The sequence below is a fragment of the Sciurus vulgaris genome (genome assembly GCF_902686455.1).
Source record: "Sciurus vulgaris genome assembly, chromosome: 7".
NCBI classification, from domain to species: domain Eukaryota; kingdom Metazoa; phylum Chordata; class Mammalia; order Rodentia; family Sciuridae; genus Sciurus; species Sciurus vulgaris.
The window spans coordinates 28305853-28450031 of record NC_136467.1 but is presented as its reverse complement, the minus strand read 5'-3'; the positions used below and the strand labels follow the sequence as shown (position 1 = coordinate 28450031).

Below are 144179 nucleotides of genomic sequence, written 5' to 3'. Positions count from 1 at the left end.
CGCTTTGTATGTGCAAGGCCCTGAGTTCCATCCCTGCACCAAAAACCAACCAACCAATCAACCAACCACAAGAGATCTGGAACCAAATTCCAGCTCTGCTCTTACCTACAGTGGGTTTGGGGCAAAACAGGAAGCCTTTCTGAGTCAGTATTTTCAGCAGTTTGAGGGGAGGCAATATAGACATGTTTGGGAGGTAGAGTCTCCAGGAAGGCAGAGGGAAAAGACACATGACACTTCTGACACGTGGCAAGCATTCTCTAAATCCTGATTTCTGGACGTGCTATTCTTTTTTACCTCTGAACATCAGAGTTGGAGTTCTCACTAAGCAGGTAAGCGCTCTACCACCGAGCTATATCCCCAGCCCAGGGACTGAATATTTTTAAGAGAAACCTCAAGTCTTTCTTCCAGTCTCTCTCTCTCTCTCTCTCTTTCTCCAACATACACACGCGCGTGCGCGCGCACACACACACACACACACACACACACACACACACACACTCACACTCCATTCCTCCCTCAGCCTGCTTCTGGTGTCAGTCCTCACGGAATTGGAGAGCACCTTGCCTTTTCCCCTTGTCCTTCTCCATTTCGTTTCCAGGCTTTGAGATCTGAGATCTACCCCGTCCACCCCACTAACACTGCTCTGCCACCACCTGGGAGGCTGTCATGCCTTTAAAAACCAAGTCCCTTCTTTACTTGGCCTTACTACATTTCTGTGGCACCTGTTCCTGTTGATTATTCTTAAATACCTTTCTCTCCTAGGTTTGACCTGGCTCTGGTGGTGTTGGTTCTGCCTGTCTACCCAGACCTTCCCGGACCTTCCTGGACCTTCCCGGACCTTCCCAGACCTTCTCAGTCTTTTTTCCCCCAGGGTCCTTTAAGTGCTGGTGGTTTCATATCTCTTCTTGGCCATCTCATCCTCACCTGTGACTTCTACCTGCTGGATGGCATCCAACTGCTTAGACAGGTCTCCTGAGCTGAAGATCTCTATATCCAGTTCCCATGGGGTATGTCCACTGATTCGACTCATGGGCTGGCTGTGCCCGCCTGGCTGTGCTTGCTCCTTCTCGGTGAGATTTCTGTTCCTGAGCCTGGTATTGCACACCATCTACGCTGTTGCCTCAGCTCTCACTCACTTCCTGCGTCCAACCCATCAACACATTGGTATGCCCCTTCTTAAGATATTTTTTAGTTGTATGTGGACACAATACCTTTATTTTGTTTATTTATTTTTATGTGGTGCTGAGGATTGAACCCAGTGCCTCACACATGCGAGGCGAGTGTTCTACCACTGAGCCACAGCCCCAGCTCCAGCCCCGGCATGCCCCCTTCTTATAAATATCTCTCAAGTCCTTTGTGTTTGCATGTCCTCACTTGCACTCAGGGCTCTAGCCCTGCATTTATCCTAGCCACCTAGCCCTGATTGGATTCATTTGGGGAGGAAGTGAGGGCCTATGCATACCACAGCTGTTGCTAAGGCCCATTAAATGATTCCCTTCTTTAATATCCTAGACAGTTCTTCCCATCTGCTTTAGAATGAAGTCCCAACTCTTAGTATACCTCTCAAGAGGGTTTGTGATTCCTCCTGCTTTTTTTTAAAACCAAACCTAGCATTTTCGTGCCACATCTTACATATAGATTGTACAGCTAAAATTGCCTGAAATGTCCTTCCTTTTCCTGAACAACTCTGTTCATCTTTCAATGCCAAGTGAGTCATCACCTCCTCTGGGAGGACCTCCCTAGCCCTCTGCTTGCCCCTCCCCAGCTAGGCACATAGCATCCTGCTCCAGTCAGTAGATTTCTTGCAGTATGTGTCTTACCTGGTTGACTTTCTCATTAGAGGCAAGAAAAGTGTTTCTTCGTCTGTTTTGCTAGGGCATAAACACCATGTCCACATGGATCAGTCCCTCCAGAAATACAACTGGAGTGAGCCATGGTTTGGCTACAGCAAGTCTATGGGAAACTTTGGTGTGGCTTCGGAGGAGTGGGGAGGTGTGACTGTGTGCGAACTGGGTGGTTTATCAACTCCTCCGCAGTCTAGAACTAGCTCAAAAGTAATTTAAATAAAAAAATGAGAAGTTCATTTTTTTCTAATCCACCCACATTAACATTTCACTGCTACCTGGGAGACTAAAAACCATATAACTTTCTGTTGCTTGCATGACCGTGTCAAAAGATCTGAAACATGTCATGTGTGAGCAGTCTCTCCTGTGAGTCTGCCACCCACAGGATCAGACTCCTCCCAGCCTTGCTTTTTCCTCCTCATTCTTTCTAAAACACATTATATATGCCTGGGAGCATTTTCATCCTGGAACAATTCTCCTCTGATGGAAACATCCCCTTCATCTTGTTGCAACCGCCCCCCATAAGCCTCCATGGATAGAACAAAGTTGATGAGTTTTTAAAAAATTTAATAAGGTGCCTACAAGAGAGGCATAGAATGAGATCTTCATATTACACTTAAAAGAAGAAACAGATTAATTTGAATCTTTCTTTGCAAATGCATCAAAGTGAAATATATGGAATTCAAATCTAAATTGTGAACAAAAAAGAGAGCCCATTAGCATGAAATTGATGTTAAATATCAGCCCAACAGTGCCACAGAAACAAAGATTTTTCTTCCTTTGAAGCAAAATAAATGCTAGTTGCAATGTGTTTGACCTCATCTATTTTCTACTAATATAGAATGGAAGATAAAAATCCAAAGGCAAATGATTAAACTTAATCTTATCTTTATTAATTAATCTCTTCATTGCTATTTTATGCCAAAGTCTAGATCCACTTAATATCTAAGGAACAGAATATTTATTACGTGATTATGTGAGGAAGGAACATCCTTGAGTTAAAAATGGTATTGGGTGGGAGAGAGTGCAATACTGAGGAAATTTTGTACCTTTTGAGAAAATCGGTCTCAGTAAGCAGCTACCTTACAATTATAAAAATTCACTTTACCTAGGTGAGAGAAAGCCACTTATATTTACTATTTAGTCACAGATGGCCTCCATTTTCAGAAAGGGTGATTATGTGAGCAAATTCCCTTTGTGATCCCCAAATGCTACTTTTTCTTAGAGTTAAGACCTCTTCAAATCCCCTCACTCTGCCTCAGTAAACACAGATATTAATACCTCAGCTGCTGTGACCATGTCCCCAGTCATTCAATGCTGTTGCCACAGCTATTAGGACAATTGAAAAGGGAGGAAATAATGTAGAGAGGAAAATTCAGTGGCAAAGTGGTAGCACAGTCTCTTGGTGAAGCAAATCTTCCCTGTCAGTTCCTATTCCACATTTATTCAACTTCTGCCCCTTTAAATGACCTTCCCTGCCTCTTATTCCTTCCCTGACCTTTCTCTCATCCCACAGCCCTCTGCAGCTCCATGCATAGCTACATCTATTTATGGTTTTTTCTCACGTTGTTCTCAGATTATTCTGCACCAACAGGTTTGATTTCCTCAAGTAATTTATATAGTCTCTAGGAGATTACATTTCTTTTTTTCCTTTTTGTTTTGGGAGATTGCATTTCTGAAATTGGGATGCAATAGAACTAACTCTCTGCCACTATATGAAGGTGATCTTTTCTTTGGAATATTATACTTATCAGAAGTTTTTATACTATTGTTCATCTTGTAGACTGGACAAGACCCTTTTCTTAAGGGTAAGGTCGTTGATTGGGTCATTCACTGGAGAAAAATATTATAGGAATCCCAAGAAGCCTAGAAAGTTATTTTGTGGACATCAACGAATTGATTCTAAAGTTTATATGGAGAGGTAAAGGACTCGGGATAGTCAATTCAATACTGAAGAAGAACAAAGTTGGAGCACTGACATTACTTCAAAACTTACTGTAAAATTACAGTAATCAGACTGTGTGGTATTGGCAAATAATAAATAAATAGAGCAAAGGAGCAGAATGGTGAGTCCAGAAACAGACCCACATAAATATGATCAACAAAGGGACAAAGGCAACACAATGGAGAAAAGATACTTTTTGCAACAATTGGACATCCAGGTGCAAAAATACATGAATCTAGACACAGACCTTACACTCTTCACAGAACACAATTCAAAAGGGATCATACACCTAATGAAAAATGCAAAATCAGAAAACTTCTCAAAGATAACATAGAAGAAAATCCAGAAGAAGAACATGATCTTGGGTTTGGCAATAACCTTTTTAGATGAGACACCAAAGACACAATCCATGAAAGAAAGAATTGAAAAGCTGGCTTTCATTGAAATTAAAAATCTCTGTCCTGCAAAAGCCAATGTCAAGAGAATGAAAAGTCAAGTCAGTGACAAGGAGAAAATAAAAAAAAAAAAAACATATCTAATAAAGGACTGTTATTCCCAATATACAAAGAATGCAAAAAACTCAACAGTAAGAAACTCAATTAAAAAAATGGGCTAAAAACCTGAAGAGATACTGCCTCGAAGAAGATATACAGATGGAAAACAAGCACATGAAAAGATGTTCCAGATCATATGTCATCATACAGGGAAATGTAAATTAAACTAAACACACTCTCAACATCCAATCCAGCAATCCCACTCCTTGGTATTTACCCAATTGAGTTGAAGACATATCCACACAAAGTCCTGTATGTGAATGTGCAAAGCAACTCTATTCACAATTGCCCAAACCTTGGAAGCAACCAAGGTGTCCTTCAGTAGGTGAATGGATAAATGAACTTTGGCATGTTCAGACAACGGAATATTACTCGGCACTAAAGAGAAATGAGTTATAAGCCATGAAAAGACATGAAGAAAACGTTAATGCATAGTATTAAGTGAAAGAAGCCAATCTGAAAGGGCTACATACTGTGTGGTTCCAACTATAGGATGTCCTAGAAAACACAAAACTGTGGCGACAGTGGTGTCAGGGGTTGGCAGGTAGGCGGGACGAATTGCTGGAGCGCAGAGGCCTTTTAGGGCAGCAGAACTACTCTGAACTATGATAGCAGAGATCTGCCATTTTACATTTGTCCAAACTCACAGAATGTTCAATACCCGGAGTGGACCCTAAAGTAAATTATGGATTTGAATGATAATGATGTGCCATTGTAGGTTCATCGTTAATAACAAAAGTACCACTCTGATGGGGGATTTTAATAATGGAGGGGAGGAAGGCTGTGCATGTGTTGGCAGTGGGTAAGTGGGAGTCACACTACCTTCCCTCCATTTCTCTGTGATCCTACAACTGCTTCTTAAAAGTAAATTTAGAGACCTAGGAGGGCTTAGGAATGAGAGTCTGTTACCATTTTGAGTAGAGGGTCTTAAGATGTCTAGGAGGTAGTTGTTAAATATTGGATAATTGGATAGAGTTCTGCACAGGATCAAGCCAGAGCAAGAGGCAGTAAGAAGCCTGCAGCTCTGGATTTGCTATCGGGGCAAGATTAGAAGGTAGAGACTATAATCGTAATTCATCATATCAACAGACTTAAAGTCAAGAATCACATGATTATTTCGATAGATGCAGAAAAAGCATTTGATAAAATACAGCATCTCTTTATGCTCAAAACACTAGAAAAAATAGGGATAGTGGGAACATTCCTTAACATTGTAAAGGCCATCTATGCTAAGCCCATGGCCAGTATCATTCTAAATGGAGAAAAACTGAAAGCATTCCCCCTAAAAACTGGAACAAGGCAGGGATGCCCTCTTTCATCACTTCTATTCAACATTGTTCTTGAGACTCTAGCCCGAGCAATTAGACAAACCAAAGAAATTAAAGGGATACGAATAGGAAAAGAAGAACTCAAACTATCCCTATTTGATGATGACATGATTATATATTTAGAGGAACCTGGAAATTCCACCAGAAAACTTTTAGAACTCATAAGTGAATTCAGTAAAGTAGCATGATATAAGATTAATGCTCATAAATCCAATGCATTTTTATACATAAGTGATGAATCTTCAGAAAGAGAAGTTAGGAAAACTACCCCATTTGCAATAGCCTTGAAAAAATAAAATACTTGGGAATCAGTCTAACAAAAGAGGTGAAGACCTCTACAATGAGAACTACAGAATACTAAAGAAAGAAATTAAAGAAAACATTAGAAGATGGAAAGATCTCCCATGTTCTTGGATAGGCAGAATTAATATTGTCAAAATGACCATACTACCAAAAGTGCTATACAGATTCAATGCAATTCCAATTAAAATCCCAATGACGTACCTTACAGAAATAGAACAAGCAATCATGAAATTCATCTGGAAGAATAAGAGACCCAGAATAGCTAAAGTAATCCTCGGTAGAAAGAGCGAAGCAGGGGGTATCACAATACCAGATCTTCAACTCTACTACAAAGCAATAGTAACAAAAACAGCATGGTATTGGCACCAAAATAGACAGGTAGATCAATGGTGCAGAATAGAGGACATGGACACAAACCCAAATAAATACAATTTTCTCATACTAGACAAAGGTGCCAAAAATATGCAATGGAGAAAAGATAGCCTCTTCAACAAATGGTGCTGGGAAAACTGGAAATCCATATGCAACAGAATGAAACTAAACCCCTATCTCTCACCCTGCACAAAAATCAACTCGAAATGGATCAAGGACCTCGGAATCAGATCAGAGACCCTTCATCTTACAGAAGAAAAAGTAGGTCCAAATCTTCAACATGTCGGCCCAGGATCAGACTTCCTTAACAGGACTCCCATAGCACAGGAAATAAAAGCAAGAATCAATAACTGGGATAGATTCAAACTAAATAGCTTTCTCTCAGCAAAGGAAACTATCAGCAATGCGGAGAGCCTACAGAGTGGGAGAAAATCTTTGCCACTCAAACTTCAGATAGAGCACTAATTTCCAAAATATATAAAGAACTCAAAAAACTCTACACCAAGAATACAAATAATCCAATCAAAAAATGGGCTAAGGAAATGAACAGACACTTCACAGAAGATCTACAAGCAATCAACAAATATATGAAAAAATTTTCAACTTCTCTAGTAATAAGAGAAATGCAATTCAAAACTACCCTAAGATTCCATTCACCCCAATTAGAATGGCGATTATGAAGAATACAAGCAATAATAGGTATTGGTGAGGATGTGGGGAAAAAGGTACACTCATACATTGCAGGTGGGGCTGCAAATTAGTGCAGCCACTCTGGAAAGCAGTGTGAAGATTCCTCAGAAAGCTTGGAATGGAATCACCATTTAACCCAGCTATCCCACTGCTCGGCCTATACCCAAAGGACTTAAAAGCAGAATACGACAAAGATGTAGCCACATCAATGTTCATAGCTGCTCAATTCATAATAGCCAGATTGTGGAACCAACATAGATGTCCTTCAATTGATGAATGGATAAAGAAACTGTGGTATATTTATACAATGGAATATTACTCAGCCATAAAGAATAACAAAATTATGGCATTTGCAGGCAAATGGATGAAACTGGAGAATATCATGCTAAGTGAGATAAGCCAATCTCAAAAAACCAAAGGAAGAATGATCTCACTGATAAGCAGATGATGACACAAAATGGGGGGCGGTCAAGAATGGAGGAAGGAGGGACTGTATAGAGGGAAAAGAGGGGTGGGAGGAGTGGGAGGGTAGGGGGAAAAATAACAGAATGAATCAAACAACATTACCCTATGTAAATGTATGATTACACAAATGGTATGCCTTTACGCCATGTACAAACAGAGAATCAACATGTATCCCATTTGTTTACAATAAAAATAAATATATATATATTAAAAAAAAGCAGGTCGAGACTGAAGACGGGAACAAGCTGCATTAAGCCAGCACTCACAGAGTCCTACACCAAAGTCTGGTGTTAGTATGTTCGTGCACTTATTCTCATTTTCATTTTGTTTCCTGTAAATATTCTGAAAAGTCCTTTTGAACAGTTAGGACTTACAGATATTCTAGGAGAAGCTGAGGGAAGATGGAGTCTGGGGTGAGGCCTGCAGATCAGAAGTCAATATTTTTCCTTAAAAACTTAGTAAATATTTCAGGTTTTGCAGGCCATATGGTTCCCGCCACTACTGCTCAGGTCTACTGTTGTGTGGGAAAGCAGTCACAGACAACGCGTAAATGAGTGTGTCTGGGTGCCAATAAAACTTTATTTATAAGAACAGGCAGCAGGCAGGCTTTGGCCCTCTGGCCTCAGTGGATAGTTAAAGGGGATACAACCCATCCCTGGTCCCAGAGAAAAATGATTGGAGAATAAAGAAGTGGAAGAAGTCTACGGAACAGGTGTTTAGGGGAGAGATAGGGTTGGATTTTAATTTATCAACACCTCCCCCATCCCATCTTAACAGCAGAAATTTTGTTTGTTTTTATTTTGTTTATGCTGTGTCCTTAGCTCCTGCATTTGCCTGATGTGGACTGGGCACTCCAAAAAATTTGTTGGATAATTCTTATTTTATTTATTTTTTAAAAATTCTATTTTCTCCTTTTAGGCATACATGACAGTAGAGTGTATTTTGACATGTTATACATACATGGAGTATAATTTATTCTAATTAGGATCCTCTTCTTGTGGTTGCACATGACTGTTGGATGAATTTTAAATGAGTAAAATTCTTTTACCTAGCAAGATTGACTGAACATTTAGTACCTCTGTGACTCCCCGGACATGTAAAATCAAACAGCAAACAAACAAAATTGACAATACTGGTTTGGTGTTGTGAATCTAGAAAAGAGAATATGAGCATCCAAGAGAGGAGACCCTGTCTCGAAAAATACAAAAACTAAAAGAAGGGCTGGGTATGTAGTTCAGTGGTAGGTACCCCTGGGTTCAATCCAATACTGAGGTAGGGGGCGGGGAGAAGAAGTGAATGAGTTGGAGAGGTTTAGGGAAGATAAGTCACACTTCTGTGGTGATGTGTGGGAACAAAGACTTTCCCACAGCTGTCCTTATCCTGTGAGCTCCAGGCCTTGAATCCTTTTTTGCCTGCTAGAACCATCTGGCCCCGGTTTTCTTTCTGTTAACATTTTCTGCATCTTTGACCTTCATTTACTTTTAATTACTTGGTGGTATTGTTTTAGGTAGTTTGTTACCAACATCCCATTGGATTTTGAATTTTGACCTATTTTTCACTTTTATTTTTTAATGGAAAAGTTTTGCACATCATGGAAATATGTTCATTCCACAGAACACAACAGGTTACAAAGCAGCATATTTAGTATCAACACACATACATAGGATCAAATTCTAAATTTTGGAACATACATCTCAAAAACTGAACTGTGCTTATTTCTGTGTGGTGTGAAGTTTTGTTTTTATTTTGCTTTTTACTTGTGTGTATTTTTTAATGAACATCGTTCTTTTTCTTTTCTGTACTGGAAATTCAACTCAGGGATGCTTTACTACTGAGCTACATCCCCAGTTCTTTTATTTTTTATTTTGTGACAGCATCTCACTAAGTTGCTTAGGGTCTCACTAATTTTGCTGTTGCTGACCCAGAACCTGTGATCCTCCTGAATCAGCTTTCTGGGTTGCTGGGATTATAAGCATGCACCATCGTGCGCAGCATAATGAATATGTTTCACATACACACACAGAATTGAGGATTTTTTTTTTTTTGTAAATAATAGTCAATCAAGAAATAATTTCCCCCTAACTTATAAAAGCAATAGGGGCACCTAAAATTGATGCCTGTAGTTCGTGATGAAAGAACTTCAAAAAAGAAATATACCCCTCGAACTATCTGTGGATTTCTTAGCCAGAGGAATAAAATTGGCAATAATTACAGATTAAAAACAAACAAACAAACAAACAAAAAACCAGAATGTTGCCCCGTGTCCTCCCTACCCAGTGCTCAGTAGCTGGAAACTTGAGGGTGGAACCAGGTCTGCAGGCCAATCCTAACAGCTGGGCAGGGAATGAAAGAGGAGGTCATTAAATCTTCACTGGACATCTCCCAGAAATATCCTCTTCATGTACATCAAATCCAATCCTTCCCTCACCCTCTCGTAGTTCCATTAAAATCATGCCTTTTTGGAGGCCGTACTGTTAGGTTGTATTGTGCTGTGTTTAATGTATTGTGTGGACCAAGTCTTTATGTCTGTTTGTTGCAAAGGGAAAGGAGGTTCTTGCCCTTTTCAAGTTTGTTTTGAAAGACAGACATTCCTGAGCACAGAGGGGGCACATGTCAGCATAAACAGAGGGGAGAGAGGTTTGCAGGAGACAGAGAGGAGGAAAGCCTTGTTGGGGCTCAGAGCCTGATACCCCAAAATGTGATAACTTGGCAGTCGAGAACACGGCAAAAACGAGGTCACTCTGAACTACCTTATGCCTTTCTACCTTGAAGAATGATCACAGAGAAATTCTCTGACCTACCTTGCCTGAGAGCAGACCACGAGGGCTTTATTCCAGAGGTAAAGAACATGAACAAATAGGCCTCACTAAGTTCCCCAAGCTCATCTCCATTAGGTCATACTCCTGCTGACCAATCATCCTTCTGCACAACTCTTCATCGTCATCAAACCTAAGCACAAAAAGACACAGCTTTCCCTCCCACCCTCCCTTCTTTCTTTCCTTCCTTTCTTTTTGAGAAAATAATCATATATTTTGGTGTACTGATGATATGCAATTGCATAACAAACCACCCCAGTGTTTAGTGGCCTAAAACTGTGGTGCTCATTATTGATCATAAGACTATGAACAGGCAATTTTTTTTTTTTTTTTTTTTTTTTTTTCCGGTGCTGGGGATGAACCCAGGGCCTTGTGCATGCGAGGCAAGCACTCTACCGACTGAGTTATATCTCCAGCCCCATGAACGGGCAATTCTATTATTTTGGATTAGTTTCCCTTTCTGAGGGCTTTCATGTTGGTAAAACTTTGGTTAAATAAATTTGTCATGCTTTTCTCTAGTAGATCAGTCCTTTGTTATAAGGGTGTCAGTTCTGAATCTTGAGATAGGTGAGGAAAAGATAGGACTTTTTCACCAGCCACGCTGGGTGTGTGTATGAGAGAGGCAGAGAGAGATGGCTGCTTTTCTGAGACCTTCTAAAATCAGATCTTCTGGAAATGGAAATCCATTGAGTCTTTTGGTGATTATTGCCTCATTAGGGGTTGGTTTATCAGACACTTTGCTCTGCTGCAGAATAAAGCAGCAAAGATTTATTGATAGTGACGACAGGTAGGCACTTAGCCAAATTCTCTGCATTTCTCTACTTTCGATCTCCCTTGAAACTCAGTAAAGTGGTATTATTTTCCCTATTTTATGAATAGGAGCACCGAGGCTCACAGAAGCTAAATAATCTGCCAAGATCACTCTGTGATAAGTTGTGGGGTGGGGGAGTCTGGGATGAGGCCAGAGAGGCACTCAGCACAGTTTAGGGCGGTCAACTCTGCTTTGCGCAAGCGCAGAGTCCACATGGTGTGAGCCCGAGGGGTCACCCTAGCAGCAGCCTCGCTTGCTGCCTCCTCAGCCCAGTACTTAGGGCCTCCTGAACCCAAAGCCTAAACTCCGGAGCATTGTACCACAGCCAAAAGAGGAACATTCTGGACAGTGATTCGGAAGAGTGAAGAGGTGGAGGCGGTCACGAGGCACAGCAGTGGTGTCTCTGAACTTTCCTGCTTGTGTGGCCCCAGAGAGGATGTTTAAAAGCTGTGTGTTTTTTGTATATTTTAAAGTCAATCTCTTAACACTTTCAACTTAAATTCATTCACACAGTTGCAAAGGATACAATTTCCACTTTTGCTTTATTGGAAATAAAATTGCTAGATCATTCCTAATGTATCCAATGGAGCCTAAAGAGCAGCTTTAAGAAGGACCTGGGCAGACCCGAGGAGGACATTTCATGTCATCTTCTTCTTAAACTCTTTGAAACATATTTCTGTTCCATTCTTCAGTAGAATTTGATCCCATGTGTTCTACACTTCAAAGTCTTAAATAGATTTCTGGAACAAATATATGCACATAAATTGAAATTGATTTTTTATTTCCTTTGACTATAGGACCTGGTGTATTTAAGGATTTTCCTCTGGATTGAGTTATCATCACAATTAATAGTAGTACTCAACTGGCCTTCAATATTATCTTACAAATGCAAATAGTTACCAAATATAAAAATAAAATACTATTAGGAGTGCATCTCTTAGTGAGCTAGCTGGGGCATTTAAAAAGTTATTTACCATATTCATGGATGAATATGACTTATGATGAGGAAGAGATGGGGTCCAACTCCAATTCTCAACACATCTGTGATTTTTTATAGATATGTTGAGAGACTGTTCACTCACATAAGATGAGAATTAGGAGTTTTTTTGTTTTTTTTTTTTTTTTTTTTTTTAATGGTACTGAACTGAACTGAATTGAGGATTGAACTCAGGGCCTTGTGCTTGTGAGGCAAGCACTCTACCAGCTGAGCTATCTCCCCAGCCCGAGAATTAGGAGTTTTATATCTTCTCTGATAGAGTCATGTGTCATGTAAGGACATAGGAGGGCCTGCAGGTACGATGGTGTTCCCCTAAGATTATGCCACAGTGATCACCTTAACTTGTGTAAATATACTCTGGTGTTCACACAAGGATGAAATCATTGCGTGTCACATTTCTCAGAACCTATCCCTGTCCTTATGTGATTCATGATTATGTATCCTAACAAAGTCACAGTGATCTACCATGAAAAATTTGAAATGATTTTTCAGGTCTTCCTTTAAAAGAATTGGAAGCCACCTGACTCACAAGAGGATTTGTTGCCCAGTTATTAGATTAATTCACAGTTTGAACGCTACATTGACATTGGCTAAGGCCTGGACACACCTGGACATACAATCCTTAAATAACAAAGTTCTTAAGTTATCTTTCAGGAGAAGTCTACGGAATACACTTGAGGACAGTTTAGAACTGATTTTTCAAGAATGGATCTCCAGAAGCAGCCAGCTCAACAGCTCAGAAGTTGAACTGGATATCAGAGTTTCTACCTGCCACCTTGCTCCACATAATTATTCCCTGAACAGAAACATGCCACCTATGAAGGGGTCATTTACAGCCGTGCGAACAGAAGCCTAAAGCTCCCCCTTCTTGCCAATCAATAAATAATTTCTCCTCCTTCTTTTCCTATAAATCTTCCACACCCATAACTGGTAGGGAGGCAGATTTGAGCTGCTCTCTTCTTTAAGCTCCTGGACTCCTTGTAGATCGACCCTATGCGGGCGAAGTCTTTTCTATTTGCACAAACCTGGTGCCATAATAGTATTGGCTTCTATGCATATCAGGGAGCAAGCCTGTTATCAACACCACAATTTCAAACTCATTTCATTTTGGGTGCCTCTGAGGCAATACACCATCTGGTAAGTCTTGATGTGTGAGATGCGTGCCTACCTTTTTGCAGGAAGGGGAAGGATGCCTGTGAAAGGGGAGACAAGAACAGAAATCCACAAGATACCTGGACCATGGACTCTTCCTCAGCCCATATAAATAAGAATCTGGGAATGGATTTCTGTAATGCTGTGTCCATTTTAAGGATGGTTGGAGTAAGGTATGATGGGCATTAATGAAATAAGGGATTAGAACCCTTTTGAAGGATGGGAAGGAGGAGGCTGGGAGTAGGGTGCAGAGAAGGTAGTGGGGAGGAGGAAGGCAGCTTTAGTGAAGAAGGAAAATCCACAAAAACTGTGGACACAGCAGAGTGAATTCAGTTTTGACTGTGGCTGGCCCCTCTGTGTTACAAATCAGGCACTGACTCATCCTCACCAGCACACAATTTACAATCCAATGTTTTTATCTTGTACACAGAAAATGAACCCAAAGCAGGCTAAAAAAATAAAGCATTTTTGGTGTGGCACTGTTGGAGAGGCTGATTTTATTCAGGGGTTCAATCAAGAAAGGAATTAAGATTAAGATTAAAGTGAGAGGTTTACTTTTTTTTGCAGTGCCAGGGATTGAACCCAGGGCCTTGTGCTTGCAAGGCAAGCACTCTACTGACTGAACTATCTCCCCGGCCCTGAGAGGGTTACAAAACAGGTCAAGGTTAGAATATAGAAAAGGTAATCTGGAAGGAGAGAGGACTTGAGGTCAAAACCAGGCAGGTTGCTCTGTGGCCCTGGTTCCGTCCTTAACATGGATTTAGCTGCAAATGTTGCTTACTATTCTCAAATTAAACTAAAGTGTCCTTGGAGCTGGAATAATACCATTAGGTTCTCTTTCAACCAGAGTATACTGTCTTTCTACACTTTCCAAACAAGTTCTTTATTTTGCGTGTAATACATGTGAACAATTTTAGTGTCATTTGGAAATAGGCCTTTTCTCTGATCAGTCTATTCATCTATAAATTGACAGGCCTCTGTTCTTTCAGGGAAATGTTTGCTGTAGAGACATCGTTACCCATGTAATTCAAAATCACCCCAGTTTGGATTAGGTTCTTTAGGTGGAAAATCAATTAAGTTAATGTTTAAATGAGTTAATAATGTTTAAATGAGTTTAAACTTAATGTTTAAATGTTTGAATGAGATGGGAAGTAAAACAACAAAATTAATTTTTTAAAAATTTTGCTTGAGTTGAAAGTTCATAAAATTCTATTGTCTTATTTTGAGTATATAATTTTATTTATTTGTTGAAAATACATTATTTATTTGAATTTTTTGTGGTGTGTGCCGGAGATTGAAACCCAGGGGTGCTTTGCCACTGAGCTACATCTCCAGTCCTTTTTATTTTGAGACAGGCCTTGCTAAATTACTAAGCGCCTCCTTAAATTGAGAGAGCTGACCTGGAACCTGTGACCCTCCTGCCTCAGCCTGCAGGGTTGCTGGGATCCCAAGTGTGTGCACCACCCTGCCCTGCTTGAATACATTATTTTAAAGTTGAAGAAAATACTTGAAAATTTGTTTCTTGCTTTTCAGAATAGCTTTTAAGTGTGTTCTGTGGAATCAAGTCACTCACCTGCCTATTTGTAGGAAGTGTGCTTTCTAATTATGGCTTTTAAGCACATGTATGTATCTCCTCATTAGCAAATATTCCTATGAAAGCAAAAGCAATGTTATAGTCACATAATTATAGAATAACCTCATGTATATGGTATCTATTTAAATGTGAAGTCAAAGAAGCCATGGAAAACAAATCTGTCCCTTTTTAAATGCTATAACCTGCCCCTGACTGAGGTCAACCAGATCATATTCCAAACTGATCAGCAGAGCTGTGAATTCACGAAGAGAAGTAAATGGGAGAGGGTTTCTACTTTGGCTTTGACTTTCATTATTTTAACGACTTTTTTTTCTCTCCCTCCCAAAATACAACTCATTAGCAAATGCCACCTAAACGGTACTTCCTTTGTGACTTCGCAGCTGTCATTGTTATGCATTCATCAGACCCGAGTGCTCTTCTGGGTATTTCTGGGAAGCTATTCATCTGCTTTAGCTAAACAAATGGAGCTGTTTAAGCTGTTAAAATACAGTACCATAGTTATTTGTTTTTGCATCTTCAAGTTGCAACTAAATGAAAGGTTTGGGCTAATCGGTTCTAGGAATAGTATCAGAAGCAGTCCTAGGGACCTGCTCCCCGTAATTTGGTGGAATACTTGCACTCTGGGGCCCCAGCCGACCTCGCACGGAAAGGCGTCTTGGTTTGCTTTCCGTGGGGTTCTTTGTGCTTATCTCGACCAGCTCAGTGGTTGCGGGCAGTGGGCTGGGTGGTGGGGAGCGGAGGACGTGCAGAGTTAATTATGGCACTGTGCGTGCAGACCAGAGCCCCGGGAGGAGCTGGTTGCCCGGCAGAGAGGAGCCAGGACCCCGCTAGCTGCCGGGGCCTGCGACCAGGGCAGGCACGCAGGGCCGCACTTCCAATTTCTGCGGTCACCCTCTTGCAATTCAGATTTATCTTTAAATTTGTGTCTTTTAAGTGAAGTCCGAATGGAACAGAGGACCAAGGGCTGGAAGCTTGGAGCCTTCCGCCGCCTCCCTGCCTCTCCGCATCGGAGATCACTGTCCCTCCTCCCAGCCCCGAGCCCCGCAGCGGTCCTGCTCTGCTACCGGTGCCCGGGACCCCCAGCGGGTCGCCCGCGCTTCGCAGGCTCTGGACTCACCCTGCAAATATTACGGTGTCCGTGGGAGTAGCATTAAACAGAAGAAACAAATGACGCCCCCCCCCCCAAAAAAAAAAAAAAAAAAAAAAAAAAAAAAAAGCCCACCGGGAAGGAGCAAGAGGAAAACCGTGCGTGTGGTGGAGAGCCCTTCCCTGGCTTCTGAACAAGGGGTTCCGCATTTTCATTTTCCCCCCAAATTAGGTTGCTGACCTGACCCAGGGTATTGAGATGCCACCAAAGCAGGGTAATGATGTCATCCCGAGGCAAACTTCACTTACACCCGAGTCCCTCGCTCTGGCCTCTTGGAGGCTGACGTGCACAGGTGCAGGGAAGTCCAGTTCCTATGGACAGAGGAAGCGGCAAGGAGGAGACGGTCCTGCTGCTTGAGACCCAAACAGTAGCCTGAGGACACGGAGCGTGGGGGTGTGGGGATGAAAGAGGACTTCGTTTTCCAGGGAGGTTGAATGATGTCAAGCTCAGAGGGAACCCCGGTGTAGTGGTTCAAGTCCCATTTCATCAATTTGTAATACTGTGACCCTGGTGTGCCACTGGATTACTGTGATCCTGGGAAGCCTCTTCTGTGGATCACTTCTCCATCAGTCTGATATTTTGCTTTCTGCTGTATTTAAAATTATAAGTTATTATAAAATTATGATTAAAAAAGTCAAAATACTTCAACTTGGTAATATTTTCTCTGGTTTGCTTACAATGCCTTCCTCCCTTTTTCTTGATATCAGCCATGTCTGAGCCATACATGAAACTACCAACTTTTATAAAATGACTTCCTGAAAGAACTAGAAGAAAATTAAGTGAGTATATTTATACTCTCAGAGTTGAGAGGCTGTCTGTATGGACAGGCAAATATGTAAATTTTGGTGCAAAATTCTTCTCCATTAAAGATTAGAGAAAATATGTCAACACTATATCAGACAAAAGGTTAATGTTAACACATAAAGAAAACATAATAAAAATTTAAAAACCCCATTAGAAAGGGGAAAAAAAGGGAAAAACCATTCTCCAAAGAATTAAATTATAAATGGTAGTTAATTGATAAAGAAATGTTCAACTCAATCAATAGAAATAGGCATTTGACATTTTCACTTGTCAGACTGACAAATTGGATCAGTGTTGGCAAAGGTGTTGGGGAAGCAGACTCTGCACCTGCTGACTGGAGGCCTTTTGGAGGGTACCTGGGCATGGGCCAAGGTGTTGTATTTATAGGTGTTCATCCTGAGAAATAAAGGGACACAGACATATCGTGTTCATTAAGATGTTTGATGGTTATTGTTGTTTATGATAGTGAAAACTGATAAAAACTTAAATGTTCAATGATATGGGTTTGGTTAAATATGTAAATACATATTTAAAAACAAATAATTGGTACTATAAAACATAAATTCATATTTTTATATATGTGTAAAATACATATCTAGATGGACTATTACTAGGATTATTAAATCATTAAACTTTATGTGTGGGGGCATCGTACATGCTAGACACATGCTCTACCACTGAGCTAAACCCCCAGGCCTGAATAATACTTTTAAATGAAAAATAACAAGCATAGTTTGGAAGAGCAGTATACCATAGTAGTTCAGTGCATGAAACCATAAGCCAGACTGATTGATGGAATCGATGACTCTACCCCTCCTGGTTCCAGGAGGGAAAGTTGTGTGACCATGAATAAGTTTCTCAACATGTGAGTGAGAAAAATAAACATGGAGTTGCAGAGGTAGGAGGTAAAGCTGGGATTCATATGCAGCCCGGGGACCTAGGCCTATGTTCCTAACCACTGGGCTATACTGAATCCCAAATGGGAAGTTAGAGAAAGAAGTAGATACATATGGTGCAGAGGAAGGTATTGAATCAACTATGTTTTAGATATTTTCATGGCAGGATTTTATTTTACCTTTGTCTTTGAAGTTCCAGCATTTATCTACATACCTGGTGCCTAATGGACACAAATAAACGATTGGATAGGGTCCTAGACTGATACAGAGTGGAAATTCTTAATTATGGAGCCATGGGTTGCATGCTCAGATTTGTACTTTTAAAAAAGAAAGAAGATAATAGAATAGAACAGAGACTCTGCTCAAATGAAAGGAGGGGCATGTGGAATATGGCGTGTGAAGGGATGACTCTGAGACCCCTAACCTTTAAGGCTGCGTGAACTATTTATTAGTAGTTCCTAGGTCTCTAATTAGAGTCCCAAGTATTTCCTTCTGTTTCCTAAAGGGTTGGAGAAATGCCCCGAGGGCTTGTCACCATAGGCCTTTCCCCCTTCTAATCAGCCAGATGGCAGCTGCAGGAAGTGGCCTCTAAGCAACAATCACAACGTGGCGTTGACAGCGGAGGTCTTCTACTAAATGCGGCTGTGAGGAAGCATGCGCCCTGGAGTTTCTGAGACTGGGACAGTAGAAGCAGTTCTTGTCAGTTGGACTTTCAAAATTAGTTGGGAATAATTAAATAAGTTAAAAAATAGCTATTTGATTATGTTAATTTAGTAGGCCAAAATAGAAAGTTGCTTTTAAAAAAACCATTGCTGCTCTTAAGAATCTTAAAATTGTATGGACTTCGTAAATAGCTTCAGGTGTGTGTGTGTGTGTGTGTGTGTGTGTGTGTGTGTGTGTGTGTTCTTTTTTTTTTATATGGCATGTATATAAAAAGAAAGAAAATGAACTCGGAGTGCCCTACAAGTTTCGTGATCCCTAAGAGAAAAGGGATCAGATTTCCCTTGATGTTACAGATTTAAATGCTGTCTCTGGCCTCCCTTAGCAAGGGTAGCATATTGTTTAGATGTGTTAATAGAAAGAAATCAGAGTCTAATGAAAAATGCCAGCAAGCCCCTTGGGAAGTTGGCAAATAGTGTGTTGCTTCTGTTGGTTCAAGTGGCAGAAACATCATGGGCTTATTATTAGAATTGGCACAATTTCAAATGTCTCTTAATTGCGGAAAGACATACACCTGCCATTTAATTTCCTTAGTGTCACCTGTGAATTATTAGAGAGCAGAATGTTTATTTGTTCATTCAGTTTTCTTCCTGTTTGCCCACCACCCACCCATCCATCCAAAAGATTGAGTGTGATCATTTAAAACTGAATACAACAGGCTGCTTTTGTTGGTAAAAATATTCCCTTTTGAAATCTGTGACAGGGCATGGCTTGTCTTTAAATGGATTATATTTTCCTATCAAAATATTACACTTGAGAGCTTAAATCTGCTCAAATTTTCAGGAAAAATTACAAACAGGGCCTTAATATTTAATAAAACCAACAATACGAGTAAATGCCCACACATCTAAATAACTATAATATAGTAGAAATATGTTCCAAGGTATAGGACATAGGGATGTCAGGGAATTTCATAATCTTTATCTCACAAGCGAGAAAATCAAAGTTCGAAGAGAAGAAAGGACTTCCTAATGTCACCCACTTCACTTGGGCAAGCTAAGGCGACATTCCTATGGCCAAGGTTCTCAGATCCATGTTCTTTTCCTGATAACATATTCCCTCAACCTACACCTTAGCACAGCATCTATCTATCCATCATCTATCTATCAATCATCCATCAATCATAGGGGTGAGCCAATGGTTGTTAAATTAGTTAACAATTTATTTTGACAAGCTACTAATTTAGATATGTGGACTATGGCTATAATCTTTCCATGCTGTGCCCACATTTTACCACACATTGTGGTCTTATCTATCTATCCCCTCCCTGCTCCCTACCAAGATTCGGTAATTGAGTCTGCTGAAGCAAACAGACCACAGGTGAACAGGAGAAAAGGCTTATGAGAATATTGTGTGCACAGGGCATCTCAGGAGACCGAGCAGCCAGTTCAATGGGAACTGGAAAGTTAAGTGCCCTCTTGATTGGGGAGAGGAAAGTGGAGGTTGCTGGCAATTTGAGAAGAAGAGTAGTTTTCAAAGGAGAAGGAAGAGCCTGGAGAACAGGCAGTGCCTGGGAGGAAGCTCACCTGTGCTCTGGGTGTGACATCAACTCTAATCTTCTTTCTTAGGGTTAAGCCTCTGGAGGATTCAGTCCTTAGGTAAAAAGGGGTGCTTTAGAGGAAGCTCCTCCTTGCACTTTGGAGGAGAAAGAGGAGCAAGAGATGGAAGGAAGGGGTACCCTGGGGAAGGTTGGAGAGATCTTGGTTCTGAGGCCGTTATTTTAGTTTGAAGGACTCAGCACTTCAAAATGCCATACTTTGAGGTATTGCTTGCTGAGCCATGACATTATCCATCTCTCACATTACTTAGATAAGACCACAATGTGTGGTAAAATGTGAGTACAGCGTGGAAAGATATAGCCATAGTCCACATGTCTAAATTAGTAGCTTGTCAAAATAAATTGTTAACTAATTTAACAATCGTTGGCTCTCTAAGATCTAGTAAAATGTGGAGGGAACAATGCAGAAATCTGTTTCTCTTAATAAAACTGCTCAGGAACATCTGAGCCAGGAATGAAGTAGACTCCGTGGTCTGCATGACCTGCATCCACCCATTTCTTCTTCCTTTCTTACAGAACCATCACTTCGCTTGGGTTCCTGCTACTCCCTGCTGTTGTGCTGGGTTTATGCCTTAGGGGAGCCTGGTCCCTTCCCATCCAGGGCTGGATCTTCTGATCTCAGGATTATTCCACTCTCTTGCTCCTGACTGACTTTGGAAAAGGCATGTGACTCTGGTCAGGCCCATGGGACAAGAAAAGAATCTTGTAGGAGCCTTGGGGGACCTTCCAGAAGATGCCTTCTCTCTTGAAATCTCTTTCTCAGGGTGAGTAGGTCGCAGTACCCCATTCCCTACTGCTGAACTCCAGTGAAGAAAACTCGTGTTGTTTATTGTTTAAGCCCGTTAAATGATTTCCGTTGCTTGTAGAGAAGATGGACGCATGAAATATCTCTCTCCCTCCCTCCCAGTGTGCCTTCGGTCTATTGCAGTTAACTCCTATGGTGCATAGGCTCTCTGCTTGGCATGGTTGATGCCGCAATGGATGTGAACTCAGAGTCCCTGCTCCAAGGACACTAGTAGAAAAGCAGGATTTCCTAACATTCTTTTATCATTATCACCTCCAAAAGAGCCCTCTTGGGTTTTTTCTAGTGCTCTTTCTGAACATTTAATCCGCAGAGACACTATATACCTGTGTACGTACCATTTGTAGATCTGCGCCTTACACATTGAAACTCTAAGATTTTTTATCCTCCCAGAGTCAGTTTTTGTCTTCTTGGGGTGGATTCTTTACTGAGAAAAATGGCTTAGAGGAAAAGACAGAAATAGGCTATTATAATGAGATATATGATCATATATTAATATAAGGGTATTCTCAGGATGCGGTACCTATTCATTTATAGAAAGTAGGGTCATTGCAAATTCCTTTACAGAATAGCCAACGTGACATGCAAATATGTAGAAGTTTCACTGTGGACTTTATTTTGTCTTGAATACATTCTGTTCCACTCTTTTTCTCTCCTCCCAGTTCATAGTCTCAAACAAAAGCAACATTTTGGAGCCTTAAGGGAGAAAAGAAATACAAAAGGCAGCCCAGGGATAGCAAGGGGCTTTGGACCATAAGCCTTGGTTTTGTTGGCAAATTGCCTTATTTTCCATCATGGTCTCTGGAATGTGTCTTCCATCTTTCTTTTATGTCTTTACCTCCATCTTCAGTAAGCCTACATCATCTCTGGTCTGGGCAATAATCTCTTCTTTCTTAAGCATTTATTGAGAACCAGTTATATTTCAGGAGCATTTTATTACATTCTCAATCAGCACAGCAGTCCTGTGAGCGAAATATTAACATCTCCAATTTATAGATGAGGAAACTGAGGCTCAAGAGTTTTAGTGATCTACCCAAAGCTAGACACTAGTAAGATACAGATGGAACTGACATTTAGACTCAGGTGTGCAACTTAAACCCATGCTCCTTCTGCTGCATTTTGTAATTCATCTATTTTTAAAACTATATGTTATATCCTCTTTGAAAAAAAAAAGAAGATATTACAGGTTACTGTTCATTCTTCTCTGTTCCTATTTCCCCCACCTCCTAAAGATAACCACATTCATTGTTGTGGATCTTTCCAGGTCTTATTCAAGGTATTTTACATACCATATCTTTTCAGTGGGCCACTGAGGGACCAGTGCAGTGTGGTGGTGCTCACTGGGCATTCCCCGACCCCCTTGTCACAGGCTAGCATCTTGCATGCACTTAACCATCTCCACCTCTACCTGGTAATCCACCGGATAACTGCTTAGCATACAAATACTTTTCCTCACAAGTGGGTTTATGATGAGCATCTGATTTCACCCTCTGCTTGAGATCATGCATCAAATATTGAGTATGTTCTATTTTTGTATATGTGTGTTTAGCAGTCTTGGGGATTGAACCCAGGGCCTTGCACATACTAGGCAAGTGCTCTACCACTGAGCTACATCCCCAGCCCCCATCTTGCTTGTGTTTTAATCTTTTCCTCTTGCTTTTGATTTTTTTCCATTGCCTTTTAATCAGAACAGTTAGATCCTTTTCTCTCTTTAAGATAACATTGATTTTTTTTTTCTTGCTGCCTGGGAATGGTACTTAGGTAAATATCAGTTTGTGCTGTACAATAAGCTTATTATTACACTTTTCTATTATTGATTAATCTCCCCCTTTTTTGGTTAATTGGACTTGTGAACTACTGATGGGAAAATACATTGTTTTAAGATTGACAACATTCCTAATATCTTATATCTTCCCCAGAGAGATCTTGAGATAGATATACATAGTCACCCTGCTCCTGTGCATTGGTTTTCTAATTCCTGTGCCCCTGCAGTAGGACACTCAGAAGGAAAAGGTACACGTTTGTGAGAGGAGAAGCTGGTGTTGCTGACCTGTGTGGACGTGGGCATATACAACTTGCAATCTGGAGGTACCAACAGTAGGAAGTTGTGACTGTGCATCCCAGAGCTACTGTCCAACCTGGACATCTCTAGATAGTGTTCTTGGTGGAGACCACAAATGATAGCCATTGTAAGGCCATAATGTTGTCAAAAAGGATGCAGGAGCTTTAGCTCATCTTCACTGCAGAGATGGAGGTCAGACCTCAGGGTCTTCCTTGAAGCATTTAGTAGATATTAGACAAAGGTAGTTGCTCTACATGGGTGTTGTTTAACCAACCTGGGGATGGACTCCAGGCTGCAGAGCTTGTCCAAAGTACACTGACTTCTGATAATAAAGAGGCTTAGAAAAGTGGTTAGAGGGATGAGAAGAATGAAGAGAGGAAAAGGAATCCAGGTGGTGTGTTGTCTCCATTAATTTTCTCTGTCTCAGGACTCTTGATATGTAAACAGTTAAACACATTTTTCTTTCATCCTGAAGTTCTTCTGGACAGATAGGTAACAACTGCTGCCACATGGTGGCAGCAATATCTCCTCAACTGAGTCTAGCGCAGTTGGGGTGCCTTTTCACTGCAGAAAGGGCTTTCCCCACCCCAAACCTTCCAGAAACAGTCACCCTTTGAGGATCTAGGGGGCTTCACAGAACTTATTCAAAGAGTTTTCTTAATATTTCTCTTTTCTTAAATTAATGTCTTGGAAACTATGAGGTTAGGCATTAGTGGGCACCTTTTTTGTCTTTTCCTAATAGTCCCCATTTTAAACCTAACATACTAGATCTGCAAAGCCAGTGGTTGTGCCACAGGGCTGGGGGGACAAGGGAGGTGACCAGATGCTCTAATGAGTCAGACCGTCTTGGTTCTGGCAATGAGCAGGTGCTCTGGAAAAAGTCCCAGGCAGGCTCTGTTGTGCCCCTTATCTGAACCGAGCTGATGAACTGGCCCCCTTCCAAAGGAGAATGACCAGAGAGAGCAGAGAGGGATCTGGAAACCTGGAGCAACAGGGACACGTGGCAGGGAAGGGGAACATTTGCAGAGGAAAAGACGTGAATACTGCATTTAAGTATTGGAAGTACTGTCACATGCCACAGAGAAGACAGATTGTTAGAATCAGATTGGTCAAATGCTAGTATTAACCTGAGAGATTCCATCAAACAAACTCCCCATCTTACAAAAGAGGAAAAAGCCGAGAGGGTGATGCAGATGTCTTCCAATTGAGTGGTAAGTGACAGAGCTGAGACTAAGACACGGTCCTCCTGACTCTACCCAAGTATGTCACCAGTTAGGATGTAAGCTGTAGGGTGGGAGGGATGGGGGCTGAGGGCAGTGGCCTCTGCTTAGTGTTGAAGCAGAAACTGAATGTCCGGAGAGTTCTTGAATCACCCAGAAGACTGGCCAAAGCCCAGTCACTAGAAAATCTTTGTGCTTATTTCTGAGCTTCTCTGCCTCTGTGTGATTGCCATACGACACTTTAAATAATTAGCAGTAATTCATGTGATGAAAAGTTTGTGTGTGCAGTCATGGATGGGGTGAGGGGTTGGAAAGGCAGCGCTAGGAAAAGTCTGCCTTTTAGAAAAGACTGCTTATATATGGTACAAACAGGAGGCTAGCAAAGTCTCCTGCCTGGGATTCTGGAGCTCCATGGGCCCACAGGCTCTATCTTAGGGGTCTGAACATGGGCTCCATTGACAGTTCATAAGGTTTTCACTCTTGTCTCCATCACTGAAATCTGAACAGACTGAACACCCTGATCTGAAAATAAAAATTCAAAATGCTCCAAAAATCCAAAGCTTTTGGAGCCACAAATGGAAAATTCCACACCTAACCTCATATGATAGGTCACAGTCAGAACACAGGCTCATTAAAAACATTGCACAAAATGACCTTCAGGCTGTCTTTACAAGTTCTATGTGAAACACATGAATTCATGTTTAGACTTGGGTCCCAGCCCCAAGATATCTCATTATGTGTATGCAGATATTCAAACCCCTCCACTCCCAAATCCAAAATCTGAAATACTTCTTGTCTCAAACATTTCAGATGATGGACATTCAACCTGCATATGATATAAATGTTTTTTCACCTTTCCACACATTGGTCTGTTGTCTTTGTTGATGTGCTTGCATGGTCTGGGTGTGGTTTTATCACGCCTTTTGTGGCTTTGATTTAACTGTTAAGAAATGGGTACGGGCTGTTCCCTGACATGAAACACTGCAGTAATTAAGCATCTGATGACTGTTTTTAAAAGATGGATAGGAGTGATAACAGTACACAAGGGAAAATGAGATCTTATGCTCTATTCCACAGGAGCATAGACTAGTAATAGTAGCAGGAATAGTGGTAGCAGGTAATGCTTTCCAAATGTGTCACATGTATTGTAGGTATGTCAAAATGACTTTAGATATAACAAACATTTTCAAATGGAATTGTTGTGTATATATATCTCCAAGTGTATTAGACATATAACAGCTAGTATTTTAAACTTGTTTGCTTAGAAAGAGGCAAAGAAATTACTTATTTTAAAAAATAAGAATCAGAAAAATAACTACTATTACATGCTGTGTGCTAATTTTGTATCAAATGCTCTGTATGTCGTTCTCATTCAATCTGCACAACAGTCCTATGAATTGAATTCCATTTTTTTTAGGAAATTGAGTGGAAGTAAAGGAAAATGGCATAATTTGTTTAAATTCACGCAGTTGGAAGGTGCAGACCTGTCTGAACCCAGATGAACACAGATCTGGAAGCTGACTCCTAACCATCAGAGGATACAACTCTCTAGAATGTAACCATGCCTTCAACAGAGGGGCTTTGGTTTTCCTGAGTCCCCAGAACAGAGCAGATCTTCAATACATTCTTGATGAATGAATGAATGAATGAATGAAGAAAACATTAGCATATGCTCTGAGTCCAGCAAAAATCACAAAGTGGCATGTTAATGTCTGCCTAGTTGAATGGTTCAATGTGTGTTCTCATGGGGGAGATTCCAGGGTTGTGGAGAGAGTAGAAAAGTCAAGAGGCAGATCTCCAGTCCCATGGTTTTTCTTCACCAGAGTAGCTCCCTTTTACCAATTGCCCTTTCTCCCACTTGAATTTTCTAAAAAGTCTCAACTATTGCTGCAATGAAAAGAAAATGAAATAAAAATAAAATAAAGCAAAACCCCCAAACTCTCAGGCATTAATATCATTACAACGATAAAGAAATGAAAGATTAGGACAAAGCCAGAACTGGAATTCAATCCTTCAGACCCTGCCCCCAGTGCTTACTTAATCACATGGAGAAAGTTAGATTTGCAAGCACAGTGGAAAACATCATTGTAGTGTAGTGCAATGTCTGGTCTAGTAGGCAGAGAAATAGCTACAAGAACCAACCCTGACCTACATAAAGATGCATTTTAAGTGCTGGGTGTTCCTGGCTACAGAAATGTCTCAGGTGAGGTGAGTACTCATAACTTCTACATGAGGAACATCGTATTTGGAAGCTCAAATTTAGGAGTAGGTGGAATTAGACAATCTAATTTTAAAAAAGGTTTGAGGGCACAATGTAACAAAAGATATTGCTCAAAATAATAAGAGTTAATAAATCACAATTCAAACCCTACACCTCAATGAAAGATAACACGGTTGCACAATAAATAAATGCAAGATGAACTATAGACAGAAAGTGGCAACTTTAGCAGGGGAAGAGTGCTTCTGACCAGAAGGCTTTGGTGCCTTAAGCATGGTATAAGCAAGGAGGACCTTGAAGGACGGGCACAAAGAAGGGGAAGATTTTAGGAAAGCAGGTGGGGGTTTGGAGAAAATGTTCATGTTTGGAAATGCAGCATTGGCTGGTGAAAATAAGGAAATATTCTCAAAATAGAATGTTTGTCATTGTTAACTTGAAATAAAGGATGGAGAAGAATTTTTAAATTTTTAAAAATAATGTGGAAATTATCAATAATAATTTAATTATTATTTTAAAATAGTTTTCTTCAACTATAGGGTATGCATATATATATTTATTTTGGGGGGGAGAGGGTTACTGGGGATTGAACTCTGGGGCACTTAACCACTGAGCCACATCCCCAGTCCTTTTTTATATTTTATTTAGAGGCAGGGTCTCACTGAGTTCCTTAGTGCCTTGCTAAGTTGCTGAGGCTGGCTTTGAACTCACCATCCTCCTGCCTCAGCCTCCTGAGCTGCTGGGATTATAGGCATGTGCGTCACACAGTGGCAGTATATATTTTTAAATTATGCTTTATACCTGTGTTTTAAAATGCATATTCGTCCAGTTTTCTGGAATAAATGTAAATTTTTAAATGTAAATTAAAAAATGAATCATGTTTTAAATGAACTGGAGACTTTTTTATTTAATGTAATCAGGTTGTGATTTTTTAAAAATATTTTTATAGTGCTGGGGATCAAACCCTGAGCTTGGCACATTCTTGGCGAGTGCATTACCACTGAGCTACATCCCCAGCCCATATTGTGAATTTTTATTCTTGTGAAATAATGAATCATGGTATATATACAAATTCCTAGGTTGCTATTTGGGAAACAGGACTCCTATTCTAAAAATAAAACTTTTTGTAAAAAATAATTTGTGAGACTGCTTATGGAAAATTCAGAAAAGATAAGTATTGAAGGAAAAGTACTAAGTATTAAAATAAATAAAAGATTTAATAAAATAGTGCTACACTGGTATAATAATAAACACAAATTAGAAACAGATCCTATTCTATCCTATTCTATAAGATCATTAAATCTATAATAAAGATAGTATATTTTCTTCCTAGGGCTACTGTAATCAACTACTGCAAACTAGGTGACTTCAAACAAAATAAATTTATTCTTTTATTGTTCTGGGGTCTAGAAGTCTAAAATCAAGATGTTGGCGGGTCCATGTTCCCTCTGAAGTTTCTAGGGAAGACCTCTTCCTTGCTGCTTCTAGCTTCTGATGTCTTGTGGTAACGCCAACATCTGCCTCTGTTTTCACATGTCCATATTTCCCTGTATGTCTCTGCACTCAGCTACCATTCTCTCTTTGTCTTTTTAATATTACACTAGGCACATTGGACTGAGGGCCCACCCTACTCCAGTGTGACCTCATCTTAACTAATTACATTTGCAATGACCCTATTTTCAAATAAGGTACTGAAGTGCCGGTAGTTAGAACTTCAACATGTATTTCTGGGGGAACCCATTTTAATTCATAGCAAATGGTATCATAAAAGTATAAGAAAAGAAATGATTACCCAATAAATGGGACCTAGACATTTGTTAACTCTTTTTTGGGAAGAAGTTATATGGATATTTCACACTGACCCCAAATAAATTTCAAATGGATTAAAGTTAATACGACAACAAAATAAAATGAAAAGTAGAAGGAAAATATGGGCACATATTAATTTCTTCTTAAGAAAGAAGACTCTTAACTATAAAAGCAGCTGTGGATGTTTGTGAACACCTAAATTTGTCAAAAAACCCTTAAAAAATTGAAATGAAAAAAAATGGTAAAACTAGGGAAAACATTTGCAAAGAATAAAACAAACCTATGCAGGATTCTTTCAATCCAATAAGAAAAAGACTAAAATACTAATAGAAAAAATTGATACAAAATTCTGAACACTTAATACATTCTAATCAGGCTTTGTCTACTTCTTTGGTGAAATTGCCATGGTCATGGCACCAAGTGACCTTTACCTTGCTGAACCAGCTTTCAGCTTTTACCTAACTTGGCCTCTCAGCAGTATCTGGGGTTGATCCCACACTTCTTTAAAAGACACTCTGCCACGCTGTAACCTCTTGTGTTGTGTCCAGCCACCCACTAGCCCTCATCCTCCTCAAGTCCTTACCATCTCTGTAGATGGCTCTATCTTCCATGTTCCACATGCACTGGCCAAAAACCTAGAGGTCGTACTGGTATCTCTACTTTCCTCAAGGCCACACTCCATCCATTAGCAAGTTCTCTACCTTCAAAGTGCATCTTCTCCACACCTGCACTGCTGTTTTCTGGAGTCAGGCTTCCATCCTCTCTCGGTTGCTGTGATTGTGTCCTCTTTGGTCTCCCTTCCAGGCTCCCAGGCTTGTGTCCTACGAGTCTCTCTGAGGAGGAGCGTGTATACAAAGCACAGAGTTTTAACAAAGCAAAAGACACTGAGGCTCTCCTTTTCCTGTCCCCCTTGAGGACACCCAGTTTCTTCCCCCAGAGGCATTGAGTTTCTTGCATTGACTTCCTGAGATATCTTGGGAATTTGCTAACACGTTCACGTACTTCCTCACAGATTACCGGATGCAGTGCGTTCAGCCTTTTGGTTTTCTCCCCTTCAATCAGACCAGGTATCCTATTGCTTAAAACTCTGTTATGGCTTCTCATTACACTTAGAGTACAGTCCACATGGTTTGCAAGGCCCCAGTGATCTGGCTGTGGTTTACAGCAATCTCCTAAAATCCGAAGCTTCGCACCAGCTCATTGGAGTTCCTGAGGCTTCTTGACCATAGTAGGCTGTTCTCCTCTGGGCGTTTCAAGTACTTGGAATACTCTTTTCATATTTTCCTCTCCTTCATTTCATTGAGGCTTCTGTTCAGATGTGACCATCGCAGAGAGGCTTTCCCTGCCCCTTTCTAAAATAGCACTCTTAACCACATACACTGCGCCTGTCTCCTGTATTTTGCTTCATTTTTCTTCACAACTCTTCTTCTTTCCTGAAATCATATTGTTTTCCTATTTATTACTTGTCTCCTCACTTAGACGGCATAGGGAGGTGCATTGTTCCCTACAGTATGCCCATTGCTTGGCATATGGCCGCACTCAAAAAACAGTAGCTGAATAAAGAAAACAATCTGAACACAAAACAATGAAAAATGTTTTTCTTTTTAATATGAAATCACCAAACTTTACGGTTTAAAAATATTGGTAATAGGGTGGAGTTGTAGCTCAGTGGTAGAGAGCAATTGCCTAGCATGTGCAAGGCACTGGGTTTGATTCTTAGCACCACATAAAAATAGATAAATAAAATAAAGGTCTATCAACATCTAAAAAAATTTAAAAAACTATTGGTAATAAGCTGAGAAAGGTTAATGGTAAGTTTTTTTTTTTTTTTTTTGTGCTTTGGGGTGGACCTTACATATATCTTACGCAGACTACCACTCAGTGCCCCCTCTACCCCTTATTGGTAGGGTTTTAAATTGTACATATTTTTTCCTGGGAAACAATTAGAATATGTATCAAGAAAATTAGTAATATGTGTCTTTTGGTTATGGGTCCAGAAATTTATCAAAGGAAAACATTCTGAGTGAGATGGAAATGAAAGTTGTATAAAAAGGTGATCATTGCCCACATGGATTAATTCAATAAATTACTACATATGTACAAAATCAAATATTTTGCAATTTATTAAAATCTTAAAGGTAAACAGTATATAATGGCATGGGAAAATGGAACACTATAATGTTAGGTAAAAAAAATATAAAAACATACAAAAGGCATAAGTGTAAATTTAAAAATAGAGGCTTATTTTCTCCAACTGGTTCTCTTGGTGAGGCAAGAGCAGTGATATTGCCCGAAACCTACCCTTGGCCAAAATCAAGCAAATATTCTGGAAATGAAAACCACTGGCCCTGGAGGGCATAGGAGCAAGCTCGCCTTACCCTAGAATAACTGGGTGTGTGAGCTTAGAAATTGTCTTATATTCCCTGGAGTGACAGGTCTTTGGGAGACTGAAAACAGACAAATAAACAAGAAAGGAAAATGTTGAGTCAAAATATATTGGTGGTCTCTGTTTGGAAGTGGATGTTTCAAGCCAACACTCTCCCACTTCCTGTCACACTTAGAGTTTACATAGCCTAATCTGTTTTTTCTGGAGACAGAGCCTTGTTCGTTGGCCAGGGTCTACACTAGAGAAACTGATCATCCAGCCCTGGCATTTGTCCTCCTGGGAAATGAGAGAACTTCACAGCACTGTAGGGAAAAAATGTCTTCTAACCCCTAAAAGGGTGTGATTTTCTCTTAGGCAACCTAGTTGTTGATACCCTCTTCTGTCTGGTGAGGTGCCCTGGGCATAAAATTCTGGTTTCTCTCTCCTCCCATTTTCTTTCTTATTTTACCTCCCATTTTGCTTCTGTTCTCTTCCTTCTTTCTCAGAAGCAAATTAATTCTTGCCTCTTGAATCTTATTTTGAAGTTTTTTTTTTCTTACCTGAATCATGACCTTGGGAGCTTACCCTCAATCCTAACCAGTTCATCAAATATCTCTTCCCAATAAAAACAGAGTACTTCCTTAGAGGAAGCCCAGTGAATAAAAGTTGCTGGTGTGGCAGGAGCAGTGATATCGCCCGAAAACTACCCTTTGCCAAAATCAAGCAAATATTCTAGAAATGAAAAACATTTTTAACAGTGGTGTCATGGAACTTGCAAAGTACAATTTAAAAAATAAAAACATTAGTTTACTCTTTGAAGACCACCAGTTATGGTGCAATCATGGTGTACTGGACACTTTCCAAGTGATTTTCCTGCTTCACCTTACTTACCTTTCTGGCAACTCTATAAAATAAGTGCTATACTCCCTATTGTTCAGATGAAGAAAATGGCCACTAAGAGGTTAAGCAAAAAGTCCACATCTAGTGAGCAGTGAAGCTGGGATTCAAATCCAGTAGTTATTATTATGACATATATGTACATCTAAGGAGGCATGGAAGGACTTCAGTTTTGATCTTCATGTTGATGGAGAAACAGGAGATAGTATTAGCTAAGTTAAATACACTTGGAAATAAGTCCTCAAAAACTTGTTTTACTTTATTAATCATTCCACTTGTTAGCTATTGCTTTTTATTTGGGATATGAGTTAGGCACAAAATAATTCTTAACTTCAGACTGGAATTTTGTCTTTCAACCAGTTCAGAACTCAGGAAGGAAGTTGTGGTGGCTAGGCTTAGTAGTTAGGGGTGTCAGCTGTATACTGTCCAACTTGCCCTTAAGCTCCTAAATGAGGGCTGGTCATTCATTCTTGGTCATAGGGTCTGGGACCCCCAACCTACCCTCTTGGACACTCCTTTCTATGTAGACACTCTGATTTCTTCTTCTTCTTCTTCTTCTTCTTCTTCTTCTTCTTCTTCTTCTTTTTTTTTTCTTTTTTAAAATATATTTAAAGATGTTGATAGATCTTTATTTTATTCATTTATTTATATGTGGTGCTGAAAAATGAACCTAGTACCTCACACATACTAGGCAAGCGCTTTGCCACTGAGCCACGACCCCAGCCCTCTGATTTCTTCTTGAACTCTCTGCTTCCTCCCGTTATTTGCTCTCACCTCCCTGACCTCTACTTTTCCAGAGAAGATGTTCATTCCCTCTCCCATTCTGGTTGGGGTTTGGGTGGAAATGACCTTGACTAATGCATGTGTAGCGTCTGCAAGACCGTAAGATCATTCTTACCTCTCGTAGACCTTCAGTGTGGTTGGTTCTTATCCCTTGTGCTCTCTAGAACTGGGTTCCTGAAGGCCTTCTCTTCCTGTCTTGCCTTCCATGTGTGACAGACCTAGAAGGTGGAGAAGGCAAGGGGATGAACATTATTTTTCTGCTATAAGCCATTGTTTTTATATTTTTATTCTCTTAGACATGAACTATCCATACACACCAGCATGTAAAATGTAGTTTTAGACAAGAGAGAGAATAGAGACTATTTCTTGGGAGGGATTACATATTTTTTCTTTAAACAAATCTATTATTTTTTAAAAATCCTCACAGCAACTTTGGGGTGGCAAGTTAGATATGCTTATCTTTTTGTGAATCACAAGTTTGCATATTTTGTTTATTACTACTTTACTTGTTGTGACCTGTTATAACTATACTCAGGAGAGTTAGCTTACTGAATCTGCTTCATTTTTCTTTACCATTACCATGAAGTAACCTCTGTCCTATTCCTTCTATTTCTTGGATTGACAGGATATAAATTTTAGAGTTTTTTTTTCCTACTGATTTGAGAGAATGGTTTCAATGCCCCCCTGTTTTTCTATTTTAAAATTTTCTTTTCTTTTTGCATTTTTGTGACTGCTTTACCTTTTTTACAACTTATGAAACTTTATACATTTTCTTTTGTAAAAAACTCAAAGAATATAAAAGTCACAGTCCATGTAAAACAATTCTTCTTAAAAATAAATCTGCAAAACTATTTTGTGCATGTTCTTTTCACTTTTTGTTATCTCTATTTTCATAGTACCATAATTTATTACAAATTATAATTATTATACAATTTCATTGTTTAAAGTTTCCCTGTATTTTAAGAGATATCATGAGACTCATATGCCTAATATGAATATCAGAGTGATCTGAAAAATATCTAGTGAAACTGCATAATCAAATTTAAGACTTTTTTTTGATGAACAATACCAGAAGACTATCCAAAGTTTTATCAATGTATGCTTCGTAAAACATTGCAGGGGATTGTGTATTTTACCATACCCTAAACAGCATTAAGCATAATTATTTAAGTCTTTACTTGTGTGTGTGAATTATCTTTTCACATTTTCCTCCATTTTTTTTCTACTGAGAAGTTAATTAAAATGAAAAAAAACCTACATTGTAGAATTATTTTTTTAATTCGCTCTAATTAGTTACACATGACAGTAGAATGCATTTTGATACATCATACATAATGGAGTATAACTCCTCATTCTTCTAGTTGTGCATGACGTAGAATTACACTGGTCATGTAATCATATATGCACATACGGTAATAATGTTTGCTTCATTCTACTACCCTTCCTTCCCCTATACCCCTTCCCCTCCCTTCTTCTCTGTCTGATTAAAAGTGCCTCTACTCTTCCCTAGACATCCCTACTTATTGTGAATTAGCATCAGCATATCATAGAAGACATTGGGCCTTTGGTTCTTTGGGACTGGCTTATTTTTCTTTTCTTTTTTTTGGGGGGGGGGCGGGGGTTGCTGGAGATCGAACCCAGGGCCTTGTGCTTACAAGGCAAGCACTCTACCGACTGAGCTATCTCCCCAGCCCCGGGACTGGCTTATTTTGCTTACCATGATATTCTCCATCTCTATCCACTTACCAGCAAATGCCATAATTTCATTCTTCTTTAAGGCTGAGTGATATTCCATTATGTATATATACCACATTTTCTTTATCCAGTCATCTGTTGAAGGGTACCTAGGTTGATTCCACAGTTTAGCTGTTGCGAATTGACCTCCTATGAACATTGATGTGGCTGCATCACTGTAGTATGCTGATTTTAAGTCCTTCAGGTGTATGCTGAGGAGTGGGATAACTCAATCAAATGATGGTTCCAGTCCAAATTTTCTTGTAGAATTCTTTCTATACTAAAAATATTAACTTCCTATTACAAATTCTAATTAGCTTGCTTTTTGCCTTTTTAATGGTGTTTTAGCAACTTCTTTCAAATTAAAAACTGAATGAGTATTGAATTTTACCAAATATTTTATTTATCCATATTGATAGCTTTTCTTATTTTTAAATCTATAGGGTAGTAAGGAATTTAAACAATATGTTGAGCTATTCGTGTATTACCTATAAACCCTACTTTGTCGTGATACAATTTTGTTTGAATTTGACAGTATTTTCAGGAGAGTAAATCATCTCAGGTTATTATAGGCGCCCTTTGTTTCCTGTGTCAGGGATTCTTCCACAGCTAAATAGCCTGGCCTCCTTTACCACTGCATCACGTGACTGTACTAGGATCGGACACCTGACTTCAATGAACTCACCAGTGGCCAGGCTGGCATGACTGCAGGTGAGGTCAATCGAGTTTCCCTCTTGAGGACTCAGAAGTCAATTTATGGTGAGCTCTGAGCTCTGGAGCTTAGAGACCATGCCAGAGATGGCACGGCCAGCGCCTTGGGCCACGTGAAAGATGAACTTTCAGCTCTGCAGGAATCCCTATGATTCCTGATAGGTGATAGTGTTCAACGGGTTCCTGAGTTTTGAATTCTTCAAGTTCCCAGTGCATCTCCGATGTGCTCTTTGTCCACAAAAGTCCCCAGAAGTCTTTCAATTGCATCCTTCCTCTTCCTTACGCAAGGTAACTGGAGTTAAGTTTCTGGTTATGCAACTGGAAGGACTTCACTGGACACACACACACCTTCCTACCTAGCAGCTTGCTGGGTAAAGTGTATGGCCTGTGTGACCACAACCCAGGAGGTCACTGACTAAAAATGAAAGGACTTAACTGGGCATTAAATGATCCCCAAGTGGAAGTTTCCTTCCAGTCCTATAGTTCAATGAGTCTTTAAAATTAATGGAGCTTTTTATTGCCACATTTTCTTGATAGAACTCGAGAATGACAAAGATTCAATAAAAGTAAAAGTGCAAGAAGGAGCCAGAAGGGAATGTGTTATTGAGGCAGACCCATTAAGGCAGGAAGAAGGCAGGCACAGTGGTGTGCCTCTGATCCCAGTGAATCGGAACTATGGCAAGTTCAAGGCTAGTCTGGGCCTGAGGGGGCAGGGGTTGTAGCTCAGAGTGAGAGCCACCTTGGGTTCAATTAATCCTCAGTACCAAAGCAGACATGCAAACAAACAACAATAGAACCCCATAAAAAACAGGAAGAAATTTCCCATTTTCACAAAGTTTGTGTTTCTTTCAAAGTGGAAGAGCATTATTTTCTTCTGTCACTGAATTGTGAGAGCACCTCTGTTTCCTTTGTGTTATACCTACAGCTGTCTGTGCTTCTCTTCACGTACAGACCAGGCCTCTGGCAGTGACAAGTAATCAAATCACCTCAAGGGGCCATCTGCCCCTGATCTCAGCCTTCAGAAGGGAGCTGTTAGAAAGGGTTGGAGCTTTTCATCTTTAGTTTCCAAGCTAGTGTGCTCCAATTTTCTCAATGAAAGTATTGATTGAGGTCTTTGAAAACAATTGCCAGCCTTGATGACATCAAGGCGATCGCTCACAGCATCAAGATAAAAGAAAATCACATTGTGAATAAAACTGTTTTCCTTTACATGCAAAACAAAACTCTGCAGTGAACTTCTTAACCCATTATGTCCCATTGCCCTACATATAGGACACCCATAAAAACAAAATTTGAGCAATTTTATAGGTGTTCTGTAAAATTGTATAGGTTTTAAAGGTCTCCTATATTTAGGAAGATGGACCATAATGGGTTAAATGGCCAACTGGAAAGATCAGCAGATTTCTAGGACTTAGCAATGGGGGACAACAGTCTTGGGAGGTGATAAGGAGACTGAGGGTGTTAAACTCTGGTCCCCTTGGAGCCAGTGCTGTCATGGAGTGCTCCCCCAACCCCACAGGAAGTTGGTCTGAGATGTGAGAGAGAGTCCTCAGTCATCACTTTAACAGATATATATATAAATTTTGTATTCCATACGTGTGTCTCTTTTATCTGTGAATAACAAGAGGCAGGCGTTTTCAGGGTGATTATGTCTGTGTCATATTTAAACTACTAAATATATGTTTATTTATATTTATAATTCAAAACTATCAATTTATAATTGAACTATCAAAAAAATTCCTGGGCTTCTCTCAGTTGGGATATGTGAAAAGGGATGGGGTTTTCATTTCTTTATTCCTACTAAAGCCTCAAATTTACAATAAACATAAAAATTGATTAGCTTGTAAATTACTTTTAAATCCCTGTTAATACCTATTCTATTCACAGTCTCTGGATTGCATCTCGGGTTGGGTTTCCCAGAAGTGGCCCAGGGGGTGAGGATACACATGAGAGTAGTCTATTAGGAAATGTGCCTAGGAGACTCTGGTAGCAGGTAGCAATTAGGACAGAGAAGGGAAAAGCCAAGCAAGGTTGTTATGTCAGATGGAGTCCCACAGAATATCACTCAGTCCTGCAGGAAGACCTTCCCCACTAGGGCAGGGTTAAGAAAGCTCCTGGGAGATGGAAATTCCTCTGTACTTGTGACTCTGAGACCAACTGAATTGCAGCCTGAGGGTGGCCCTCTAATAAAGAGCCGCAAGTACGGGTTGGTAGGAGAGAATGCACACGGAGGGAAGGCATATAAATGCAAAAGGGATCTTATAGGGTATAGAGGAGACAAGTAGCAAGTCACAAAAAACCCCCCAAAACCCCACTCAAGCTAACTTAAGCAAAGAGGTACCTTAATGTAGATTGCATTTGGTTCCACATAATAGAAGGCTGACTCAGTGCTCCAGCTGGAGTTTTTATTTCCAATCTAACTCCAAGTCCAGAGACTGGCAGCTGGGATTGATGTGGCAGCTACTTGATGCTATCAGCAAGCAATGTTCTAGCCCTTGCTTGTTGCTGTATGTTGGCAACGTGGCTCTTCTACCTTCGGCCTGGAGTCTGCTTTCCTGGCAGGAAGAGGAAGGGGAACAGGAAGAAGGCTGTATGCCTATCAGAAAAGCAAACATTTTCCAGAAACCTCTAGCAGACCTCTGCTTTGTTTAATTGGCCATAACTGAATCACATAATTACCTTTAGATATAAGAAATTCTGGGAAAGTGTCACAACTCCCCTGAAAAGAATCACTGTTCTCTCTCTCTCTCTCTCTCTCTCTCTCTCTCTCTCTCTCTCTTGCTTTCTCCCTCCCTCTGTTTTTCTTTCTGTGAAGAAGGGAAAACAAGTAATGAATGGGCCTATACTAGGGTCTGCCCAATAGGGATTTTTTTTTTTCTTTTTTGTAAAAAGACACTGACTAGGCCATCTCTTGAGCATCCAAACACAAGACAGAAGTACAGCTTGGCTATCTGAGGGATGTTACCAGAATTGGCTGGTGAGGAATTGAGACAGGACTGGTTCATAGGCTGGTTCAAGTGACCTGGGCCTTTGCCCAGGGTCCTGAGCTCAGAAGAAGCCCTAAGTTTGGTTTAATGCTCTGCTATTGTCTTAAAATTCTTAAGAACTTTGAACTTGTGTTTTGGAAGTTAAGTCTGACTGGACAACTGTGTAGAGGAGAGGTGTGAAGTGGCAGCACATTCCTTCCTTGGCCAAGGCCCATGGCATGGCAAGCAATGGGTAATGTGCATGGCAAGCAGTCGTCCTGGTTGCACAGCCAGGTTGGGGCCTGGGCCCAGATTGGTGATGATGATGGTGACAGTCACAGGTGAAACAGCAGCAGTGGTGGCAGCAGCCATACCCCAGGAAAAGGAGAACCTCTCCACAAGGTCAGTGTTAGGATCTCAAACGGGAGACTTGTTTGCCATTTGTCTCTTGGGCATTTGCACTAATCTTCACTCTTTGGCAGGAATTACTGTGTTGCAAGCAATACATTTTTACAATATTGCAACTGACAATAAATTTTTACAAAAAATGCACACATGAATAGTGCAATAAATTCGTTTATGTAGTTATTAGAATTTTTTAGAAGTTAAAATTCATGGTTTGAAAATACTACAACATTGAAGAACAAATCTCCATAAGCTTTGAAATAGAAATTGAATGTAAAGATCATATCTTTTGACAGATAAGAACTCTATTTTTATATGAAAAATCAGGTGAACCAATTTTTAATGAAACAGACAGTTTTACAATTAAATTTTCTCTTGCAATAATACAGTGATAAAATACATAAATAGGTGTTTGAATTATACACAAATTATGAAGTCAATTTTTCTACAGTCCCTGCAAGCTACAGGAAATGAAAAAGGAAATATTAAAATATCATTGTGCAAATTTGCATTTAAAATCAAATTCAGGCTTACATGAATCTGGTTTGTATGAAGAGTTAAATCTTTTTTAGAAAAATTGTTCTGCCAGAATCATCAGCTCAAGATGTACTGATGGTCATATTTCCATCAGAAATCAATCCAATATTGTCACAGCCTATAAAATACTTTTAAAAGTTCCAGTAGCAGTTTTATCAGCAGAAAGATCTTACTCACAATTAAAATTTACCCAAAATTGTTTGCAATCTGGTATTTTCCAAAAGGAACTCACATTGCTTTCGATCATGCCAATTGAAAATAAAGTTGCCCAAAGTATAAATTTTGATGACCTAGTATATAAATTTGTAGAAGTGAGCCAGAAAACTCTTCTGATCAAGCAAGATATTAAACTAATAAAGTATTATTTATCTTTTTATATAAAGTATTATTAACCTTATATATAAAATTGTGACACCAAATTGTCCTTTTCAGTTTGAAAGTTTATACTGGTATCTATGTATCATTATTACCCCTTGTTATGAACTGAATTTTGTGCCCCTAAAATTCATCCCTAACCCCCAGTGTGACTATATTTGGAGAAAGGGTCTTTAATGAGGTAACTGAGATTAAATGAAATCCTAAAGGTGGAACCCTATTCCAATAGGACTGCTGTCCTTAAAAGGACAAGAAAGGACACCAGAGCACCCTCTCTCTCTCTCTCTCTCTTTCTCTCTGTGAGTGTAAAAAGAAAAGGCCACGTGAGACTCAGTGAGAGGGTGGATAGTCATCTGCCAGTTGTAAGGAAAGGCCTCAGCAGAAACCACCTTGATTTTTGACTTCCAGTCTCTAGAATTCTGTGTTGTATTTTGTTATAGCAGCCTGAGCTAACTACTATGTATACCCTATTACATTTTATAAACTAAATATATAATGTATACGTATATGTATGCATGCATATGTATATATACACACGTAATTTTTTTTTTCGGTGCTGGGGATTGAACCCAGAGGGCCTGGCATATGCTAGGCAAGCACTCTACCACTTAGCTATAGTCACTATAAAATATTTTTAAAGGAAAAAGCTTTACATTTTAGTACATTTAATGACATTTCCCCCATATTTTGAAGAGTTTTCCCAATTTTGCATATTTTCATTTTGTAGCAGACTTCATAAATCATACAGCTGGTCATACTCTGAATTGTGGCTACTCTTGCCTTCCCTTGCATCTCAAAGTGGTTCTTCTCCCTGCTTCTGTCAGCTTCTCTCTCCAGGTCAGCTACTTCCTCTCTGACTTTATGTGACCTTTCCATTCAAGTACTCAACAGCTACGTGATAATTCTGTCTCGGAGCCCTAAGGCTGAATGACTGGCAGAAAGAATCTAATTGGCTTAGTGAAGCCTGTGGATTTGTTATCCTGTGTCAGGTGTCCGTCTGTTCTGAGGAGCTGGACCACACAGGTATACTGGGTGGTCCAGGCTTTTTTTTGCTGGGGCTTAGGTGAAAGGCAATTCCAAAGGAGCAGGTACAGGCTGGTTTATACACTCAACGGGGGCAGTTACAACATGTACAGGGAGAAAACTCGGCTTCAATTCCCAACTCAGCTTCTTACAAGAGTGTTCAGCATCTTCACTCTAAGAAATAGAAATTATCCACCACAGTTTAAAAAGGAAAAGAAAATATCAGTACTGTATGCTAGAAAGTATTTCAGGGCTGTTTTGCTCTCCTCTACATTCACAAAGAGCCCATTAGCCATAGAATTATTTAGAGATTTTTAACAGAATAATGTGAATGTCTATTCCTTCTTAGTTAAGAGTAAATTTATTTTAACTTTTTTTTGTTTGTTTGTTTTTGTTTTGGTACCAGGAATTGAACCCAGGGCCTCATGCATGCTAAGGATAGCTCTGCCACTGAGCCCAGTCCCTTAACATGAACTTTTGGCATCTTGTCTCTTTTAACTTTAAACTGTGTTTGATAAGTTTAATCAGCAAATATATAAATATTGTCTGATAAGAAAAATATTACTTTTTTATTTGCTTTTGATACTGGGGATTGAACCCAGGGGTGCTTTAGCACTGAGCTACACCCCCAGCCCTTTTAATTTTTTTATTTTGAGACAGTCTTGCTAAGTTGCTTAAGGACTTGCTAAATTGCTGAAACTGGCCTCACATTTGCAATCCTTCTGCCTCAGCCTCCCAAGCCACTGGCATTACAGGCATGTGCCCAACTAAGAACATATTTTTGGTAAAACTCAACTATTTATCATAAAAATTTAGTAAAATCAAGATTTTTGCTAAACATTTCCACATACAAATTTGAAAGATTCCTGATGAAATAAAAATAAAAATTAAAATAACTGATCACCAAGAAGTTTAGTATTGTAACACTTTGGTAACCAAGAAGTCAGACTTAATGACAAGTCCAATCTGGAACACAGCAGTGGAACTGAGTTCCCTCAAGGCACTAAAACAGTTTTTACAAAATCAATGCACTGAAGCTCATTTGCTTTAATTGCAGAAGAGGGACTCGGTCAGAGCCTGCGCCCTTACTTTGTACTCTGCCTAAGCAACTTTAGTTATTTGGTTTATTAGCCCAAAGCAGATGAGAACCAACAATTTATTAGAGTTATAGTTTCTAAAATACTAGAGTGATTTTTGCCACTTTGGAGAAACTACTAGCATATCAGAGTAGAAGTGCTCAGGATACAGAAATTAAAAATTCAATGCCTACCCTCAAAAGTTCATAATCTAGCCTAAAGGCTAACCAAAGGCAATAATGCTATAGCAGGAAAAATGAACTTAATATGGCTTAAGTCAGAGCAATAAGTTAAAGTGCATTTCAAGTATTCCAGGTAAGAAGGTCGAAACCCTGAACTAAGACAGTGGCAGCAGAGATGGGGCATGTGTAAGACTTGAAAGGTCAGAGAAAGAATTCCAAGTGCAGAATAACTGATTGGATGTGAGGTGTGAGGGAGGAGAAAGAGCCCTGGATGTTGTTTAGATTTCTGGCTGGTGTGAACAAAAACTTGTCTCTCTGGAGGTGTCATTTTCTTATAGCTGACATTTGAAATGAAGACTTGGGAATCACCAGCAAAAGGTCAGAGAAGCGCAAAATCCATTTAGTAGTGACTTTCTTTGCTAGGGAAGAAAACACCTCTCTTCAAATGACACGAACTTACACTTGTAAGTTCCTTGAGGGCAGGGCACACATCATTTATCCACAGGTCCCCAGAGCCCAAATATGGTGGATGCTGAATAAAAATGCATTTATTTGATTTACAGAAACCAGTTAAAATCACCTTGACCTTTTCTAGTCATCTCCCTTTGGGGACTCAGATAAGATGGAAGAAATTTATAGATGTCTTCTGTCCTAGAGCAGAAAGCAGTTGACTCCAGGCTTATTTCTCTTTCAAACCATTTTTCTTCAGAGGTTTGAATAGTCCAGGTTGTGTTGTTGGGTCAGAGCTCCTGAAAACACCGATGGTCAACCTTTCCATCTCTTCAGGTTTCCAGCTGTTTTCATTGTTGCAAACACCAGTCCGCAGGTGTGGAGGGGGTAAGCATGACTCCCGAGGCCACCAGAGCTGCCCCAGGTGCCCACAGGCTCAGGGCATGCTTTCAGGTCCAGGGAAGGGTTGTCATTCCTTTAATGAAAGGAGGTCTTCTTCAGCTAACCTCAGGGAACACACTGTCCCCTGAAAACTTTCTGATCCCTAGAAGTTTCCCCAGGGGATTCTACTCAGAAAAGAAACTCATCTCCACTGGTAAATAATTAAGTCAAGATGCACTTAAAAGAAAAGCCAGAATTAGGTCAGGTTTGGACAAAGGGAAAGAACAGTCTAGATGCATTATGGAACTTCTCATAAAAGAACTGTTTTTGTGATTTTAATTACTGACATCTATTGGAGCAATTTTTAAAAAAAATTTTTCATTTGAATGTTCAATTTTCTAAGCTAAGCCTGGGAAGTAGAAGCATTTTATTCTTTATTAAATAGCTGTGAGTCATGGTTGATATATCTGAAAAAAAAAAAATCAACTCTAAAATTTCAGCTGGGCTGTGAAGCAGGAACTAAAACAAAATAAAATAAGAAACAAATTGCACAAGGAAAACCAGTGCCTGAAACCCTCATGAGAATGTTCATCTTTGTTTATGAAATACACTTTATTATATTAGATTATCAAATCTGTGAGTTCAAATAGTAGATATTGCCATTATGAAATCTTTGATTAGATGTGCATGGTGCTGCCTGGGTAGAGATGCTTGAAATAAAGCTAAATTGGGCAATGAAGTTTATGTCCTTTCTCTGGAAGAGCCTTGTTTGTCCCCCTTTCCCCTTTTCTTTTGTATCCTCCTGAATCAGCTCAGATTTTCTGCAAACCTGAGGTGAGCGGTTTCTGCTTCAGCCACTTTTTTGTGGAAACATCATTTTGGAAGCATTCAACAGGCAGAGGGAGGCCAACAAGGCTCCTGGGAGCAGAGAGAGAGCCATACAGGAGGCAGGATGCATGGAGGGTCCGCATCACTTTCCCTGGACTTGCTGCTCCCAACCAGGGGCCACGGCAACTTTGAAAGAAATTGCTATGACCAAAACGGAACCTGTGGCCTGAAGATAGGCAGGCGCAGGAGTTGTGGGGGCGCAGTAGGATTAGGACGGGCAGCAACCGGCAGGCAGTTTCTAACCCTATCCCATCTCTGAGTTCCAGCGGGGACCACTGATAATGTAATCTCCCTGTTAAGAGCGCCCTCAGTGGAGGGCGATGAAGCCATGACAGACGTTTCTGGGAAGGCTGTAGGATCAGATCAAGCCATTTTTGGATATAAATGTCTGGGGCTTTGCCTGCGGCAGTTCAAGGAAGACATAATTGCTGCGTGCTGCCTCCCTCCGCTCCTTTCCCTGCACTTAACCACCCACCTCCCTGGAAGCGCATCCGCAGGCTCGGGCGGAGGGCATGGCAGCCAGGCAGCCTGTCCTTTCCCACGCGCAGCTGGCGTCTCTTAGTCTTCGCTCGGGGTTGCGAACCCGGGAGCAGAAGGTACCAAGCAGGCAGAGGGAAGCTCCTTTGCCAGGGATGACAGGACCGCCCAGGCTACTCTGGGAAAAACAAACTCAGGAACCCCCTCTGCAAAGATATGCCGAGCTTTGTGCCTTCTGAGATACAGGGCTTTTATGAATTTTTGCTGGGTGTCCCAAAATTTATTTGTTTACTTTTTGGTATTGAGGATGGAACCTAGGGACTCGCACATGCCAAGCACTGGCTCTACTGCTAAGCTACACCTCCAGCCCAGGGTCTCAAAGCTTAATTCTGGGGCACTGCCTTCTGTACTTTCCCTGGAAATACCAAGGTGACTCAGAGATGCTTGTGTTTACTCACCCCTGCCTTCCAGATATGTAGGGTCTTTAAAAAATCCTTGTAAACTTTGCAACTTTAACGCATCTTTTTCTATTATATCTAAGGCATGGTATTTAAAAGGCGAAGACATTTGCTTATACAAGTATACATTTGTATATCAGGTTCTATCCAAACTCAAAGCGGCTTCCATAAGTGAGCACCTGTTTTGTATCTAGCAATATCAAAATATATATAAAAAATTCACCCCATTTAAAACTGAAATTTGCTTTTTCTAAATCAATTACAATTCAGTGTGGATCCCTCACCCCCACGTTGGATAAACTCTTTTCCTGTGACCAAGTTGAAGAGCTGCCTTAGTTCTTACGATAGTAGAAGACTCTGCTGTTTTCTAATTTCAGCTAGACAGACACCTCACAGGATCGTTCATCTTCAGCTGTATTCGCCTTGCTTTACTTCTGAATTTCTAATGCATTTTGAAGGTTCCTATCTGAGCTTATATGCTGGCGACTGTCCTTTATAACATTGTTGGACAGATACCATTCATTTAATTCTCACCATTCCATTCTAATTATTTTTTCTAGGAGGCACTGGGCTTTAAAAATGCACTAGCCTAAAGGCCTCTCTGTTCCTGAGAGTGGTGCCAATGACAGAGTAAATGTGTTCGTAATAGCATTTCCACTGTCCTCTTTTAAAAATTCTTTTAAAATGTCACAAGGAATACATATCCATGATGAAAAATGAAAACAGGTAAGCAGAAAGAAAAAAATGCACTTATATTTCTGTATTTATAAATATGTGTTTAAAACATATGTATATTTATAAAATACGATACATTTCATTACTTTTAAAAATTTCCCACTTAATATGGTGTGAACATTTTCCTTTTATCTAACAGAGGGCTAATTTTGCCTTGTACAGTGGCAATGGAATTGATTTAATCGATCTTTTGTTGGACTTGCAAAATATTTCAAAAATCTTTGCTATTAAAAAAGCAACCTCTTAGAGTTATATTCTTGTGCATTTGCCCAGTTCTTTTTGTAAGATACATTTTCTGGTACCTGATTTCTTTTTATTATGGCTCTGCCTATGGCCTCAACCTGTCTCCTTCCATGCGAGCTGATTTTGCTGATGCAGAAGATGGTATTGCCTGTATTGGATTCTTCATGTTAGTCCTTCTGGTCTTACGTCTTTATTTTAGTTTTTATGTTTCTTGAAATTTCTCACTTTGGGTTTCCTGTTCTTTGCTGGGAGCTATCTGGGGTTGGCCAAAGTTGCCTTTGTAACTTCCCCATTCCCTCCTATCTCTCACAACATCCTTCTCCTGTCCTGTCTTTAAATGCCACATTTCCCATGATTCTGTCCCTGGCTTCCCTTCTTTGTCATCTATACTCATCTGTAGCTTGTTCATCCTCTGATAGTAACTTTCAAGAATGATTCATTTTTTTAATCTTTATAATTTTCTTCAATCCTTTGACATATATTCCTATACATTCCTTGGCATCTCTGCAGGATGGTAGTGCAGGTTATCTCAAAAATTGTCTTTTCAGACCAAAATCATGCTTTATTCCAACTTCCAGCAAAACAAAAATAAATACAAAAAGAACTCCCCCAAAGCCTCCAAACAACTCATTTTTCTCTTCCTGTTTGTTCTCTTCTTTAAAGTGGAAGGTGCCCACTGGTCTACAATCATAGTCAGATTCAAGTTGAATTAACATTCATTGACTGTACTCAATCCTATCAGCCCCCTGTGTAAGTTCTCTAGTGGCTTCCCTTTACCATTACAGCGTAACACAAACTCCTCATAGGTGCCTCCGGTCTCCTACCATCCTGCCTCTGCCTGGAGCCTGCCCTCACCTCTTCCCAGGCTCCCCTGCTCCACCATGAGCAGCTGCCTTCTTTCTGACCTCCCTTCTAGAGTACAAGTACACATGTGAGTCAGAGGCTAAGCACTTGCCCTGGTCCTTCCCTTGGCCAAGAACGCCTTTCTTGATTGTGCTTTATGTGTTGTAACCAAACACTCATTACCAATCCCAAGTTAACCTGGATTTTCTGCCAACTTTTCTTCCAACTTTTTCGGAAGTTTTATGGTTTTGTGCCTTATATGTAGGTTTATAATGATCCATTCTGAGTTAAATTTAGTGTGTGTGAAAGGTGGAAGTCTTTGTTTAGATTCTCTTTCTCTTGATGGTGGATGCCCAATTGTTCGGCAGCATTTGTTGAATATGCTATCCTTTTTTGTTCATTGAATTACCCTGTACCTTTATCAAATTTTTTGGGGTGTGTGTGTGTGTGTGTGTGTGTGTGTGTGTGTATGTGTGTCTGTGTGACTTTATTTTGTGGCATAAATCCATATAATTTTTAAGATTCATTTGTTGATACATTGCATCAGCAAATACCTTTTTGAGCAGCTGCAATATGATAGGTCCAATTTTAGATGCTGGAAACATATTAGTGGGATAAAAGAATCACTGCTTTTGTGGAGTTTATTTACATTCTAGAAGTCAAGTGATATATTTACATGGGAGACATTTTTTAGAGTTATTCACAATCCTTTCCCACTAAGTGGCAGCATGCACTTCTATGCTTCCAAGTCTCTGAGCATGCTTTCGGGGCGTTTGCTCAGCACAAACTTGAGCTGGGGGCTGCAGGGTGCTGGGGGTGTGGCGATATCTTTCCTCCCTCCCACCTCCTCTCATTCTACTTTCACTCTTTTCTACCTGGATTCTCTCCTGATTTATCCTTATGTCTTTGTTTCCAGACCCTCTTTAAGTTTTCTCATTAGTTAAAACTCTTATTAAAATGTGACGCTCTGAAGGAACACAACACTTTTGGTTTTTGAGACAAGAATTTAGTTGATATCAAGAAACATCTAAATTATCTCAATTATCATTCTGTTTATACTTTTATTCTCTCTCTTTTTTTTGCAAAGGTTAAGTGTCTGTATTTCTTTGTATGCTTGGATTACAGGTGTTTCCACTTACAAGTGTTGTTTAAATCTAATTTCACAAGTCTTTCATTTTGGAGGTTGATGGTAACATGCTGGCAGGAAATATAGGACATAGGAAAAGCAAACACATTCTGTTTGCTAATGGCCACTAAGCATTTGTAACCAAGGCAAGTTTATTACAGAAAGGAGCAGTTGGCCGAAGTGCAAAGGCAAAGCATTCTAAAATCCAAAGATGGTTCTTTCTTGTACACTAAAATCAGTTCCACAGAGGTCAATTATTAGCTGTTTGATCAAGAAGGGATCTGCTCACAATGTGTGACTGTCATAGGGCTGGGCTGCCTGCATGCCTGCCTGCCTGCCTGCCTGAGGTCTTCGGCCTTATTAACTCTTTAGTACCTGTGAGAAGGAGATAGGTACTTGCATTTCAGATATTTGAGTGGATCACTGTCTTCCTCACTTCTTGCCAGGGTTCAGGTATCCTTTTAGAATAATGAAAGTTCTTAGGAAGGCCCAAGTGTTAAACTCAGCAATGCCCTTCAACATAGAAACTCAACTAAACAGATTGTCAACAGCTCTTACCTTAATTTTAGACTTAGCCAAAAGCTTTGTACACAGAATGTGACCATAAATACACTTGTTTCTGACTTCCAAGGGAAACTGGGTAATAGCTCTTGTAATTTCAATGTCCATGAACCTGATTCTGGTTGTGGAACCTTGAGAATGGCATTAATGGTCAGGGGTTTTGGGGTTCTGTTATTGTTTTGCCTAATTAAGTATACATACACTGGGGCATGTGTAACATGCTCAGTTTAAAGAAAAATAATCAAAGGAGCACTCTGTTTCCACCACCATTTAAGGAGACCACTGTCAATTCCATGAACACCCCCTTGGAGCTCAGTCCTGCTCTGTAGTTTGATTTACAAGAAGGAGCTATGATCCTGAGCTTTGGGTCAGTCATTTCTCTGCCTTTCTTTATAGTTCTACCACATAGGTATGTATCCCTAAGCGCCATAGTGTTTATTTTCACGTAGTTCGGGACTTTATGCAAGTGGAATTATCCTGTCTGTAGGAATCACTCCTTTTGTTCAATGTTACCTTTGTCAGATTCATGCATGCTGCCATGAGCAGCTGTAGCTTATGTATTTTCAAAGTTTTCTACTACTGATGAACATCTGTGTTTCTTCTAGATTTCCTTATTAGTGAACAATGCTTCCATGAACATCTTGTATGTCTTCTGATGCTCTTTTTTTTAATTGTAAACAAATGGGTTACATGTTGTTTCTCTTTTTTTTATTATCAATATTTATTGAGCGCTATTTTGTCTCAAGCACCGTTCTAAGCACTTTAAATGACTTATTTAAATCTCCCATAATCCTATGAGGTATGCAAAATTATTATCTTCTGATAAGGGAATTTGTCAGTCAAATGCAGCCAAATTCTTTTAGAAGCAAAAAAGTCAATACATTTAAGAGATCCAACACCCATACCTACTTTTTTGGGAGGTTGGGAGTAAAATTTTCATCACATTTCCCCCCCATCCTGAAGTTTCTGTGTTTTAAATCAAGTAAATTTAAATGGGGAGGAATGTACTTGTATGAGAAGAAAGAATAATATGTAAATTATCTTAACTGTATGAGACCTTTAAGAGCAGTGTCTAAGTTTTATATCCCATAGAAACCAATTCCAGGGACACAAATGGCCTGTTTGTCTGTCTCTGTGGCCCAAGCATGGAAACGTAAACATGGGCCACATGTCTATCTTTTGGGGTTGTTGGGAAGCCTCCAAGAATCACCTAATCCAGAGAATGACAGATTGAGAAATCAAAGGAAATCTGCCGAGCAGGGTAAGGCAGAAAATGCCTCATCTGTTTCCAGATGTAGCAAAGGGCCATAGATCCAGTTCCTTGGGACAGAAGGAGCCTCACTCCACCAACACAAACATGAACATGAAGCTGCCACATCACATCACATACCAGTCACATCCCTCCCTAAAGGGAGTCTTGTGTGCACAATGCAGAAAGAACCTTAACCTGGCTTCTTTACTAACATGAAAGTCAGCTGAAAAACTTGTTAAAGATTAAAATTAGCAAAGTAGGATCAAAATCTCGCAGCTGCCACAGGCACGGAGCGTGGAGAAACATGGGTCCTGTGAAATGGTAAGAAGCCTGTCAATGAGGGTCTGAAGTCCTGCATGTAGAGATTTTCAGGAAATAATGTTGTTGAAAGTTTTAGTTATCTTTAATGGACTTATTGTATCTGTTCTGGAACAACCCAGTCCCAGTGCATGAGAACTGGCCCCAAGTGCCTATGAAACTGGAGGAAGAGGTGGAGAGATCCAGAGTTGCTCAGAGTACAATTAATTGGCAACTCGTTGACAGAAATGAAGTCCCAGGTGGCAGCAAGACCAGGGGATCCCCAAAAATTGAACTAGAAATAGGGGGTTATAATGTGGTTTAGATGAAAGCGACTTTATCCAAGCTCCACAGACCATGCTAATGCTTTTACTTATTTGTAGGATGCTGGAAAACTATGTGGGAATACTGACTAGGGATACTCTGGGCCATCACGGCAGTTATGACTCAAGATGGCTGCAGTCATGTCAAGCTGAATCCCTATAGTATCTATGAAGGACTCTTAATAACTCTAATGTTTGGTCACTGTTTTACTAAAAACTTCTAAAACATTATGTTTAGCAAAAATCATTCCTAATGTGCTGTTTCAAAAGTTCTAGTTTGAACAAGATTAGTGCATTATAACTTTAATCTAGAGTTAAAATAAGACTTAAATATTTTTGAATGAAAGGAACAAGTTCTAAAATAATTCAATATGATCCTCCTTTTATGGAAAAATATATGCATTGTAACAAGAAGTGTCTGGAAAGTTCTAAACTAGGGTTTATTAACTAGGTGCTATTGACATTTTGGGCCAGATCATTCTTTGTTATCACACAGAACAGAGGGGCTGTTCTGCGTATTGTAGGATATTTAGCAACATTCTCAACTTCTCCCCATTAGAAGCTACACTTTTCCCCTGAGCTATGATGACAAATATGTCTCCAAGACTTGTGTGTTGGGGGGCACCTGCAGTCCCAACTACATGGGAGGCTGAGATGGGAGGATCACTTGAACCTACGAGTTTGATACTGGCCTAGGCAACATAGTGAGATCTTGTCTTACAAAACAAAACTACAAAAATAACAAAAGATAAATGTCTCCAGACACTGCCAAATGTCCCAGGAGAGACCAAATTGGAAGTATTGTAGATAATTTTTCTTTTCTTTTCCATTTATTTCTCATTTTTATAATACCTAAACACAAACATGCATATATTATACATATAAATTTTAGAATATAGAATATGCATCTTCTATAATAAAAAATAAAAACTACTATTAAAATACCCACAGACATAGCATTATTTATTTAAAAATTACAGGCACATGTTTTTGAGCAGTCTTTGAAAAGAAATGTAGATGGAAGATGTATGGCAGATACAATGTGGGGAACAAAAAGAAAATCAAGAAAAACAATTCTAGGATAATTTAGCTTAAATTCATCTGCAAGACGTGGGGGTGGTAATGTGTGGGCCAGAAAGAACTTGATTTATGACCCAGGTGCGCCGATCCATGATGAGCAAGCCTCTGTTTAATGTTCTCATTAGATTCATCACATTGGGCAGGCTTGTGCTCTTGGCTGTACAATTTTTCCTTGCCATACTGATTTTCTTGGAGCTGAGTTCAGCATGGGGCACCAGGTCTTTCTTATGTTGCCACCTATGGGGACAAGCTTGCTTTGCTTCCTTTCTACCCTTTGAGGCACTCAATTTTGTTTCCTAGTTGTTTAGGATTTATGGGGTATGGAAATAGAGTCACTAGGACATGTTGTCACAGGGAAAATTAATCTGATGTGGAAGGATCATGTAAAGCTCTACAATGGAGGGATGGCCAGTTGAAGGAAGAATAGTACTTGACTTATCAAAGACCTTGACCCTTCAAGGTAATAGCTTCACTTGAACCTCAGGCCTAGAGATAGAATCTGAAGAGGACCCAGAGGCAGTGGAGAGGTCTGGCCACAGAGGAAGGATGCATGACAGTTGCCTCCCACACAGATATACCACATCTGAGAAGATGCTACCTCTACCCACAAGAAATATCGGTCATGTGCTCATGTTTGAATGCATAGATGTGCCTCAACTAATGGTGGAGTTAGAACCTGTGATACACGTGTTATAACTTGAAAACATAAGTAAAAAATGCATTTGATAAATTGTCAGTCAGCTTCACATCACTACTACAAAATTACCCAACACAGGCTTCTTATGAAGTAAAGAGAGGCTTATGCTGGCCCACAATTCTGGAGACTTCAGCCCAAGATTGGGTGGGCCTGGGCTTCTGGCAGGGATGGCACATCATGATGGGTGTACATGTGGGATCCAGTGTTCACAGTACAAGTCAGGTCCTTCAGGGCACAGCCCCAGTGAGCTCAGGACCTCCTACCTCCTAATAGTGCCACCCCATGCAACAAGCCTTTAACATATGTACCTTGGCAGACGCTCATTCAGACCTTATCACGGTAACCTACCCACACAGCAGTGCAGGCCACCACAGAGTCAGTTGTTGCCTCTGTGATCACGTGGTTGACTGGCAGCTGTGGCTTGCTGCTGATGTCTAGCATGCAGAGAGAGGGTCATAAGCCATATCACTAGCCCAGGAAAAGATCCAAATGCAAAATTTGAAGTAAGGTTTCTACTGAATGTGTGTGGCGTTTGCACCATGGAAAAGCTGAAAAATCATTAAGTTGAACCAACATCATTAAGCCAGGGACCCTCTGTGTACCTATGCATGTTGCAAAGTACTGAAGCAGCAAAATTAGAGAAGTGCTCAATACTTCTGACATGCCTAGAATGATAAGAGATGGAAAAGCACTCAGAATTAGATTTCTTTTTACAAAGCCAGATAATGTGGTTCAACCTCTGAGGGATTTGAATCTGAAGGCAAAGAGCAGAAGCAAAATACTCTCATACTTTCAGGTAAGAAAAATAAAGGTAGGCAAGGTCTGCCTTTGAATCAAAATAGTCTTATGTCTAAATGGCTTCTCTTTCCGGTGCAAAGCGCATGATCTGACGGCGAATAGGATAACAAACACTTATAGAGCTTCTGTAGTCTCTTTTCAAAGCAACCCAAAGGAAGTTGTCATTTTTATTTCACAGATGAGGACACTGAAGGATATAGTAGATGCTCAACAAATATTTTTTGAATGAAATTAGCAAGCCAAACTATTATCAATTATTTTCTTTTTGCCTTAATAACAACTCATTCTCTTATACTACTGGACTTTTTTATAGTTCATGTTAAAATTTTATTCTTTAAAACCAGCAGAATCATTTCTATAAAGATAGTTAAGAACAGAACACTCTGGTTAATATAATTATGCTCTAAATTAAACCACTAGATCATAAACTGTTTGGATTTGTGGACAATCACAAAATATCATGACCCCAAAATCCATCTCACCTACCAGGGTTGTCTGGCTTTGTCAAAAATCTGATGAGGAAATATGTATAGTATCTATTTTCCTGGTAGAGCATCAATGGATTATGAGTTCATGATTAAAACAAATATATATTGCGGTAGGCCATACGAAATTGCTGTTTATGTAGATCAGTGATTTTTATACAGTTCCACTCTATAAATTCTGTCACATTTTAATGCAGTATGACCATAGAATTTTCTAAGCAATTGGAAAAGGAGATGGAGATAGTTACTGGAATTTAACCAGGAAGGTATTGTTTCATGGCATACTTTAGTTTCCATAGTTAAGTATGTTAAATTTTAATAAACCCTCTTTTCCGTGTTCATTAAATTATTTTTTCCTATGTCTTGTGTTTATTTAGGATATTCACTCACACATACTCCAAAGAGTCTGCCAGACACTTGAAAATACTTGACAAAAAATAGTAACATAGTGCTCCAGCTGCTGGGACTTCCTGGTTTGCAGATTATGTAAATATCTTTTTAACAACACGTTTCCAGAAATAGATGTAGCATTCTATTATAAAATGTGGCATTTTCACTTGGGTTAGTTTTGAGGGATAACAAAAAGCCCTTACTGAATTATTGAGAGGACATTTTTCTGTTACAAAATAAAAATCATTTATGTTCAAGCTCCAGAACTATTCAAAATATTCAACATCACCTCTTACGGTAGACAAAAGCAGGTGACAACACGGAGGTTTGTGCCTCTAAGACTGGATTATTATGATTGAAGAGTGGGTTGGTCTTTACATGTGGCCAACTTACCACTGACCTAATGCTGTTTGTATATTTTTAAAGTATCTCATCCTTCAACAAGTTCTAGAAAAGTAGTATTTGTAACATGAATGATCTTTATGCAATATCTTTATAGAATTACATGTATGTGGTAAATACCCAGAAAAATATTGGAGAAGAATGCTTGTTAGAACATAACAAAGTGGCCACAGTGCACCCCCCTGAATAAGTTCTGCACCCAACATGGAAAACATTCACTGAATGCATACCCTACCTACAGCAATGGCCAGTCCCTGCACCCCAGGAGCACATGGCTGTTGTGAGAGACCCACATATATGAGCCAGACACCGACAGGAGACAGGACCAAACAAGTGCAAAGGAGAACAGAAAGAAGAAATAACTGATTCTTGCTGATCCTGATCAATCCAAATACACTCTTGTAGCCCAGGTACTTTATTGTTGGGCCCCTCATTTGTTTGCTCTGAGTTACAGTAGGGAAGTCTTAGTTTTCCATTTGTACGTGCAATCCCCATTCCTCCATAAATTGCGTGAGATAGTTTTCATTTTCTTCTGGTGGCTTGCCTGGCACCTGCTGCTCATAGAGTCTAGACAAAAGGCCCTCCTTTGGGAGCTGGTCATGCTCATGATGCTCGCAGGCCTGGGAGTCCTGGTCAAAGGTGGATAACGAAGGTATACAGAGCCTGCCGGTCTGAGGGTCCCAATCGACCAGTGTGGTGGATGACTCTTCCTCTAGTCCCTCTTCTGAGCCTGTGGGCTCCAGCTGGAGGTGGTGTACGTCGCTGAGCTGAGGGGTGTATGAATACAGTAACGTTTGTGGGTCCAAGTTTGCCAAAGCTGTTTGTTGCTCAAATAATTTTCCTTGTGTGAACACCTCTTTCTGCACATAGAACTCTGCATTTTCAGACCCCCCGCAGATGTCAGTTCTTACATCATACTCGTATTCAACGACTGCTGTACCTGCAGGGATCACTCTGCTGGGCGACTCTTGCTGGGTTGGGGAAGCTCCTTGGGTGTTCTCCTCAGAGTCACAGAAAATTCCCATCAAAGGTGGAGCATACCCTAGTTGTTTGGCCTCCGCTTCCTCGGGACGGAGCTCTGGGTGCCAGAGGGACTCAGCACCGTTAAGGTTGGGTCCACCGCTACTTCTCTCCAGTGAACTCGTATCCTTCTGAGAAATTTTAGAATCATCCAAAAGACTGAGGGTGATAAAGTTAGTCATGATTTTTTCAGCAGGCGTAAAGAATCTTTTGTCAAATTCATTTCCATAAATCAAAATCTATAAAGAGAGAAGAGAATGGTTTTCACCTTTTCACTTTAGAAGAGACATTAAAAACAGCTGTTAACTAGAATTTATAGTGTCACCAGATAGTTTGAAAAACCTACTCTCATCAACTCATAGAAGTTAAGTTCAGAATATACAAAAAACCTCATTTTCTGGGAGCCAAGAGACCCAAGACACACAAAATATGTATGAAGGTACTGTCATTTGAGGGTGGTTTTTTTACCATGTCTGAGATGCAAGGTGTGGCTGTTCCCTCCTCTAACAGGTTGAGGGATTGCAGGTGAGTTGCTTAACTTTTTAAACTTTTTAATTCTGTAAAATTAGAATCTCTGCCACGTTGAGTGGTAAAGACTGAGATTTTGTAAAATTGCTTTGGTATTTATGGCTTACTATGTATTTGCTAATAAGTGGGGGTCATCTGGACTGCTGTGGCTTGTGCAGTGGTATGCTGGATGTAGAGGGGAGGTAAGCACGTGAGCAGGGACGGTTTTACTCACTGTCCACCGCCCCCATGCGTGAATCTGCTAGAATAAGCTCCCAAAAGGGAAATCGACCTGCCGGTTTATGGCAGACAGAGAACCTCTAACTTGTGACAGGGAAGGTCATTTCAGATTAATATTTTGATGGGGGTATGTGAAAGGTGTCTGTTACCTAAGAAAGCACCAATTGGTGATAGGTTAATTTATAACTCTCATTGTCACCCCAAGATATGACTTCATTTAACATTACAAAATAGGACCTTCAGGCTCATTCTTTTATGAAATGTTCAGTATTCAAAACAAACAAACAAACAAACAAACAAACAAACAAACAAACATCAAGTCTCTTGTGAATTTTCCTCCCAGGAAAGGTCTTCCCTTAAGAAGTAACTCTGAAAACTAAATGGCAGCAGAATAACAGAAAAGACTACAAATGGAACTAACAGGAACAGGTATATGTGCTGAGGACGCATACGTCTGAACATGTCTTTTACTAAATTCCAAGGAAATAATTTCTTACTTTAAAAAATTGCTGCTCAGGCCTTGGGAACTTTTCAGCAGACAGTCTGGGGACATCTGGCTTATTCCTTCTTCCTCTGGCTTACTTCCCCTGGCCTTCAGTAATCAAGACCTGGCCATGTTGTTCCTAAGTGTTTTTCCATTCCATGTTTTAATCTATAGCTCCATGTTCTACTTCCTTTGTTTGGACTGTCTTCTTCCCCTGGATGATTGTCAGTTTCCTAACTGCTTTTCTTGTTTGTAGTCTTATTTCTTTTAAAGTCATCCTAGAACTAATATCCAGTTAGATCTAAAAGACAACAGTGGCTGTGACACTCTTAATTTAAAACCCTGTGGTGATTTCTCTCTGCCAACAGAATAAAGCCCATGGTCCTTAGAACAGCACCCTATTCTCCCATTGCCTGGCCTGACACCAGCTCTTCAGTCTGGCCCCTTACTAGGAACCTTATGATTAGCAACATGGCGTGGTTTCCCACACATCCGTGCCTCCCTTCACCCCTGCTGTCACTTCTGCCTGCAGTAAACATCCTAACTTCCTTTTCATAACCAAGCTCTGGCATGAGGATTGGCCCCTCCATGTAGGGTTGGTGGGGGGCTCCCTGGACCTTCAGAGTCTCTACTTGCTTTCATCTTAGCCTTCATGTACATTCTAGCCTGATTGGACTTGAACCTGGAGGAGGACAGGGATCATGACTTAATTTTATCCCAGGACCTTGTCTAATCTAGATGTTAAATATAAAATCTTTTCCAAGTGAAGGAATCTTTAATTTTGGTTATACTCGTGAGTTGATCCAGTATAGAAAGTGCTTTTTAACTCATCAACTCTTTAACTTTGAATCCATTCTGCCCTCAGAGTCACTTTATCTGTCCTAGCACTTGCATTTCTGTCCTGGAACATTTTATAATAGGGACTGCTGCCATGCCAAGCACTCACCAAATTCGCTGGGTGCTTCTCTTTGCCAACGTGGATGTATCGGTAGATGGAGTAGCCAATCACAGAAAAGAGAAACACGATTATAGATATGGGCAAAACGTACCAGAAGATGATTTTAACCTTCAGTGCTGATGATGGATCTGTTCACAAAAGACAAAGGGAAGGGGTTGGAAGGACTGGATAGTTGTAATTCTGTGTGATGGGAAAACACAGGCCTTGCAGAGATGCTTTGAGCAAATCACTTACATACAGGGACTCAGTTTTTCACCTCAATATTGAGAAGCTGGAGCTAAATGTTACAAGGATCCTCAGAATTCTCAGTCTCCTGACAATAGATGATCATAAGGAATCATCTGAACTTACCTCACATCTTTGCAGTAAGGAAATGTTACTCATTGACATCAGCTGAAATTCTGACATGTTTGGCTCTGAGATTCATGCTGGCTTGTATATTTGAAGGGTAGTGTACTCACAGCTTACTTACTTACTGAGGGAACTCACAGCTCTTCAACCCACATGGCAGAACTCTTGGAAGGATCCCATGAAGCTGCCCCACTTTCCCTTGCCACTCATCAGGCTCGATCTTTTCCATGTATTCAGTAGAGAACATGAATGTATGGCCTTGTCATGTAGATGTCTAACAGCCACCTTGTACTCGGTAGGTCAGACTTTCTGGTGGATCAGAGCTTGGGCAGCTGTGTGGGAAGGCGACTGTGTAGGAGGTCTGGGAATGGCAGCAACTCCCTCCAGGTCTTACTGTGCTATAGGCTTAGAAGGAGCAAAAGTCCACAGAGGAACGAAAAGACCTGGCGAAGAACTGTAAGAAAAGCAGCCTGAGCCCACCACTGATCAGACCGGGGAGTTGATGACAAGGCCCCGATGGATCTAGCATATATGTTAAGCTCCTCTGGTATACTTGGAAATTGGGATAGTGGATTTTATGTATCAACGTGGCTAGGCCATCGTACCCAGATATTTGGCAAAACATTATTCTAGATATTTCTCTGAAGGCAGTTTTTAGATGAGATTAACATTCTAATCAGTAGATTTTGTGCAAATTATTCCCTGTAATGTGGATGGGTCTCGTCTACTCAGTTGAAGCCCTTAGTTAAAACAAAGCAAAACAAACCTGATGACCCTGGAAGAAGAGGGAATTCTGTCAGCAGACTGCCTTTGGACACAAACAGCAACAACTCTCCCCTGGGTCTCTAGCCTGCCACCTGCACTACAGATTTTGGAACGAGCCAGCATATATAATTGCATGAGTCAACTCCTCAAAATCAATGTCTCTCTCTCTTTCTCTCTTTCTCCCTCCCCCTCCTTCTTACTATCTATCATCTATCTACTTATCTATCTATCTATCCTATTGGTTTTGTTTCTCTGGAAAATTCTGATTATAACAGATGTAGAAAAGGGACACAAATTTAGCACATATAGCAAAAGTTCTAAGGCCTTCCTCGCACGGTAATAAGATCAGTAGGAGTGTCGTGTCGTGGGAGCTTTCTAGTTCTCCTGAATGTTGGATGCTCTTGATGCTGGGCCTAAGAGAAAGCAGCAAAGTCACCGTCTGGTTAACTGTCCAGTTACAGATGGCTAACAGATGTGTCGTGGAAAGTGAGAGTGGTCAACAACACCAGTGGGAGAAGTCCAGGAGGGGGAGGAGCTCAGCCTCTTTTACTCTGTCAGTTCCAGAAGAGCACACTCGTCTTCAGATCCCACACAGTATCATGTCTCAGCTTTAATGCAGGTGGTACAGGTGTCTGAATGCCATCTGCCCTGCTTAGGTGGCATGGCAGCTCAGCCCTGTCCTCTTTGTTCTTTTTGGTACTGGGAATTGAACCCAGAGGTGCTTAACCATCGAGCCACATCTCCAGTCCTTTTTTATATTTGATTGAGAGACAGAGTCTCGCTGAGTTGCTTAGGTCCTCGCTGAGTTGCTTAGGTCCTCACTGAGTTGCTGAGACTGACTTTGAACTCACGATCCTCCTGCCTCAGTCTCCTGAGCTACTGGGATTACAAGCATGCGCCATCGTGCCCAGCTCAGTCCTGCCTTCTTATACATCCCCTGGGCCCTGGACAGAGCCTGTCCTAATTGAGAGGAGTCATGACAACCATGACTGAGGGTATTTGGTGTGTACTAGTATGTTTGCTACATTAGACCTGATCACCTGAATCTGCATTTTTGGGGTTGGGCGATTGTGGAAAGCAGACACATTTTTCAAAGAATAACCCCCCAAAGAGGTAATACTGATTTTTAAGAAAGTGGTGTTTTGGAAAGGCATCTCCAGTGATCTAACAGTTGGGATGATGGGGAAGTTCAGAATTAGACATGGTGCCCCATTATTTTGCTCCCTTTCCTACACCGGTGAGGATGTGGGCTCCATCTGCTCACTGGGAAGTGTTTAATTTAATCTGTGCTGTAGTTGCTTTGGTTGTGCCAAGTGAGTAAATGATTTCCACTGGAAATTCATTCCCCCCATTTGGCACCGATCAAGCCGTGCGTAAACACAGCCCTCTTTCCAAATACGAAAATGATTTCTTCAATCTGCTTTGTTTTGCTCTTTGCTTGCTTGGCATTTTAGTTTTATTCATAATATGGTAGGGGACTCTTCATTTTAAAGAAAAATGTACAAGAAGTGCAGGAATTCGACAATAATGTTTTTCTTTGGCTTTTTATATGTCTTCATGATATTCCTTTTTTTCCTTAGAACAGTTGTATCCTGGAAGATGAGAGGGAGGAGGGAAGAGGAAAATGGGGGCTTTGGATTCTTATTCATAGCTGGAGGTAGAATCAAGGCTTTGGACAAAGAGTGTTTGTTGGAAGGGAGAAGTGAAGAATATGGGCAAAGAGGCATTCCATGCTGGCAAGCTTTAGAATTTACTCAGGGTTTGAGTTGACGCTCCTTGCACCTTGCAGGCAGAAAGATTAAACAATGCCATGCACACAACTCCAAGTCTGCTCACAGGAGTAATACCTTCAACCAGAGTCCCCTGGCAGTCCTGGGAATGTCAGAAAGAGACAAAGGAGAGAGAGAAGCCAACTCTCAGAGCAGGAGAGTAATAACTGATTTGCTGATCCCATTCCCTCATGCAGCTAAGTGGTATCAGAGCACAACTTGAAAATCCTGTAATTTGTATTTCCAAGTGGGGAGCAAGAACACTTCTGTTTTTAAACTGTCTTTGGGATAATGCTTTGTTTTTGGCAATAAAACAGTCCTATGCTCATGAAGACCACTGAACTTCTATGGATCAAAGTGATTATGACTTTAAAGAAGAAAAAGGATGTGTGTGAATGTTCTTAAGGTTAATTCCCAAGGCAGGAAGCTGTGTGACCAGGGAGGATTGTTGGCAGTGGACATGTGCTTAGGGCTCCTGGAAGTGGTGACAGCATTCTCTAACATTGGCCAAGTGCTGTGGCTGAGTCTCAGGCAGTGTGATATATTTCAGGTGAGAGAAGTTTCTGCCTTTGTCTCAACCTGCTTTTCTTGGACATGGATTGTCAGAATCTTGCCTAAACTGCTATACTTCCCTTTAGCCTTATCAGATTTCCTTCTTCAAACTAGCTGAGATTATTTTTTAAGCTTACCTTCCAAAGTACGAACACACTGCTTCTGAGAAGGCTGCGTGAGGCGAGGGGGCCCTGGGACAAAGGACTCCACGTGGACGCAGTACAGAGTGTTCGGCTCCAACCAGCTGAGCACCAGTGTGTGGTTGGTGACATACTGGGACCACTAGGGCAGGGAATTGCATACAGCAGTTAAAGTCAAAGGTTCTAGGACTACTAGACAATTCCAGAAGGAAATAAAAGACTGAGTTCCAGTTGATCCATTAGTATCACTATATGTTTTTATTTTTTCAGGAAGAGTTTCAAAATATTCTTTTATTTATTTATTTATTTTTTTTAGCTCAGCAAAGCATGGTTAGGAACTGGGCTGATTCTAGGAACAATTCTAAATAATAACACAGGGCCATGGATTTCTTACTCAACTTTTTCCTGTGTTCTTGCTTTTTTTTTTTTTAATCCTTCTTGGAGAGTCACTAACAGATGACATGCAAGGAAAGCCTCTTTATCAAGGGAAGTGCACAATGGCTCTATACTCCAAGGTAGCATCAGGCACTGTATTGAATGAATATCTACATATCCGCTTCAACTGTATCTTGTATCATGCATTGTTTTTTTTTCTTTTTGGTACTAGGGATTGAACCCAGGGGTGCTTAACCACTGAGCCACATCCCCAGCCCTTTATTATATTTTATTTAGAGACAGGATCTCACTGAGCTGCTTAGGGCATTGCTAAATTGTTGAGGTTGACTTTGAACTCGTGATCCTCCTGCCTCAGCCTCCCCAGCCCCTGGGATCACAGGCATGTGCCACCATGCCTAGCTTCATGCATCTCTTTTCAATAGCACATTTCCCTTATTCTCACATAGAGAGAAAGAATTAGAGCTGCTTGTTCCCATTAGCTACAGAAAGTGGGGCATAGATTATGTTTCCCATTCCATTTCAGGCTTACCGCTCTTTTTGATTTGGTGTTATACACGGACACATTGTACTTCAGATTAGAGTATATTTGTTGCATGGAAACTGTTCTGTCTTCTGGATTTGTCTTCCATTTCTCTGGAGCCGTCAGGACAATAGAAATAGACTTTTCATCTGTGGTTAGGGCAACCTCTGGTGGGCCAATTTGTGCTTAAAGGATAGGAGAAAGGGTATTATCATCTTCAGATGTAAACAAAAAAATTACTGTATATAAAGCTACAAAATAATCCTACTTCCATCAAAGACCTACACCCCCCTACTACAGGAGATGCCACAGAATGTGCTAAGGTGGGTCCCAGATACACCAGATCTTGAAACAATCATTTCACACACCTTGACACAAAGTTAAAACAGCAAATCTGGGGCACTGTATTTACTTAGTTTTTAGGCACATGAATGAACAGTACTTGATGATGATCAATAGGATCAAAAGTGTTTGCAACATCATTGTGACTTTAAAAATGGTGATAAATAATACTAACATGATTTGATAAGTGGAAAAATCAGAGATAACAATTAGGATGATCTCCAACAGAGATCAGCGACCTTTTTATCAAAAAGGTCCAGAAAGGAAATGCTTTAGACCCTGTGAGCCATAGGCTCTCTGTTGCAACAATCCTACTCTTGTTGTAGCACAAAAGCAGTCATAGATAACTATGCAAACAAATGAGCATGAAATATTTCTGTCACGAAATATTCTTCTTTTGATTTTTTTCCCCCAGTACTGGGGTTTGAACCCAGGTACACTCTACCACTAAGCCACATCCCCAGTTCTTTTTATTTTTTGAGACAGGGCCTTGCTGAGTTGCAGAGACTGGCTTTCTACTTGAGATTCTCTTGCCTCATCCTCCAAAGTCACTGGGCTTCCACGTGTGAGCTACCTCACCCAGTTTTATTTTTATTTTTTAAAAACTGTATAAAAATATAAACATCATTCTTAGCACCTGTAGAAAAACAGAAAGAAGGGGCTGGATCTGGTCTGAGGGCTGTAGTTTGCCAGCCTCTGATTCGCAGAGCATGGGGAATGGAATCGACTTTGGGGGCCTCCAGAGAACTTGCAGGATTCATCATGGTGACCTCGTGTTAGTTCTTCATGGTTGAGTCAGTCACAGATCAGGAGGAAGCAAAATCATAAAAGCAAATACCAGGAAGATGTCACACCTTGAAATGACATCACCACACTGCTAAGTTTATGACAAGGGGACAGACTTAGTTGAGTGATCAGGACACTCTTCAGTCAATCTCCTGGACACAATGGTTCATTAATTCACAGCATTCAAAAGAATTTGTGGGTTGTTTCTCAAATTTCATAGCTTCCACTAAATGATAAAACAAAACTAAAAGTTGATATTATTAGCACCTGCCTTAGTTTTGGATCTGGAAGAGATGTGAGCAAACCCTTGGCCAAAGGTTTTACTCTATGGATGAGACTCTATGCCCAGCAAGGTAAGCACCTTGGCCTGGGCATTCAACCTGCTGGGGCAGAAGAGAGCCTTTCTCTTTGGGGCAAGGTTGTCTGTGGGGCTGAGGAGTCAAACCGAGAGGGTAATGTGATATGAGTACATGTTGAACCAGTGGTTGCATTACTTACTTTCTAAAAAAGGATAGAATCGTCCAGTTTCAGTCCACTTGGAACAATTTGTTTCCGAAATGGCCTTAACTTTGCCGTAATATTGGTGTTCATAATCAGAAGTCTCAGCAGAAAGATCACAGTAGGTCCTATTGATATTTCTACATTCGGATTTATTCAGCCATTTTTTTTGCCCATATCTGTTGAGAGGGAAGCTATGAATTAATAATGAGGTACCCTCTATGCTTTACAATTAAAAAAAAAAGAACAGTCATTATATAAAATTGAATGGAAGACCTTCTCTTCAGAAAAACAAAAGTGCCTGTCATTGAGATAAAAAAGAATCCACTTTTGCTGCTGGCAATTTTTTCATTAGCTGTCAGGAACATGAGTCAGAGTTTCTGTAATCACCTTTCTTTTCTGTGAATTATAATGTGGATAGTACATTTTGAAAGCGTGTATTTTATTTTTATTCTTCAGCTACAGTAAAACTTACATGTTGTGCGACCAATTCTTCTAGTTATTATCTAAGGCTTTAGTGCACTCTGTAGATGAGGTCAGTTTGATGGGTTGTTTTAAGAAAAATTAGTAATTTTTTTTTTCTTGGAAGAAAAATTACCTTGGCATTCTCATAAAATTTAAAAATCTCCTCATCATCCAGATTGCTGGTGAAAACTCACTAGTTTGGAGTGTGTAACAACATCGGAATTTTTAATAATTACAGTGATGATGATGATGATGATATAGACTATGTTGTCTATATCATCCATAGCAAATAGGGTGGGGCAACTATTTTTAGTACTTTTTGAGTGGGAGAGACTGAGGTATAAAGGGTTTAAGTAAAATGTGATGAGCCAGGGGAAGAGATAGGGATGCAAGGGAGGCCACCGAAGAGGGTAAAGCCAGGGACAAGAGAGAGGTGTGGTTTAGAAAGCAATTCTGCTGGTGGTGTTGAGAATGTAATTGGTTAGGAGTGGCAGCCTGGGAGCAGAGATGACTGTAGGATTACAGTCATCGAGGTGGAAGATGCAGGTGCCTCGGACAAGATGGTGACCGTGGAATGAGTGAGGACAAAATGAAGGCAAGAAATAAGAGGACACAGGTCTTGGTGATTGAGTGCATGTGAGCTAAAAAGATTGGGTGGATGGAATAGTGGTAATACTTACCATGACAAGGAACACTAAAGGGCAGGCTTGGGAAATGGGGATGGCAGGGCTAGAAAGAGGGACAGATAATGAGTTCAGTGTTGACATGTTGCACTTGAATTACATAAGAGCTATCTAAATGCAGATGCCCAGGAGGCAACGTGGTTCAGGAGAGAGGCGTAGCAGGGAGGTAGAGGATTTGGAATCAATGACATAAATCTGCTCGTTGAAAGTAGGTGCAAATGAACTCATTCATGGATGCAAAGCAAAGTCTAGCATAAAACTTTGGGAGCATTGAGATTTGAAGAATGGGTTCAAAGTAAACTTGGAAATAACAGCTAAAGAGGGATGAGGAAAAATAGACATCACAGAAGTCAAGGGAAGAGCATATCTCGGGAAGAGCGTATCTTGATAAGGAGGATCTGGCAACTTTATCAAATATTGCCAAGGATTAAGGATGTCTTTCCTTTTCAGAATGTGGTAACAGATTTCTGAAAGCAACCATTTCTGACTTCATGAGTACCAGACCTGCCAAAAGGTATTAGAAATACTGTCAGATCTTGCTAGCCAACTTCTCCATCTAAGTGATTAAAACTGCCTAACACTCAAACATTTTGACTATGATCCACTCTCTCAAAAGATGTATTTTACATTGTGATTCAGATCATAAAGCATATATATTTAACATACAAAAACAGAAGTTTTATAGGATAATATCAAAACTTCACTACATACCACGCATTCAGTTCTTTTCCATTCCATGTACCACATCAACCCATTCCATTCCTTTCCATTAAGTGTAATGCTAGTTATGTGGCCCAAAATTGATTTCTGGACCCACTAACAGGTCTTGATTTGTGGTTTGAAAAATATTGACTTTGCCTATTTGACCCTCACTCTTGCTGCTCTTCACTCTACCAAAGGCAAGGCACCTTCCCATGACAGATACTGACGAAGGAGAAAATATTCTTTACTGGATTCTCAATGAAAGATATAAAATTGATCATTCAGCAAATATTCTAATAATGATATTTATCCATGGCAGAAAGTCATATGGGGCCCTCAGTTTTTTCAGTAATAACTGGAAACATCCACCAAGAATCTGCTATGTACTGCGACCCGTGCTCAGGACTTGAACTCCTCATCTCATTGAATCATAATAACAATCATAAGAGGTAGGTGCTATTCTTTTTATCCCACTTTACAGGTAAGAAAATTGAAGCTCAGCAAGATGAAGGAATCTGTTTAAGCTCCCATGACTAATACAAGGCACATCTGATATTTGAACTACTTTTCACTGATGCCAAATTCTGTGTTTTTAGTGTGACACTCTTATTTTCAGTATTAAAAGTTTTGGGTGGATATAGTTTAAATTTTTCTTAAAAATTCACCTTGGGAACAAAGTTCACTCAAAATTATCCAAGTATGTAACCCACTCAAGGTTACCTAGCTAGGTTCACAGCCTGGCCATGAACTTAAGACTGATTGCAGCAGCTCTGTATTCCTGGCAACGGAAGACCTGTCTGGTATTCCTGTCCACCTTCCACCTGCGTGGACATGTCAGAACTCTGAACCGGCAAGCTTCTTTTTCAGTATTCTTGCACAATCTAAATTATTTGCTCTCATAAGAGTAGTAATGAGCCTGCCTATTTTTAAAGTCCTTCCTTTGAAACACATAAAAATATGAGAGAGAGAGAGAGAGAAAGAGAGAGAGAGAGAGAGAGAGCGCACGCGCGCGCAAGCTCTTTGCTCCACCTAATGGAAAAAAAAGCAAGGGCATGCTCATGAGCTGTTTCTCTTTACAAAGTTGGAGTCTCTTCCTCTTTCCTAACACACCAGCAACTTAACACTCCACAGAATGAGACTGACTCTAGGTAAATGAGGGTGAGACTGGGATTCTAGATAAAGCAAGTCATTGAGAATAGCTGCTGAAGTCCTTCACTGATTTTGGTGGTCAGAATTTTTTTTCAAAGATGTAAATGACTTCTTTTTGTAAATGTGACACTTTTTTAAAAAAAAATTCAAATCATTTAAAAAAATCAGAAAACTATAATCAAGAGAGAAATAAATCACTCTGAAAACCACTACCCTAAGACATTTGGTGTACATGATTCTGGAGTTTCTTAATTATATTAAGCTTGTTGTGCTTAATATAAACAGAAGGATGATTAGATATTTGAATAAATTGAAATTAGATTCTATCATTGATAAGATTTTTACAAAGTAGTAGCTTTATAGTTTGTGGTCTGGGGATGTGGCCATTTCGTTTGTTACTGTGAAGACGTAGGTGCCTCTCTGTTCTGCATTCTTTCGTCCTTGAAATGAGTTTTAAAGGAAAGGCAGGAAATAAAATTCTCTACTCACCATTATGTTTAATATGAATAACTGATTGCACAAAATTTGGACTTAGTTTCATTAAGTCTAAGAATGTCTACAATCCCAACACATTTCTAAATTTCAGGATGAGGTACTGTCTTGCTTGCTTAGCCAAAGAATCATGTTTGACCAACTTCTTTTCTCCATTTAAATAACTGCCCCTTGCCTGAGCATCCAATACTTCTGTCTCTGTGAAACAACTGTTTTTTAATTTAATATAACAAAACATATCACAAAATCATGGAATATCAAAAACTTATCTTTTTCAAAAACCTATTTAATATCACAGATGGTTTATGTTTGCACAATTAACAGGAGTCTGAGTCTTGAGTCTTGGGTTTAAAAGTAGCCCAGAGGAGAAGGACCAACTTACATGAAGTACTGCACAGCATACTTAACTTCAATGCCTTGCAGACCTTCTGGTGGATTCCACTGTAGGACGTTCTTCATGTTTATGGATAAGAAGGTAATATTTGTAGGTTTAGGTAAGCCAACAGAGACACAGGGAACTAAAAAAGAAGTAGAGAGGAATTAAGGTCTTAGTGCAGGAAAAGGAAAACTTAATCCCATAGTAGCTGATCTCTAAAGATGGCCCCTGTGGATGGTGTCTTCCAGTACTCATGCCCTGTGTATTTCCTCCCAATTGGAACCTGAGCTGACTCTGTGATGCACTTCAACAGAGAGCATGTGGTGGAAGCAACTCTGGGTCTAAACTGTAAGGCAGCCTAGAGCCTTCCACTTTGCCTCTTTGGAAAGCCTTGAGTTGCTATGTAAGACAACCTCTAACCTGCTGGAGAGATCATATCAAGAGGTCATGAGAAGGAGAGGTCAACTTGTCCCAGTGTTCCAGCTGAGCCCAGCCTTCCAATTAAGGGGCCAGAATGAAGTTCTGGGTTATTCTAGTCCTATTTGTCACACACTGAAGCTACATAAGAGACCCCAATGAGACCAACAAAAAACTGTTTCGAAGAGCTCCAGTTGACCCCGAGAATTGTGAGAAACAGCAAAATGATATTTGAAATCAGTAAGTTTCTGGGTAGTTTGTTAGACACTAGCAGGTAACCACCACCACCACCACCACCACTACAACAACCCTCTTTGGAGACAGACTTAAATCTAGGACCTGTGCAGAAGGCTCTACTCAGCACACAACCCCTCCCCATTTCCCACTTTGACTCTGCAAATGTCCTGCAAACTGAAGGAGCTCTGGACCTTGGAAGGATGCAACATCAGGCCCTGCCCACCAGGACCCACGCTTCTCTTCCGTAAAATGGGGATAATAATTCCCCATTCACTTCACAGGTTGGAGGCCTGTTTTTAAGAACAAAATTGAAAAGTGTGTTCAAGTGTTGTGAATCTCATGTGGGAGCTATTCACATTCAGACAATATTAAGATGGCTGGCAAATTTTTCTTTATATTCTCACAACTGAAGTTTTATTGAAATAAAATTTGTTTTAAAATACATGATGATAAAAAAAAAAAAAACAGGAAGAAAAAAGAAATAAAATTTAGGATAGTTGTTCCTGAAAAGCCAGAGCTAGGAGGTTGGAGTTGGGGTGGTTTTATTAAAGTATATAATAAAGCAACAGAAAAAGAGCCAATGACTGGGAGCAGTAATCCCAGGGATTCAGGATGCTGTGGCAGGAGGATCTCAAGTTCAAGGCCAGTCTGGGCAACTTTGGGAAAGCCTGTCTCAAAATAAAAAATAAAAAAATAGAAAGGACTGGAGGTGTAGCTCAGGGCAAAGCACTCCTGGGTTTGATCTCCAGTACAAAAAAAAAAAAAAAAAAAAAAAAAAAAAAAATTCATATAACTGCTCTAAGAAAACTTTATCTTACAGGATTAATTTGTAGATATCCTTTGAAAGAAATGATAAAGAATTGAAAAACTACCAAGAAATTAGAAAAGGAAAGTGGACAATATTTTTAAAATTATTTATTTATTTTTATGCTGCTGGAAATCAAACCTAAGATCTCAAACATGCTGGGCAAGAGGTTTGCCACTGGGCTACACAACCACAGCCCAAAGATGGTCCTTGATTTAAAGTAAATGAAAAAGTTTAGTGGTAACATATAAGGAATCAAAGTAATAATTTTAAGTATTAAAAAGATTACAAAGTACCAATCAAATTTTATGAAGAACGTATCCCATCATAAATATGCATATTCCAGTCAATGAACTTGGAAAATATCAAATTTTGATATTGCAAATCAAACCTAGGAAATAAAATTTAGCTCAGTCACTGAAGGCTGGTTCATTCTTGGCTAAGTCCCATAATTCTTGTGTAAATTAGCTGGGACTAATATCAGAGAAAGGAATTAGCTTAATGCTTGGGGTAATCCTTGGCTAAAATTAGCTCTATGTGATACATCGTATTATCACAAGCCAAATAAAAAGAAAGAAAAATCATTTGTTTCAGAATTAAACTTTGTAATATGACCCTGATTCTAAGCAAAATAAGCTCTTTAACCTAGGTTTGAGGTGTGTTCCTGTATATTTGCCTGTGCTACATTTGTAATGACCGCTATGCTCCACCTTGATCATTTAAAAAATATCTCAGGTTTATTTTTAAGAAGAAAGTTAAATACTTAAAGAGAAAGACTACTGACTGATCATTGCCATACAATGCAAATGTGGTTACTTGTGTGGAAAGAACAGGAGAATCTCAGAAGGACAGTCTGCCCATGTCTGTATTTGATTTCCATCCTTCTAACTCTTGGAACCATTGTGTGTCAACTGATATTGATATTTTCTAGAAATTATATACAGAGAATTATTACCAGTGATTTAATATTGCTCTGTGGTATTACTAAGTCCTTAATTTTAACAGAGTTTTTAGGACAAAACAAGGAACTGAAAAGGCAGTACCATCAATTATAATATTTACCAACCTTTAAAAAAAGAAGAATGCTCTTAACATAAAAACACCTCCAAGGATCTTTCCAGATCTAAAATGCTGTGGTTCTACATTTTTAGATGGCCCCAACATGTGCAGAATGGTTAGCATCTTATAAGAAATATAATTTAGGTAGTGTATTATAATATCAATGACAGAAGACTTTATCAAAACATTTATAGACCTGATAAGGAATCAGAATATTCTGGTTTGTGGTAACATGAGTTTGGAGTTATAAATCACAAGTAATCTTAGACATTAAAGCCTAGGCATATTTTTCTCAATGTTTATTCTAATATTATCTGCTATACAACCAGTTTCAACTTGTCTTTTAACATACATAAATAATTGACAGACTCTTAAGATACTTTAGGTACCTTTATATATTCCAAAGAGTTTTAAGAAAAAACTTGGATTAAAAGGAATAGATTGCCCATTTTAATTTAATTTAATTTGATTGGTGTCATGAGGAAACAGAGTAATTTTGCTCTTCTGAAGTGTTCATTGATCAATACACATTTTGATTAGTGTTTCATAGTTAAATGGTCCTTCACAAATGCTATGCCAATTATCGAAATTCTAAATGTTGCCAAACTGTGGTAATAATGGGGTTAAAGAGAATGAATAAGTAATGATAACATTAAAACATTAATTTTCTTATCATGCTATTATATTTTTTAAAAGAAAATATATTTCATTATAAATGTGTAAACTGTACATATATCTCCCCCTCACGTCTATGTTATGGGTAAATCGTATCTATCACAGAGCCAGTCTCTGAGGTGGCTTCTAATAATCCCTTCCTTCTGGCACTCACAGTCCCTCCCACATCATACTTGGGTTGGTCTGTGTGACCAATAGAATATGTCATGAGTATTTCTGAGGTTAGGTTATAAAAGGTGCTGTGGCCTCTTGTTTTCTCTTGTATCATTTGCTCAGGGAAAAGTCTACTACCCTTGTAAGTAGCCCTATGGAGAGGCCTACATGGTAAGTAACTGAAATGTCTGACAGCTGGTGAAGAACTGGGTGAAGCCTCCTGCCAAGAACATATTAATGAGCAGTGAAGCAGATCCTCTGGACCCAGTCCTGCCTTCAGACATGGCAGCCCCAGCCTTCCTCTTTGCTGTAAAGACCCTCAGCCACAACCACTTGGCTAAGCTATTATTGCACTCTTGACCCTCAGAAACCATGTGAGATAATATGTGTTGTTTTAAGGTACTAAATTTGAGGTAATCTGTTACACAGCAATAGATAACAAATATAATAAAGAATCTAAAAATGAAAGAAACTAATGAAGATCAATTGCTAAAACAAGCAAAGAAACAGATTAAAATTTGAGAAAAAATGACCCCTCCATTCCCAATAATGTTATAAATGACTCCTGCTTGAATAATTTTGAAAAATATTCCTTTCAGTATTTGATTTGCTGGGTGTGGTAGTGCACACCTCTAGTCTCAGTGACTTGGGAGCCTGAAGTAAGAGGACAGCAAGTTGAAGGCCAGACTTGACAACTTAGCAAGACCCTGTCTCAAAGTAAAAAATAAAAATAAAGGTTGGGGTTGTGGTTTAGTGGTAGTGTCCCTGGTTTCAATCCCTAGTACAAAAAACAAACAAACAACAAAAAATATTTCCTTTATCTTCATGAAGAAAATAAAAATCCAGTGAGAAAACCAGAGACTCATCATCCTTTTAGTAGAAAGTGAGAATCACAGCAACAACTTTTCAATTTTTTTTTAAAAAGATAAATTATTAGTTAAGCTTACTGTGAGTACAATGTCAAGGTTTCAGAGTAGCAAACGCCTTTAACAGAAATGCATCTTAAAGTGGATGTTACTGATTTGTACGCTATTTCTGCAGAAAGAATACTGCAGTCTTTATAGTTCAGATTCTGTCTTTGGATTGACATTATTTTTTGACTTCATAGGCAGAAAAGATATCAGTTTGGGACCATCTCCTTGTCAATTAATCAAAGTATTATCCAGGAGCAGCCCTATCATGAGCAAAGTAGGTCATATCTTATCTTTAAATCTCCCCAGGACACAAAATATATTCCTTGTTATGGTATGGTCTGTTGGTTTCTGAACCATTTTTTTTTATCAGAGCAAATTAAGCTGTGTTAGTCATCTTTTTTGATTCATACACAGTACATCTTGCCTCTCTGCTCATAGAAATTTTATCTCCAGAAATAGATATTGATCAATTGCTGTGGGTTGGTAGTAAATTGTCTATCTGAATCAGTTTAGCCTTATATATAATTTTTTTTTGTACCGGGAATTGAACCCAAGTGTACTTAACCACAGAACAATGTCCCAAGCCCTTTTTATATTTTGTTTGAGACAGAGTCTGGCTAAGTTTCTTAGGGCCCCACTAAGTTGCTGAGGCTGGCCTTGAACTTGCGATCCTCTTACCACAGCCTTTCTGAGTTGTGGGAATTATAGACGTGCCCCACCTTGCTTGACCATAAATTTCTTAATTATGAAATTTAATTATTTATCTCTGGTCAGTGGAAATATATGATTCCTATTACAGTGAAGTTTGACCTTCCTGCAAAGAAGAGTTACAAGGATGCTTACCTGGATGGCTTGCTCCCTTCACTAATTCTCTTTTCAGAAGAACACGAGAGGTCTTTAGGTACAATTAAAAACCAGAGGATAAAAGGCTATTTTTTCCATATTTTTAAATTTGTTCTTTTTAGTTATACATGACAGAGGAATGCATTTTGATATATTATATATACACAGAGTACACCATTCTAATTAGGATCCCATTCTTGTGGTTGTACATGATGTGGAGTTTCACGGGTCATGTAATCATATATGAACATAGGAAAGTTACTCTTTATGGCTCACTAATAGTCCATTGAGTATATGCACCACATTTTTTTATCCATTCATTGGTTGAATGGCACTTAGGTTAGTTCCATAGCTTAGCTATTGTGAATTGAGCTGCTATAAACATTGATGTGGCCACATCACTATGGTATGCTGATTTTAAGTCCTTTGGGTATATGCTGAGGAATGGGATAACTGGGTCAGATGGTGGTCCCATTCCAAGTTTTCTGAGAAATCTCCGTACTGCTTTCCAGAGTGGTTGCACCAATTTGCACTCCCACCAGCAATGTATTAGTGTACCTCTTTCCCCACATTCTCACCAACACTTATTGTTAGTTTTATTCTTGATGGAGTGAGATGAAATCTCAGTATAGTTTTAATTTGCATTTCTCTAATTGCTAGAGATGTTGAACATTTTTTCATTTATTTGTTGACCATTTGTATTTCTTCTTCTGTGAAGTGTCTGTTCAGTTCCTTTGCCCATTTATTGATTGGGTTATTTGTTTTTGTGGTGTTAAGTTTTTTGAGTTCTATATACCTGGAGATGAATGCTCTATCTGAGGTGCAGGTGGAAAGATTTTCTCCATTCTGTAGGCTCTCTCTTCACTCTTGATGGTTTCCTTTGCTGTGAAGAAGTTTTTTTTAGTTTGATACCATCCCATTTATTGATTCTTGATTTTACTTCTTGTGCTTTAGGAGTCTTGTTGAGGAAGTTGGTTCCTAAGCTACATGATGGAGAGTTGGGCCTACTTTTCCTTCTAGTCGGTGCAGGGTCTTGGTCTAAGGCCTAAGTACTCGATCCACTTTGAGTTGAGTTTTGTGCAAGGTAAGAAATAGCGGTTTAATTTCATTTTGCTACACGCGGATTTCCAGTTTTCCCAGCACCATTTGTTAAAGAGGCTATCTTTTCTCCAATGTATATTTATGGTGCCGTTGTCTAGTATGACATAACTGTATTTATGTGGGTTTGTCTCTGTGTCTTCTATTCTGTATTATTGGTCTACACATCTGTTTTGGTGCTGATACCATGCCATTTTGTTACAATAACTCTGTAGTATATAACTTAAGTTCTTGGAATTGTGATGCAGAGGCTACATTTTAATAGTGGCTATAGTATCTACATAACACTCAGTTTGCACAAGGCTTAGAAAACATAATACATATTGTGGAAGACCTTCATATGTTATAGTATTTGGTTGACATGAGGCAAATTGGTTAGTATATAATAAAAATAGTTGCTAACCTTTACTGACTCCTTACCATGCAGCGGGTGTGTTTCTATGTGCTTTACACAACCAACTCATCCATCTTTACAGCAGCCCTGTGGTAGGCATGGTAAAGTATCACTATCATCGCCATGATACAGATGAGAAAACTGAGGCACAGAGAAGTTAAGTGGCACAAGTTCATGCAGATAATAAGTGGAGGAACTGGCTTCAGAGGTCTTAACCCCCACCCTCACTTACCACCATTTCATACTAATTATAATCTAAACAATGGCAAGACAAGGCTGATGGGAAAATGTGTACTATTCTAAGATGCTAATATATAAAACGATTTAAGTATTAAATAGTTGATACTGATCTGGTCAGAATTTTTTTTTTTTTAATTCCACTATACTTATAGTAGGAGGCCCTTTTCCTTTTCCTACCAGAACATTTCCTTCTGCATCTGATCCTAAAGAATACAAGGAGGAACATTATTCCTCCTATGGCACATTCCTCAGACAATGAGGTGATGACAAAGGTAAGCATTCCTAGAAGATGGAGAAAATCATGCTCAGTGAAATAAGCCAAAATCAGAAATTCAAAGGTTGAATGTTTTCTCTTATATGTGGAAGCTAGAGTAAAATAAAGGAAAGGGTGAGGAAAGAATAGGATAACACAAAGATATAGGGAATATCAGTAATGTAGAAGGGGATTGAGAGGCAGAGTGGAGAGATAGGTAGTGCAGAATGAGGTCTTAAAAAATCAAGTTATGTGCATAGATAAATACCACAGGGAACTTCACCTTCATGCATAGAAAGAACCAATCAAATATAAATAAATTATTGAATGAAAGCAAGTCTAGTAGACTAGATGGAGGAGAATGGGAGAGGGTAGGGAGGATAGAGGAAAAGGAGGAGGGAAAAGGTGGGAGATAATGAACTGAAATTCCATGCATGTGTGAGTTTGTCAGGATGAACCCAACTACTATGTGTAACTATAAAGCTGTAAATTTAAAAATCTAAAACAAAAAAAGAATACTGTGTTTGAGTTTGTTCTGGTTTAAGTTGCTGAGTATAGGACCTGTATTAATCTGAAATGGTAACAAAACTCAAGTACCATATATATATATATATATATATGTATATATAAAATAATATATATGTATATATATATTTATCTTGGCTTTATTTTCTCACATATAGAACACATTACAGTCAAACCCATCTGAATGATGAGAACTATCAGTTCAAGAATGATCTTATTTATTCATTTAACTAATACTTTTGGGTGTTGTTATGGGGTGAGTTGTGCCCCCCAATACATTGAGGTCCTAACCCCCAGTACTTTAGAATTTGACCTTATTTGAAAATAGATTGTTGCATATATGAAGACGAGGTCATACTGGGGTAGAGCCCAATATAATGGATGTCCTTAAAAGAAGATGGCCATGTGAAGACACAGGGACCCAGAGAGAACACCGTGTAAAGATGGTGGCCAAGACTGGAGTGATGCATACATAAGGCAAGGACTTCCTGGGATTACCAGGAGCTGGAAGAAGCAAGAAAGAAGGATTCTTCTCTGGAGACTTCAGAGGATATGTGGCATTACCAGTGCTTTGAGTTTAACTTTTAGTTTCCAGAACAGTGAGAAAATAAGTTCTGTTCTTTTGAGTCACCCAGTTTGTGGCACTTTTATTTCAGCAGCCCTAGGAAATGACTTCTGATGCCCACCCTAAATATCTAATGGTGAATAATGTGTTCCTCTCCTCATAGATCTCCCAGGCCAGTGGGAAGACAGATATCATTAAAAAGTAAAAAACAAAGCAAAACAAACAAACAATAATGACAAAAAATCCAAAAACCCAAAAAACCAAATAAACAAAAAACCCAAGTATACAGGTGAGGACATGTCAAGGAATCCTTGCCCTTTATTTGTTTTGATGATGAAAAGGAGAGGTAAGAAATAGAATCAACACTTTTTTTTAATAAGGAAGAGAAATGACATATTTAAAAAAGAAAGACAAATTGACAACTAGTATTCTTTTGTGGTTTTAAAAAATATTTGCAAAAAATTGGGCTTTGGATCAAGTTTGGAAACTATAAAGAACTCCTGAATAAACATTCCAACTGAGATGTCATTTTTCTAATCTGCTAGTACTGAAAAGATAATCTGATCAATACCTAAGTGAAAACAAGTCGCACCCATATCATTATTGAGTCATGTGCTAATTTATGGGTGAGAAAAGTGTTTTTGTTCCCATAGATTTATGGTCTGGAAGCACAGTTCTGATTCTCTGATAGTAGGCAAATTTCACATCCCACATTAAAAAGCAATTAAATGGTGCACACAGTTGCATAACTGGAGAATGTTGGACCATCACAACTTTAGTTGGCACCTGGCTCTTCATGATCTGATCTGGCCTCTTCTTTTGCAGTTCTGTGAAATGCACATTGTCACCAGTCTCCCATTAATTACCTCCAACACCAGAACTTAATTGGCTGTTTTATGCCCTTATAATTTTGGTCCCCTCTGCCTGTAGTACTTTTTGGAACTAAAAGATTTTTGTTCCTCTGCATGTGCATCATTCAATGACTATTGGTCTGTGCTATTTTTAGCAACATGATCATGATGTGATGCCATGTAGGGTATTCATGGCCTCCACTCAGGTGAGCGTTCCTGACTTAGACATCTGGGTAGGAGACCGAACTTTTAAGAGAAAATGGAACTCAGAAGATGGAGTGAAAGGGCAGGCATTCTGGGGGCCCTTTGAACTTTCCTGACTCTGCTCTGAATGAGGTCCCCTTGAGTTGTAGGAATTAAAAATGGCCTCAGCTTCAACAAAGTTGTGAGGGGTTGGCAAGATGGTGTCCATTTAATGAACTTCAAAGTAATGACCAGTTACCTGTATCTTGTATGCCGCGTCATTTAGATTAGTGTTCCCTCTCAGTGCTTACATTCCTTTTGTTATACATTAATGCTCTAAGCTGAGTGTGCCCTTCCTCAATTCAGAGGTTAAATCCTAATGCCCAGTGTAATGCTGTTTGGAGGCGGGTCCTTGGGAGGTGAGTGGGTCATAGGGGGAAAACCTCATGAATGGAATTACTGCTCTCATAAAAAAGACCCCAGACAAATTCCTCCTCCCTTCTACCATGACACAGTGAGAAGATGACTGTCTACAAATCAGGAATGGAGTTGTCCCCAGATGTCAAATTGATTGCCACCTTGATCTTGGACTTCCCAGTTTCCAGAACTGTAAGAAATTAATTTCTGTTGTTTATAAACCATCCAATCTATGGCATTCTGGTATAGCCGCTTGAATGGACTATGCTACTGGGCCTTTTGGGGCTTCTTCTAGTCCAGTGTCACCTGTATTACAGCAGCAAAGAGAGGAAGAGCCGTGTCTGCTCCTGGGTCTTTTCCAAGGCAGAGAATGAGATTGACAAGTGAGTCTAGGATGAACTCATTGGTGTAGTTTTATAAAGCGAGGCCACTACATTTTTAAAAAGAAGTACCTTGAATATAGGTCTCTAGGTACAGCCCAAGGGTGTGCCACATTCTCTTAATGGATTCAGAGATAATATCTCAGGTCATCATCTAAGTATGCTGCAGCTTTAATTTTATGCCCAAGAGCACAAGCTATTTCCATTTTGTTATTTTGTAGGAAAACCTATGCAAAGATCAGTGCCTGCTGAACACCAGTAACAAGTGGTGAACTCACAAAGAGCAGAGGTAGCCAGCCTCTATGGTTCCCTACACCACTGCCTTTTGAGGCTGAGGCATTCTGACTTTCCATTGAGGACAATGTGATCATGGAGCAGTGTAGACGCAGCACTTCTGGGGGCTTCATTTTGGGGATCATTAGAGTTACTCAAGTTGATGACTTAAGGATGCCCTCCCCAATCTTGCTTAGAGAAAGAACCCAGATGTTCCAGCTCAGTCTGTCCTTCTAAACTGGAGCAATGAAGGAATAATGAGGCTCTGAGTTGTTTGACATTGGGGCAACATGTCTTGGAAGATCTTTGTGTCCACAGTACCTGGCAAATAAATGCTTTTGAGTGAAACCGATCAGGTACTTGTGGGGCTGATGGAAATCATGGCAATGGGTCTGGACTCAGATTTACATGATCATCTCAGTTGGGGTAGAGCAGCTTGAACCATCAAATGTTTATAGCTTGAAATCACCCAGGTAAGCTTCCATTACACACAGGGAGCAGCATGGTTGACACATTCTGAGAGAAGCTTTGTTTGTTTATTGATTGAATCTAGGAGCACTTTACCACTGAACTACATTCCCAGTCCTTTTTATTATTTTTTATTTTGAGGACTGTCTCACTAAGGTGCTGAGGCTGGCCTTAAACATGTGATCCTCCTGCCTCAGTCTTCCAAGAGTTGTAGGATTAGGGGCATGTGCCACTGTGCCCAGTTCAGAGTTGCTTTTTAATGAAGGCATAGTAACTCTTGGCAAGTGGTTGCTACATACTGCAATAGGAAAATATCTTAATAGGCTTGTAAGAAGAAAATACCATCCCTGAGTGAGATGTTAAGAACTAATGCATGAGAAACACTAGAGGGTGATTAGCCAATTTCAGGAAGTGAAATTTGTAAAAAACTGCATCCTAATCACCAAAGAAGAGCGAAACCGGTATGACTGCCTTCTAATAGATTATCTTAAGTATTGAACTTTGTCATGTTGAAAGACATATTTTCTTCAGTCTCAAGTTGTAAGCCAATTCTCTTGAAAAAATATTAAGGGATCTCTCTTCCTTTCTGTCCTAATTATATATCAAGTGCCCTTGAAAAGTAAGTCTTCTAAATGGCACTTAAAATATGATTCAGGTGTAACTTCCCTGAGAAGAAAGACTGCACTGTATTGTGTAAAGGAAGGGCATGAATTGGTGCTCATTATTAGTTACTTTGAACTTGAGTTTCTTCCCTGATCTGCCATCCGCACTGCAGTTTCTCTGACAACTCATGGTGGTACTTGGGTGCTGTCTCGGTTTCGCTGTACTGTTCATTACACAGGGCACGGTTGCCTATCCTGCTGCCTTCCAGTAACTGTTTACACGAGCAGGTCAGAGAGGTACTAGAATGCTTGTTCTAGTGGTGTTTCTAGACACGTGGGAAACTACCCATCTTCTAGTACTTACTAACTGTGTGCTCTTAAGTAAATTACTTAACTTTTGTAGAATTTGTGCATTTGGATAAATGGAACAATGACCTGTCTCTTGTGCCTGCTGGGGTAATTAAATAAGATTCTTTAAACAGAGCGCCTGGAACAGTGCCTGGCACAAAGAAAGAGCTGAATAATTATCACCTTGGGATTGTCATTCGTGGCTCCTGTTCTCATTTTACAGTTAAGTAGACAATGCTGAGGCAGGCTGAACGACTTGTCCTGGTTATTCAGCTGTTGGTGGATGCTCACACCCGAGGGTTCTGACTGCAACAGGGCTCTCTCTTCTAGGATACTCACCTATGGCCTTTAGGAAATGCTCCACAGGACTTTGATGTGGGAAAATTTCGCATGTTACAGACAGTAGCTTCTAAGAAAAAAGAGGAGAAATCCAGTGAGGCTAACAATTTGTCTTGAAGTTTTTCCTGGTGGTGCTGTTCATGGTGATATGCATTCAAACAAGGGCATCTGCGATGAGCTAGAAATAGAAACTGCAATAGACACTGCAGTACAGTGGGGAGCAGAAACTCCCCACTCTCCCCACTGGTCAGCTCTCATGGAGCAGGTATTTTCTGAGTCTGGGATACAACCTATGAATACATAATTTCCTTGCCAAGTATGTGCACATTTATATGGATGAGTGATGAGTAAGTCATGCAGAAAAATCAGTGTTATTTCTTTATAGCCACGCCTCGATATATAAATCTATGTGCTTAAACATGTTTGTGAATATTTTGCTTCTAGTGCTTGAGAGCAAGCAAGACTTCAAACTACAGACTAGTTTAGAGATAAATATATTGGCGTTTACCCATTAAGGAGAGTATTCATCTTCAAAGTAGTTTATTTTCCATGGTACTGTGCAGCTCGTGGCATTTGAGAGATGCTTCCTTTGGGTTAAAATTTTCTGCAGAAGTAGTTTATAGACATGTAAAAAATTCAATATCATTTTTTTAGTGGTTATATTTTTATTTTTCTCAACATAGCATTTCCCGGCTTGGTTCCCAAAAGTTGTTGAAAGCAGTTTCGAATGCTTCTGAAAGTGCAATTCACTCTCTAAAGATGAAGCTTTGCTACTGACCAGGATATTCAGATTTAAGTGTACCAGGCTCCACCTGCAGCTCTGAAAAGAGGAGTTTAAGAAATTCTTGCTGTGGGGTACTTTGTGCAGAGCCTCCCAACATGCCTGTTTGGCGGATGCCACTCTTCATTTATACACGTCTGCTCTGTTGTTTGTTAGGGGACCAGCCCTGCTAGCTTATGTCATCTCTTGAATGGCTGGCTTCCCTTCTTTTCCTTTTTAGAAAACAAGAACCTCATTTACTCCACATTTCATGATCTCCAAAGTGATAATGATTACCATAGTACCTGTGGAAAAGTAGATTCAGATGTGGATTGGTGTCACTACTTGATAATGTGCCACAGAAAGAAAAACATAAAAGAAAGAGCAGGGTCAAGGACAAACCATTGGGGACTTATTGAGACACTGGAAAGAACTGCAATTGGAAACTCCAAGTTCAATCAATGAATATTTATTAAATATCAACATGCATGTTTCACTTACTTTTCAAATAATTTTTTGCTTCTTTTTATCTTCCCAGAGGCAATGTAATTCTTTCATTAATTTCTCCATTGCTTGAAAATTTCAGAAAGTCAGCAAGATATAAATGTGAAAAAAAAAAAAAAAACAGAAAAAGTAAGGGAGTCTTGAAAACAATTACACTTTGGAGCTCTGAAAGCAAAACGTCAGGCAGAAAAGATAAATGGTAAATGAACAAAAGGACCATGGAAGGAGGAAAATGGAGATTGGCTTTTAAAAAAAAATTATCAAAGAGTTGTAGTGAAGAATGTCAACAGCTTGTGACTTTTCAATGTACATGCAGGCTGAGCATTTGAAATTGGAACTGCTCTCAAATTTGAAAAATTTTCAATGTGCATGTGATGTTATAAGTGGTCCCCACCCAGTCCCATGTCATGGTTGTCGTCAAAACAAGGGTTCACTAAAATTAGTACATAAAATTACCTTGTAGGCTATGTGTATAGGGTAGATATGAAACATAAATGAATTTTGTGTTTAGACTTGGGTCCTATCACCCAAGTATATGTATATATATATATCTCACACACACACACACACACACACACACACACACACACACACCTGGGTGATGGGACCCAAGTCTAAACACAAAATTCACTTATGTTTCAAATCTACCCTATACACATAGCCTACAAGGTAATATATGTGTACACATATACACATATATGTATATGTTCCAAAATCTGAAAAACTTCAAAATCTGAAACCCTATTGCTCACATCATTTCAGATAAGGGCCACTCAACCTGTAAGTGCTTTAGTAAGTAAGTCAAGAAGCATTAGCAAATCTATTTAGCAAAGAATAAATAGGATCGATGGGATGAAAAAAACAGGGTAGCTCTTTCCCTCATGACACACTCTTCCATGGTGCCTCATTCATAAGGATCACATGTCTCTTAAGAACAACTTTCCTCAGTTTTTATGTTTATTTATTTAATTTACATTTTCACATGAGATGTAAAAGAAAAGAAACAACAGAATTTAATTTTGATAAATCATTTGAGAAAACCAGCACAGCTAATTGTTAGTGATTGATTAACCCTGAGGTATGGTTATATTTCTTTTTGGAAAGGAAGAATGAAGAAAAATAGTTTCCCCATAATCAGAAGTAGTAAATTTTTCACTTTGCTCACTGGATCAGTGTACAGGGATGCTTCAAATGCTCCTCAGTTGTCTCCTGACATCTCTTGAGCACGTTTTCCTCATCAGCCCCACCCACCTATCTGCTCATTCTTGCCTTCTATACTTATTTCCTTCCTTCCATCCATGCAAATAGTTACTATTCATTTTAAACATTTACTTTTCATGACAATTTGAAATACCATTTTTATAAAACAACTAGCATTACTATCAGTAACAAACGTTACCATGAACTACTCATCTGTGAAAAAGAGATAGGCAAATGGAAGAGGACGGTGGTGGATAGAAATGGCACAAGAGACACAAGATTTCCTCCAGTCACATGCAATTCATTAGCCTCTGTTGGACAATCTTCCTGCACAAGTTACCGTCTAGCTCACAAGAGCTCTGGTAAGCTGTCACTGTGGCACTGGATTACAAATGTGTGTAACTGGGTGTGACTGGGTGATGGTGTACTGCTGGCTGAAAGGTTAACTTAAGCCACTGGAGCATACAGCAGAAATGTATAAGAAAATATGTCCTTGATGTAATCCCTCATCAGGTTGTGATCAGGAAATGGAAAAGAATGACTTGAAATCCACTCACTTGTATGAGTTAGAATGAGTCTGTGGGGAGAAAATAAACTGCTGTATTGTTGCTCAAGTAGTATTGTGGGGGGCACATTGGGGGAGATGTAATGAGGCCAGTCTGCGGAGTGTTGTGCAGGGGCTGGTGTCAGTGCAAGAGAGAGTGAGTGGAAAGCTGGTGGGGAGGCAAAGGTCTGTGGGGCTGGCCAGCCTGAGGACAGGGAGTGACAGGAGCAGGTTGTTTCTGGCAATTGGAGGGAACAAGGTCCAGTGAAGTACCGGTCCGGTGTCAGGGAGTGCCCTGTGAGCAGGGGATGGGCTGAGTCTAGGTACAGATGCTGACCATCTCCGGACCTCAGAAATCATTGAGCCCTGCTCCTTCATGGCACATTTCATGCGTAAGGAAACTGTAGTCCATTCAAGGTAAGGACTTGCTCATAGAGAGGGAGTGGAAGAGGAGGGGTGGAATTTCTATCTGCTGACTTCCTGGCCACCCTATTTCTCCCTCTGCCCTGGGTTCCTGGTTGCAAGAACTTTCTGTTTCAGCAGAAGTATTTTTGAGAAGTGATTCCATGTAGCAGTTTCCTTTAGTTCTCAAGAAAATAATCAATAGAATCCGTTGGTTGGGATTTTGAGGCATATGAGGCTGAGAGAATGATCAGACTTTCTAATGGAACACCATGAAAGATGAGGTGTGACACAGCAAACACCGTCAGAAGGGGAACTGTTTTCCTGTAGGCTAACTCTTCTCTATAGTGACAAGCACACTTTGATGTTTTGAGGGTAACCAGAATGAAGATCAGACCTCTTCAGGTTAGACTAAACTGTTAGTAAATGCACTAAAAGGAATAGGGGTTCACTTCTGCATAGATCTTCTACAAGACTGGGATATTCAGGTATTTATAGTATTTTGCAAGATATAACAAAGTGAGTGATCAGGATAAATGCAGAGCAAAAATGAGAGGACCTATAAAGAAGGGTCAAAGGCACTTATGGTTAGTTCTGTAGGGATCATATAATAACATACCACAAACTAGGTGGCTTAGAACAATGGACATGTGTTCTTTCACAGTTCTGGAGTCTAGAAGTCTGAAATCGAGGTGTCTTCAGGCCTATGCTCCCTTAGAAGCCTTACCTCTTCCAGCTTCTGGGGCTCTGGGCGTTGCTTAGCTTGTGGTGGCGTAACTTCACTCTCTGCCTGTCCTTGTCTTCATATGACCTTTCTGAATCCTTTCCTAATAAACAGTTTACTCTAACTCAAGAATGATTTCATCATGAGGTCCTTAACTAGTTATATATGCAAAGACCTTATTTCTGAATAAAGTCACAGTCTGAAGTTCTGGTTGGGCATGACTTTGTTGGAGACACTACTCAATTTGCAGTTGCATTAACAACATTGGAACTTCTCCAGGAACAATATGGAGACTGGATCAATTCAGTCATTCCCTTTGCTCTTGTCCGTTAAAGCTAACAGGGCCTTGAAAGGACTGTGTGGACTCAGGAAGTGGGAAATAGTACCTAAGGTAGAGACCACAGCTGCAAACGAGTGCCTTTTCATAACTGTGGTTTGGTTCTGTATTGCAAAGAGCCATAGACCACAAAGCTGCCAATGCCCTCGAGGTCAGCCGATAGCCACACAGCTCCTGACTTCTCCTCATATAAAAGCACCCCTCTGGGAAGGTTCATCTTTTCCATGGGATTTTGCTGTTGTTGGTTTTTCATTTGTTCATTTTAAACTTTATAAGAAAAAAAAAATGTTATGTGTAAAGGAATATTAGTACCTGGTAGTTTACAGATAGTATTTGTTTAGAGCTGGTTTTTAGCTTTATTTCCTCGTTAATATTTAAACTAAGAAGAACAACATTTACAATGAACTGTAAATATTTCACATAATGGGGATGGCACATTGCCAATGGCTACATTGAATTTATTTGTTTTTTCCTAAAAGTGTTCAAAGTATTTATAATAAGATTTATTTGGACATCAACTTTCTTTTCTGATTCATCTTTTCTCCTCAAATAGGGAGAAGTGATATTATATGTATATACATATATACACAAACACAAATTAACCAACAACTCCTGTGAGTCTCATTTTAAAGGACCTGTCCTTTAGGAAGCACTGCCTGATGCCCTGATTGGCCTTATTCTGTGCATCTAAGGAAACTTGTTTTCCTTAATTCTGACATTTATATTTGAATATACTTGTCTGTGTCTGGAGACTCTAGGAACAAAAGGGCCTTGCTTTCTTGTTCACCCAGAAGCCTTAGAATAGTTCCTAATATGAACAACACTGAATGAATGAAGAATGAATGAAAAGCACTCCAAGGAAGACTATATAAAAAATCACGTTGGGTCAGGATATATTTAAACTTTTTGAAAACTCAAAATAGATGCATTTTGAGATAAATATGAAGGCAATCCTGTTTTGTTCAATTTGATCACCTTAAGTACTTCATTCCCCTGCATTTGTAATTCAATTTTTCACTTAAAAGTCTGTGAACTAAACTTAAAAGTTACATGTGAGCATTTAGTAGGTAATTGAGTAGACCTTTTGTAACATATGTATTTAAATCCGAAATGGATGGGGTACTGAGACAGAATAATACAGATAGTTATGTTTCACACATGAAAATGGTTCTGCTTGGAGCAAGGGAGAGAATTTTCAGCAAAAATGCTTCATGGAATAAAGGTGGGAGGCAGAAGTCTAGGGAGACTCAATCCCTTTGCTAAAGAAATTGCTAAAGAAATTTGAACATCATGTCTCTATTAAGCACCCATTAGCAGCTCTCCCTTATATTTGTGTTATGGAAAATATGAGAAGCCCTCATTTCTGCCTTCAATATTCTTTCAGGTCTGACACTTCTGCAAGTTTCACTTAAGCCGTGGACACAGGAGGGGCTAAAGAGGAGGGGTTGGAGAGACTGCATGTTTACCACTCTAGAAACATCCTGCTCACTACCCTACAGGTCTTTGAGGGTAAGTGTGATGAATTGAATTGTATTGCTCAAGAGAAATAAGTTGAAATCTTATCTCCTAATACCTCAGAATGTGCCCTTAGTTGGAAATAATATTTTTACAGAGCTGATTGAGTTAAAATGAGGTCAACAGGTGAGTCTAAGTCTAATATAACTTGTGTCCTTATAAAAAGTAGAAATTTGGACACAGATGGACATTTACAGTCTTCCTGGAAACTGTGTAAAGAGATACAGGGAGAGTCCCATATGAGAAGGCAGGGAGATATGGGGAGAATCCCATATATGATATCCCATATATCCCAAGTCTTGTGCCTACAAGATTAGGAATACCAAAAATTTCCAGTTACCAAAAGCGAGGAGAGAGGCATGGATGAGATTTGCCGTCACAGCTCTCAGAAGGACTCAGTCTTGCTGACATCTAGATGCTGGGCTTCTGGTTTCTGGAACCATGTTATGTTATTTTCAGCCAGCCAGTTTGTGGTTCTTTGTTATGGCAGCCTTAAGAGACTTACTGTAGTGTTTGTGTGTTGCTTGCTTATATCTTTCCTCAAAAATGAACACAAGTTAATTGAAGAGAAAAATGAAAATTCTAAGGGCTGCTGAGTCACCTGAAGGTAGAGTTGAGGGTGGAAGGGTGAAAATTTAAATGGGAGAAGTAGTATAAATAAATTCTACAATCTCCCACATCACCAAAACACAAATGGAGCTGTAGGGAATGGGATTTTAGATTATTTAGCTGAGAGGAAGCTAGATGCAAAGAACACATGTTGAATGCCCATACTGTATCCCAGGCATTTGATCATGTGGTGGATGCAGTGAGTAAAGTAGCCATTTTGGTGGGCGTGCAATGGCTTACCCTCAAAAAACAGAACTGATTTTGTAGAGATAATATTTAAAATCATTGAAAAATTTTCTTTCCAGAAAAGATTAACCTTAGTGGCATTAAAGATCAGCATTCCAAACAAATCCTAGATAAAACATTAAGCCATGCTTTGTTTTGAATTATGCTCTGAGAAGCAAACAGAAAATCACCTCTACCAAGTGAAACTGTATTAATATGAAATTCTGAGTCTGAATGGATGTGTCATAAAAAATATCAAAAATCAGAAAGGAGTACTGTGTAGGCATCATAGAACCTAAAAGGGGTGAAGGAAAAAAAGAACTAACTTAGATAACTTTGATCAATAGTATCTTGACTGATAATATAAATCTAAAGACTAAAGAACTATATGCATATTCTGTAATCTAGTTAGTAAATGTGTTTCTCACAGGAGCACAGGTTGGCAATTCTGAGACTATGTAGAATTGAACATATAAGTCAATCTATTGTAGATAATGAGAACAAGGGCTGGGTCGTGGCTCAGTGGTAGAGCGCTTGCCTAGCATGTGTGAAGCATTGGGTTCGATTCTCAGCACCACATATAGATAATGAGAACAAGATCATGAAGGCAAAGAAAGGCCAAGGAACTGTCCCTGGAAATAAAGGGGAAATGATAACTAAATTAAATGTGAGATCTTGTAGGAAAATGAATTTATTGGAAAAATGGGGAAAATTCAAGCAAGGTCTCTAGTTTAGTGAATAGAATTATACCAGTGTTGATTTTCTGGTTCTTTACTGTGTAAAATGATTATGTAATATGTCAAAATTTGGAGGAAACTTGGTGAGGGGTACATGGGAACATTGTACTATATCCTTACCTCTTATGTCTCAAATTAGTTCAAAATAAAACGTTAAAAAATTATGAAAGTTTAGTTAGTTCACTGGAATTTTTTATATATGTGTGCACCTGCATGTGCAGTATGTCATAGAATTCCTCAGTGAAACAAGATACCCTATGCCTCTGTTTATATCAGATGAGACATTTCAACAAATACCCTCATTGTATTACTTATTGTGTGTTAGTTCTAATAAGCATTGTTATCATAGTAATATTTAAATTGCATTCTAAGTCTCCAAAACTAAAGTTAGATTCATCGGTTTGTAGACAGAGTTAACTCAGCATTTTTGTCCTCTGAGGATGCAGACCTCCTTGAAGGGAACACATTGGGGCTGAGATGCCAAGTCTGAGCAGGAGTTAGCCAGGACAGTCAGGAGTAGAAACACTCAAGTATGAATCCTCAAGATGAGAAGCAGTTTGACTTGCTCTAGGAACTAGAAAAAGGCCAGAATAGCAGGGATTACAGTAGGATTAGAGAGACAGGTATGAGTAGGCTACATAGAACCCTTACAGGAGAATTTAGCATCATTCCAAGAAAAATGAAGACCTTTGAAGGGTTTTGAGAAGAGACACAAGACCTGGGAAGTCTCTCACTCTCTTATTGGCTTTAAATATCTATTTATATAATGCTGGCCACACCTCTTTATCTTTATCATACCTGTAGGTATGGTGTCCAGGCAACTACATCCACCTTCTAGCCTGGTTTTCCCAGCAGTCCCCAGAGTGCCTGGAGAGGACAGGAACATGCTAAGACCTCCTGGGTCAGAAAAAAGTTTGTGGGTTTGTTTACTGCAAATTTGAAGACAACAATATGACTACCTTCATTAAATCTCTTTGATTTTAAAGAAAAACAAGCAAATAAATTGTCTTTTAGTTGAAGGCTCAGTGTGCCAAAATCAAAAGCAGTCTCTTTCCATTTAGCCTATCTGGGATTATTAAAGGACAACTAAACTTTCTGATAAATTTAGGATTTAGAAGAGAAACTATTTTGTGCATAATATCTGTTTTTGCAAAAATCCTTCCAAGAGGGAAAGATGGAGTGATATCCAGGACAATAAAAATGAACTGGGAACATTATCACAGTTCCAGACTTTGTATTGAATTGATATGTTTTAATAAATGTTTGGAAATATGTAGGACTATTTAAAATAAACCTGACCAGTGTTTTTTGTACATGTAATATTTGCAGCTATCCCCTGAAATTTTCTTTAAGTATTTCTGTGTTTTATCTGTTTCTGAATGTTTATTTATTACAAGGTACACAGTGACACTCCATATATTCCACATTCACCTTGCTATAGTACTATGAAAATAATTCAACACATTATTCTTATTTTTCACAGCAATTAGTAATTTCCGGTTGAAGGTTGTGCAAAAAGAACAAGTTTATCACATAAACCATAATTAGGGACCATACTTAGTATGAGCCAAATCTGGTTCAAACATGAAGCTTCAAAGATAATTTATTCTTTGCAAATGCTTATGGCTCTGTTGTTGCCTTGGAATAAAAAGTTTCCACATAATAAAAGGTTGTTTTAAGTTAAAAATTAATCTCAGTTATAATGTAAATCTGGACTTAGCATATTTCTCTTACCAGAACAGAAAGCAGAAGAATAGAGGGTTTTGGTTCAAATGTTTGTTTAAAAATTTAAACTTTGTTTTCAAAACAAATAAAACCCCACAAAGATCCTTCCAAGACCTGTATGCACACTTTTCTTTGTACCTATCTTCAGCTTACACAACTCTCCTACTACCGCCCCCACTTTGGCTAGAAGGACAAGGCAGTTTCACAGATAGCTTTTCTCCCTACATTCACTGTTGCTCTTCAGTTCTGGGATCAAAGTCACAGAACCCTGAACCTAGTCTACATAAAGTACAGTCTTCCCAGGAGCTTTGCGATTGTTGTCTTTTATTAAAATAAAAAAAAAAAATTCCAGCTATCTTGCTTTACATTTTTTTTCATACGACAGAAATACAGAAGGAAAAAAATATCATAGTTCACGAATTATTCTGGTTTACTGGATTCCAATTTGTAAAGAGCTTAAACTTCAAAAGAGCAAAAGAAAAACAAAAAAACCTCCATTACCCAATGTCATAAATCAGTGAAAAGTTTTGTTATTTCTGAAAAATGAAAGCGCACGTATCTGTACATGGTCGCAACTGCATAGGGGAAAATATGCCCAGGACAGGGGATGTGGCTCTAGAAGCGCTGTTCCTTCTAGATCCTAGCACTTCTTCCAGGAGTTTGGATTTTTTTAAAACGCAATCTTCTCCGTGTTATTGTCACAGGATTCTGATCCGGGAGTGTCGGAATCCAAATCGGACCTCTGCAGGGCCGCGGCGGTGGTGCCGGGGGCCTGGGACGTCCCGCACGGTGGCTGCAAGGTGCAAGCTGCGGGTACCGCTGAGAGCGACCACCGCCAACCCTCACAAAGGCGGGCACTAAACCCGGAGTCGCGCAGACCTGACCCCGAACCCGGGCGCGGCAGGTGGCGGCGAATCTCTCCCCAGGGCTCTGCGCGCAAAGAGCGGGCAGGGCGCCCCGCGCCTCACCCTCCGCTTCGCGAAAGCGAAACCCGGCTCCCCACGTCCGCCACCCGCACCGCCGGCGCAACCACTTACCTGCACGTCCAGACGGTGCCGCCAAGAGCAGCAGCAGCAGCAGCAAAGGCAGGCTCCGGGGACCGGGCGCCCGGGTCTCGGGGCCGCGCATGGGCGGCGGGACTGAGTCACATCTCCGCGGCAGCTGGCTGAGTGCGACGTCCCCTTGAGCCACCGGCGGCAGCGTGTCCTCCCCGGATCGCCCTGGCTCTGCGCGCTGCTCACCTGGGCTCCCCAGGTGGATGCCAGCGGGAGGGCAGCTTCCCGTTGCTTATGGTTCCCAGTTATTCTGGGTTTCAGCCCTGAGAGTGGAGCGTTTCCAGCTCCTCGGTTTCAACGCTCTCGCCAACGGGGTCACTATGCAGGTGACAGCTCACTTCACTAAAGAGTGAGGCCAGCACATCGCAAAGCAATTCTGGTATTCAGGTTTATCTGCTGGTCACTTAAAATGTCAGATATAACAACGGAAGAAGGTTCTGGGAGCATGAAATGGATAGTTATTTCCCAACGTACTGTTAGGCACTCTGCCATATCTGTTGGGTTTAGTTCAAACTTCACCACCTACAAGTTAGATATTCTTCTGTGTTACAGGTGAGAACAGGGACACTTCATGTCCTGCAATCAGTCCGAATGAAGTTCCGCAGGCCTCTGAACGGTAGCTCATACTTCACCACAGGTCTGTTTTTAGGTCCAATTCTCAGATTAGTGGGAGATGGGAAGAGTGAAATTAAGGGAAAATTGTTGGAATGGAAAAAATCTGAGACCTACTCTCACTGCTGGTCCTTTCTAGGTAGTCCTAAATGTTGTGCACAGCCCCAAAATACAGAAGTAAATTTACCTCTCTGATATGTGTTCTGACTCTTCCCCCCATAATGCCTGTTTTCAAATGCACAGATAAAGAGATGTGAAATTGAATCAATTGAATCAATTACCCTTATTTTAGGAGAATAAAGGTCTTCAGTAACTGAGAAAACAAGAAATCATTTGGGTGGGAAGGGAGTAAAAGGATGCGGCAATTTCCAGATTTCCCTAAAAAAATTTTTAAAGAGATTTAAATTTTTTTAAAACCATACTGGGAATTGAACTCTGGGCCTCACACATTCTAGGCATGTGCTCTAACCCCCAGCCAGAGTTCCCGAAGTTTGCTATGTTTCCTTGCCAGAAGGTCTTAGAAACAGGAAGAGTCCAAGTCAGGTTGTCCCTTAGGCTGGAACTCTGGCTTTGTGATGCTGAAACTAGGACTCCACAAATCACCCATCCACTTGGGGCCTTATAGCTTAGTTGGTAGAGTGCCTGCATGCACAAGACCCCGGGTTTAAATCCCCAGCACCAGAAAACATCAAAACAAAAAGAAAAACAAAAAATATTTACACTGATAGAGGACACTGCAAGAAAACAGCTGGAAGAGGAAAGTTGGGACTTGCTTTGGAGTTATTGTAGCAATGTCTCAGCTTGCCTCTTCGCCCTGGCAAAGAATCCACCTCCTTGCATCCTTGGAAATACCAGCTCTGTGCAGGCCAGGCCCAATCCCCAGGGGTCAGAGTCCCCATTTTGTGAGTTCCTCCTGTGGGATGTAACACTCTCCCTTGTCCCTAAGGGTGGCTGTGGCTTCCAGTGGTTACTCTCTGTCTTAATCCCAGCGTTCCTTTCTACTTTTTTGGTTCTCTAGCATCTGATTAACCTATTCCTTTTAGCAAACGCTTTCTGTTAAAAATAACCAGCGCAGTTTTCCCCAGTGGACTGTTATTGACTTGGTTGTAATTCCTGAACATTTTAGGAAGAACGCTGTTCCTAGTACCATCTGTATTGCCTTGAATTGCTATGATTATTACTTTTTTGTTATAGATTATATTAGTTTATCTCCACTGCTATCACTTTAAATCTTGTAGGTTGAATAGGGCATAGATTTGCTACAAAAGCATTTTAGGTCAACCACTTTTCATAGCTCAGCTTCAGGACTAATATGCATTTCTATTCAAATGTGATTTATTCATGGCCTCACAGAAGCTAAAGCAGAAATGCGTAACCCTCCCTTATTACCTAACATTTTTTCACCCCAACAGCAACATTTTATTGTTTTATAAAATTTGTCCCCCAACCAGGAAGTGGGAAAGGGTGGTAGAGTTGGGACAGTGAGACTGTGACCCTCCCCCAAATTGGGCTAATCCTTGTTTGGAGACCAATAGTTCTCTGCAGCCCTCTCCTCCACCCTCTCCTTCCCTCAAGTGTGCCTTGGAAGTTGTCAGAGGACAGTCCGCATTTCCCTTCCATGGTATCAAACTCCCCGCTCCCTCTGCAGGGAGGATGAGTGGCATGTGGGCTATTCAGTTGATGCTCTCAGGCACCGAGTGCAGAGTTTCATCATGACTTTTTACCTGTGACCCAGATTTCACCTTAGGGAGGGTCCTGAGTAACTTTACAGTCTGAACTCTCAGAACTAGGACTGCTGATCCTCTATTGACTTCAGGTAGTAGCATCTTAGTCCCTCCCATATCAAAATAAACGCCACTGGATCCTTTGAAGCTATTTTTTTCCCTGCATTTTCTTGAAATGATTAAAAACATTCAAATTAATGTTTTTTTCTACTTATCAACATTATGATCCTATCCTGCTTGCCATGATTTAGCACACCGAGATCTTAATTTTGTGGAGCTGGATGTACTATGAGATTTTGGGCTTCCCCCCCACCCCCGCCCCCCTCTTTTCTTTCTTTCTTTTTCTTTTTTCTTTTTTGGTACTGGAGATTGAACCCAGGGATGCTTAAACATAGTCAGATCCCCAGTCCATTTTTGTATTTTATTTAGAGACAGAGTCTTGGTGAGTTGCTTAGGGCCTCAATAAGTTGCTGAGGCTGGCTTTCATCTCACAATCCTCCTGCCTCGCCCTCCTGAGCCAATGGGATCACAGGCATGTGCCACTGTGCCCCACAGATTCTGAGTTTTCTGATTGCAAAGGCCGTAAACCAGTAACCCCACACCTCCCACTTCCAAACACTAATATCACAAACAACAAAAATCCGGCACATTTTTCTATTTTAACTTAATTCTTAAATAGTTTCCAGGGACGATACATAACAATAATAACATGAAGTTACTGAGTTCTTTTTTTTTATTAATGGAAGCAATACATGTTTATTGTAGATAATGGGGAAAATATGGACAATTATTTAGAATAAGGTGGGAAAAGCATAACCTGGGGGACAGATACAGTCCACTGCCGATTTTTATCAATGAAGTTCCTTGGAAAACAGTCATGTTCATTTGTCTACCTCTGTTTGTCTACCTCTGTTTTAATGCTGCAGAGGGATAATGGATTAATTGAGTTGGAAACATGGCCATAAAGGCCTAAAAATATTTATTATCTGGTCTTTCATGGAAAAGTTTACTGACTCCAGAGAAAATGAAACTTGTGCATCATTTGATAACTCAGACTTAAGCACTGTTTTATTTTTATGTAATGATTGCTCTTTAGGCTCTTAAGGAAGGGAAACATACTTTCTCTGAATTCCTATTTTAATTCTTTTTTTTTAAGTATAAAATCATATATTTTAGGGCATTAGCAATTCTGTCAGGACAAGGTTACAGAAGATATTGCTTTTTTTATTATTGTAAACAAATGGGATACATATTGTTTCTCTATTTGTACATGGAGTCAAGGCATATCATTTGATTCATTCTGTTATTTTTTTCCCTTCCCCCCACCCCTCCCACCCCTCTTTTCCCTCTATACAGCTCTGCCTTCCTCCCTTCTTACCACCCTCCTTATCCCTACCCTAAACCTAACCCTAACCCTAATGCTAACTCCTCCCACCCCCCATTATATGTCCTCATCCGCTTATCTGCGAGATCATTCCTCCTTTAGTTTTTTGAGATTGGCTTATCTTACTTAGCCTGATATTCTCCAATTTCATCCATTTGCCTGCAAATGCCATAATTTTATCATTCTTCATGGCAGAGTAATATTCCATTGTATATATATGCCACAGTTTTTTTATCCATTCATCAACTGAAGGGCATCTAGATTGGTTCCACAATCTGGCTATTGTGAATTGAGCAGCTATGAACATTGATGTGGCTGTATCTCTGTAGAATGCTGATTTTAAGTCCTTTGGGTATAGGCCAAGGAGTGGGATAGCTGGGTCAAATGGTGGTTCCATTCCAAGCTGTCTGAGGAATCTCCATACTACTTTCCATAGTGGCTGCACTAATTTGCAACCCCACCAGCAATGTATGAGTGTACCTTTTCCCCCACATCCTCGCCAACACCTATTGTTGCGTGTGTTCTTGATAAGCGCCATTCTAATTGGGGTGAGGTGGAATCTTAGGGTAGTTTTGATTTGCATTTCTCTTATTACTAGAGATGTTGAACATTTTTTCATATATCTGTTGATTGCTTGTACATCTTCTTCTGTGAAGTGTCTGTTCATTTCCTTAACCCATTTGTTGATTGGATTATTTGTATTCTTGGTGTAGAGTTTTTTGAGTTCTTTATAGATTCGGGATATTAGCGCTCTCTCTGAAGTATGAGTGGCAAAGATATTCTCCCACTCTGTAGGCTCTCTCTTCACATTACTGATCGTTTCCTTTGCTGAGAGAAAGCTTTTTAGTTTGAATCTATCCCAGTTACTGATTCTTGCTTTTATTTCCTGTGCTCTGGGAGTCCTGTTAAGGAAGTCTGATCCTAAGCCAACAAGTTGAAGATTTGGACCTACTTTTTCTTCTATAATCTGCAGGGTCTCTGGTCTAATTCCGAGGTCCTTGATCCATTTTGAGTTGAGTTTTGTGCAGGGTGAGAGACAGAGGTTTAAATTCATTCTGTTGCATATGGTTTTCCAGTTTTCTCAGCACCATTTGTTGAAGAGGCTATCTTTTCTCCATTGCATATTTTTGGCACCTTTGTCTAGTATGAGATAATTGTATTTATTTGGGTTTGTGTCCATGTCCTCTATTCTGTACCATTGATCTACCTGTCTATGTTGGTACCAATACCATGCCATTTTTGTTACTATTGCTTTGCAATAGAGTTGAAGATCTGGTATTGCGATATCCCCTGCTTCGCTCTTTCTACTGAGGATTGCTTTAGCTATTCTGGGTTTCTTATTCTTCCAGATGAATTTCATAATTGCTTGCTCTATTTCTGTAAGGTACATCATTGGGATTTTAATTGGAATTGCATTGAATCTGTATAGCACTTTTGGTAGTATGGCCATTTTGACAATATTAATTCTGCCTATCCAAGAACATGGGAGATCTTTCCATCTTCTAAGGTTTTCTTTCATTTCTTTCTTTAGTGTTCTGTAGTTCTCATTGTAGAGGTCTTTCACCTCTTTTGTGAGATTGATTCCCAAGTATTTTATTTTTTTTGAGGTTATTGTGAATGGGGTAGTTTTCCTAATTTCTCTTTCTGAAGATTCATCACTTATGTATAAAAATGCATTGGATTTATGAGCATTGATCTTGTAACCTGCTACTTTACTAAATTCACTTATGAGTTCTAAGAGTTTTCTGGTGGAATTTCCAGGTTCCTCTAAATATATAATCATGTCATCAGCGAACGGTTTGAGTTCTTCTTTTCCAATTCGTATCCCTTCAATTTCTTTGGTTAATTGCTCTGGCTAGAGTTTCAAGGACGATGTTGAATAGAAGTGGTGAAAGAGGGCATCCCTGCCTTGTTCCAGTTTTTAGGGGGAATGCTTTCAGTTTTTCACCATTTAGAATGATATTGGCCATGGGCTTAGTGTAGATGGCCTTTACAATGTAAAGGAATGTTCCCACTACCCAAATTTTTTCTAGTGTTTTGAGCATGAAGGGATGCTGTATTTTATCGAATGCTTTTTCTGCATCTATTGAAATAATCATGTGATTCTTAACTTTAAGTCTGTTGATATGGTGAATGACATTTATTGATTTCCGGATGTTGAACAATACGGAAAACCGCTGCTTCTAGCCCGGGTTGCTCCAAGTGGCTCGGTGCCGCTGCTTGCTCTTTCTGCCTGACCAGTGGGACAAAAGACACGTACTCTTCAGAGGTTCATGAAGCAGCTTTTCCTTTTATTCAGATAACACACCCTCAATATATAAGCAGTCTTATGCATAAGCAATTGTAACCAGATATGTCCATCCAATCCTGTTAAAGGTCAAGCGATCACTTGCTCAAGCATACATGTAAAGTATATCTGTCCACGCGCTAGGCGACTGAACTGATTATCATACAACCAATTGTAAACGCTTTCTGCCATTCTCCAGGCATAATCGGGACGCTGTTTGCTCTCCGCCAGTTGCCATCTTTAGATGCACGTGGCGTAACCCTGGGCCCCTGGTTTTGCCCGCCACAGAACAAATAGATCTGTTTTCCTGTAAATGAAGGAGTCAGTAAATAGGTGGAGGGTTCCTTCTTCAGTTAGGCAATCTTCTTCACATCTTCCTGGGAGGCTGGCCAGTGGAAGATTATAGATTTGGGCTGAGACAGATGGGGAATGCCTTCTAGGATTTTAGCACAAGTAGTCTGCTTTGGTGTCAGTTAGCAAAAACCCTTTATCTCACAATTTTGGAGGGAAACCTAATGTCATGGATAGTATCAACTCAATCATGCACAAACACACAGACTCTATTTCCTCTAATACATAATTTTTTCTCAAAGATCCTTCATATCCCCAGTACACATGCATATTAAAGTTTTCAATTAGTAATTAGTCTCAATAATTTTTATTTATTATAGTCATTTTTGAATTCCTATGAGGATCAAATTTCAAACAGGTACAGTGAATCATTTCAGAGTTGAGTGTGGGTTGGAATGGAAAGATCTATCGCCTTTCCTTTCTTCCTTTCCTCCTCTTTTGCTCATGTTGATCAGGAAAGGAAGACCCAAGTGGACTATTTGCCATACATTCTTACAGGGGAGACTGTACTCCATGTCCTCTGCTGGCTTGTGATCTGGTCAATTCTGGTCATAAATCAGAGCATTAGTCAGTATTTCCATTTCTGTATTCAAAACCTGAGACTGGATAACTTATGAAGAAAAGATGCTTATTTAGCTTACAGTTCTGGAGGTTCAAGGGTATGACCACAGTGTCATCTTGACTCTGGTAAGGACTTCATGGAGTATGGCATCACTATGGTGGCATAGACTCCAAAAAGATGGCACTGCCTGTTGATCAAAGCTTTAGCATCCTTGAAGACCTCTTTGGTAGCTCTGGTAGTCTGTACGTTAGGGACGTCCATGAGACTTGCTGCCAACCACATAGTCTCCCTGAGTTCAAAGAGGATGATGAGACCCAGGAGCAGTGAAATCCAAGCAGATAATTTGATTTTTGTTCACAGATGGTTCAACACACTGTTCTGAAACTATCTGAAGGGAACAGCTATGGCACTATAGGTATGGCCTAGAAGGATACTGGTGAAAATGATCTTTTCAATGGGAAGAGCTTCAAGCTATGCACCTGATTGTTCATTTTGCCCTTGTGATTTTATGGTTCACTGGAAACTGAGGCTTGTGGCCACTCCCCAGCATCCCAAGAGAGTATTGTACTACATATAGCCAGTCTGGGAAAAGATCAAAATTTATACTCTGACTTCTTGAGTTATTGAGTTCTTACTTTGAGCCAGATACTATGCTAGTAACTTGACATTTCCTGCCTCCTTCGATCCTCACAGTAACTCTGTGAACTTGTCATATTACCCCAAATTCCAAAACAAGGAGACAAGCTTGCACAGGTTGCTCACTTAATGAACAAGAGAACTGGAATTCAAGTACTGGTAAGTCTAATTCCAAAGTCTGTGCTTTTAATGACTGCCTCATATGCCTCTTACACTTGGGAAGATAAAACAAATACATTTGAGGTGTGCACTGTAAAAATAACATGTTTTTAAAAAATGTACTCATTAATTTATGGAAAAATACAGCACTGTCGTGATTTCTGTATTGTAAACTTCATTGTAAATGGGAGAAAATATTCATCCCTTGGACACTTCAGTATAGTTGGGGCAAGTTTAGATTGAATTGATCTGACTATCTCAAGTAAACTTAAAGGATTAGTTGGTAGTTAGGCAGACTTGGCAAGATAAAGTTGACCGGAAAAGGTTTGCGGGGATGGTGGTTACAAATGCAGAGAAGAGAATCCTGGGTGGATAATAAGCATTCTTTAGTTTGCGATCTGCCACTGAGTAGATAATTGGGGGATGGGGTTGCTAACCATTTCTAACTTATGCCATATGATTACATTCAAATATTATCTAATAATTAAAGTCCTGTAGAACCCTGTCTCACCAAATCTTCTTCTAAATCATTTAAAGGTTTTTTTTAAAAGAAATTGTCCACGCTTTTTAAAAAAATAAGTTATGATTATGAAGTATAAAATGCACACAGAAAAATATAGTGCATCCAGATAGATGTTATAACACAACAAGTTATTACAAAGTGATAGCCCTATGAAGGCCACCCAATTGCCTTCTTTTTTCTCCCCAAAATAATTCAGTGTGTATTCCATCATGTCTGGTTTCTTTCACTCAACATTAGGCATATGCTGCTGCTTATAGCCATGGTACATTGCTGTAACGTTACCCATTGTCTGACCAGGCTGCGGTCTACTTATTCATTGTATTTTTGATGACATTAAGATTGTTTCCAGTTTCAGGCTGCCAGTAATTGGGCTGCTTTGAACATTCTTGCACATGTCATTTGATTAGGAACCTATATTTCTGCCAGATATATACTTAGGAATGTAATTGCAGGGCCACAGGCCAGACACAATTTCAATCTAAATAACTAATGCTAAACTGGGTTTCCAAAGAAGTTATACCTGTTTACACTCCCATTGGCTCTGAATGACAATTCTTCCACATGCTTTCCAACACTTGATAGGTTTAGGCTTCACAATTTTAGCCATTTTAGAGGGCAGGTAATTGTATCCACAGTGGTTTTCATTTGAATTTTTCCTGATGATTAATGACATTGAGTTTTTAATAATAAATTCATCAGTCATTTGGATGTGCTCTTTTGTGATTAGTCTTTTCAAATTTCTTGTTTCTTTTCAATTAAATTGTCTTTATTTTAAATTTGTTTTTAAAGAATTTGTTACATATGCTGAATTTACATATGTTGCAAATATCTTTCCCTCATAGCTTGCTTTTTACTCTTACAAGTGTTTTTAATGAAAGAAATTTCTTAATATAGCCTCATTTATCAATATTTTTCATTATAGCTGTTGTTCTTTATGTCCTGTGCTTTTTTTTTTAAAAACTTATTCCACCTTTAGGTCATGACCATATTCTTCTAAGAATCTTTATTTCTTAATTTTTCACATTTCAAATCAAATTATGATGTATCTGAAATTGATTTTTAAACATATAAGGTTTAAAGTAGGGGTTAAAGTTTTTTTTTTTTTTTTTTTTTTTTTTTTTTTTTAAGCTCTTACAAAAAAACAGTTGACCTAGCACTGTTTATTAAAAAAGTATTCTTTCCCTACAGCTCTTTAGTTCCATCTTGGTCATAAATTCAGTATCATTAATGAGTAGGTCTGTTTATTGACTATATTCTGTTCCATTGGTCTATTCACTTATTATTGCACGAATACCACACTATCAAATTACTTTATCTTTTTGCTAGTAAAGTCCTTCTGCTTTGCTCTTATTTGGGTACCTTAGTTATTTTTTGCCCTTTGAATTTTCTTGTAAATTTTAGAAACACTATCAGTTTCCATAAAACAAGCAACTGAGATGAGTTTTTTAATTTTTAAGTATAACACAGACTGAAATGCACAAACCACACTGATCTCAAAGTTCTCATGTGCACATAAACTTATTACTAGCCTCAGATCAAAACAGAATATTTCCAGTGCTCACTAAGATTCACTCATGTTCCTCCCCACACCCCTATTACCTAGGAACTCTGTATTTTGACTTTCATTGCCATTTGATTATTTTTGCCTGTTCTTGACCTTCCTATTGATGGGATCATACAGTATGTATTCTTTTGTGTTTGGCTTTTTTTTCCATTCAATAGAATCTCTTTGAGATGAATTCATGTCGCTATATATATCAGTAGATTATATTTTTTAAAAATACTATTTTTGCTAGAGTATTTTATAAGTTTTAAATGTTCTTATTTGTTCTATAAGTTGCCCATACTAATCTCAAATATTCAGGATATTTCTATCCTGAAAGGAAACATGAGTTTCTAGAACAAAGATTGGAGTTAACTTTGACAGTAATAATTGTGTCTATTGCCTACACCCTTCTCTGTCTTCTGAGGTGATGTGATAAGCCAGGTGGATTCTGTGTGTGCAGCACAGGGACAGAAGCCCCACCTGATGAGTCTGGTTTATATAGGATACGCACTGCTTAGCTGCCATGCTTTCTTTCTCAGAGAGGAAGAGAAACCCAAGCTCTTTATTGTAAACAAGTTCTTTGTAAAGTCAATTAATTCTCTCCGGAATGCAAAGGGGAAAGTACCTATCCTGGAACCCAAACATTGGTCTATGGAGGAGGTAATTTTCATTACCCTCTGATTGAGGACAGATGGTTCCAAATCTAACACCCTTATCATGCAAGGAGGAAATGAATCTGTGGTTAAGAAGCTCTTCTATGACATGCTAATTTCGTTTGCTCAGAAACACAAACCATCCAGGAACTTGAAAATATGGAGTTATTTGAATATGCTCTATTTAATTTATCCATAAATAGGCATTGGGCTTCTTCCCCATTCTGATGATTGAGCCCAGTTACACTTTTCTACTGAGCTACATTCCCAACCCTTTTTGTTTATTTTAAAAATTTTGAGACAGGGTCACCCAAACTTGCCCAAACTTGTCTCTAATTTGTGATCATCTTCATGCCTCAGCCTCAGCCTGGGGAGTAGCTGGGATCCCAGGCCTATGCCACAAAGCCTGGCTCTGGGTTGCTTCTTATTATTGACTTCTAAGAGTCTTGTATGCATTCTCCCTATGAATTCATTTTAAAAATATGTGTTGCCAGGGAATTTCACCTTTATGCATAAGTAAAAATAACCAAGCAAATATAAATAAGTAGGTGAGTGAAAGGAAGTCTATTAGAGTAGAGGAAGAATGAGGAAAGGGTGGGGAGGGGAAAGGGGGGATCTTAAACTGAAATTGAATTCCATGCATGTGTGAGTTTGTCAGGATGAACCCAACTAATGTGTTGCAAACATTTTTTTCCTAGTTCGTGGCTTATCTTTTCATTTTCACAATGATGGTCCGCAAGAATAAAAGTTTTTAATTTTGATAGTCTAATTTTCCCATTTTTGTTACTTTATGATTATGTTTTGGTGTTCCATCTAAGAAACCTTTGTGTATCTCAAAGTTGAAAAAAGATTTTTTTCTAGAGATGTTATAGTTTTGACTTCTACAATTAGATCTATGATATAATACATGGTGAGTAAAATTATATGTATGTAGGAAGGAGTAGATATTATTTTTTGCATACATGTGTACTGTTGTATCTGTACCATTGTTAAAATGACTTTCATTCCACATTACCTTGGTTTTGCCATTATTTTAAAAATCTATTGATGATATAGGTATAGTATAATCTTTGAATTTCGATTCTTCTCATTGGTCTATTTGTGTGTTTTTGCCCCAATACCACATTTCTAAAGAATTGAACTTCTGTAGTTTTTGCTTCTGTACTTTGTATACAGTAAACTTGCAAAGACAGCACAGTTTCTGTATATCATTAACCCAGTTAAAGTACCATGGTAAAATTTCAAAAGTAAGTATTTGATTGGTATATTAATGTTAAGGAACCTTAGGCTTTATTTGTATTTCTCTAGCTTTTTCATATCTGTTGCAGGATCCAATCTAGGGAATCCAGAGTATTATGTGGCATTTAGCTGTCATGTCTCCTCAGTATTCTGTGATAGTTTCTGGTCTATGATAGTTTCTGTTTTCCTTTTTTTGGGGTGGGGGGTATGACCTTGACCAAGGAGTTGTCTTTGTATATTATTTGAGAATCTTCTTCAAGGAAGATTTGTCCATTTTTTGGCTTATGTAATCATTTATTTACATTAATATGAACCCAAATAGATTTATTTTTTTACTTTAAGTTTTATAGTCCAATGCTACATTACTTATTTTCTTGCTTTTGCCATTGGGAGATCTTTCAGTTTGGCTCCTCTGTCCCTTTGCTATGCCCCCATCCCTTTCTGTCTTGATTCACTTGAACACTTCCATACTTTCTGATAATATAAGAAAATCCAGTTTCATCCTGGTTTTTCTCTGCCAGCTCTAAAACCATCCCTTTCTTCATGGAATGCTGGCTTGGTTCATTGGAAAATGGCACTCCATGTTTGGAAATGGTAGAATATAAAGGTACTTTGTGTGTGCCTGTGCATTCATGAAGGAAAGAAAGAGAGGAGATGATTGTGTGTGGTTAAGGTAAGATATGGAAAATGACAAATCCCAAAATAGTGTGTCCTGGGAAGAGGGAGTGAGGAAGAAGGCAGCACATTGATAACATTGATCCTTTCCCAACTTCCTTTCCCAGGGACAGGACAATCCCTGGGAAGGAGGCAAATATCATACAGTGACAAGACAATCCCTGGGAAGGAGATGGCCATCAAGCCTAAAATGGCAGTCTCTGGGAGATAAAGCATTGATCCTTCCCCCAAATGAATCTTTTCCTAGTGGCAGTACAATGGGACCCTAAAGAGAAAGAGATAATCACTGAATACTGATCCCGACCCCTCCGTTCTTTCTCAAGTCAAATATTACACAGTTAAAAACAAATTACAAATCCTCACAAACCTGTTTCCTGAGTGCCCAAACTATCACACTCTATCAATAATTAAGTCACCTATCAGTGTAACCTATATAAGCACAGCTTCCTCCTTTGGCCAGTGACTCATTTTCCATCAGGAAGTGGGTTTACCAGATGCTTGACTCCACTGCTGAACACAGGCTTTGCTGATCCCTGAAGTTTGTACCCAACTCAGTCATTTTGTGCTAACAGTTAATCTGGAGGAAATTAAGAAAAAACAATCTCTCTCTCTCTCTCTCTCTCTCTCAGGGGGGGTGGGGGGAGGGAGGGGAGAGATGAGAACAGAAGCGAAAGAAAGGAAGAAAAGGAGGAAGGGGGGAGGAGGGAGGGGGGGAAGGGGGGGGGGGGAGGGGGGGGGAGGGAGGGAGGGAGGGAGGGAGGGAGGGAGGGGGAGGGAGGGAGGGAGGGAGGGAGGGAGAGAGGAGAGGAGAGAGAAGAGAGAGAGATAAAGAAGGAAAAAAGAAGAAAAGGGTCAGGAAGACAGGGGGGGGGGGCGGGATGAGGGGATGAGGGGGTAGGGAGTGTGGCGGGCGCGAGTATCAAAAATACAAACCCCTCCCTCCCTCTCCTCCCTCCCTACCCTCCCTCCCTCCCTCCCTCCCTTCCTTCCTTCCTTCCTTCCTTCCTTCCTTCCTTCCTTCCTTCCTTCCTTCCTTCCTTCCTTCCTTCTTTCCCTCTATAGTGCCAGTGTTAGCCCCTAAGTGAGGAAGGCAACTTTTTGGGCAAATTCCTGCAGTAATACATCTTCAGAATTGCCTTTTCTTTTTGTTTCAGCTAAGACTCTTTGGAAGAATTGCAGAAGACTGGCTAAAACCACCAGGCCACTTTGTCTCTTTCTTTTAAGCAACCCAGATAAACTCATTGTAACATTGAGCTGAGCTGCCCCAAAGCATTCATGACCACCATTCTAACCATTTTGAATACATGGTCCATGATCTTGAGCTGAGTATGCTCAGAAATGTTTTTCTACCATCTTCCCTTCTTAACCTTAAGATAAGCATGCTTGAAAAAAGTACACCTTATCCTGAGCATGCCCAAGAACATGACCATCCCTAAAGCACTTTCCTATATGAGTATATAATAGGCTCCAGGAATAAAATCTCCATGGTTCCCTTCTTTAGGGAGAGTATTGTTTTGGAAATAATCTTTTCTTGCTTCAAGTTATAAATCTTTCTCCACCTTTTAATCTCCTGGTTGTGCTTTTTGACTTTGTGCCCACCTTCATGGGACCCATTGCATGTGGCTATATTGGGAATAGAACCAAGGGAATTTTCTTTGTATTTTTTTTTTTTTAATTTTTGGTTGTAGATGGACACACTACCTTTATTTATTTATTTATTTTTTTTGTTTTGTTTATGTGGTGTTGAGGATCAAACCCAGTGCCCCACACATGCTGGGCAAGTGCTCTACCACTGAGCCACAACCCCAGCCCTTTTTGTTTGTTTGTTTTTAAGGTGGTGTCTCACTGTGTAGCCCAGGCTGATCATGAACTCAAGGGATCGTTCCACTTCAGCCTCCTGGTTGTTGGGACTATAGGCCAGAGATCTGCTTTTATTGCAAAGCTAAATGTTGACTTAGTATTTCATTAGACAGGATGCCACATAAACAGCAATGTCAAATGATTTTTCTACTCTTCATAATAAATGAATCACATTTCCATAATATTAGGTATTTATGTAATAACTGGAAATAAGACACTGACATAACCTCTTCTACAGCAATTGTGCTATTGCTATAGGGGACACTAATCTCATGTAACCTAGGGCAGTGGTTGTTCTTCAAAATGATTCATTGAGGTGTTTTACTTCTTATACTAATTTTTTTTTTTATTTGAGGGATTGAACCCAGGGGTGCTTAACTACTAAACCACTCACCCAGCCCTTTTTAAGTTTTTATTTTGAGAGAGGATCTTACTAAGTTGCTTAGGGCCTTGCTAAGTTACTGAGGCTAGCCTTAAACTTGCAATCCTCTTACATCAACCTCTTGTATCATTGGTATTACAGGCCAGCAGCACCACGTCTGGCTTCTTCTAATACTTTTAAATACCCTACTATAATGGTTTCAAGATGGCAGGATAGAGGAAGGTTGCTTTCCTGGCTGCTCTGGGGCATGAAACCAAGAAAGCAGATAGGCAGCTTCTCAGCAAGGTTGGTAAAAAAGGCAATGGCAGGGGCTGGGCGGGAGGGGGACTTTGCTGGAATTGATATTGTATATTCAAAGCAGATCAGGAACTCAGGAGGTTGGATATAATTAAATAAGGAAGAAATTCCCAGCACCACCTCTGCTGTTGCTACCACCAGCAGAAGTAGTCCCTCTGTGAACAAAGTGGAGGGATAAGGAAATTATCAGAACCCTCAATTTTAGGAGGACTGTGGTGTGTCTGGGTACAGGGAGATCAGAGATCAAAGACACTGCTGGACTAATGTGAAATGTGTGCTGCACAATATCCTAGTGCAGTAAAGAAGCCACATCTCCCCCTGCAGGCCTGTGAAGGACAAAGGAAGGAGCTATTTGCAGCCATGCCATGGGAGCCAGAAGCTGTGGGGGCTGATTCTGGCAAATCTGAATTGGGCCCAAAATACAGGCCTGGCAAACCCACACCACAAGACATAAAGTGTGCCTAAGTGACTAGGAGAAAATCAAATGTGGAGAGAGGTTTACACAGATTGTGGAAACTCACCTGACTCCCCTGCCTGCCCTCTGCCCCAGGTGGCTCACAGGACCAGCTGGGAGAGACATGCCTGGAATTTAAAAGGGTGTGAATTTGGAGACTGAACCCAAGATACCAGGAAATGTGGGGTCTGTGAATGACAAAGAGTTGGCTCCTCTGCTGCACTAGTGGAACCCACAGAGTTTCCTGGGGTGCAGAACCCCAGCATGAACCAGCATCTTCTGGGCCCTGGAGGTGCAGTGATACAAAAACCTTCAGACCACACTCCATTCAATTAAGAACCTGGAGCCTACATGGGTCTAACCCTGCATGCAGGAGATCTGTTTATGGGATCTCCTCTCAAGCTCCAGCGACCCCCATCTGAGGGTTGAGCAGATATCACAGTCCATTCCACTCCATCTAACTCTGCTGAGAAGGGAAACCTAGAATTTTTTTGCACTACATCAGAAAAAATTCTTTAACTTTTCATTGAGATCTTTTTAATTTTTTGTCTTCTTTTCTTTGTTTGACTGTGACCTGAATGGTCATGGACACTTACACATTATCTTTTTTCCCTAATTTCTAGCATTTTTTGAAGACAAATATTTTTTCAAGGTTCAGTATTTTAAGGGCAAGGATGTTTGATTAGTATATTTTGATTTTGTTTTATATTCTTTTATTATTATTATTATTTCTGTTTATTTTATTTTTTAATTATTATTTTATATATTTTTTCTCTCACTTATCGGTTTCCCTTGATTTTCTTTCTCTCTTTTCTTCTGATAAGAGACAACCTCTATTGTTCTCTTTTTCACTTTTCCTTTAATTTTTTACTTCTATTTTCTGTCCTTATCCCTCATAATCATCATGTCTTACATCTCTCCTATTTTCTTCTTCATCATTTGAGATTGTAAACCCTTTTTCAAACTTACTACTTTTTCCCGTGGGCAATAACATCACATCATTTCTGCTTATTTTGACTATTAAATATTGTAGATGTCAGGGAAGTATTTGCTTTAATGCTGTATATTGTTTGCATGGGTTTTTGTTATTATTTGTCTCTCCCTAAATGGTGAGGTACTGGAAGCTTTCAGAGAATCTATAAGTCCACAAGGTACAAATTCTACTTCCTCACTGTTAGATGGGGAGACACACAAACAACATGAAAAATCAAGAAAACAAATCACCCCAAATGAACCAAGATACTCCAGTAACAGAATCCACAGACACCACAGTGGAAGAAATATCAGAGAAGGAGTTTAGAATGTACATAGTTAAACTGATCTGCAAAGTGAAGGATGGTATAAGAGTGAAATGAGAGAAAATGCAGGAAGTGAAAGATCATAAGAGGTATTCTGAAAAAAATCAAGCAGAAATGCTCAAAATGAAGGAATCAGTAAATCATATTAAAAACTCAATGGAAAATATCACCAGAAAACTAGATAACTTGTAAGACAGTTTCAGGCAATGAAGAAAAAATATATAATCTTGAAAATAAAGTTGACCATGGAGAAGCGATGTTAAGAGACCACGAACAGAACTTTCAAGAAATATGGAATAACCTGAAAAGACCAAATTTAAGATTTATTGGGATAGATGAAGGCTTGGAGATAGAAACCAAAAGAATGCACAAGCTTTTCAATGAAATAATATCATGAAAATTTCTCAAACCTTAAGGATAAAATGGAAAATTAAATACAGGACACCTAAGGGACCTCAAATACACAAAATTACAACAGACCCACACTAAAGTACATTATTATGAAAATGTCTAATATACAGGATAAGGATAGAATTTTAAAGGTTGTCAAAGAAATATGACAGAAATATAACATTTAGAGGGAAACCAATCCAGATCTTAGATGATTTCTCAACCCAGACCCTTGAAGCTAAGAGGTCTTGGGTTAATTTATACCAAACTCTGAAAGAAAATGGATGCCAGACAAGAATACTATACCCAGAAAAATTAAGCCTCAGAATTGATGATGAAATAAAAACCTTCCATGATAAATAACAGTTAAAATGAGTCACAACTAGAAAACCTGCACTATAAAACACTCTCAATATGATATTTCATGAAGAAGAAATGAAAAAAAATTGAAAAGCAGCAAAAGGAGGAACTACACTAAAAGAATTAATCAAAGGAGAAACTAATTCAAATTAAAAACCAGAAATACATCAAAATGAAAGGGAATGAAAATCATATCTCAATAATCACATTGAATGCAAATGGCCAAAATTAATCAATTAAAATACATAGATTGGAAGACTGGATTTGAAAACAAGACCCAACAATATGCTGTCTCCAAGAGACTCATCTCATAGGCAAAGACATCCACAGACTGAAGGTAAAAGGATGGGAAAAAAACATATCACTCACATGGATCCTGTAAACAAGCAGGGGTTTCTATCCTCATATCAGATAAAGTGGACTTTAATCCAAAGTTAATCATAAGGGACAAAGAAGGTCATTTCATACTGCTTAAGGGAATTATATATCAACAAGATATAATAATCCTAAGTATTTATGCCCCAAACAATGGAACATCTACATATATCAAATAAAACCTTCTCAATTTCAAGAAATCAAGTAGATCACAACACAATAATACTGGGTGATTTTAACATACCTCTCTCATAACTGGATAGATCTTCCAAAAACAAAACAAAACAAAACAACCAAAAAACAAAACAAAAAAAAATATAAAGAAGGTATAGAACTAGATGATATAATTAATAATTTAGACTTAACAGACACATACAGAATATTTCATCCATCAATGACTGAATATACCTTCTCAGCAACACATGGATCAGTTTCTAAAATAGACCATATCTTAGACCACAAAGCAACTCTTAGCAAATACAAAAACATAAAGATAGTATCTTGCATTCTATCAGACCACAATAGAAAGAAAATAGAAATCAATGATAAAATGAAAAATAGAAGAAAATTTAACACCTGGAGACTAAATAATACACTATTGCATGACCAATGGATAGCAGAAGAAATCAGGGATGAAATTAAAAAAATACTCAGAGGTATATGAGAATAATGACATAACATATCAAAATCTCTGGTGTACTATGTAGGTGGTTCTAAGAGGAAATTCATTGCATTGAGCTCATTCATTAGAAGAATAGAAAGGCAACAAATAAGTTACCTAATATTACATCTCAAAGCCCCAGAAAAATAAGAGCAAATCAACACCAAAAGCAGTGAAAGACAGGAAATAATTAAAATTGGAGCTGAAATCAATGAAATTGAAACAAACAAAATTTCAGAAAATCAATGAAACAAAAAATTGGTTCTCTGAAAAAATACATAAAATTGGTAACCCTCCAACCAAGTTAATCAAGAGAAAGAGGGAAAAAATTCAAATTACTAAAATCCATGATGAAAAAGAAAATAAACCATGGACACTATTGAAATACAGATGATAATTAGAAACTACTTTTGAAAATGTATACTCCAGTAAAATAGAAAATCTTGAAGACATTGAGAAAAAGTTCTAGAGACATATGACCTACCCAAATTGAACCAGGAGGACATAGAAAATTTAAGCAGATCAATTTCAAGCAATTAAATTGAAGATGCCATCAAAAGACTACAAAGAAAATGCCAGGACGACAAATTCTCAGTGATGTTTTACCAAATCTTCAAAGAACTAACAGCAATCCTTCTCAAATTATTCCATGAAATACAAAGGGAATCCTTCCAAACTCATTCTACAAACCTAGTATTCCCCTGATACCAAAACCAGACAAACACATTAAGGAAAGGTAACTTCAAATTAATATCCCTGATAAACATAGATACAAAAATTCTTAATAAATATAGCAAATCATATACAAAAACATATTTAAAAGATAGTGCACCATAGTCAAGTGGGTTTCATCCCAGAGATGCCAGGTTGATTCAACATATGGAAATCAAGAAATGTGATTCCCCACGGCAATGGATTGAGAGAGAAGAATCACATGATTTTCTCAATAGATGCAGAAAAAGCATTTGACAAAATGCAGCGCCCCTTTATGTTCAAAACACTAGAAAAACTAGGGAGAGTAGAAACATACCTCAACATTGTAAAAACTATATACATTAAACCTAAAGCTGCATCATTCTAAATGGAGAAAATTGAAAGCATGCCCTCCAAAAACTGGAACAAGACAGGGATGCCCTCTGTCATCATTTCTATTCAACATAGTTCTGGAAACTCTAACCAGAAGAACTAGGCAAAAGAAAGAAAGAAATCAAAAGATACAAATAGGAAAAGAAGAGCTCAAATTATCCTTATTTGCCAACTACATGATCCTTTATTTAGAAGACCAAAAAAACTCCACCAGAAAAAGATTTAAGAGCTCATAAATGAATTAAGCAAAGTAGCAGGAAAATAAAATTACCTCCTCTAGTAAGGGAAAACTGTATTTATGTGGGTTTGTTAAAATAAAATTAATGCCCATAAATCAATTGCATTTCTCTACAACAATGATGAGTCAGCTGAAAGAGAAATTAGAAAAACTATCCCATTCATAATAGCCTCAAAAAATATTTGGGAATCAATCTAATGAAAGAGGTGAAAGACCTCTACAATAAAAACTACAGAACACTAAAGAAAGAAATTGAAGAAGACTGTGGAAGATGAAAAGATCTCCCATGTCCTTTGATAGGCAGAATTAATATTGTCAAATGACCATACTACCTAAGTGCAATACAGATTTAATGCAATTCCTATGAAAATTCCAATGCCATCCTTCAGAGAAATAGAAAAAGCAATCATGGAGTTCATTTGGAAAAATAAGAGGCCCAGAATAGCCAAAGAAATCCTTAGTGAGAAAACCAAAGCAGGAGACATCACAATACCAGATCTTAAGTTATACTACAGAGCTTTAGTAACAAAAACAGCATGGTATTGGCACCAAAATAGACATGAAGACCAACAGAACAAAATAGAAGACACAAAGACAAACGTGCATAAATTCAGTGGTCTCATACTAGACAAAGGCACCATCAACATGCATTAGGAAAAGATAGCCTCTTTAACAAATGGTGCTGGGAAAACTGGAAATCCCTATGTAGCAACATGAAATCTAACCCCCATCTCTCACCTGCACAAAACTCAACTCAAAATGGATCAAGGATAGAGACCCTGCACCTACCAGAAGAAAATGTAGGCCCAACACTCCATTATGTTGGTTTAGGAATTGACTTCCTTAACAAGACTTCTAAAGTACAAGAAGTAAAAGCAAGTATTGATAAATGGGATGTTATCAAACTTCAAAGCTTCTTCACAGCAGAGGAAATGATTTAGAATGTGAAGAACAGAGAGTCTACAGGGTGGGAAAAAAAATCTTTCCCACCTGCACCTTAGATAGAGCATTAATAGCAAGGATATATAAAGTACTCAAAAAACTCAACATCAAAAAACCACATAAACCAATCAATAAATGGCTGAGGAGCTGAATAGATACTTCAAAGAAGCACTATGAAGGGTCAACAAATGTATGAAAACATGCAATTAGAGGAATGCAAATTAAAGCCACACTGATTTTCCATCTCACTCTAGTCAGAATGGCAATTATAAAGAATACAAGTTAAGTGTTGGTGAGAAGATGGGGAAAGAGATACACTCATACATTTCTGATGGGACTTCAAATTGGTGCAACTACTTGGGAGAGCAGTATGGAGATTCCTCAGAAAACTTGGAATGGAACCACCATTTGACCCAGCTATCCCAATTCTTGATATATACCCAAAGGACTTAAAATTGCATACTACAGTGACACAGCCTTATTTATGTTTACAGCAGTTCTATTCACAATATCTAAGCAATGGAACCAACCTAGGTGTCCTTCAACAGATGACTGGATATGGATATATATATATATACATTTTCTATATATGTATATATATGTGTGTGTGTGTGTGTGTGTGTGTGTGTGTGTATATATATATATATATATATAATGGAATATTATTCAGCCATAAAAAAGAATGACTCAGGCTATGACTTTTGCTGGTAAATGGATGAATCCGGAGACTATCATGCTAAGTGAAATAAGACAACCCCTGAAACCAAATGTTGAATGTTCTCTTTGATATGTGGATGCTAATACAAAACAAGTGTGGGCAGGGGATGAAGAGAAGTTCAGTGGACTAGACAAAGGGGAATGAAGAGAAGCAAAGGGGGATAGGAATAGGAAAGACAGTAGAATGAATTGGACATAACTTTCCTATGTCTACAAATGAATACACCAATAATGTACAACCACAAGAATAAGGTTCTCATTAGAAAAATACATATTCCATGTATGCATAATATGTCAAAAATGCAGTCTACTGTCATGCATATCTAAAAAGAACAAATAAAAAAATTTAAAAAAGAAAAATAATAATACACTATCACACTGTGGCTCCTCCCAATGGTATATAGAAAATAGTCAATGCTGTGGTTTCCATATTAAAGATAATCTGTGTCATTATATTATATATTTGAAGTTCAGGGGTTAATGACTAAAATCCAAGTCCTTTTGTAGCTAGGGATAACTGAGAAGCTACAGTACAGTTGTTTGGGCATTTTCTGTAATATGTACTTGTCTCGGTCCATTGCTGTAACTGAATGCCACAGACTGGGAGATTTAGAAAGAAAAAAGGTTTATTCAGCTCATGGTTCTGGAGGCTGGGAGGTTAGGAGACCACATCTGGTGAAAGCCTTCTTGCTGGTGGAGCCTTTCCGCAGAGATGCTCTGCAACTTCTGAGCGTCACATGTGAGAGGGTGTGCGGAGGTACAATTTCCTGAAAGAAAGGTTTATTGTTACAGTTTAGATGGTTAACGTCCCCCTAAAGCTCATGGTTTGAAAGTTTGATCTCTAATGCAGAGAGGTGGGCTTTTTGTCAATGATTGGATTTTGAGAGTGGTTCCCTCATCAGGGGTTTATTCCATTTGATGGATTAACAATCCGAAAGGCCTGTGGTAGGGTGGTAACTGCAGGCTCGTGACTGGAGGCGGTGGGTCACTGGGGTTGTGCCCTTGGGGATGAAATCTTGTCCCCTGGTTCCTCCTGCTGTCTCTCTGCTTTCTGGCTACCATCAGGTGAGCAGCTTTCTTCTGCCACACCCTTCCGCCATGATACCTAACCCCCTGCCCCCATCAGGGCGATGGAATCCACCAACATGGACTGAATCTTGAAACTGTGAGCTCAGACTTTTCCTCCTCTAAGTTGTTCTTGCTGGGTATTTTGGTCATAGTGACAAAAATCTAACAATACAGAGGACTCAATATCTCTCAAAATTAGATTACAGATTCAATATAATTCCAATCAAAATAATAACAGATTTTGTGAAACTTGACAAAGTGATTATAAAATTCAGATGGAATTACAAAGGTCCCAAAATAATCAAGACATTTTTGAAAAAGTTCAGTGATTTTCCCTTACGATATGGAGACATATACAATTATATTAAGACAATGTTGCCAATGAAAAGATCAGTGAAACAACCTATGGAGTCCCACATTTATGGACATTTGAAAAATGGCAAGGGGTATTTCCGATTAATGGAGAAAGGTTAGGATTCTCAGTGAGTGCTTCTGAGAAAATTGGGTAATCACATCACTTTATGCTAATATAAAAATAATTTCAGGTGGATTAAAGAGCTGTTATGGGTTGAATTCTATCTCCCCAAATTCTTATGTAGAAGTCCTAACTCCCAGTACCTCAGAAGGTGACCTTATTTGGAAATAAGGCTGTTGCACATATAATTAGGTAAGTTAGGATGAGATCATATTGGAAGAGAATGGGCCCCTAATCTAATATGTCTGTGTCCTTACAAAGAGGAGACATTTGGGCAGATGTGCACGGGGAGAATGTCACATGAACATAAAGGCAGAGAGCAGGGTGATGATGTGTCTTTTTTTTTGTACTGGGGATTGATCTCAGGGGTGCTTAACCACTGAGCAACATCCCCAGCCCTTTTATATTTTATTTTGAGTCAGACTCTAGCTAAGTTGCTTAGGGCCTTGCTAATTTACTGAGGCTGGCCTTGAACTTGTGATCCTCCTGCCTCAGCCTCCTGAGCTGTTGGGATTACCCACATACATCACTACACCTGGCAGAGTGATGTTTTTAAGCTGAGGAACTCCACAGATTGCTAGTAAACAACCAGAAACTAGGAGGGAGACATGGAACAAGTTCTTTCTCACAGGCCTTAGAAGGATCCAAACCTCCTGACACCTTTACTTTGAACTTCTAACCTCCTGAATGGTGGACATAAATTTCTGTTATTTCAGTCACCAACCTGTGGCACTTTGCTATGGCAGCCTGAACAAAATTTTTGAGATCTAAATTTGAAGCAAAACTAGGAGATATTAGAAGAGCTTATGGTCAACATCTGTATCCTAGGCTCAAAAAGCATTTCTTAAAGCAAAACACTAGCCAGAAATAAAAAAAAAAAATATGGATGATTTTGGCTACATTAAAATTAAGAACTTTTATTCATCGAGAGACAAAGAGTTGAGAGACAAATTACAAATTGGAAAAATAGGTGTGCATTAGATACATTACATATTACATAGAATATTGTGTTAGATTCATATATGCATATATTTTGGATACACACCTGAATATTCTGTAGTTTAAGCAAATTTCGCTTAATTTAAAATATTTTTAATTAAGGATTTGTGATACTCTTTGGGTCATTTCCATTTTGAGGTTGAGAACTTCTGTGGAGAATGGAAACAGGACACCTGGCAACAGAACACTGGCTTCTGGAAGGGTTTGTAAATAGCCGCAGAAGTTCCTGCAGTCAGCACCATAAAGAGTGGTGGTAATAAAGAAGATGGAAATCCTAGCAAGTGTTGAACGACCTTGGCATTCAGGAATACCAAAAAAAAAAAAAAAAAAAAAAAAAAAAAAAAAAAAAAAAAAAAATTCTCAAGGCAACAACTGTTGATAATAATTCAGCTGGTGACTGTATCTGCCTGGCATGCTAATGAGCCAAAGTATGAAAAGAAACTAAAGATTCTTCTTTTCTGGTTTGGAAAAACAAAGCACTACATTAATAATCCACTTGGGTCCAAATCCAGAGGTTGTCTGGCTTTGCTTCAGATGTAGCATAGTTTCCTCATCTGAATAACTTAAGGAATTATGATCTGAGGAGTTTAAAAATGCTAAGTTAGAATGTAGGGCATTTTGGACCTTTTTATTTCAAAAGGGCCTAGAATAGCCAAGATCACCTTGGAAAAGAATAACAATTGGGCGATTTACATCAAGATATCAAGGTTTACTTTATAACTACTGAGTAGTCAATTAGATTTCATTAGAAATGACAATTGTTGTTTATTATAAGATACCATTATGATAGTGAAAGACCAGGAGAGGATATTTGCCATATGTACGGCAAATAATGCAGAAAACATTACTCCTACGAATCATCAAGGAAGATAGAGAACCCATGGATGCAGCTGGAGAATATCATGCTGAATGAGAGATTAGCGGATGAAGATGCATCATGGGGGGTGGAGGGAGGCAAGAATGGAGGAAGGAGGGACTGTAAGGAGGAAAAAGAGGGGTGGGAGGGGTGGGGGGGAAGGAAAAATAACAGAATGAGACAAACATCATTGCCCTATGTAGATGTATGATTACACAAATGGTGCGACTCTACTTCGTGTACAACCAGAGAAACAACAGTTGGACCCCATTTGTGTACAATGAAACAAAATAAAAAAATAAATAAAAAAGAAAAAATAAGCAAAAAAAAGTTTGAACAGGACAAAAGACAATATCAAACTAGAAAATAGGCCTCTCAACATTACTCATCAAGGAAATGCAAACTGGACCCAGAAAGAGATACTGAAATATTCCTTTTCTGATGGTTAAATAATACCGTGTTGGCGGGTGTTGGAGTAACTGGAACTCTTGTACACTGCAGGTGGAAGTGTTGCATTGGTGAAGCTACTTCAGAAAGCAGCTTTCAGGGTGACTTGTGGCATTGCTCACGGTACCGAACTCAGAAGAGCTCTGTGCTTGGTTTAATGCTTTGTTGCAACATTTTGAAATTCTTTTTTTTTTTTTCTTTAAAACAATTTTTTTTTAGTTGTTGATGGACCTTAATTTAAATTATTTATTTGTATGTGGTACTGAGAATCCACAGTGCCTCATACTTGCTAGGCAAGTGCTCCACCACTGAGCTACAACCCCAGCCCAATATCTTGAAATTCTTAATAACTTTATTTTTAAACTTGTCTTTGAAAATGAAGTCTTTCCAGACTGGAGCATGGTCTGTGCAGAGGAGGTGTGTGCTGTCTGTGTGTCTGTCACGGTTCCTTGCTGCCCTGTCTGTGCATGGTGTGCATCATGCTCATGAGCACCGAATTCTGCTGGAGCTACAAGAACCTGAGAGTTCAGTGAGACTCACAAGAGTATGTGGAAAGTGGGGGTTCTGAAAGCCTATGGAGTGTGAATTATGTAATTTAGTGATGCTGCAAACAGAGTAAATTCTCTTATCCCTGCATTTAAAATCACCATCATTAATATATAAATGAATGTTAAAATTCAAGCTAATTAGGGGGTGGGATTGTGGCTCAGTGGTAGAGCACTTGCCTAGCATGTGTGAGGCACTGGGTTCGATTCTCAGCACCACATACAAATAAATGAATAAAATAAAGGTCCATTGACAACTAAAAAATTTTTTAAACATTTGAGGTAATTAGACAATTTGATTTTTCTGTACTTGGAATGATAACAGATAGTAGATAAATACCATGACATAGATATAGATAGATAGATAGATAGATAGATAGATAGATAGATAGATAGGGGGAGAGAGAGAGAGAGAGAGTTTTCTTAATAACATTTTTTCCTGACCTTGGATTTTCATTTTTGCATTGAGCCCTGAAAATTATGTAATAGTACAGTTTATGAGTCAGTAATTTTTACTTTGGCTATATATTCAACAAAAATAAATATTTATTTCACCAACAGACTTGTAAAAATGTTAGTAAAAGCGTTATTCATAATACCCTAAATAAGAAATAACCCAAAAGTTCATGAACATTGCAAATTGCAATATATGCATATCATAGAATACTAGACCATAGTGTAAATAAGTGAATTACTGCGACATGAAGCAACAAGAATGAATTTCACAGAAAAATATGTCAAGTATAAAAACCCACATACCCAAAAGAACATGTATGTTTGATTTCACCTATAAGAATCCAAAATACATGTTAAATAAAGGCAATGACAGAAGTCAGAATAGTAATTTTCTTTGGGATGAAGGGAGGGGGCATGAAAGAGACTTCTGAGAAGCTGCGATGTTCTGGATCTTCATCTAGAGAAATGGTTAAACTCGTTGCAAAATTAAACAAGCTGTACCCTTAAGATATGTATACTTTTATATACAAGTTACATGTTAATAAAGAGGAAAAAAGAAAACAGGTGTATCTTTCCTTTTCCTATTACTAAATGCCAAAATGAATGTAAAACTTTCTAATGTGTGTGTCTGTGTGTGCATGTGTGCACACATACGTGTGCTTGCGTGTGTACAATGCCCTTTTCCTGCCAATAGGATGCCTGTGGCCACGTTGCTCCTGTTGAATGTGCTTGGGGTGGGGCACTGAGTGGTTGTCCATAACTTTAATAGTATCTTTATCTTTTCATGGTAATAAATTATTTGCGAACAGTGACATTTGTTATTACTCTATGCTATTTTACTTTGAGTCTGAATTTCTAAATCAGAGATTGATCATAATTAACTTTTGTTAATTATTACCTGGGGTCGGAATCTTCTTGGAGTGCCTCAGGGTTCCCAGGCTAGGAAAGACAAAAGCAAAAGTTAACACCTGGAGCTGAGAATGAGCTCCAATGTGTCCTGCACAGCAGAAATACAACCAGCTGGCCACTGGATGTCACTCTTCTTTCACGCTCCGAAGTCTGGTATCCTACCAAGTCTCTGCATGAATATGCGATGTTCTGCTTTACAACCATGACAGAGGGCACAGACTCACCTGTGCAGGTTTCCTCAATATGGGATCATTTTGCATTCCTACATAAAATTGATTTTCAGTTCTGAGCAGCATAGGAAGGTGTAGGAGAGATGAGTGGTCTCAAGTGAGGCTCTCAGCTTTAGTCTCAGCCTAAGTGGTGCCCAGAAGGACCACAGCTGCCAGGACATTTGTCTGTCAGTCAAGAGGTAACAGACTTGTCTATAGGTCCAGGCCTAAAAGCAAAGAATGAAAATTATTTGGATTTCACAACTGGTTTAGATTACATGCAAGCACCCAAATCCTTCCAATTCAAAATAAAACAAACAAAAACTGAAAAAGAAAAACAAGGGTCATTGATTGATTTATGTAAAAACATGTTGTTTGCTCTCATTTTGAAAGAACTTTTCAGCTCAAGATTAGAGCTTGGTTTGGAAAGTTACTCTGAGCAAGTCCTATGAAGGTTTCCAAACTACAGGCATCACCAGAGTTCACCATATTTACCCACCCTGACAACACAATAAAGAAGGCAAGTTGCTTCAGCCTCCTCATCGTTGTTCACACACCCTAAGCCTGTGTTCACATTTATTATTTACACCAGGGCATGCATGCTCTGTAGGAACTTCCTAGATTCCCATTAGGATTATGTCCTTTAAAACTAATTTACTTAGTCACTGAGTGCCATTTTCTAAGTCCCAAGCACTATTTTGAAAACAGGGGTACAAGAGTGAGCCAACAGACAAACTTGTCCCTGAGCCCAGCTCCCAGTTTTTAGGTGTTCAAGGGGAATTGCTCCAGTTGTTTTTGTAGATGTCAGCTGTGAACAGAGAGAGATTTGGCCCTCCCATCACCAGGAAGGTGGTCTGGTAGTTCAATCAGCTCTAAGGAAGCCCTTGCACCCCAGCATGGGTGCCTGCCACAGCCTTTAAGAGGTGACCTTTTTCATTTTCATTTTTGCTCTCTCCAATCCATTCATGAATGGCCAAAGAGATTTCTTTTTTTAAAGGCAAAAAGAGATTTTTTTTTTTAAAGGCAAATCTGCTTGTAGGTATTATTTTGTTCCAAACCCTTCAATGGTTTCTCATTGCTCTTAAGATGACCACAATAATCCTACCACGGCTGTAATTTGGTCCCAGCCTCATCTGGTGCCATTCTTAATCTTATTCCATTTCTACCCTTTGGAGAGTCACTGGCCATTTCACACTTCCTCTGATTGCCAGGCACTTTTCTGCACCATGGCTTCTGTGCATGCTGACTCCTCCGATTGGAAGGCTCCTGTAACCATCCCTGCCTCCCCCCCACATGCATGCTCACTCTCTGCTAGCTCCAGCTCCAGGCTCTCCTGCAGTGAAGCCAGTCCCCCTGGATTATCAGTTTTCCTCTACTCCAGGGCCTTTAATCACTGAAGTCCAATAGACCTCTCCAGTGCCTACGCCATTGAATTCCCTTTTATTGCTTTCCCATCCCAGATCACCCTGTCTGAACAAGTTTGACCCCTGACCTGGTATCAGTTCTCTGCATACATCCGTTGAGGGAATCCTCATTGCCAGCTGGCCAACAAGCAAACTTGTCTCCAAAATCCCATAATGGGGTGTGCTTCCTGGGATCACTTCTATATCCAAGTGTCTTTGGTTGGATCCCTGAAAAGCTCTGACATGGAAATTTATGGCCAGTAATTTATTAGTAAATGCTCTAAGGTAAGGGAGCCAGAGAACAATCTGGGCAGAGAGGTTGAACTCTGATGTAATTGCAAAAGAATTTTTGGTCAATCCCACCAAGAAGTCTGGAGCTGGGTTGGTCCTTCAGTGTCGTCCCAGTTGAGGCCACAAGGTTACTGGGCCTGGTAGCTCTTTACCCATCAGTCACTGGGTGCTGACTGGTTCTGAAATGGGGAACAGAACTGTGGGTGAGGCAGCTCCTTTCAGCCAAAGTGGTGCCCAGAGCGAGACACAGCTGTGAACAATCAACAGCAGCCGGGAGCTGAATCCCTTCAGGCTGAAGTAGGGACTTGGGTTGTGCTAAAAAGCACCCACCAGAATACCCAGCCAGCCAACTCTCACACGGTGGGTCCCAAGAAATGGTACTTTTATTTCTGGGTTCTTTATTTCTTAAAAATTGAACATGTTGCCCTGACCCTTGTCTCTGTTCTCAGATTTAATCTTTGTTGACTTCTTATCTCTATTATTCTTCCAGACATCTTCCCTTGGTAGAAAAAGAAAACTCCTCTAGAAAGACTTTGGTTTACCAGACAAGGGCTGGGTGCTCCCAAATGCCAAGTTTTATTTCTGTTTACTTCCAGAATTTGTTGAAAATTCTTAATTTTACCTCTTTTGGTCTACTTTTTTATTTCTCAGATTGTCATTAAATTGTTCCAAGACTTCACTGTTAAATGAAGACTTCTAGGGATAATGTGTATGTGCCTTGTAGAAATGAATATGAAATTAATAAAAACCCCCAAAGATATTTCTCCAGTATTACTTCATCATGTCATGAATTCTATTAATTTTTAATTTCCTAAAACTGATAAATACTTCTTATTTCACAGTAACTTTGCAACAGCAAGAATTGTTAATAAATGTATTATGTATTCATGTATGTATATATTGTCAATAGGCTTCTATAAATAATAGTTAATAAGAATCAAATTAAAAAAAATTTTTTTAGTTGTAAATGGATATAATACCTTTATTTTCATGTGGTGCTGAGGGGCAAATCCAGTGCCTCACACGTGAGAGGCAAGGGTTCTACCACTGAGCTACAACCCCAGCCCCAGGAATCCAATTTTTAAATGAATCATTTCACATCTCTCTAGAAGGCTACTAACCTCTATGTTGTGTACCCTATTCTTTCTCTTCTTTCTCTCCCTCCCTCCCTCCTTCCCTTTCTTCTTCCCTTCCTTCCTTCCTCTTGCATAAGGGATTGAACCCAGGGTTGCTTTATCTGTGCTACATCCCCAGCTCTTTTAATTTTTTAGTTTTGAGAAAGGGTCTTGCTAAGTTGCTTAAGGGCTCCCTAAGTTGATGTGGTTGACCTCAAACTTGCAATCCTCCTGCCTCAGCCTCCAGAGTTGCTGGGATTACAGGCATGTGACACTGTACTTGGCTTCCCTTTAATTCTTAATAAGATATTTATTTATAGTCTTCTGTGACCCCAACTATGAGTACAAAAGAAATGATGTCACCTGGATTGCCATAATTTTTTGTTTATTCAACCTAATATCATCTTTAAAAGAGCATAAATTATTATACTTATCTTCAAATCTGTTCACTGTTTTGAGCTATTTTTTTCATCTGATTTCAACTATCCCAATAATCAGTCTGGTAGGACTAGCATAATGGAAATACAATAGCCCAGATTTGAGAACGAGTCTCAACAATAGAATTGATGTTCATATTATAAGTTGCTGTGAGATCAGTTAAGAAAATCCAGGTAGAAGAACTTTGAAAACCATACAATGCTCTAAATGTTATTAATAAACAAGAAAAATATAAGAAAGAAAAGTAAAAGATGTTCACGGTGGACTATGAACCAGGTTTTCATATGGGTTTTGTGTGAGGCAGGAGGTGTTATTCCTATTTTAAAGATGAGGACTCTGAGGCTGAAAGGTTAAATAACTAATTAATGCCATTGACTAGTCCTAAAGTTTGGATGGGTATCTCCAAAGGTCCACATATAAAGTCTTGATACCCAGGCTGGAGGCATTGGGAGGTATGGAGGGGGTTTAAGAGGTGGGGGCTATGGGAGGTCCTTAGGCCATTGAAGGCATGCCCCCAAAGGGGATTGTGAGACCCCAGTGTCTCAGTCTCCTTCTGCTTCCTGACTTGCTCTGACTTGAGCTCCCACCATGATGAGCTGGCCTCACTGCAGGCCCAAACCAATGGGGTTGCCCAATCTTACACTTGAACGTTCAACACCATGAGCCAAAATAAACTTTTTTCCCCTTCACAAGTTGTCTGTACCAATATTTCCTTATGGTGACAGGAAGCTGACTAACATTACTAATGCCTGAGTCATAGTTCACACCTAGCTCTTTGGATTCCAAGACCTTCTTTCCACTGCATCAAAATTGACTCTCAATTCATTGTAGATAATTGGTGGAAATCAGTTTTCTAGGGTAAAACTTTCCATTTATGCTCTTTCCCATCTCTTTCAAGATCACCTCTGGCAGTGTCCTCTGAAGTATTAGGTAGGCAATGATTATAATATAAAATCTCTTGCTCATAGCTCTGTATTTTACTTGGTTTGCATTTGAACAAAGGACCTGAACCCTAAAATTTACATTAGCATTGCCAGTTACATATATTTTTCTCATCTAATTTCAATCTGTAGAAAGAAAAAATGAGTTCGAGGACACATATCACAGGTCAGTTCCAGAAGGTCAGGAGGTGCAAATGAGCTGAGCTGTTGATTCAGCTGAAGTAATTTTGATGAGCACATGCTTGCATGTGGCTCTATAATGTGGTTCATCTCATAAAATCCCAAGCTTTATGGGTTTGAAAGCATTAACTCATGTCTTAGGAACATCCCACATAGATTATTATAATTCTTGGTGTGCTGCCTGACCATCTGCTTACCTATAGGAATTACAATCAGATGGAATGGCCCTGCTCAAATCTAGGCTCAGAAAAGAAATATGAGAATACCTGAGTTCCTTTCTGTTTTGTTGAAGCAGCACTTTTTAAAATACTCTGCCCAGCATAATAATGAAGAGTTAATTTGTGGCTTTTCTGGCTTCCAACTGATTGGAGTAGGGAAATATTTAAACAAATAACTTTGTTTTTCCCTCTTGTTTCAGGAGAATAGATCAGTGATCTTGTGCAGCATGCCAGTAAGTTAATGATACTTAAATGCTTGATGCCTTGTGTCTTGTTACAGCTATCACTTAAGTTCAGTTTGCAGATTGAGCAAAATCACAGGGAAATATAGCAGCTCTAGTAGGTTACCTGGTCATGGTTTTAATGGAAGAAGAAAAGGAGAGTGTGAGAGAATGACTTGGTTCCTTTACATTCCTCCCCCTGATAATCAAATGTGAATTTCTTTCTTTCTTTTTCTTTATGTTATCTAACCCAGGGGCACTTTACCACTGAGTTACATCCCTAGTCCTTGTTACTTTTTATTTTAAGACAAGTTGCCCAGGCTAGTCTTGAACCTGTTATCATCCTGCCTCAGTCTCCCCAGTTACTGGGATCATGGATTTATGCCACGTGCCTTACTCAAATGTGAATTTCTTAGTTCATGCAAACAAACATGAAAATACAAAATTTCAATTCCTTTCACCCGTTTTCTCAAATAACCTTATATTGTCCTATGACTCTATCCAGATGTAAAATTCAGGTGGGTTTCACTTAATATAAGAACTACATTTTTTTCTTCTCTTAAAATATGAGTGTTCTATCACAAAGACTGATTAGAATACAGTGTAAATGAAAGTAATGTCATGATTAAATGCCGGTTGGGTTAATTATCTTCTATTTCATGGTCATGGGTCACACTTTTATGCCATGGGGTCCCTGGGAGACCAGATTTGAGAGTGTAAATCCATCATTACTCTGGGAAAACAACCAAAATCTAAAAATCACTTCCTTCATCAAATATTTTATAAGCACCTATAAGTGCTGGCACAGTGCTAGTTCTGAGGACCTAGAGGTAATCAGGAGACAAAGTACTTTATCTTATGAGGATGATATTCTAGTGGGTGAGACAGAAATAAAAGTTCTAACCAAGAACCTTAGGGCTCCAGTGGTGGTGAGTTCTGTGTCTGATGGTTCTTAGATTTGGGAAGAACCACAGAGGAGGAAAAGAGAAAGAACTTGCTCTTAGTATCTTTTTAAATGAAATTATTTTCATTGTTATTTTTCTGTCAGAAAGAAACACTGTAGAATTCAGCAGACCATTCTTATTAACTGCCTGTTGGTGTTTTGAGCTTAACTCAATTTTATGGGGAAATAGTTTAATTCTAAGGCTTTTATTAGTCCCCAACCCTTATACATCCAAAATGATGATATTTTTAAAGTCACTTTTTAATATTTTTATTCTATTTTTCTTAGACAAACTCCTAATATTTTCTTGTTGAAGTGCATGTATTTTTCAAGCACTGTTAATTTCCAATTAGGCCGAGGTCGCAGAGTTTTATCTTAGTGGGTGACTAGCCAGTCTGCAGGGGGACCTGGAGGAGGAGAAAGTCCTCATGGTGCTGGATGAAGGCTGGAGAAGAAGAGCAGCAGCTGTTGCAAATCCCAGAGCTCAGCATGTGTGGTTGATTCTGGAATTCTAGAGTATGAAATGGAACCAAGAACTTAAAAAAAATTAAAAATATTTAATAAATATTTAATACATTTAATTTTATATATTCAAAATAGTATCATTTTAATATGTAAATAATATAAAAACTAATAATGTGATATTTTGCATTATTTTCTTCATACAAAGTCTTTGAAAGTCTGGATGTACAGCTCTGAAATTTCTTTTTAGTTGATTTATCTCCCTCTTAGTTTATTTGTAGTTCTCTGTGAACTCTAATTCCAGGGGATGTTAGCAAATGTTATATGGAAAAAATCCCCATAATTATGAATAGTTATAATGCAAGAATCAAAATAACAAAGCTATTGCTTTAGAATGAAAAGAAAAAGAAACAAAAATTAATGAGTTTCTGCTGCTAGACTTCTCAGAAATTTAAAAATCCAATGTGTATCCTGCAAACAAGCAGTTATACTCAAATTTATTTGATGAAGAATCTCTTTTTCTATTGAACATCTTATAGGACTAGTTGGTAGTCTTTGGAATACAATTTGGGAAACACAGGATTAGAATAATTTGCAAAAGAAACTTTCTCTCCTGAGGATATCAATGGACGGCAAGGTTGATGCTGCATAGCATTTATAATAGCAGAGAAGAAAGTGGTTCTGGGATTAAAGTATTAAAATAGCTAATCCACGAAATGACTACTTTCCAGGGACAATACTGTTGAAAGCAGACAGTTGCTATTATTTAATTTCACAATGGCCTGGCGAAGATGACCTCTAGTGTAGTTTCTACATGTACTGTGAGATTTGGCAAGAGCAACCCATTCCTTGTTATTTTAGGATGAATTAGCAATGCTAGAAGCATTTTTATTTCATTCTTCCAATTCATCTGAATTGGGTTTTAAAAAGTCTTTATTCTTCTTTTGATTTAAATAGCACTAGTTTGTAGTATTTTCATCCTTCTTTTATGGGGAATGAGTGTCCTGCTTAGAATGTGGCTTCACTAGAGACAAATGAAAGTAAAATATAACTGAATGCTGCATGATTTCATAACTCAGTAAAAACATATCGACCAGTTTGAATGGGCCTACCAAGATTGCTCTGTTTATCTCAATACCAGTTTCCTAATGACTTTGGCTCCTACGTTCAGTGGAATTTTATGATGTCTCTTTAGTTTCTGTTGTAATGCTCTGCCAATTCTTTTTCCTAATTTACTGATAGAGGAAAAAAGCAAATAGAGATACAATTTTTTATTTTTTATTCTCTGGTACCTGAGAATTTGTCTTCTTTTCTAACACTAGATTCTTAAATTTATCTTTTAAAAATCATTCCTCAACTCATTGGCTGTATGGTAAGAAACTCAAGCTATGAGATGAAGTAAAAGTACATTTCAGATAGATGGAACCATCCACTGAAGTCAAACTGGGGTCCCATCTTGTACCCTAGAGGGGATCCTGTGGCTGTAGAATTAAGAGGAGTGAGTTTTGCCTTGAACACTTGAATTTACCAATTTTACCAAGTGCATTTAAGTAGAAATCATCCTTAAAAGGTATGAAGCTGAGGCCAGGTGCAGTGCCACACTCCTGTCATCCCAGAGGCAGAGGAAGGAGGATTCTAAGTTCAAAGCCAACTTCAGCAACTAAACGAGACCTTGTCTCAAAAAAATAAAAATAAAAAAAGACTGGGGATGTGGCTCAGTGGATTGGTGCCCCTGGGTTCAATCCCTGATGCAAAAATTAAATAAATAAATAAATAATAAAGTCAAAAAGAACTTCTTACAGTTGTAAATATTTTTGTGGAAAAATACAAAAATCCATTTGTTCTAATTTCCATTCTGCTATTGAATTCTTGGGGGCACTTTCCCGAGTCCCTCAATGCTACTGACTCTCCATCTGTGAGATGGGTGAAGCCCTCCTTCCTCACCATGGATTGAATGAATCATTTATTGTGCCTCCACCTTTTGCTAAGTCCTAGCGTAATTAATCTTTGTTTTTAAGTGCTCTAAAATCCTTGGTCATAAAGCATACCAGATAAATAAATTATTATAAGGCATTTGTAAATAATGAAGCCTTGTCTGAACATTAAAAAATAATGGAAAGGAAGAGGAGCTTAAGATCATTTCTATCCTGGGTGTTGTCATACCAACCTAGATTATGGGAAACACTAATTGTCCACATTGAATTTTTCCATCAGTTCAAATGTGGGATTTCTTTCTTTTCCTTTTTTCCTTCTTTAACAACCTGTTAAAGATATAGTATATAATTTTGATTACAGTGACTTTGAAGATAGAAAGAAAGTCAGACATCTACTTAAGAATTATGGATGGGAGCATATTAAATGTACAGAGATTTCCCTTCATTTCTCCCCTGTCCACTGAGACCGGGAAACAGCTCCCTACTTGTGTAGGGCATCCTCTTGGCATTGGGACAGGCAGGTGGCTGATTGAACACATGGTTAAGACTGTGGCTTGGAGAGCCATGGTTCCAAAAGGTGGGGGCTTACATAACTGGATATGACCATTCATTCATTCATTTATTCTGGTGAGCCTGAGCACACACTCTGTGCCAGGAAATGTATATGCAGGATCAGAGCCTGAAGTAGAGCTGAGTTAGAAACTGCTATCCAATGCTAGAAGACCCAGATGTTTCCTCAGGAGTGGTGTGGACCAGATAGAGGATTCTACAATAATGGCCTGAGCGTTTCAATTCTCCCCTCTTTTGGGGCTTCTAGACCTTTCAAGATCTGGTATTTTTTGCTCTAGGAAAAGGGTTTTAATTAAACTTGGGGCTGTAATTGCAATAGTTCATGGGCAATTCAGGATAGTGCTAACAATGATACTCCATGGGTATCGAAGCTTTATACTTTAGGAAGAGATTTAATAGGAACTAATTACTTTAACCTTACATCCCATAAGGTAGAGAGCTAAGAACTGCCAATTTCATGTAGACAGGAAAGATCAGGAATGTCTGACCACATGACTGTTCTCGTCCATTTCTCTCCCTGATCTGACTCCCAAGGTTTACAACAGGAGTCAGCAAACTATAGCTTCTGGGTCAAGTCCAAATCTGGTTGTTTTTGTTTTCTTTTTCCATATATATTTTTAGTGCATTACAATTGTACATAATGGTGGGATTTGTTGTTACATATTTGTGCATGTGTGCAATATAACAGTATAATTTAGTCAATATCATTCCCCAAGATTTTGTCTTTTCTACCTTTCTTCCCCCCGCCCCATCCCCGGTCCCTTTCCTCTACTCTACTGATTTCCTTTTGTAAATTCAGCTGTTTTTGAGTAGCCCATGATCTAACAATAACTTGTTATACTTTTAAAAGATTGTAAGAACAAAAAAAGAGTATGCAACAGGGACAAAGCCTAAAATATATATTTGTGGCCCTTTACAAAAATGATGGCCAGTGCTTGGTCTGTAAGCTTATGTATTTTCTTCTTGCTATCTAGAAACTATTAATATAAATTGTTCTGAAAAAATATTTGGAAAAATATGCCATAACTCAAAAAACTTGTCAAAGTTCTTGTAAAGTATTCCTAAGAACAAAGCAGTTTGGGCTTATTGAAGAGCATGAAGAATACCAACTGGTTGAATATTTCCCTGGACCAGAATGTGTAAGAGCTGATTGTACACATCGCTTCCTGACTCCAAGATTAGTGATGTCAAATTGACAGCAGGAAATCATCCACAATGGAAATGTTTATACCACAGAAACTGGCAAAATCCACCCACTGGGGCCTTTCTGCCCCCAAAGTTGATTTTGAGACACTTATCAGTACACCTCCAAATGTATGTCATTTGATGTCTGAAGTTATTTATAACTGAAACTGATGTGGTTATCCTAGTAAGAAAGAGATATGAATTTTGTAATTTCATAGAAGCTAATTTTTGATGATATTGATAAATTTGCTTAGAAGTTGAAGACAAGAACACACACACACACATGCAGAAGAATAATACAAATAACTAGATAATTGGGTTGTTGTGAGAATTAAATGTTTATGTATATATACTATGTATGCATATATATATAAAATTTCAAAGGTAAAGCATTCACAGCAGTACCCAACATGTGCTAATTATTTTATTAACATCTATCTCTATTTCCATATCCAAATTCTAATTCTGTGGAATAGAAAACATTCAGACAAATTCCACGTAGACCTTATCTGGAGATGACATTTGGCTTAGAGTCAGGGGAATGAATTGTTCATCTTTGTTCTGCTTTTTACTACCATGGACAGAAGTCTTCCCCATATCTGCAGTTTCATTCTCCAAAGTTTGTTTCACTTGGTTTGAAAATATTAAATGGAAAATTCCAAAAATAGATAATTCATATGTTTTAAATCGTGTGTCATTCTGAGTAGTGTGATGAAATCATGTATTGTTGGGTTCTATCCCACCTGGAATGTGGAATTGTTCAGTGTATCTGCACGGTATAAGCTACCCACCCGTTAATCACCTAGTAATTGTTTTGGTTATCAGATCAACTCTCATAGCATCGCAGTGCTTATGTCCCAGTCACTCTTATTATACTTAGTAGTGGCCCCAGAATGCAAGAGTAATGATTCTGGCAAGTTGGATACACCAAGGAGAAGTGACGAAGGGCTTTCTTTAGGTGAAAAGGTGAAAGTACAGATATTTTGAGAGAGCTAGAGAGGGAGAGAGAATGAGAGAGCAAGCACACACATTCACATTGTTATCATAGCATATTGTTGCCATTGTTCTAATTTATTATGAGTTATTATTAGTAAATGTACATATAAGAAAAAATGGTTTATACAGGTTTGGGTACTATCTTTAGTTTCAAACATCCACTGGAGGTCTTGAAATGTATTCCCCTTAGATAAAAGGAAACTACTGCACTCTCAAGCGAGTCAATCAGTATGCCAGTTAGTAGGAGGATGCGACAAGATAATACATGGGAAGTTGCCTTGCTAATGGTAGCATATCACACGAATATAAGGTGTTATTATCTTACAGCAGCATGATTTTGACATGTGTTCAGTGAGACAGGCTGACATTCTGTTGAAAAGAAAAAATAAATGAGTCACATTTTCCTCCACCTCTCACCCACTTCTGTCAAAAATGGTGAATCACTAGCCAGAAATGACAACAGCGTTGTCATCAAGACTCATATGAAAGTCTCTCTTCCACTTAGAAGAGAGATGATGGGCCCATATGTGAGAGCAAAACAAAACTGTTGACTAGCACCCAAGAATCTGAACTTAATTGCTGTAGGAAAAAAACCCACAAATATGTTCAATATAGTTATTTGTGTTATATAAAGTGTATTTTTATGCAAATGTTTTTATTTTACTCTCTTTTTTTTTACAAGTTTTTGCTGGGCGCAGTTGCATGTGCCTTTAATCCCAGTCACTCAGGAGGTTGAAGCAGGAGGATTGTGAGTTTGAGGCCAGCCTGGGCAGCATATGTTTTGATATATTCTTGCAAAAATGTTTATATATATACACATACATATATGTACAAACATATATATACACACATATATATACACACAATTTTATTACTATCATAGAAGTTTCTGAAGAAATTTGTTGTTAAAATACTATCTAAAAATTGATTTGTTAAATAAAATGATTAAAAAATCTATAAAGTCACTACAAACCAACTTATAATGAAAGATGGAGTTGGGAGAGAGAAATGCTTCATTCTCTTGTTAATATTTGGCACCTTGCTACTCAAACACACATAGGAATCACCTTGGGGTCTTGTTACAAACAGGTTCCATTGCCCTAAGTGTGGGGCAGGGTCTGATAATGTGCACTTCTTACAGCACAGGTAGTGCTCTTAGCTCTTCTGCAGACTACACCTTGAGTTGCAGACAGAGGCTCTGCAACAGGTAGTGGGAGAAAAAGATTTTTTCAACCTCTGTTGATTGACAACAAATTCTGTCTGGTTGCCAGTTATGGTTCTCAAGAGGTTTGCCCCTATTTGTGCCCAAGTTCTGAACTAGTTTGAAAATGAAGGAAAAGCTAAATATCAAAGAAAGGTAGCATCTTTATTACTGATGGGAGTCTAATATGTAGCTTAGGCTGAGAGCAAAATGGGTTGTTCTCTGACCCACAGCCAGGCCATTTTACCGCCCCTTGAGCAATGCTGGCCGACAGAGATACATAAGCAAGAAAATCAGAGGAGGGCTCTTGCTCTCTCAGGCTAGCTCACTCCTAGAGGAAGTACAGAGTGGAATTAGAATGCTGAGTTCTTCTTCCTAAATTGACTAATCATGTAGTGGAAGGGTAGGGGCTGGCTTAGAGTCTCAAGACCAAATAGGAAGTTAATATCCAGAGGACTGAGGAAGCACTTTCTAGTAACATCAGGGATGGAATTATCTCTTTTATTTAATTTTAAAAGTTTATTTTAAATTTAAAATATTTTGGCAGTGCTGGGGATCAAACCCATGCTTGGCAAGCACTCTACCACTGAGCTATGTCCCCAACTCTCTCTTTTGTAAAAAAGTGATTCACTCATTCATTTTTTCAGTCTCCTCCAAATGCCTTTTTTTTTTTTTTTAAAATTTCAAAGTGTCCTCAAAATATTCAAATCATAGTTTAGTATCTTATTTCAGTGCACTCCACTTGGTACTGTGGACTGGGGAAGGGCCTCAACCCAGGACTGGTGTGGGCACCCTGTGAGTTTTAGAGTGGAGCAGATAAGATGCAGAACCACATGTCGCAAGAAGGAAGCAATATGGCAGCCACTGTCAACCCCGCATCTGTACCAGGCTGCTGGAGATCAGGCAGCACTCCATCTTCAACCCTTAGGAAGGAGGCAAGTACTTCAGGACTCAACAAACTGGGGAAGGGGTTAGACCAGGTGGCAGTCTCACCCATTTTTATCAGTATTCACCTGGGTTGTGCTTTTGTGCTGCTCAGATAGAACCCCTTTGCTGTGGTCTAAATATTTGTGTACTACCACAAATTCATATGTTGAAACCTAATCACCTATGTGATGGTATTAGGAGGTAGGACTTTGGGTAGGTGATTAAATAGGAAATGGGATTAGTGCCTGAATAAAAGATGCCTCTCACCCTTTCTACTATGTGAGGATGCAGCAAGAAGGTGCCATCTATGAGGGAAGGGGGTTCTCACCAGACATCAGACTTGCTGATCGCTTTATCATGTGTTTCTCAGCTTCCAGGACCATGACAAAGAACTTTCTGTTGGTTATAAGCCACTCAGACAGATATTGTTGTAGTAGCCTGAACAGACTAAGACACTTTTGAACACCAACACTGCTGCCATTCCACAATGACGGGGCAGGCAGGGATTGTTGAAGGATGTCAAGAAGAGCAAGGGAAGAACTTCACAAGTGTCTTCCAATCTCACTGCCTATTCCAACTGCTCTCCTTCTCAGACTCATCAAGGCACTGGAAGTTAAATTCACATGGAAAAAGCCAAGAACTAGGAAAACAATTTCAGAAGACATGTTCAGAGTATTACCAGTATTAAGTGGAGCTGATCTAGGAGAGATAGATAAATGAAAAAGATTTGGCATGTAAGCATGGGAAAAGATTCTCAACATCTTTCATCATTGAGGAGATGCCAATTAAAACTATAAGGAGAGATTACTACACAACCATTATTAGAATGACTAAAATCTAAAATACTGACAATACCAAGTGATGGTGAGGAGGATGTGGAGCAACTAGAACTCTCTCACATTCTTAGCTGGAATGTAAAATGGTGCAACCACCATGGAAAATAATTTTGGTGACTCCTTAAAAAGTGAAACATACACCTAGCATAGGTCTTAGTCATTGCACTCCAAAGTATTTACCTAGAGTAATGAAAGTACATTCCCATGCAAGGATTTGGTTCAAAATTCATGGTCAACTTGTTTGTAATAGCTCCAAACTAGAGACAATCCAAATGTCCATCAAGACACAAATGAAAAAGATGAACACATTGTACACACATACAATGGAATTAGTAATGCAAAGGAATGAACTGTTGGTACACACAACTACATGACTGAATCTCAAAATAATTATGCTGAATGAAAGAAGCTAGACAAAAATGTACAGAATGATGGTCCCTGACTTACCATGGTGTGACTTAAGATTTTTCTTTCAATGACATGAAAGCATTAGGTCTTCAGTAGAAACTGTACCTTGAATTTCAGATTTTGATCTTCCTGAATTAGTAATGTATAGTCCAGTCATCTCTCATGACTCTGGGCACTTGTAGAGACCTGTAGCTCCCAGGCAGCCCCAAGATCATGAGGGGATACAACTGATACTCAAGGGTATACCATGTTGCTAGGCCAGGATGCTTGGTATAATAAATACATTAAATGCATTCTTATCTTATGAATTTTCAACTTATGGTGGATTTATTGGGACTAACCTCATTGTAAATTGAAGAACATCTATACTACAAGATTTTTTCTATTTAAGATTTTATAAAATGTAAGCTAATATAGAGTGAAACAGAGTAAATCAATGACCACCTGGGGACAGAAAGGTGGGTAAGCAGGGATGGAAGGAGATATCACAAAGGAGCATGATGAGACTTTTGTAGGTTACAAATATGTTCACTTTATTTTTTTGTTGATAGTTTTGTGGATATTAATGTATATATAACTTACCTAATTGTACACTCCAAATATGTTTAGTTTATTGTATACCAATTACATGCCAATAAAGCCATTAGGCCTAACCTTTGCTGATCTTTTTGGGACACCGTGCTTATTGCTGTGGGTGGGTGGGTGACAGCTGGTAGCTAGACCTAACTTATAGGTCAAGGGTGGCCTGGGCAGCTGTCATCACTGCCCCTGTTGTTACCTGCTTCCCTGACACCTGGGATCCAGGGTAATAAGGATAAATGAGAAATTGGGGACAGAGTTACTGCAGCTATAGGGTGGGGATTATTTAAGTTCGTTTCCTCTGGTCCCAGGTGCTGGCCCCCTCCTGGGGCCCAGAGGTACTTGGGTCACCACTTAACTCCTCTTCCTCCCCTTTCTCCAGAACTCTGCAGAGTGGTGATGAAAAGCCGTGGTTTGCAAGTCACACTGCCCAGGTTTGCTTTCAGGCTTCGCTTCTTAGTAGCTGTGTGACTTTAGAAGAGTCTCTCATCTTGCTAGAGCTGATACCCAAACTGGGCTTAGAACAACAGAACTTTATTGCCTCACGGTTCTGGAGGTGGGAAGTCTGAGACACGGTGTCAACATGGCCGGATTCTTCTGGGGGACTTCAGGAAGACTCTTCCATGTCTCTGCCCTAGCTTTTGGTGGTTTGCTGACAATCTTTGGCATCTCTTGACTTGTGGCAGCATAATTTACATGGCATTCATTTTATAAGGACACCAGTCACACTGGATTCAAGGATCCCCTTTCTCCAGTATGACCTCATCTTAACTATTGCATTTGCAATGACCTATTTCCACATAAAGTCATATTCTGAAGTTCTGGGGGGGTTAGGACTTCAACACAAGAATTTTGAGAAGACACGATTTGACCCATGAGAATAACTTATTTAACTTCCGAGTGTCTCAGTTTCCATACCTATAAAACAGGGACCTGAGTACAGCCACACTGTAGAGTTGATGTAAAGACTCAGTCAGGACATGGAAAGCACTCTGAGGGACTCTGAGCACAACAGGCCCTCTGCAAGTGTCACCATCACTGTTGTTATCGCTGAGCCTGGAGAGTTTTTGTTTGTTTGTTTGAGATTTACAAACTAAACTCCTTCCATCTGACTGACCAACAATGAAGATTTTTAGCATACATATAAAAAGAGGGCTGGGATGTAGGTAGTGATAGAGTGCTTGCTTAGTGCACGGAAGGCTCTAGGTTCATCACGAGCAAAAACAAACAGCAAAAACCATCCCCAAACAAGACAAAAATATAAAGTGGCACATGAGGAGGTGATATTGTGGGCAAAGCAGGCACGAAAATCTTCATGGGAGATGTTAGGAAAAGATGGATAAGGAGGGGAATTTAAATCTTTTTTTTTTTTTCCCCAAAATCCCTTTTTGTGCATCTGACTTTGGGGGAGATTACATTTTTGAGCTTTAATTTCTCATCTTTTAAAAATGAAGATAAGACAGTGATGGTGATGATTGAGACAACCTGCCAGATATCCCAAACATAATAGGTACTTAAGAAATATTTAAAAAAAAAACCAGAAATTGTGTTGTGGGCAACTCACTAAGAAATAGACCAGCTTTTAAGTAAAGAAAAGTACAATGACAATTAGTTTCCCATGATGACACCCTGAGATCAAACCGGGGGATAACCACTGCAGTTGCTGTCCTGCTCTCTGGCCGGGTTTTAAGTGCCCCTTGAAGTATGGCCACAGGGGGTCAGTAGTGCTCTGTGTTCCTCAAAGAAGCAAAAACCTCTGAGTCTCTCAGTGTGGCTTTAATCTGTAGATCCATTCTAAATTAGGACTACATTATTCCTTCCATGCTTTCAGATAAATTGACAGGTAACCTGGAAGAATGTATACATTTGGCTTGCAAAATGAAATGGGCCTCCCAAAAAACCAAAGGCCAAATGTTTTCCCTGATAAATGGAGAATGATATATAATGGGGGTGGGGGTGTGGGGGGTGAGAGAAGAATGGAGGAACTTTAGATTATGTAGAAGGAAATGAGAGGGAGTGGGTATGAAAAATGGTGGAACGAGACAGACATTATTACCCTATGTACATGTATGATTACACAAATGGTATGAATCTACATCGTGCACAACCATAGAAACAAAAAGATGTATCCCATTTGTGTACAATGAATCAAAATGCAGTCTGTAAAAAATTAAAAAATAAATAAATGATTAAAAAAATAAAATAAACAAACAAATACTGCTTTTATAAGGAAAGGAATGCCAAATCACCTTAATTAAAGTTTTTTTTGGAAGTAAAAAAAAAAAGCAACTCAGTTCAGTCCAAAAGCTCAGGAGGTTTTTGGTAAGGAAGGATAAAGTCGTATGTTACACTGGCTTCATATATTCTGCCAATACATTTTCTGTTAACTAAAGTGAATTTATCACTATTTGTTGTTAATGGCTGATGTTGGTAACAAAAATTATAATAAAAAATATCAGTGTTAAAACTTGAAAAAAAATGAAATGGGCTATAACCTGTTCATAAAGATTCATGCACTGTTTTACTGGTGTGTCTGAGGAAATGGGTATTTTTATTTAACCTATGTTTTGGGTAAGAGTGTTACCACATATATGATGTTTAGATCACAACTTTTGAAGGAAAAGAGACACATAGAACATCAAAAGTATACTAAGGATAACTTAAAATTTCTTTGCCATTTGGGAAAGCACTTCAATATCTTGGACCTCAACATTTTAGGCAGTTGCTTATCTTCTTCTAGCCATTGGTTTCTCATCTTTAAGATTCTTGTAAGAGAGAAATAAATTACTACTGTAAGTAAGTGAGAAAGTGTAGGTGTGCCCAAGATCAAACTGGAAACATTGTGGGGTACTGGACACTCAGGGTCCTTCCTGTTTGGGGAGAATCCAAAGATGGGTGGAAGACACCACTTGTTCCTCACCTAAGCAGAAGATCAAAAAGAGGCAGATCTTTTTGACACTCTTTGACCCTTGGTTGCCAGAGCACAGGCATATGACCAAAGTGTGGCCAAGAGGATGTTCCTTGGGGCTGGGCATCTCAAAGGCTCAGGGCCATGTGGGTATTGTTTGTGATGGTTAATGTGAGGCTAGTGTCCCAACAGCAAGAATTCAGCTGGACGTTGGTGAGGCTTTGTCTGCCTCAGTTTCTGCCTAAATAAGCATTGTTCTCCTGACAATTCTGAGAGCTAATTTATATCTTTCTAACAAATGCATATTTTATTTATATTAGCCAGAAAATCTGCTGTTGTTTGCAACAAAACCACTGAGAAGTGCAAAACTTCAACTTTAATTATGTGGTAAATGTGCAAAATTATTGCCTAAAGAAGGATTCTGACTGGCGAGTTGTAGTTTTTCCTGAATTTTATTCCATTATGTAATCATGATTGTAAAGAAAACCTTGATCATTAAAACAAAAGGCTAATTTTTTGACATGACAATAAAAAAATATTTCCTAGGCATAGAGAGAATTCCAACTGTCCTGTAGTTTTGAGCCAAATGAGGATCAGTTGAGAATGGGCCAAGAGAGCCTGGAGGAGTTAACTCATTCCCCTTGGCTTCCACTTCCTCTAGCATGAGAGGCTGCACCCAAACTCAGTTTCCTGTGGGACGAGTGACTTCCTCTCTCAGACCCCTACACCCTCCAGACCTTAAATGAGACAAACTTTACCTCTGAAACATACTGGGAAGACAGCAGTAGAAGCAGTGTGCACTCACGCACACATGTGGACACGCTTCAACATTAAACACTGATCCTAGCAGAAATCACACAATGGCTCTATGTGGTTACCAACCAGTGTATCAGAAGGTAAGTATTTTCTCTTCAGACCATATTAGAAGAATCATTTGCTCAGTTTCTAAAGTTCAATGTCACCTATTTTTGAAATGTTTCATTATGACCTAAAACCTGCACCAAAACAGTAACAACAAAACCCTACACCACTGCCATTTATATCTCAGAACTGACCTTTCTGCCTGATATAACATTTGCAGTATCATAGGACAATTATCTTGGTGGGAGAACCTCCATTTCCTCAACCTGGCCCCACTCCCATTACCTTATAGAACTTGTTAGGGGAATGAAATGGTTAGAGAGAATGATCTTGTTGGATATCAATGAACATGAATGAGTATGTCGCCCCATACTATGAAAAGAGATTTGCATCATCATATTCTAGGTTGATGATAAAACCACCTTATAAAACTGATTAATTAAGCTATGCTTTAACTGTTTATTATGTTGGAAAAGTAGGGTTTGGGGGCAGGCCTGAGATGAAGAGATTGGTCGTAAGGGAAGACTCGATTTACAGCTTTTACTACCAGTAAAATCTGAAGCCTTGCAAATTCTCAATGGTGCCCAATTATATAAAACCAAGGTAATTTTTCTTGCATCATCAATATTTAAAAGCCACTTGGCTGACCATGTCAGGACACCTATGTCTTGAAGCATGTGAGGAAACAGCTGTGATCACATTTATAGTGTTCTGTTGACTAAGATGCTTCAAATCCAAGATGGATAATTTCAAATTTGTAATGTTTATAGATATGTTTGTGTCCAGAGTAGCTAAAAGAGTTAAAATGAGGTAAAATCTTTAAATGAAAAGCAGCAACTCAACCTGTTTTGCTTTTTCAACCTAAAAATACTTTATGCATAATAACCTTTCTTTTTATTTTTGAACATTTTCAAAATCACATTCAAGTCTTAAATGCTTCCTTTCCATATCAGAGACACACCTGGCTTATCTCCTCTTACCAACACTAACATGTAAACCTCTGTACCAATACATCTAGAATATGGTGGAAAAATGTTATCTTTCAAAAATAAACAAAGAAAGAATATAAGGAGCAAAAATCTAATAAAGTGGATACATTTAGTGTCATGGTATAGTAGGGAAAAAGAAGCTACTCTTTCTTGCATGATTGATATTTACAAGTTGTTTGATGAACCATTTTGAGACCCCTCTGTTTGTAGCCTGAGAAGTTAGCAGCTGGGTCATGTTTATGGCATTCCACTCAATAACTCAGAGTCCAGGTTTGGATTTTCTGATTTGCAATTTATAGGCATGCTTCCCTTCAGATATCAGACAACTTTTAAATGGGAAAAGCAAAAAAAAAAAACCACAAAAAACAAAACAACAAAACATCACAAACAAGTCACAGGTCTATTTTTTTCTTCTTTTCAATTCTTTTGGCAAGTGAAGAAATATTGTTAATTAGGATGATAGTTCTTTCTTATAAGAAATGACCCTAAGATCTCAAAATATCCCCTCTATACAGAGCCAGAATTAGCAGTCTCTTTCTACAGCTGCCCCCAAATCCCCAAATCCAACCCTACAAAGATTCAAAAATTGCTTCTTAACGGGGCATATTGTTGACATTGGTGATTCCTCCAGCTTACGACTACATGGTGTGTTGGGAGGTCACCTGGGCTGTGCAACTTGATTGGTCTGCATTGAAACCTTGGCTCAATTAAACACCCTTGGGCTTGAACTCATGGAACCTTGGCTCACTCTCTGGTGACAGGGGCAAGTCAAAGCCAACTTCACAGAATTGTCTCAGGATTAAAAAAGAATGCCAACAATACCTAAGAGTCACAAAGGGCTTTCCACATGTCAGGTACTGACTGGAAACTAAAAAAATCTTCATACATCACACAGATCTAGTGTACATGGAAAAGGTACTACATGATTAGGTTAGGGAAGTGTGATTTATTCCTTCATCCTATTCTTGTAAGAATGATTTTTAGTGAGATTACAATTGCCCAATGGACATGCCTATGTACTTTAGCGTTTCCCTGTAATTGAAGTGCATTGAGATTGTTTCCACCTTTTGTTCTGTTATTATTATAATTAATATGATTATAAAATTATCAATAAAATAATAATTACCTTTATATTTCATAGAATATAGTGAATATCACTGTGATGAATTTTCTATCTGCATTAAGAAAACTTCTACCCTTGGTATATAGACCCAGAAATGCAATTACTCAGTCAAGGGATGTGAACATTTTAAAGCCAATTTGCTTTCCAAATTGGTTTCCCTAATTTATTGATCTCATTCCATCCTTGCCAAAATGAGTATTATAATTTAATCTATTCTAGTTGGTAGATCTAGAATGGTATTTTATTTTAATTTAAGATTTTATAATTATTAATGAATCAAATAATGAAAAAATTGTCGACAATGTGTATTTCCTCTTTTGAGAACGGTTTATGTATCTTTCCGATTTATCTGTTGTTTAAGTGTTTTTCTTGTTGACTGATAAGAGTTCTTCATATATTAAGAATATTAATTCTTTGCTTATTATCTTTACAAAGAAAATCACACCTCACTGTCTTTTAATTCAGTTTAGAATAAATTTTATGATTTAGTTAGTATAGTTTTATGGAGCAAAAATGTATCAACATTTTTCATTATGACTTCTTCCATTGTGTTTTTTCTTAAATTTTTTAGTTGTAGATGGATACAATACCTTTATTTTATTTATTTTTATGTGGTGCTAAGGTCAAACCCAATGCCTCACGCATGCAAGGCAAGAGCTCTACCACTGAGCCACAATCCCAGCCCCTTCTTCCATTGTTAATACTCTAAAAATGCTTGGCCTTCCAGAGAGCAGAAAAATAAAGTATTTTGTCTAAGTTAACTTTAATTTTGAACTATTTCTGTTTCATTCTTTGATTAATTTAGAATTTGTTTTGATGTATACTAGGAGCGGAGAAAAGGAATTTTCTTTGAGTGAACCACAAAGATAGACTCATACACCTGAGTCCCACAAAAATAAAGGAACAAAGACACCCAAAGCAAACCCCAAGGGCAAGAATCAGTTCGTGCCTCTTCTTCTTGGAAATATTATTTTTATAAAAGAAAACAAAACACTCTGAAACAAGGTAAAAGTAATGTGTTATATGCCCTGAAAGAGCACAAGAAGAGACTTCCTTGTGTTTAAAATATCCTGAGCTAACCCTGAAGTCTCCTCTTTTGCTCATTCAAGGCATGTAACACAGTATTTTTACCTTGCTTCAGAGTTATTTCTGTTGTTGTATAAAGACTTTGAGGTCTCTCTCTCTCTCTGCATGTGAGTGTGTGTGTGTGTGTGTCTTTCTCTCCATGCATGCAGACATTTCTCTTTAGGCTACCCACTCACCTCCTAAACCTAGTGAAAGCAAAATTATCAATTTCAGGTGAACCAGGAATGTATAGCTGTGACACAAAGGACTTGCTGGGTGAATTCCCTGCCACATTGTGAGTTAAGACCTCAGGAGGGGATCCTGATTGAGATTGAAGCATATACATAAATAAATCCCCAGCCAATGCTTGATTTGAATAGATATATGGGAGTTGGGGACAGAATTGACCAGATGCTGGACCATATGATGAACACAGAGGATCATGGTGGGGTATAAAAACCAGGCATTTATATGGTACAGCTGGCTCTGCATAATCTTCTCCTAATTTATAAGGCAGGAGCAGCTGCTCTCTAGCTGCTTGTCTTTCCAATTTTCTAACAGCCTTATCCTTGAGCCTCTTGTTTAATTGAGCAGCCGATGATACTGCAGGAAAGAAAGGAGGGTCACCACCAGGAAAGAATGACATGGCCCAGATTCCTGCCTTCCAGAGAAAAGAGGGAGAAAGACTTTGATTCTTGGTCTCCTCCTGACTCAGCCTTCTCTTTTGGAGAGTGGCCTTTTGAAATAGCTCTTTTATATGGAGGGTCTTAGGCTACCATCCCTGGGTAGGGTCTTCCTCTGTAAGAAGTGTCTTTCTATCCCTTAATATATCAAGGGAAAATTTAGGCCAAACTAAAACCTCATATTGCTTTCAGTTATTAGTTTCTGTTTAATTCAAATCAAGTAGTATTAATGGGAACTGTACAGGTAAAAGGGAGACAAGATATATAACGCTCTCTTGGCCTTACAAATCCTTGCTCCTGCCCCATAACCGGTTGAGAGGGCCTGTCTCTCTACTCACTATTCTTTCCTCCTCTGCCATTTTTCTTCCTACTTCCTGTCAGGGCAGGAAGGGTTATGGAAGTCACATGCCCCTCATTACCTAGCAGACGAGGTCCAGCTTTCTACCACCTCTCTGTTTAAACTTGTTAGTTGGTGGAGGCTTAGAATATTTTTATTTTAAAAGGGACTTCTAACACCAATATTGAAAGATTCAAGGAATGAAAATCTTGATGGTGGAATTTCATTTCCTGGCACACACAGGTAAAATAAAGAGAAGGACCACTTTACCTTCAAATAATATTATTTGGAAGGAGCCCAGGCTTTCATTCTTATTCTGCCACAAATTTAGCCTTGTGATGTTGGTCATGTCACTTTGCTTCTTTGTGCCTGTGTTTCCAGAACTTCTCAGTGGAGACAAGAAGACCTCCATCCTTCATCTTTTGAGATACAAGATATTAGACAGATAGATATAAGTGTCTACAATTAGATCCATGGACATACGGAATATTAAGACTACAAGTAAAGTGACCATATAACACATCACCCAAGCCAAGATAGTTTTGACAGGCAAAAAATTGAGGGTTAGGTAGGATACTGGGCTAATAGTAATCTATTCAGGGAAAACCTGGACATATTGGTCTCCTAGGGCATAAAAGAGTCTAGAAGCTATGAAAGTTATCAGAATGAAGATGGAGTTGCTTTGGTCATCCCTAAAAAAATACATAAATAGACAAATAAATAAATACATACATAAAACTGGGAGGTAATGATGGGAAGTTTGTCATGCACAATTGCCTGACACTAATGATCACAAAAGACTCTGGCCAAGGATTATTGTTTCAAAATATCTTATGCAATTACTCTCATTTCACCTTCGAACAACTTGCCTCAACCTCTTTGAAGATGTTAACAGTTCACTGTGGCTTGTATATTCCCATTGCCAGACTAATTTATTCCCACAAAAAGATCATTATTCTTCAGAGAATCTCTTTTTGATTATTATTTAGATTGACAAAATCATATGTTCTGATTACTCATTATACCAGCCTGGTGTTTAAACATGACTGGACTCTTAAGAGAGGAAAATAAATAAATAAATAAATAAATAAATACCTCTTGTGAATGTGTTTGAGGAAACCAAGTGCTTTCAAAATACTCATGACCTTTAAGTTGTTGTTCCTTGACCCAGAAACATGTTGGTCATTTGTAGTCCCATGAGCCTTCTGCCTTTCCCACTTAATGGTATTAATAATGGAGTAGCCAAGACTCATGCCAAGTGGTTGAGATAGTTACTGCCATCTTTGCATGCAGTGAACAAAGGTCAGAGCAAAACCCTCACCCCATCTTTCAACTTTACTAATTTCTCCTTGGGTCAGAAGGCTGTCTTTGAATGCCCATGATCTCCCCCAAGACCTGCTTTAAGACCATATTCTGCTCTACGACCATATTTACTGATGGTACCCTGAGTTTTGGTATAATGAAGTTTCTGGAACTCCTCTGAGCACAAGAATCACCTGAGGTGCTCATCTGGCAATTTTGAGTCAGAAGGTTTTAGATGGGGACTGCTAATCTGTGCATTTGACCAAGTTACCAGGTGATACTTATGATCACTTGAGCCTGAGACACACGGATTTAATAAAAATAAAAGTAGAAAGATGCCTTGTGATCAATTAAACCAGTGGCTCTCAAAGTGTGCCTCTCCAACCAGAGCTTCAGCATCACCGGGGGACTTGTCAGAAATGCAAAACATGGGTCCTACTGAACAGGAACTCTGGAGGTGGGGCCCAGCTGCCTGTGCCTTAACAAGCCCTTGGGACCTTTCTCATATTGGATAAAATCTAGAACTGCTGGTGTAACATTTTCTGTTAACCTCATTTTACAAATGAGGTATGCTATCACTTTTTTTCTCATTCTAGGACCTTGGGTGTTGAGGTTAGGAAGGGACCACCCTCTAATCCTAGGTGATTGTGAGCAGGGTGGGAAGTCAGATGGGAAGGGGCTACTGAGGATCAGCATCCCTGGGTATGGTCCTTAGCCCCTTCTCCCTTCTCCCAGAGCAAGGGGTCTTATCTGTCCATGGGGCTTGTGCTTACCAAGGGCTCTGCTGAAGGATAGGAGGCTGCAGAAGAGCCAATCCCCTGTGGTCAGCCAGAGTCTGAGTGTTAAAAGTGAGGCCCCCACTAGAAATCCCCTGAGGACTCAGTCACCAAGAAGCCCCAGTTCCCTCTAGAGAGAAAGGCGTTTCAGTCTCAGAGAAGTTTCAGCTCTGCTTTCAGTGGTTAGTCTGTGCGCCTTCTCAGGGAGGCTGATGTAAGACTTGTAACTGGTACCGCAGACGATCATCTGAAATTGGAACGTGTGGGCAGACACTGCTGCGGGTGAATCACACTGCATGGGAAAAAGTGAGGGTTCGTCTACCGTTCAGCTGCCCCTGCTATTGACAGCATTCCCAAATACTGGTCATTTGGCTACACTTTCCATCATGTTTCCAACACTCAAGTACAACATGTACTTCATTTAATAGTTTCATCTACTGAACTTTAAAAAAACAAACTATTTTCAAGTAGTTTTAAATTAGTAAAAATAATTGTGAGGATCATACATATGCTCCACATGTAGCTTTCCCTCTTATTAGCATCTTACGCATATAGGGTATGCTTGTCATAGTTAATTAATAAAATCGGTACATTAAGTAAAGTGTTTTGCTTTGTTTTTAAACTGGGGATTGAACTCAGGGGCACTCCACCATTGAGCCACATCTCCAGCCTTATTTTGTATTTTTTTTTTTTTTTTTTTTAGAGACAGGGTCTCATTGAGTTGCTCAGTGCCTTGCTTTTGCTGAGGCTGGCTTTGAACTTTCAATCCTTCTGCCTCAGCCTCCCAAGCTGCTGGGATTATAGGCGTGTGCCACCGGACCTGGCTAAGTGTTTTGCTCTTAATTTACATTTCCTTGGTTTTAACCTAATGTCTTTTTCTTTTAGTTCCTGGATAGCATTTAGGATACCACATTAAAGTTAGTTATCACATCATATTTGGGTCCTAACTCAGACCTATTGAACTATGAACTGATGCAAAATGAGGATACACTGGCTACTATTCTTGCTGTTTTAAAGACCTGTGTCCTGTTTCAGGAGTCTCCTGCCCTCCACCAACATGGAAGAAAAGTTGACAAGCCATTGAACTAGCTTCCAAGTAGGGTAAAAGAATCCGATCTCTTATAATATTGACAACTGTTCTGTTCAACTGAAGTATTAAAAGATGATAGAAAATAACTTAAATTCATAAATATTTTAAATAATTCAATTAAGTTGTAGAATCCTTCTTTAAAGTGATTATTAGAAGTTGTCAGATTTATGAACAGGGTCTATAAGCATAAACAGATTTATGCACAATAAGGCTCGAGATGAACTTTAAAGCTCAAGGAATAACAAGAGATTTGAATTTGTAATTTTCATTTTAAAAAATCATAGCACTCTCCAAAATGAAGGTGTTGCTGTTGTTGTTTTCTGTGTACAAAAGTCACTGGCAAGAATGCCATAAAATTCATACAGATATTACTGAACCTATCTTGGGTTGTGTTCTTTGGAACCCATCCTATAAATTAATTTATTCAAAAGTGTTAATGGCCAAGAATGACCAATCTCTACTGCCGTCAGGGGTATTTGCACAAGTCGAACGGCCTTATCCAAAGAAGGAATGGAATGAATGGTGGAATTTTAATTCAAGTACAGGACTAGTGCCCTGAAGTCACACTGGGAGATAAGCACCTGTTTTGCAGATACAAAGAATAAAACAAAGACCCTCTCAAGGGTCCCTTGGTCTCTGCTGAATCCCCAAGTGCTAGTACTGGCACATAATTGGTGCTTATGAACTATGTGTTGAAGGATTGCAATTGAGTGAATCAGTGACAGATTTTAGCCCCAGTCAGATTTTAGTCTGAGAAAGATCCCTCTGGCTATGATATGAAAATTAGCAGGGAGGAGGCCACACTGGGTAGAAGAACAAGCAGGAAGTGTGTGGCGAGCCGAGGTAGCAGCCACACAGCTGAGGCCTCTGGAGTTTGAACCAATGTACCATCTTCTTCAGCAAGTAATTAGTTTCATTCTGGAAAACAGCTATTGGTTTAGTTTTGGGCAGAAAGCCTGTCCATGAGATGAGACCACCCCACCATGATGGGGCTGAGTGTTCCCTGGACTGTCAAGCCAGGAGCAAAAGGGGCATCTAAAGACTAGACCCAGCCATGTTATGTGGAGCTTGGCTAAATCCAAATCGATTCTATCTTATCTTTCTGGCTATCATTTTGGAAGCTGAAATAGTTGGGTGTGCATGACTAAACAACTCCCTGATCATCCAGAATTGGCCCATCAGGAGACAGTCTGCTGGTTGCCACAAGACAACTCTTTTCTGAAACCTTCTACCTGCAGCCCCTGTCAACCAATCCAAAAGTTTCAAAACAAGTGACTCAAGATGAGACTACCTCTGCTTGATTCCTTAAAAAAAATAAAAATCTCCCTTCCCTGTCCCTTGTCAGAACACACCCTTTGTTGTGTGCCAGAATTGCAATTTCCGTTCTCAAAACGCTTCATTTGCTTATATGTATATGGTATCATATCATATCTTATCATGTGGTATCATGGCTTGGTTCTTTTCTGGCTGACAATTCTTACAGCACACATAGGCTATAGGATGTTGGGAATTGAGGGACAAGTGAACTAGTCTGTGAACGTGGAACCTACTCTGTCTCTTTTCCAGCGTTTTCTCAACGTGCTCATGAGCAAGCACCTGTGCAGCAGGGAGAGAGGTTCTCTCTGGTTCAACAGCCTGGGCTCCCTCACCCTGAGACTGACCTGGCTGCAGCCTGCTGAGCACCCCCATCAGCCAGAGGCAGCAGCATGTGTGTTAGAAACACCTCAGTTTAGCTTGGCTTTCGTAGCCCAGCAGGCTGACTGAAGGACTCATTCACCAAGTTTCGCCACTCAACCCTGCTTCCGACCGAAGAACTCAAACGACCTTTGGGTCTGTTTGGCTTTGGGTCTTTCTGTTCCCTGTCAATTACCTGAGCCAATTAACACTATAAAAATTCTTTTCTGAATGTAGATCTTCTGAACACAGATGTCATTTTTTGTGACTTGTAGGTTTGACACCCTTATCTTTCCTCTTCCAATGGCCTTCGGGTAACCTGAAAAAAAAAAAAAAAAAAATTTGGCTTGAGTAGGCAGGCAACACCCTGGATTTGTTCTTTGCCTGAGGCTTCTGAGCAAGAGTTTAATTCCATGCTGGTTGGGTGTGTTATCAGTTGACTTTTCAAACCTTAAGAGTCTCATCCTTATGGATGTCTATTTTCTTCTCCATACCGACTTGTCATTTCTTGCCTCAATTCACTGCACTTAGAA

At 39.2% G+C, this 144179-nt stretch overlaps 2 protein-coding genes across 11 annotated transcripts; one reads left to right on the top strand and one right to left on the bottom strand.

Moving 5' to 3' along the window:
• Positions 1-50495: 50495 nt before the first annotated feature.
• IL20RA (interleukin 20 receptor subunit alpha) lies at positions 50496-89149 on the bottom strand. 3 transcript variants are annotated; one of them, XM_079146227.1, is made up of 7 exons: positions 88598-89149; positions 66246-66381; positions 62373-62551; positions 60756-60931; positions 59828-59972; positions 56242-56381; positions 50496-54303 (listed from the first exon to the last, which is right to left on the bottom strand). In XM_079146227.1, exons 1-7 carry the CDS (start codon positions 88686-88688, stop codon positions 53509-53511), a joined length of 1662 nt encoding a protein of 553 aa, XP_079002353.1. In that variant the 5' UTR covers positions 88689-89149; the 3' UTR covers positions 50496-53508. The 3 variants fall into 3 exon arrangements, with proteins under 3 accessions (XP_079002353.1, XP_079002355.1, XP_079002354.1); XM_079146229.1 differs by lacking the exons at positions 62373-62551; positions 66246-66381; positions 88598-89149 and adding an exon at positions 61943-62084; XM_079146228.1 differs by lacking the exons at positions 62373-62551; positions 66246-66381; positions 88598-89149 and adding an exon at positions 61726-61932.
• Positions 80023-102514, top strand: LOC306665024 (uncharacterized protein). 8 transcript variants are annotated; one of them, XR_013764894.1, is made up of 6 exons: positions 80023-81703; positions 84134-84258; positions 88265-88645; positions 89168-89252; positions 96229-96330; positions 102121-102514. XR_013764894.1 is itself a non-coding variant. In XM_079146240.1 (6 exons), exons 2-5 carry the CDS (start codon positions 84208-84210, stop codon positions 95925-95927), a joined length of 549 nt encoding a protein of 182 aa, XP_079002366.1. In that variant the 5' UTR covers positions 80023-81703; positions 84134-84207; the 3' UTR covers positions 95928-95950; positions 96229-97574. The 8 variants fall into 8 exon arrangements, 6 of the variants coding, with proteins under 6 accessions (XP_079002366.1, XP_079002364.1, XP_079002367.1 ...); XR_013764895.1 differs by having other exon boundaries at positions 95896-96330; XM_079146240.1 differs by lacking the exon at positions 102121-102514 and adding an exon at positions 95896-95950 and having other exon boundaries at positions 96229-97574.
• Positions 102515-144179: the final 41665 nt, after the last annotated feature.

What these genes read in the sequence shown, in the direction of transcription:
- LOC306665024 (XM_079146236.1), top strand. Translation starts at nt 84,208, where the DNA reads ATGTTTACCACTCTAGAAACATCCTGCTCACTACCCTACAGGTCTTTG. An exon ending in TACCCTACAGGTCTTTGAGG is followed by an intron (nt 84,259 to 88,264) that starts GTAAGTGTGATG and finishes TTATTGTCACAG; the next exon opens with GATTCTGATCCGGGAGTGTC. An exon ending in CAGCAGCAGCAGCAGCAAAG is followed by an intron (nt 88,646 to 89,167) that starts GCAGGCTCCGGG and finishes TCTGTGTTACAG; the next exon opens with GTGAGAACAGGGACACTTCA.
- IL20RA (XM_079146227.1), bottom strand. Translation starts at nt 88,688, where the DNA reads ATGCGCGGCCCCGAGACCCGGGCGCCCGGTCCCCGGAGCCTGCCTTTG. An exon ending in ACACCAAATCAAAAAGAGCG is followed by an intron (nt 59,973 to 60,755) that starts GTAAGCCTGAAA and finishes TCCCTGCCCTAG; the next exon opens with TGGTCCCAGTATGTCACCAA. An exon ending in GTGTGTTCGTACTTTGGAAG is followed by an intron (nt 56,382 to 59,827) that starts GTAAGCTTAAAA and finishes TTTTGTGAACAG; the next exon opens with ATCCATCATCAGCACTGAAG.